Source organism: Leucopleurus acutus (genome assembly GCF_964270905.1).
Source record: "Leucopleurus acutus genome assembly, chromosome: 15".
NCBI classification, from domain to species: Eukaryota; Metazoa; Chordata; class Mammalia; order Artiodactyla; family Delphinidae; genus Leucopleurus; species Leucopleurus acutus.
In genome coordinates, this window is record NC_139157.1 from 78,066,485 (window position 1) to 78,210,663 (window position 144,179).

General features: G+C 37.5%; 1 pseudogene across 1 annotated transcript; it reads left to right on the top strand.

Moving 5' to 3' along the window:
- The first annotated feature begins 43,936 nt into the window (after positions 1-43,936).
- LOC309972323 (nuclear pore complex protein Nup50-like) lies at positions 43,937-106,122 on the top strand (annotated as a pseudogene). Its single transcript has 7 exons — positions 43,937-44,005; positions 86,801-86,929; positions 87,742-87,855; positions 88,197-88,317; positions 88,434-89,142; positions 101,260-101,323; positions 105,881-106,122. The product of its transcript is annotated as a nuclear pore complex protein Nup50-like (transcript).
- Positions 106,123-144,179: the final 38,057 nt, after the last annotated feature.

A 144,179-nucleotide genomic window follows, 5' to 3' on the forward strand; every position in this document is an offset into this window, starting at 1 on the left:
TTTACCTATGAGTCTCACAGCTTATGAATGCTAGAAAAAAAAGAGTTCACGTATTAGTTTAAAATTCTTAAGTGGTTTTATGATGTTCTTCAAAAATTTCATTCTAGTTACCTAATACTCACATCTCTTGAGAGTTGGATCTGTTTATCTAAATTCCAACTAGAAATGTTCATTGGGTTGATTTATGGGTACCTCTTCCTCCAAGGGTCTAAAGTTGAAGTTATTATACATTCTTCCTCAAGGAGGGTAAGTATTGAAGATCATGTACTCTGTTGACTTTCAAATGACAACTCATCTATGTGTTAATTTTGTGACCTTGCACGTGTAATTTAGCTTCTCGAAGACTTAGTTTACTTATCTATAAAATGAGGATTATAATAGTATCCCTTTCATTGGTTTGTGGTAAATATCAAGTAAGATAATTCATCAAGAAAAACTGCATAAGATTTCAACAATCGTAAGTACTCAATATTATCTATTTTTCTTTTTTTATTCTTTGTTTCCTATTTCAGTAAATGTCATCAGATTCTTCCAAATTACACAAGCAACAACCTCCCTTTGGTCCTTCTTTACCTCCTAAATAAATAGCATCAAATCCTGCTGTAATAAAAGAGAGATATCAGAAAAAAGAGAGGTAAAATCAAGGGCAGTGAAGGAAAAATGAAGAGTTGGGGGCTATGGAAGAAAAGTCTGAGGAGTGTAGGTTGTGTGGTCACTGAGAATGGGGCCCATGAATAGTGTTGCTGGATGTTATGAACTGTATTCCTTTTTACTGCTATGAGACAGAAGTAAAGATTGGAATTCTTTTTCGTGGTAGCCATATTACCTCACATCTGAGCTCCATTGGTCCAGAACTTTATTAGGAGTATAGTTGGATACATTTTAATTTAAAATTGAGTACAAAAAGAAACAGTGCTAAGAGTGGGTGGCAGGTAGTTTTCAATTTTTCAACACTTGATTTACTAACTCAAGGAGAGTTTGATCACCAAAAGCATTTGATTGTCAAACTAAACCCAGGAGGATGACATACTCTTACTTCCCAATAGGCAACCACTTTAAGATGAGAGGTGACATATCGTGAGATAAAATTACTTTAAGTTTTTAAAAATAAAAACATTAAGAATTTTGGAATATATTCCTGCAGTCTGTATGCATGGATGTGTGTGTGTGTGTGTGTGTATACGAGCACACACACTAAATTAAGATCACAGTAGTCACACTATTGTGACACCTGCTTTTCTCATTTAACAAGAAATCTAAGCATTTTATCATATCATTGAATATTTTCCAAAATATAATTTTGCTTGGATGCATATGGATATATGTAAACCAATTTTTTTTAGATCAACGGCTTCATGTTTTCTTTCAAAATTTTGAATTGAGATGATAATGATTCAAGCACTGATTTTTAAAAACTCAAACCTTTCCTATCTTTCTGGCTTCCCTGACATTTTACAGATGCTGTGGGCTCATTCATGATAAGTTGTCTTATTTTTTCTTGATGGTAACCACATTTACTTGATTATAAGGAAAAGTAATTAATTTGGTGTAAATTATAGGGGAAAAAGCCCATGTGACTCATAAGAAAGTCTGAATTGTAGATTATTTGAAAATAAATTTAGTTTTATTTCTAATGACCATATATAAGTAAAATTAGGATAATAAAAATAGTTTATAGTTGTTCAAGAATCTAGTGACAAGAAGAGTAAGGGGTCATGTGGAATCCATTCTGGTGAAAGTGTGGAAGGGGTGAGTTTGCTGTGCACTGCTGTCCAGTTTTGCTGTTATCAGTGGGGTGAGCTTAGGCCCAGTGTTGGCTCTGTGTCTTCACCAGCAGAGTAGTTCTGTGCTGTGATATTAGGTATTGCTCTGGATGTGTAGCTTCCATTCCTGGTTCTGCAGCCATCTTAAGATCCTATGAGCTAGGTCCTTTTAATAAATTCCTTAAATTTTTTTCTTAGCAGGTTTCTGTGTCTTGCAATTACAAATACCGATAGAGCTGTAGATACCATTCATCACACGAAAGCTTACCTAGAATAGGGAATGTATAAAGCCAATGAGCCTTTTAAAAAATGAGGAGATCCAAGGCTTGGCAAGCTGATTAACTTACTTATGGACTTGCAGCCAGTTGATGTGAATTTTACAATGATTTTAGGGGAAGGAGGTGCAATGGTCTGGAATAATGGAAACTGCCCGGTCCATTGGGCCATAAAATTTTGGCCTTGAGCGACTGAGGCAGCTCAAGTGGTAGAAAGAGACTAATTTTGCCTACCTTCTTGAATTTGCCCAGGAAGAGCCTGAAAGCCAGTTGTAGACTTCACTGGTGTACTCTGTAGGCTTCACGCATGAGGTCCATGTCTTTGTGGAAGGCACAGGGGTGGAGGTGATGAGGCTGGTCCTGCACCGTCTGCTGTAGTCAGCCTTCCCAACCAGGTCATACAAATAGAAAAGACATTCTCATGCTTTTAAAGAGAGAAGAAGGCTCCGGGCTACAGAATTGAATAGTACAATTTAGGTGCCAGGCCACTCAGTCTTTGGAAGGAAAGTACATATAGGCTCTGTCTTCTATACAATTGATTGCTCAATAATTACAGCATGGAACTGGGTGCACTCTTCACCACAGAGCAAGGGGATCACTTTTTGCCAAATTGTCCAGAGAGGTTCACCACAGTCATGACAGGTGTTTTTATTTCACTTGCAGGCTTCTTTGAAAAGGCCTTGGAATGAATAAGTTTCTGGCATGCCAGCTTAACCTGAAGGGAATTCCAAGCTGCAGAAAGCCTTTTCTTTGGCTACTAAAATTCCTCCACCTCTTTCATAATCAGTCTCCTCCCTCTGCTTCCAAGAATTTCTTACTTTGAGAGGTCGCAAATTGGCTCACACCAACACCTGCACGTTGAAAGCGTGATTCTGTATCTATGAAGATTTTGCAGGTTGATACCAGATAGCGTCTCTTCCTATTTCCACATCAGATCTGTGTCTTCCTCTCAGACTCTGGTTCCTCCCTGCCCTTGGTCAGCCTACTACCACATTTCTGTGTAATACAAAAATTAATAGGATTTGCTTATCACATCAGCTTTGGAGCATTCATTATGAAGCGTTTGTTTACAAGTCACTTGCTCATCTGTTTCTGTTACTGTTCCCTTCCTGATTGGTTACTTCCTTTGCTTCCTGCTTCCTTTGTCCTCTGCATCATTATCACTCTTCACGTGGTGGTGGTGGGGGATTGTATTAACCTTGTTCTCCTTTGTCCATTATGGTGTTTCTAGCTCCTTTAAATAAAAGCACACACATGTAATAGACGTGTTTATGACCGTTAGCAGCACAACGATCTCAGTACAGCTTGCGTCCAATGGTAGGTCGTGAAATGTCTTGGTTCAGCGGGGACTTTTGGAGGGCCATTCCCTACCCCAAGGCAGACTCTCACTTCTGCCCACACAGATTCTTTGCCAATGGGAATTGTATAACCTCTTCACTAGCATCTTAATGACGCCTCTTAAGAAATCCTGCCTTCTGTTTAAATGCGCACACGGATGATATGAACTGACAGGGTGTCAAATCCTTTTGTCTCTTTCATTTCAGAGGATAGTTTGACACTGAAATGTACTAGGAATTCCAGATTCAGCTCCAGGTCAAATTTCAGAAGTTGGGTTGTTAAGAACTCCTCAGGCCTACTTTGAGCAAACTGTTTTGAACCTTAATACCAAGATAGCCTTAGAACTGGCTGGCCTACAGAGGCTTTTATGCTGGGTGCAAAGACTGGGGTTTAACTTGTGGAATTTGGCTACAGTAAACATCCCTAAAGCTGGGATAGAGTTGAGTAATTTCTAGTGGTAGAAAAATACCTTCCTTTCCTCACAGTCACTTTGGTGTTAGATTACCATGAAAATCTCTTTTTCCCTTCTGTATTCAGGGAAAGGAGAACAACATTCTCCACTTAATAGCTATAGATATGCATAGTGGGTGGAGTCAAAGTGAGAATATAACTGATATGGAACTCTTTTTTTTTTTTTTTTTTGCAGTACGCAGACCTCTCACCATTGTGGCCTCTCCCGTTGCGGAGCACAGGCTCCCGACGCGCAGGCCCAGCGTCCATGGCTCACGGGCCCAGCCGCTCCGCGGCATGTGGGATCTTCCCAGACCGGGGCACGAACCCGTGGCCCCTGCATCGGCAGGCGGACTCTCAACCACTGAGCCACAAGGGAAGCCCCGATATGGAACTCTTAATGTGCATGAGCACAGAAGGCCCTGCATGCAGGACCAAATCTAGGCAAATTCTGAGGACACAAAATATGTTTTTATATTTTTAATCTCCATATCTAGGCACTATCCTAGTATTCTCTAATACAAATTTCCAGACTGTCATGCACCCAGCACTCTTATATGTTCCCTCCACCCCTCTTTTTAAAAACTTGCGTTCAGGAAGAGATGAAAAATGCATCCACATTGTGTTAGCACTACCAGGACTATTTATACCAAAGATCACTGAGTAAATCAACTGTGAAACTTTCTGTGGAATTCCAATCAATCAGTAGTATGGGAGGTAGAGTTCTATGTAGTGGACTCCACTCTGTAGAAATTATACAATATAGGAACTTAGACCATAATTTCTGACTTGAAACTATTTTAAATAGTTTTCATGTGATGACAGAGCAAAACATTTGAACTAGAGATTGTCCTGGAAAAATTAAGACAAAAGGTCATTCTACACTGGAGAGGTCACCCATTGTATCTTCATATATTCTACTTTTTTTGTGTTAATTCTGAGTCAAAATCCTGCCTAACGTTACCTTCTCATTTTTTTTTTTTAACTGCTAGTTAACAGTGGATTTAGGCTACTAACATCAACTCTGGAAATCGGTCAAACATAAGTTGGGAAAGCTAACACATTATTAGAAATTCTTTGAAGTCACTTTCACTTCAGTAAGACTCATAATATAGCCTTGTGTAAGTGGACTTGAGGATACGATTACTGAATTTACTTGAAACTCATCTCCAACAAGCATACAGAACACTAGTTCTTCATCATATATTTTATGGGCTGGGCTGCCTTCCGGCATGGAGGTGCGTGGAAGGAAGTGGAGTGAAGTCAGTGTCAGCTTCTAGCCTGAGACACATAACAACTTTTCTCAGGTGTTTATGAAAGTGACCCTTTATAAGACTATTCTAGACAAAATATGAGAAAATAAGACTTGGAAATGTGGCCTTTTCAAAACCAATTTTAAGGCAAGAACCTTTTTCCTAGCTTAAATCGTTGGGATTTTTGTTTTTTTTAATACCTTCTGTTTCCCTCTACCATTCAACCCCATTTTTCATTATGTAATACCTTTTTCTTCTCAAGGAGAAAATCTGTGTTCACATAAATGGTAGGTAGATAAAAGCTGTCTTGTATAGGACTGCTCTAATACATTATCCTTGAGAGTGGGGAAGGCAAACCTCTAACTCCTTTCCCAAGGCTTAGCCTAGGGTAGATACTCTGTAAATATTAGCTTAAAGAAGAAAAGAAAAAAACAAGTGAATGGCCAATTTGAATGACAAGCACAGATATTTCATTTTGAAAAGGAGTACAAACTTATGGTTTGAAATAACATCTGCCTAAAAACTCTTTATGGAATATCTTCCAACTTCTTCTAAAATAGTTAAAAAAAATAAAAATGTAGTAAAAATCAAATCACAGCCTAACTGTAAGTCTTAGAGACAGCCTACTGCAGATTCTTGGAGAAATCCCAAGATAATAAGTTTACCAATATCTGGACTGATAACAGTACAACTAGCCTCGCTGTATTTTGCCTAATGTAACAAAACAAACCTCACATACCTGAAGTAATGGAAGACATCTCCTTGATTTACTAGTCTAGATTTAGACCCAGGTGGTGAATCAGTTAGGAAATGAGGCAAGGGATTCTTCTACTCATGCTTTTGGAAAAGCATGATACTATTCTTCTACTCCCCATTTTTTCCCCTCCATATTAATAAAATGCAAGCTCATTAGGATGACAAGTATCTCCCGAAGATGTCAACTCTCCAGAAGACTACCAAAAATTCTGGTGATCGGTCAAATATGTATTTAGTAGACCTAATGCAATAAAGGAGAACACTACTTTTGTCATCTTAGAAGTGTCTCAGAAGAGGAAGGTCTGGGAAGGATATTTATAGGGTGTTAGTATCCAGGCTAAAGTGGCTTAAAGCTAGTTGTTCAGGGTGGGAAGCATGTGTATTAGGACTGAGCAAAGTTCATGACATAATAGTTTAGTGTTAGTGAATGCAGTGGAATTACGATCTTGAGGGAGTCTTACTAAGCAAGTTGTTTGCTTAGATTATAAAAAATACATCGGTTTGTAAGAATTTACTGAAGCCAGCGGTGAAATTATTTACTGACTTGCATCCCTATCTTCCTTTAATAATGTCCTGGAATAAATAAAGTCATGTTGACACATGCGGCCGGATTCCTCCATTCTGATAGTTAAGTTCTGTGGACACAAGTGGTCTTAGCTCTCACAGTTTAGGAAGCAGGGAGAGAATGAGTGGTGATGACTGCATCCTGGGACATTTAAAACTGAGGTGAACAGGGTAGAAATAGGAAGAGTCCTGGTTTCAGTGGGTGCTGTGGCTCATAAGTGCACACAGTCTGTTAGGAATATCAGACTCTAGGGAGTGGGATATGAAGATAATCTCAACTCAGTTTAGCCTCAAAGACATTGGGGATTGGATTAGAAAGTGCACGTGTTAACATGCTCGCTCCTCTGCAGAATTTTGATGGATGGAATTTTGACCAACACCCAATCAAAGGATAAGCAGGGCCAAGGACCTGCTATTTCCCAGGATTTTTGGAAACATCAGGTCTTCATAGGGCTTATTTGAGGATAAGTAGACAATATAAAACTTACACAGAGCCAATAGAAATACAATAGGAGAGTGGAAAAAGAATACCATTTGTAGCATGCTGCTCTAAATGATTTTCCTTGGAAGTCAGAGAAAACTTTTATATGCTATTTGGCATCCTAGGTGGGGTGCAGAATAACCCGCCTGACCACTATGAACAAGGAGCAGAAAATTATAGGTACTGAGGAACTCAGATAAAATAGGAAGAGCATAAATAAAGAGACAAGAAGATACGAAAAAAGGAGCGGAGAAGAAAAGAATTAAAATTAATAGTCTGATAACAAATTTTTTCTACAGGTTGACCTTGTTGAAAAATAAACAAAGTTTTGAGTTCTGCTATAGAATTTGTGACTTTAGAGGCAGTCTTTGTCTTAAACGTGTCAGAGCAGAGACAGAGTGCTGCCGTTTCAAAAACTGGAACTAACACAGTAGTGTTTATGGTACTGGTGGAAACAACGATATAGCTTTGGGGAGAAAAACTGAAAATTAAAAATTACATTTTTTGTCACCAGTTTGTGAGTTACCACAATAGCATGAACCATATTTCATGATTTTTTACATGTATAAAAGCTTTTAGAAGTTTATAGAGCTGATATCTAAAAAGAGTCCTTTATGTTAAAAGAATTTAATAGCAATATAATCCTTATTTTGTTACATGGAGTAGTGTGAAAACACAACAGAAAATAATTTCAGTTGCACTAGAACATAGAAAATAGTCCTTAGTTTAGCAGCCTGGGTCATATGTATTCTGTATCCTCTAACTTCTCTCATCAGCAAAGAGAAGATATGTACATCACAGTGCTGGAATAAAATAAACTCCCTCAGTAATCAGTGAATGGCTTCACAATGTTTTAACAAAATTACAGCCGACTGTAAAAAGGAGACTCACATTTCTGGTTTCATGTTTTTTCTCTTTCAAATGAGAGCTCTTACAGCCTCCGGTTTAGTTAAGTGTAAGAAGTTCTGTGCCTAGATCTCAGCAAAGTAATTGAGTTTGAAAGAACTAGCTAATATAAAATTAAATATAAATTATTTCATAAACATAGTTACATTTAAGAGACAGTTTCTGGATAAGATACTGAAATGAAGCTGCCTTGTAGAATCTCCCTGCTCCAATTCGTAATGGAATAAACAACAACAACAAAGGAAAAACTAGGCAAAAAAGTCCAAAGCAGCGATCAAAACCAGAAAGGGACAAAACTCAGGCTTCAAAGAGTTACAGCTAAGGAAAGAAACATGATTCTGGCATGGCAAGGCTCCTAAACCCACAGCACTCCCCAGGAGCCATACTGATGAGTCCATGAAATCCTGAGAATTCACTCTAATATGCCTCAATCTGGAAGGAAGCAACCTGAGTAAGTCACCTTACATTTTCAAGTGATGATCTTTTAAATGAGAAATAGCAATCCAAGTTTGCAATGTTATATTTTATTGCAGATTTCTTTCCTTTGTGGATACATGTTACCTAGAAAATAGCTATTATTTTGTATACCCTCTAATGCACAGCACTAGAATATACAGATTATTAAGCATATGTTTGATCTAAAAGGGCTGGAATCTGTGTTTCGAATGATTAAGAGCAAAATGGCTAATATTTCCCACACATCAGCTCAGGGAGCCTGGCTCACGCTGGGTTCTACAGGACTCTTGTCCTCCTCTAGGAGGTTGATTTCCAACTGGGAATGAGTGTCACTTCTAGAGATTTAAAAAATACAAATATCTTCCATTCCTTCTTCTATCCCCCCACCAACTGGAGTTGGGAGAGCTACATATGTATTTTTTTAAAAAATTCCACAGATGATTTTGATATGCATTCCCTGTTAAACACTTCTTTGAAATGATATTTATTTTGTGAAAAAGGATGGTCAAATAAAACTAAAATAATTGTTCCATGGTTAAATAAATGTGGATTATACCAGGTGAAACAAGTTTCTTTTGTGCAGAATTATACACACATTTTAATATACTAATGTGATTGTGAAATTCCAAACAGGACTATTTTGTAAGCAAAGTCTGCAAACAATGAACAAAAGGGCCATGCCAGATTCTTTAGCAAGAATATTTCAGTGCTGTCCAAACTTTTTATCCTCAGGTTCAGCATGAAAATTGTAATCTATTAAATCTGGCTACAATATGTCAAGTCATATTACATCAGAAATAGCAAATAATTAGTCACTTTGACTTTGTTACAGAAAATCTGAAGGGATATATGCATTAATATTGTGAGTACACATTTGTTTGTTCTTTGGTTTCCCAATATTCCTTTCTGTTTGCAAGAGAGCCTTGAATTCCTGGTGGGGAATTACCATCATAAGTGGCCTTGATATGATGGGGTTCCCAGTTTTCCCTCTTAGTACAACTGTCAAAGGGGCCAGATTCTTCTTCTCGCCCTGGGGACATTCAGTGTGTGGGCATGTGATCCACACACACTGTGCCAACCGGACACTTATTCCTAGGATTTAGCTAAGCGTGTTATCAGAGGTAGGGGACGGCTAGAATTTGGATCATCTCAAGCAAACCGTTTACTCTCTGAAGCGTCTAGAAAATGAGTTGATTATCACCATGGTGGAAATTTGGATTAGAGCATTATTAGTAGTATTATTCACAGTTATTTTTCCGAGATAAGGGGTGGTTACTGGTGTCACTGAAGCAACTGGGAACGTTGAGTGGTTCCCACCAGCATTTACAGCCTTCTCTTTTGTCTGCAGAAGGATGTTCCAGCCGGAAAACTGAGCCCACATAAGTAACGACTGAAAAAGGACAAGAATGTGTAAAAACAGAATATTAAAACACTGAATGTCTGGCCAAAGTTTATTTAGTGCAACAAACATTTGTCCAGCGCTTATACTCTGTGCTAGGCACTCTGTCATACAAATTACTGAAAACTAAAGGGTTTTTCATTTTTTAAAGCAATCTATCTGACTCTTTTATTTTTCACGTGAGGAATTATACCACAAGAGATTAAATCTTTTCCGTAAATTTCCAAAGCTGGTTAGTGAAGGTCCAGGACTGAAACTCAGATACACTGTCGCCTGACTCAGGCCTGCTTCTTCTGCCCCCGTTAGGCTCCCCATGAAGGGCTGCTCTGTAGAGCGTGACTGTCCTCAGTCCTTGGAGGGTGAAGGCAGTGGAGAAGCAGAGACCAGATGGGATGAAAAGAAGGATTTGCCAGTGCGGGCTGTCATACATTCCTGTCAATTATTAAATCTCTTCTTTGAAAGGTTTGTAAATAAATATCATGGTCCATCTCTGGGAATCTATTTGCAGGTAGCGGGGTGGGCTGTACTCAAATTTAGAAAACAAGAGTATTGATCTTGGGCTCAGGAATGTAGACCCTGTTCTCTGATTTTAGGAAGTCCGTGAATCACACTGAGTCTCTTTGTAAACGGAGCAATTGAGCCGAAATACAGGAGGACGCTCTGGGGGGGGACCGCCTGTGTGGCCAGACAGCCTTACATTCCAATCCTGATTTTGTCGCTTGCTAATTACATGACTATCAGCATACTTCTTAACTCATTGTGCTTTGGTTTCTTTGCTGTAAAATGACAATAGGCTTGTCTGATTTTTGTGAGGACTGCATGAATAATAACTACTAAGCTGTTAGTACAGTGTAAGTGTTGACTCATTATTACCTGATATCTGCTGAAGTCTCTTCTAGCTAAAAAAATGTGTACTCTATCTATAATTCAGTTCTATACAAATGTATTATAAATATTGGTTACGATCTAAGAAAAAGCAGAACAAATACACCTGCAAAGGAGAAGAGTCACTTTAGTTGTATTTAAGGCATCTTTCTTGAGTGTCCATTATGTAGCTAACATAGTTCTGAATAGATTAGGTGACTTTCTGCCTAGAGATGGGAAGAATAACTTCAGTAACATTGTCCTCTGATTTACAATGTCTGTTGTTTCCCTTTATTTTCACTGTAAAAAAGTATATAGAGGGACAGAGATATGAAAAATTAGATCCATGCTCTCAGATCCAAACAGAAATATCAGGAAAGTATTAAAGAGTCAAGAGAGGGATAAATAACCCTGAGGGGAGTCTGAGAAGGCTTCTTAAGGAAGGTTTGAGATGTCTTCATTGTCACAAATTACCTTTCGTTTCCACGGAAAAAATCAGACAGATGCAACGTTGGGCTTCAAGAACATACAAATTGTCTTAAATAGTAAAATGTGAACATGAATTCTTCCTGAACTCCATTCCCTAATCTGGGTTAGAAATCAGTAAATGTGAAATTCCACGATTTTTCTCAGCACTGTGCTAGTTAGTCTCTGTTGGCTGAGCTGACACATTCTGCCATCTTGATGAAAATTAGTTATGGTTCCCACTGAAAACTCCTCTATGCCAGGGATGTGCGGTGATCTCCTGGTATTACTGCTGACAGTTCTGTCTCAGAGTCATGGGCTCCTGATTAATTGGACTTTCCTTAAGTGCAAGCTTAGTTTTGTTTGAAATTTGAGCTCTAGTATCTTCTTTGTCCAGAACCAATTGTTCCCCCCAGATGTTTAGATTTTTTTTGAAGTAACCTTGAAAGACTCTGACATAAGACTTTGACCAAGCTTGAGTCATGAGACTGTGGTGCACCCTGCGGTGCTTTTCTTGTGCCTAAGGCCTTAGACAGCACCCCTTCTGATATGAATACCATTTGTAGTTTGCCTACGCTTTTAATAAAACCTTTTTAGCTGGAATCAGCATGACTCCTTCCAAGCTGCTGCTTGCCCAAGAAGGCAATGCCCGTAAGTGCCACCATATGACCAAATCTGTTGCAAAATTGTGTCTTTGATTTTGTTCATAGAAGCTGATGAAGAGACGTTCTCCCTAAGAACTCAGGTTATTCAAGCTCAACTGCATTTTCATCTGAGTTGAAGTTTGTTTTAGAAAGTTTTTTGAAGGCACTTTCAGCAAATACTGGAAAAAAGTTTATGTAAATAAAAATAGTGAGACATTTTAATTTTAAGAAGAAAGTCAAAGACATGTTTTCCTTGAATAATATCCCTGCTTTCCTCCTGTCTTAAAACAACACGATCACTATGATAAGGTTATACAAACATAGTCCTTAAGGAAGTGGACAGATGCTGAACATCAACACGGGAGTAGGGACTCTGGTCCATAAAAACCCTAATCTGTTGTTATAAAGCAGAAACTAACACACCATTGTAAAGCAATTATACCCCAATAAAGATGTTAAAAAAAACACAAAACAACCCTAATCTGCCAGCTGTCTGTCAACCCAGGCCTTCCTCATCTCTGTATCTCCTATCCCCTTGCCTAGTAGAATAACTGCTCTTTGCTGGGGAACCTCTATTTGAGGGTATCAGTACACAGATGCATACTCTCTAGTACCTGAGAAATGAGTAGGACAGAAACAGTCCAAATCCACCCATGTGACTGGAAAAACAATTCCAGATGATACTGATAGCATTTTGTTTACAAAACAAATGTCATTAAACTTCTTATGACAAATCAGTTAAACTGATGGTGATTAATTTTTAAGATCCCTAAATTTGGTTTTCTTTTAAGGTTTTCCTTTTATTTTTCAAAATGAAAAATGTTCTATTATTTATTTTAACTGTAAAAGAATACATGTCAAAAATCCCACCGTTAAAGAAAAATATTATAACAAAGTAAAAGTTACCTATATTCCAGTATCCAGCAATAACGTCTCCTACCATTTTAGCGACTGTCCTTCCAAATGGTTTTCCATGCTACAGTTCTCAAACTGTGCTCTCAGAACCCTGGTTCAGTTAATATAGTATGTTTTAATGAGAAAGGTTTAGTGATAAATTAAGTCTGAGAAATACTACTTTGAACAATGTTAAGCATATTTCTTTATTGTAACTTCCTCAGAACTTTTAATATCTGGTTATGCTGTGAGAATCACAAAGAAAAATTTAACGTACAGTAGTTCCCAAACTTATGACACTGGAATTCCTTTTTGGAAAACAAACCCCCAAAATATGGAAAATGCTGACCTTTGAGCACTTACTCATACATTCATACACTTTATACAAATGAGGTAACAGAACCCAAACCAGTCTTTACTGTGTTTTCATGTAAACTCAACAATGTGTAATGAACATGTGCTTGTATTCATGAATAGAGAGCTACATCATCATTTTTAATGGCTGTGTAATATTCCATGGTATACAAGTACTATCCTCTACTCAGTCAAATTCTTTATTAGTGAGCACTGGGGCATAAAGCCAAAATAAAGACATACACACTAAATTTACAAAAATATCTGCAAAAACTATAATAAAATCAATAGGCAGAAAGTTAAACATATCATTAATAACATGTACAAAAACACAGACAATTCATAGAAGGAAAAACAATAGACCAATAGAGACACAAAATTATGATCAACCTTACACTATGCCATGCAAATAAGGACACTGAATTATAATGCTTTATTGATTAGATTGGCAAAGGGTAGAAAGACTAACAAACCTGAGCACTGGTGAGGATTTGAGGAAATGTCCACTTTTTCCCTGTTAGTGAAAAATGTAAATTGGTACCACCTTTCTTGGGGTTAGGGTATCTATAGTTATTAAATTTTCAATGAGCATATCCTTGGAACCAGCAGGTCCACTTTCGATTACTTTTTGGCTGAAAAACCACTACCATCTTCTATAAATTATCCCCTATGGAGGTATTGCTGCAGGCTGCACACTGTGCTAGATTTGTGGGCAAGACAAAACTCTGTTCTTTACTTTTCCTCAAGAAGTTTATGATATGCGGACTTTGAGGAAATCAAGCTCACAAAGACACCACTGGATTTTTCACCAAAAACTTTTGAATATCCGGTAATAATAATAATGCATTCGACTAAAATCGTGATTAGAACACTGAAATTAATCAAGCTTTTTCTAAACAGAATTTTTCCTCTTTCAGTAGGGATTAAAAGAAAGTTTATATTCCCAGAAGGTCCTGACAGGGCTAGCATTTGGTACAACTGGAAATCCTTCTAGTGCTTACAGGCTAGTGAAGGGCAGGCTTCAAGTCAGTGTTTTCTGAGACACTCTGTCTTTTCCTTCTTGTACTTAGTTACACGTCTATCTCCATCGTGATTCTTTACTTCAGTCACTGAATGATGGCTTTTCTTTTCAGAAAAATAAATTCTGGCATAGAAGGAGACATCAACTGTATAAATAAGATAAACCCTTTCAGCTGGAAGGTCCTTGAGGGGAGGGGTTGTGTGATACTCACTGCCCTTTCCCCAGGACCCAGTGCTAAATGCCCTGCCCAAGGGGTGGACTCAGTAAAGACTTGTTGACTGTAGTTGGGCAAACCTCATGAAAGGTGACGTTAATAAACTTAGACCTTTGAAGGTACGTTTTAGGTGGAAAGCATAACCCCGATATCCACTCCACATCCGTGTTTAATAACTTTTAATAACATTTAATGACTTTAAATGTTATTTCCTAGACGTAAATTTAAAATCACTGTATATAGAGAGTAGAAACTTCATGGCCAAATGGAAATTTAGCTAAATGAGAATTATAAAGAGTAAATATTTGGAAATGCTTCTCAAAATCAGATTGGATCATTAAGATGGAGTATCAAGGGCTTCCCTGGTGGCGCAGTGGTTGAGAGTCCGCCTGCCGATGCAGGGGACATGGGTTCGTGCCCTGGTCTGGGAAGATCCCACGTGCCGCGGAGCAGCTGGGCCCGTGAGCCGTGGCTGCTGAGCCTGCGCGTCCGGAGCCTGTGCTCCGCAACGGGAGAGGCCACAACAGTGAGAGGCCTGCGTACCGCAAAAAAAACAAAAACAAAAACAAAAAAAACTGAGTCAGTGACCAAGAAGTATTTATTTGAGGCCTGTGATGGGCCTAATACTACTTTAAGCACCCAGTGATGCATGGAAGATATAGAAGAATCATCTCTGCCCATAAGGATCTTTATATTTAGGTGGAGAAACACGCATAGAAAATAATTCAAGGATAGTGTAGAAAACACAAATTCCTTTTCATAGGTAAAAACGTTCAGCACAGTGCCAGCCAGACTGTAATCTCATCATAGGTTCTGTTAAGAACGTGCAGCCCCAGTGGAACTGACAAACAAACAAACAAAAATTGAAGAATAACTTTTCCACTTTACAGATACATTTGACATCTTGCTGATTCTGAATAGTCTTGAGTAAACTAAAGATACCGTTGGTAATGCTGAGAAGGAGTAACTCCCCACCTAGGCCAAATGCATGGTAGGGAAAACATTCTGTCCTGGCGGGAGAATAAGATGAAAGATGAAACAATAAAGCACTTTCCAGGTTCAACAAAGATCTAAATAAACTGAAGAAGTGGGGGGAGAACAAGACAGAATTATGAAAAGATCAAATGGAAAAGACTCGTGGACCAGGTTGTCTCTGTGACTCACCTGGGAGCGAAACTGCTATCACATGAGACATTTCCTGAGGTCTTAGAACTCTAGTCAGTCTTCCTCCAAAGCCTGTGTTCCTACATCTTTCATCTTCCTGTGAACAGTCCCTGGAGGTGTTGTTTGGAGGGTAACACGATGGAATTGCTCAAGGCTCTTCTGGGAGACACAAGACGTTAAGGAAGGGGAAGTAGAACAGGGAGATTCAAACTCCAATGGCTCAAAAACACTGCCGGTATAGGAGACAAGGGGGCTGGTGGGGAGCAGGGCTGGGAGGGGACCGCAGGTCTGAAAGCTCCCCCTGCCAATCAGCTGTCACCATCTGTTGTCACAGGGAGACATGGACATGCCTGGTCTCTCAGGGTTTCAAGAGGAGCCAGAAGTCCAGTCGTTCGTGTAAAGACATCTCTCACATTTGAAACATTGGAATTTAATTCAAGTTGGTTTTTTAAAAAAATACTGTGTAGGCTAACTAAAACATATTTCTAGTTAATAACTGATGGGTTGCAAACTCTGCGATGGTATGCCATGCTGAGCAGTCTTTATTACTTGAAGGTAGAATTCTGCCTTTCTTTTATTCAAGAAAGCCTTTAGGGAGAAACTGGTCATCTTCCTTTGTGCTATTGACTTCTAGAAGGAGAGTGGAACTCTTTGGGAGAGAGAATGGTAACGGGTTAAAGGCTCAGAAATTGTGTGGGTCTCAATCACAGAAGCCCTAAACAGCCATTTGACTCTGTGCTAATCCCCTTGCGGTCTGTCCACCTAGAGTGTCAGTGCTCATAGGCAGAGGAGGGCTTGATATACCTTAGAACACAGTTGTAACTAGTGCAGGACAGAGCAGAAAGCGAGTGCTGAAGGAATACTCAAATGTTGACTAAAACATTTGATGTAGATTGAGTTGTATGAAATGGGCAATATCTGATTGATTTTGACCCAAAAATGTCACTGTGGTGATATTGTGACTGGCTCAAAGTAACCTCCTTCCTCAGATACTAACCCAGATAAGACGGTTGGCCTTGAGCATCAGAAGATATTTGGGGGGGAATTTAACATGATGAATAAAAGTGTGGGCTATGGAGCGAGACTGCCTAGGTTTGAAAACTGGCTCTGCCATTTTCTAGCTGCTTTGCCTCTGTTTCCTCACGTGTGCAATGGGGCTAAAAGTAGAACCCACCTTCTATTGACCCTGTGAGGGTGAAAGGCGTTATTGAACGTGACATTTAAAAATGGTGCTGGCACTTAAAAAGCTCTTAATAAAGGAGAGCTATGGTTTCCATATTCTCTTTCTCCACTTCTCATAATCTGTTTGCTTAGGAAAGTTCACCCTAGACACCTTACCCAGTCTAGCTTTCCCCTGACAGCACTGCAAAATGACCTATTCATCTCCTTATCCAAATTTCTTTCCCAACAGCTCTAATCTTAATTGTCACAAGAAATGCAGTTGGATAGGTTATGACTGAGACCAGTTTACGAGGTGACTTTTCCCCGTGGCATTTGCATTTTAAATAAAACTCCTGAGGAAGCAATCTTTTGTTTCCCAAACCTGCCTGATGGCAAGAAATACTCAAGGCTGTTCAACCTCCTAATCCCATCCTTGGAGATTCAGGCTTATGTGGTCCAGGATGGGCTCTGGGAATCTATATTTTAAATAACTACGTAAGGAATTAATATTTTGGGGCAAGTTTGAAAAAAAAAAACTACTTTAGGCCAAATAACTCAATTTCTGATGATTACATGCCATCCTCTATGATTGGTATCTTTTTTTCTTCTTTCTTGGGAGGAGTTTGTTCTAATGGCCCTTAAATCACAATATGGGCCACTCTCTTGTCCATCCACACTGATAAACTGAGATCTTAATTCTGAAATTAATTGTGAAATTCGAAAATAAGTTACTCTGTCATAAAGTCTACAAGGAGAGGGTCTTGCTTGTGATCATTGCTGATAAAAATACTCTTCAGACGAGTGCTATTCAAGGTGAGAAGGAACAATAGCACTTTCTTCACCTGGAAACTTGTTATACATGTAACTTCCTTTGGCTTCACCCTGGACCTCCTGAATCAGAATCTGCATTTTAAAGTGTCCTTGGGTGATTCACATGCACATTAAAGTTTGAGAAGCATAGCCTCAGATCATGAAAAGACCTTTCTGACACATTTAATTTACTCAATAGAGTTTGATTAGCAGTGATATTTAAAAATGTTGTCTTCTATATTATTTTTGTTTGTTTGTTTGCGGTACACGGACCTCTCACTGTTGTGACCTCTCCAGTTGCGGAGCACAGGCTCCAGACACTCAGGCTCAGAGGCCATGGCCCACGGTCCCAGCCGTTCCGCGGCATGTGGGATCTTCCCGGACCGGGGCACGAACCCGCGTCGCCTGCATCGGCAGGCGGACTCTCAACCACTGCACCACCAGGGAAGCCCCTCTTCTGTATTCTTGATGTTCTCTTTTTAAGTAAGGTGATTTTGTGTTTTGTATTTTGACAATATCATTTTATTATTTTTTATTTTTAATTTAATTTTTATTTTATATTGGGGTATAGTTGATTTACAATGTTGTGTTAGTTTCGGGTGCACAACAAAGTACTTCAGTTATACATATAATTATATCCATTCTTTTTTATATTCTTTTCCCAAGTAGGTTATTAAAGAATATTGAGTAGCGTTCCCTGTGCTATACTGTAGACAATATCATTTTAGATGAAAAGAAAAATATTTTATTATATATTTCTATCTGTAAAGAACCTCTCCTGTAGTTTAAAATGTCTTCCATATGTGTGATACTTTAAACCGTGCATTTTAATGAAAAAAAAAACATGTAGATAACCACTATGAAAGTTAGTTCAACAAAATTTCTAAGCATACATTCCACATGTGGCAACTTATAGAAAAGCAAACTAGCATGACCTATATTGATGTATCTGTGGTTTCCTTGCAGACTATGTCCCAGCCACTTCTCTAACTTTTTTTTTTTTTTTTTTGCGGTACGCGGGCCTCTCACTCTTGTGGCCTCTCCTGTTGCGGTGCACAGGGTCCGGACGTGCAGGCTCAGTAGCCATGGCTCACGGGCCCAGCCGCTCCACGGCATGTGGGATCCTCCCGGACCGGGGCACGAACCCGCATCCCCTGCATCGGCAGGCGGACTCTCAACTACTGCGCCACCATTGAAGCCCCACCTCTCTAACTTTTTAATGAAAAGTTACAGAGGAAAAATTAAACCTAGTTCAGATCAGTGACATTTATTTACTAGATAGTATTCATTTTTTCATGTTTAGTAGGAAGAGGTGCTTACATTTTCTTCATATAGATTTTAGCTAATACAACCAACAACCTAGAAATAGAATTGTTACTGCTTCTTAGAATTGAAACTGACTTGGGAATGTCTGTATCATCAGAATATTGTTAGCATGGCTCTATTATAAAGTTCAACGTATGGTGAGGTGCAAAGCATATAGTCAACAGAAATTGGGATGGTACATAGATGACATCATGTATATAAATATAAATATTGTCTTATTTTATGATAGCCATAAAATTTTTCATAGCTCTTCACTGATGTGTGTCTATATTTTTAAAAAAAACCCTTCTTTTAAAAATTCAAACAGTATTGAAATTATAAACATCTGGGGGAAGTGTTTTATTGAAAATTTATTAATTTCATGGTACTTTATTATATTTCCAGAATATCTTACATTTAAAAACCAAATTACCTATATATTCCAACACAAAGACAGTAGACTCAAGTTCATTATATGGTAAAGTGCCAAGACAGCTGTTTTTACAATGATCTTGGACATTTATTTTCTAAGGGAATAGAATAGTATTGGAGAAAAACATATTTAAAATGAGAAATATGATAAACAAATTGCTTCCATATTTTTCTAGTTAGGAAGAAAATGTGATACATAATTATACTATTGTGAATTATAAGCTTAAATTTTTTTTAAATGAAAGAATGCTATACATGGTGATGTAAGGCTGAGAACCCCTTATGAACTCATTGTTGGAAGCTTCTTCTAGATGAAGCCTGTCTGTGTTGTCCAATAAGAAGCCACTAGACGTAGGGGACTCTTGGGCACTCAAAGTGTGACTACCAAGACTAAAACAGTGAATTTTAAATTTTAGTTAATATTGATTAAAATTAAGGTTTAAATAGTCATGTGTGGCTAGTGGCTGTAATCTTGGTCAGTGCAACTCTGCAATAAAAAGGGAAGAGAATATTAGTTCCCAGGGAACCATCTCTGGCTTTTTCTTTTGGCTGGAATTTTGTTAGTAGACTGCTATATCCCAGAAATTGGGCTTGGGCTCTCAGATTTTTCTGGACTAAACAGCTAATTTAGATCAAATTTTAAGCACAGTTTGTGAAGAGGAATGGTATTCATATTCATACCATATGCATAGCAATAAGGATTGCTAATGTTACTACATGTACATCTCTCTTCCAAATTCTCTCATTTTCGAAGAAGTTCACCCCAAAATTTTGCATGTGGGAGACAGCTTTAGTGTGAGCTTCTCATTCCTCTTGGTTCCATTCCACCCACCACTTCTCCCAAATAACATCTCCCCTGAATTACTCATTTAGGTGAAGGAAGGGATGGCCAGGATTGCCACCGTATCCCAAACCTTTTTAATCAGGTTGTTGAGACTGAAGGGCAATACAAATGTGATTTCCATTCATGCTGACAATGGCTGGGAGATAAAGCCACAGGCACACATCACAAAGTGTAAGAACTTCAGTCTTCTAATACAAGTCAGAGAAGTTACAGAGGCCTGAAGAGCCCGCCAAGCTCTTGAATAAAATGTCTGCAGCAGTGCTGGAGAAAGACACGTTTAATGCTCTAATTTAGGTGAGAAGACATGAGGGTAAGGAATTGACCAAGCAAGGTGTGGAATGATCAGATTTTACTGGTGCAAGGAAGCTGATAAAGAGCACTTCAACATATGCTTTCAACATATCATAAGTCATAAATTTATCCAGAGAGAATAAATGTCTTGACTCAGATCACAGGTATATGGGAAGAGAACTATGGTCTATACTCTGAGTCAATTGCTAGGCCAGTGGTTTTAACTGGAGAATATATTTCTTACTTTCCTAATTCCCTGAGAGAAAGCCCTGACTGTTGTTTCTGGGATAGACCTAGAAGACGGCAATTGAGAGACCAACGTACAGCAGGAATGTCTCGTGTCCTTTCCCCAGTGTGATCCGCAGAAGAGACAGTCCCCAAACAAGTCTTCAAATAGGGGCTTTTAAGTACCCATAATAACCTACAATTTCAAGCCTTTTAAGGTCATTCTGGGAGAGAGGTTTAAGATGAGAGAGTTCTTTTTCCTTTTGTAAAAAGAAACCTCTAGTTTTCCGAACATTTCATAAACCTCTTGAACTCTTTGGAATGAGCCAGAAGTGGAAAAAGTAACTGGAACTTCTTGGTAAAAATTAGTGGTAGCTGTTGAAAAGAGCATTTATCAGTATTCCAGGCAGCCAGGAAGTCTGGACATTGCTGAACAGGCAGAGTGTGTTCAGTTGGGGCATTGCTGGTCAGGTAGCCTGGTCTAGAAGTGGCTGGGCTGTTTTAGTTTCCTGGGGTTACCGTAACAAAGTACCACAAACTAGGAGGTTTAAAACAATGGACATTTATTCTCTCACAGTTCTTGAGGCTAGAAGTCCAAAACCAAGGTGTTGGAGGGGCCAAGCTCTTGTTGAAGTCTCTAGGGGAGAGTTTGTTTCATACCTTTCTCTTAACTTGTAGACGCACATGTCAATCGCTACCTCTGTCCTCTCGTGGTTTTCTCTTTTGTATGTTGTGATGTCTCTCCTCTTCTGCATGTATCAGTCTAACTCAGATGTACTCCCACACACAGTGACATCTAGTGGGTCTGGACACAGGCATCTGAATCCCCTTGCATGCTGGAATTCCCTGATGGTTTGAGTATCCCTTATTCCTAGGACTGCAAGCTTATGTGTTTCCAAGGAACTTTGCTGACACTGTAGAGCTATCAACATGGAAGAAGGCTCAAATCTATTCACAGCTCTGTAAACCTGATAGATACAAAGTATGTTTGATTTTCTTTTCTTTTCTTTTTTTGAGAACCAATAAATTTCCACAGAAGCCAACATGGAACATGAGACACAAGTCATTTCCTCTGTCTTTAGTACCTTTAAGCCATAAGAGGGGCACAGTCCCATCTGAAAGAGACTTCACATTTGTATATGAAAATTTGCTTCATGAAATGTGACTCGTAAAGGTAAAAACAGGGACTTCCCTGGTCATGCAGTGGTTAAGAACCTGCCCGCCAATGCAGGGGACACGGGTTTGAGTCCTGGTCCAGGAAGATCCCACATGTTGTGGAGCAACTAAGCCTGTGTGGCCACAACTACTGAGCCCATGAGCCACAACTACTGAAGCCTGTGCTCCGCAACAAGAGAAGCTACCTCAGTGAGAAGACCGGGCACTGCAACGAAGAGTAGCCTCCGCTCACTGCCCGTGCACAGCAACAAAGACCCAACACAGCCAAAAATTAATAAATTAATAATTTAAAAAAATGGTAAAAACAGAGATATGTTTTAGCCAGTCTCCTCATCAACTTTTCCTTGGCTCCCCTGCCCCTCTCTCATTGTGGGCTTTGTTTTCAGCCCTTGAGAGAGGCCTCTCTTCTACTCACAGTTGAATTGATGGATCGTGTTTATCTAGAGCTTCTGTACATGATCATAATCCCAAGGGAAAGCTACTTGAGATGTTCAAGTGTGGTTCAGTTTAAATATTTATAGTGAGCCGTATAGACAGCTGATACACATGAGGAACTACATGTTAAATTTTAAACATCAGGTGAATAACGTCAAACAAGTGGAAATGTTTGTTTCTTGTGCATATAATCATTGGATCACATTTGAGTGTTAATATATTAACAGATTACTGAGTAATGTTCTCAGAGTACACAGGAAATAGAGTAGCTATTTGTTCTAAGATGAAAGTTATTGCAAAATATATGCTACCATTTGTATTTTCTTTCTAAAAACTTAGCAAAATCAAAATAACATTAGCCAACTATTTTAAATTTTTACGATGTTACGCTTTATTACATGAGAACTTTGTTAGAACATGCATCATAAGATACAGATTGTTTTAAAAATTGTCCCCTGCTTCTTCTTCCTGAGTTCCTGAGGTAGCGCTGTTTTGCGCCTATGTTTAGTCCCAGACATAGTTCAGTTCCTAAGCCAGGCGTGGCCTGGTATGGTGGGTCTTCTCTTTGGCAAAAATTGAGTTTGCTTGTGCTGGGAATGGCATGAGCTGAGCTGGGCCTCCTCGGCTGGGGCCTTGCGTAATGCTTGTCCTCTTCCCAGGGTGTTTGCTTCTGTTCTCTGAACCTCTAATCCTGGTTGGGGCCTTGCTCTGAGTACATAATCCTCCTCCCAGTCACAAACTTTCCTGTTGCTCTGGCTGGTGCTTTTCTCCATCAGCTAGTTTGGAATTCTTGTTGCCATTGCTTCCACGAAGCCTGTTTTGATACAGCCATGAACTGCAATGCTGCCTTCCCCAATTTGTGTTTCCTTAAGTTTCCCAACTTAGCTTGCCAGATACCAAATGCCACCCTCCTGCTCTCCAGAGCTTCCATATGTGGAGCTGTCTTTGGCTCTGCTCAGGGTCGGGAGAGGCCTGTGGTCTGGCCGATGCAGAGTTTGTGTAAGGAAATTAGGATGGGTAATCTGATTGGAAGGGAAATCTGTGAGATGTGCGGTGAAGCTACATTTGTGAACAGACACACCATTTTCTTCAAATTGAACACATATTTGAGGTGCTTTGGGAGAGGCTGATGGAGATTATGGGCAGTGGGGTTCAGTCTTCCCGGGGGGCCCCTTTGTACTGCTGCTGAGCCCAGACATTGCTTTCTTATTTTCTAGGAAATATTATATTTCTTTCATCTTAAGGCTTTAATAAACAGTAGAAAAAAATAACTAAACATTGTTTGTTTCTTTCTTTAAAATAATATAATTATATTAAGACTAGACAAATGGCCCTAAAATATCTGAATCCAAAGAAGTGACTAGTTACTAGTGACTAGTTACTTCCGGCAATCTAGGTTGTCAAGGCTGGGGGCAGCACTCTTGGCAACTTGCAGTACTTGGATCAAGATGTGGTGGCTTCTGTAACTTTTATGCCTGAGGTCATTCAAGTGATGGGAATAATGGTCTTACTCATGTATCGTTTTTCCCCCCTAGAGTCCCAGTTGTGGTCTTTATGTAGCTAGGACAGTAAACTTCCTCTTAAGAATGAGTATTTGCTTCCTGTTTCAATTTCTCCACCAAAACATGGTCCTTAACACTGAAAAGTTTTCACAGAATACCCATTCAAGCCATTTATTCTTCTTACTCTTTTCTTAGCTGCTTTCCTGTTTGGTCTTTTTTTCTGTCTTCCTGTAATAACTCACCCTCCTATGTGGCTACTTGCTGACAAAATGGAGTATGGGACAGAGGTGAACCAGGAGATAGTTTTTTTAGGGGGAAAACCCCCCAAATCTGAAATTAAGATAATCTTAAGCAAGATTTTCAGTAGAAGCCAGAACATCAGGATAATAGTTGAAACTGTTATTGAAGTACTATTTTCAAGTTTTGTTTTGTTTTGTTTCATTGTTTTTGTTTTTCGGTTTTCTTTAGAGAGGTCACTGACTATGGCCAAGACTGGTCAGGTTGACGCACTTCCCTCAGCAGGTGCGAGGTCAGAGGAGGTTTGTAACTGGTTTGTGAGTCAATCTTGGACAAAAGAATCAGGAACAAAGATGGCAGATGATAATCTTTCTAAGTTATAACCTCATAGTGACCTGAATAATCACATTTACCTTGGCCATGAGTGATAGGACAAAGGAGTGCAGATTTACCTTATCCTTCCTTCCAAGTGGACAGTATGTCTTTCTAGACTAAATCCTTAAGGAAATAAAAAAATAAAAAGCCTTCAACCTAGAAAACAGAAATTTATTTTTTATATGTGGTAAGATATGGCTAAGAAAGCCTTTTATTATTCAGTTTTCCAGTTTTTTAAAATAAAAAATCATCGGTTTGCTTCCTCTGCCAGGTACATATGAAGAAACTTAAACACATTCTTCTATTTCACACAATATCAATATATTACTAAATATGTAGAAGAAAACCAATCAGAGCCATTCCCTCAGCCTGGGTCCCGGAATGAAGACAAGGTGGAGAAGTCTTGTGATGCACAGGTAGTTTGAGTGAGTATTTACTTTATGGTGCAAGCCACTGGGGTTGGTTTTTGTCACAGTATGATTTGATGTACATTGACTGCTACAAAGTTATAATTAGGTAAACAATAGCAGCAACAACAGAGGCTTACAAGGGATCAATAGGATTGTGTGTGTGTGTGTGTGTGTGTGTGTGACCTTGTGCATGTATCCTTATTTGTGTGAGGACACTGGATGATAAAACTTTTCCCATTCTTCATGCTACACATTCCTCTCTCTCCCTATAATTAATCTCTCCTATTTAGAGAAGTGAGTGTACGAGGAACAGTGGTCACGTCTGGGGTTTGTTTCCTCCATGTCTTTTTTTTTTTTTTGCGGTACGCGGGCCTCTCACTGCCGTGGCCTCTCCTGTTGCAGAGCACAGGCTCCGGACGCGCAGGCCCAGTGGCCATGGCTCACGGGCCCAGCCGCTCCGCGGCATGTGGGATCTTCCCGGACCAGGGCACGAACCCGTGTCTCCTGCATGGGCAGGCGGACTCCCAACCACTGCACCACCAGGGAAGCCCTCCTCCATTTCTTATAGCGTTAGGAGGACAAGGAGAATACTGTCTTGTTTCTGTCTAATAATTAGGAAGGAATTGAATCTGGTTGCTTTTGCAGATCTGTCTAGCTTATGACTTTATGTTGTTATATGTTAATGCTATATAAGAGGCATGATTGAATCTTCACGAATAAGAGAGACATTAAACCTGTTGTCCAGGGAGCTGAGGCATGAGAGAGGGCAGAGGAAGTAAGTCTATGAGACATTGACCCTTATGCACAAACGTGTCTGCTGAGTGTGTAGATGCAACACAGAGCTAACAATGACCGGATTACACATAGATTTATTTTATCAGGTAGATTGTATTATCATTCATCTTGTCCCCATACACTTCCAGTAGCAGGATCCCTGAACTTCGGCCTGCACATCATGCACTGTAGTCACTTTTGATTGTGTTACCCTTTGTAGGTATTGTCATAAAAATATACTCTGTAGAATGGAGAATTTTGCATTGTTAAGGGGATTTCAAGAATCAGTGATGAAAAAGGGATGTTTGGGGATGAGAAGAATTAAGGAGGTGTGAACAGAAAAGGGCCTGTCTGTTCTATGTATGATTGAGTTGTTCCAAATCTACTACAGACAAACTTCATGAGGGTGTCAAGTGCAATTCGGTAAAGAGAGCATGGGATTTGGAATTCAAGGATACCTCAACTTGGGTTCCCCCAGAAACAGAATCTGTGATGAAATTCGTGTGTAGGAGGTTTACTGGGGGGTGCTCTTGAGATCAACACCCATGGAAGGGAAGGAAAGAAGGGTTAGGGTTAGGGTTAGGAGAGAGGAAGAAATCGAGCTTTGATGTAGCCACAATGGAGACCTCAGCTGACAGTGACAAAGTTCTTACGATGGGATGGCCTTTCTGAGCTGTCTCGAGGTAGAGGAGAGGACCAAGGCTTTGTCTCTCCATCAATTAATCATTGGATGTGGGCCACCTTGGAAGAGGTGTGACTTTGGGTGAGGAACTGGCTTCAACTTCTATTTTTTTGTTTAGGTGTTGGGCAAGCTAGGAAGACTTAAATTCCCATGAATTATAAAGAAATACTGTATCAAATGAGCCATAGAAGAGAGAGGAACCTGTAAGCAGACAAGTGTCTTTTAACGCTATTGTTCTTATGCTACACAGACTGGAAGGCAGAGCTGCTGCCCTGCACAGTTCCTAGGGACTTATCTCTATAATATGATTCATATGAGTATTGTCCATATGAATTGCACTCCCTAGATTTGTGCGGTGAACAACCTGTGCAGCCTTAAGCTGTGCTCTAATATAAGAAATATGGAAATAGAAATGAATGGGACTTTCTGAAATCCAAGAGAATTGTCTTTAATTTGTCAACATCTAACTAATAGTCCAGATTATAGAATTGCCTTGTTCCTTCTTTTCTTCACCTGGCATCACTCATTTTACCTAGTTGATTTTGTCTTCTTTTGAATCTGTTTGTTTTGTGGCCAATCCTAACATATCTGATGTCTGGGGATCACATTTTAAATAATAAAGACATATTCTGCTTTCCTTAGGGGGCTGAAGTTCTCTAACTCCTTTTTGTAATTATATCTAAAATCTGTGACATTTATTGAAACAGCTGGTTACATAAATGGGATGATCTCTTCAGCAGTAAATGTGGACCCAGGCTCTACACATGTACACACCTCCAGAGGGGGGAAAACTGTCCTGAGAGTCAACTTAGCAAAACATCGGTTTCCACTTGCATTCTCACTCCTAAAGTATCTGAAAGCACTGAAGAAGGGCAGTTATTCCAGGCAAGTGCCCTGGTGTAGGGAGGGCATAGCCTCCATAATCCATAATTCTATCCATAAACCTTTTAACTGAAGACCCTTGAGTTCCCTACCTGTCATGCCATCTCATGAATTTCTTAGTATAATCTTCTTTTTCTGGTAAAGGGGTCTGTTTTTTGAGGAAGCTAGCTAAAAAATGCAGTATTGCTTTTGTGTAGTTTCACCTCCCCGCCTTAAAGATTTGGAATTCTTCTTACGTACCAGAAGAGCTAAGTCTTAGAGTCAGTTAGCAGAATTCAATAGACTGGCTACTGAAAATGCAAGTTGTCAAAATAAGAAAACAGAATTGGGACTTCATCCACCAAAACCAGCATTTTGAGTTTTGCCGAAAATCAGTTGTATAAAAGTCAAGAGTAACCAAGAAGATGTGGCTCAAAACTTGAGTGGAAAATACTGTCTTGTGGGGCACGCTACATTATAAAACCTTTTATCAAGCTTTGGAGCCTGGCGACCTGCGCTGCATCTGCCAGAGTGGGTACTCACCATGTACTATTTTCAATCTTGCTGAACTGACTACACTCATCCCCAGGCTCAGAGGCAGACCTGTGCTGCATCAGACTCAGGCTATTGACTCAAATGTGTCCAGCTGTGGCTTGGCCAGTGTCTAATGAGGCGGTTTGGCAGTCGGAGAAGCAGCTAGTTAACTAAGGTCATAGAAGAAGAAGTGAAGAATGAGTGTGAGATGAGAGCTGAGAACATGTGCAGACAGAAGGATTGGCAGTCTCCTGGGGGTGGCGGTTCCAGCTGGACCACAAGTATCTTCAGTTGAAGTGAACTGAGGGAGCCTGTGTCACAGACAACCCCCGCTTTCACACTTGACCCTACCTTTCAGCCACCATGGTGGCCTGGTTGTAAGAGAGAAGGGATCTGATCACTAAGAATGGTTTCATCACGTTCAGTTAGGAAAGACTGCAGTACCTGCCTTGTGTAAAGGCATTAACCAGACAAAACCAATGGGAAGTAAAGAATGACTGTGGAAAAGGAAAAGATCAGGTTGTGCGAACCTTGGTTAAGTGTCTCTTAACTGTCTCTCTCTCCACATGCTTCTTCCTTTTGGGAGATTTCTACCTTCATCCAAATTGAAACAAGGCCCTAATTAGAACAAATGACAATGAGTTAATGCAAAAATGAATGACTGAAGTTGCTTGTGAACCATGTCCCAGATTTTAGGCACACCCACGCTTTTAAAACCTGCACAATTATGGGAACAAGCTTATTTTAAAGTTGAACAGACAGGCTGACAGCAGAAAATCTTGAGACATTAAGCAAAGGAGCTCCTGAAATTTCTAAGTACGTCCATTTTAAGAATATGAGGGTGTGCCTGTATGCAGCTCTGGCAGCTGTGGGCTCTGTGGCTAGGTGAAAGTATTCAGACTAACCATGAATGGGAAAGAGTTGATAATTTGGGGCAGAGGACAGCGTGTTCAATTCAGCACGCAGGGAATAAGATAGTAGGCTATAATGCCAACTGTGTCCATGTGCTCCATGGATCTAGTACATCAGAGAACTGGAAAAGTTATCTCCTCTGTTTGTGTAAGCATGCCACTGATATTCCTCATCCCAGGATACATTCCAACCGTTTACATTTCATGCTTCCTGGAAAACAAAATCTCAGACTGCCTGGAAGATTTTGCTACTTTATGACATTACTGCCAGCATTTCATTAGAACCATATTTAGTTGAATACCTTCGGAAGAATTTTATGTACAAAAAAAAAAAAAAAAAAGAGGACCCTGAACGAATTCTTTATATGTTGTTGTATTTCGACAAACAGTAATGAACTTGAAAGAGGATCAAAATTCTCTGAAGGTAACATTATTTGTTGACTCAGTATTTACATATATAACAAACTAAAAATAACTGGGTTGCAGAAAAAATGAGTGACTGAATGCTTGGTTTCTATGCTGCCACATAGACATCATTTTAAGGTGCAAGAGGAAAACTCTCAAAGCAGCGTGAAATCTGATTCTTCATGCTGTCACAGGGCCAAACACTGGTGGTAAGAGGTTTGGCTTCAGCAATATCATTGTATATACATCACATTGATTGTTTAACAATGTCAATAATTTGTATTCTTATGTTGGTTTTGTGGCTGTTTGTTAGTTCCAGGGAACCCCCCCAAAATGAAGTGTTACAGAACAAAAATGGGGGAAATTTTAATTAGGATCAATCAGTTGGTGGAAGGAAATTCATCAAACCATTTGGCTTGAAAATTCTATACCGTCCTAGCAACCGTTGATGAGGGACATTATCACAGCGTGTGCAGGAGTTAACCCTGAGTGTGGCTCAGTGCAGCAATATCAACATGCCCAATGCGTTTCCTTATGAAATAGAGAAAAAACTAAATTGGAAATTTATTTTAAATATATTTAACTCTCAGAACATTCGAGGTTCCCCAATCTTGACTAATTGTTGGGAGGATAAATACAGAACTAAGCCTATTTTGTCAAGTTGGTATAGTTAGTAAAAGTCAGGGAAAAAAAATACTGATGAGTTTGATCAGCTGCTGCTGATGTATACTAAGATTTAACCGAATTCAGCATCTTCAGTGTACATAGAGTTTTACAAATTCTTCAATAAGAGTATGTAATTTATGAAAATTAAACATGCTTCATGCAATTTTATTTACAAGATGAACTTGTCCACAAATCCCTTTTCATGGACTACTTTATGTAAATATTGCTTTGCACCAGCTTAAATTTTACATAGTTCAAAATTGTGAAGTCTAAATTAATGATATTTAAAACTGCTGAGAATATGGACCTAACAAAACAAAGACCAGGTTCATTTTAAATAATTTTAGATATTTTTATAAGAGAAATATACATCGTAAAACTCATCAAATCATTAACATGTGTATAAACAAGCACTGTAAATTGGGAACATCAATAATTAATTTATGTTTTGGGCTTCTTTTTTCAAAATTGAATCTAGTTCTGTCTTTCTGAAACCTTTTATGCCACATTTTGCTGTGTGAAAAACTAAACATAAACGGTCAGGGTTAAATCTTCCTCCGATGGTAGTTTGGGTGATTTGCAACAAGAAACACTCTTCCATACTCTGCATCTGTATCTGTGCTGTGCACCAGACACTCCACGACGATCATGCAATGTGGGTGTCCTTTGTCCTTGAACCTACACCTTCCTTCTATCTGGAGGCCTTTGGATTTTCTCTCACAATTTCCCTTCCTGCTTCTCATCTTCCTCCCATTTCTCTTCTCCTCCTCTCTCCCCTCCTCTTCCTTCTCTTATAGATTTAGATATAAGTATATAGAGATAAATTTAATGGTAGAAGTATTTTGCATTGTTAAAAATTAGAAAATCAGATGAATAAACATCATATTGCCACCAACCATAGATCATCATTTTAAGCTCTAATGTACATCATTTCAGGTCTCATATCTATATAGAACATATATAATATACATATGTGGTTTTTCATATATATATAGTTGTTATGTATATGTAAACACATTTGTATGTTTTGTGTATGTACATACATATAAAATACATGCATATACGTGTGTATGGTGTGTGTGGTTTGTTGCTTCGTCACCTGTTTTCTTCAGTTAACCATCTCCATTTTACTATATCAGTGCATCTCTCTTTCACGTGATAATCCAAAGTTTATTGAAATTTCTCCAGTTGACTCCAGGATGACCTCTGTGGCTGGTTTGTCCAAAAGAGTATCCAATTCACAGCCACAGTTTGCTTTGGGTAGTTATGCCCATTAAGTCTCTTTCCATCACAGTCCCTTTGTATTGTGACACCATTTTCCTGAACAAACAGGGCCACTTGCCTGCAGGATGGGTCTCCTTCTTTTAAATATATTGTCCAACAACCATGGCAGGAACAACTTTGTGGATTATTTTAGGATGGGATTCAGTTTGTTCTCAACATTGACAACACTTGAGTTTTCTGTTCACAGGTTGAGAGTGAAATAAGCACTGATAGGTGACTTCTTCTCTCTCTAGATTTTGATGTATTTTTCTTATCCATCAGAACGTGCCTAGACGTGGATTTTTTTTTCATGAAAACCATTTGAATCTCAGTGTGCAGATTCAGACCTTTTTTCAGCCCCGGGAATATTTTTCTTTCATGTATCTGGTCCACTTTTTTCTCCCCAAACACCCATGATGTGTTTGCTAGATCTTCTGCCACTCTTTCACCTTTTCCCACATGACTTCTACTTCTCTCCTTCTTGTGCCTTAAGATATTTCTTAAAATTAAGCTGCTGATCTGAGCACTCGGTGGTCAAACTCTCCTTTATTAGCCACTGATTTGTCTTAGTTTGAAAATGATTTTAATTTCTAGAAATTGTTTGTGTTTGTGTTATTCCATTTTGTTCTCCTTAAGCATTCATGGTTAATTTTTATTCAGATGATCACCTGTCTCTTCTAGCAGTTCTATAGTGTGTGTTCAAATTGTTGGTTTGATCCTTTTCTTTTAGGCTTTTGGGGCTCTATATATCAGTAGTTATTTTTTTCTGCCAGCACACTGGAGCTTGAAATATTGGTGGGACTGGTGGGAATCCTGCTGCAATTCATCCATTAGCCTATGGGCTACAGGCAGGATGTTAGCACCATGTAAAGTCTCTTTACTCTCTACCTTCCCATAGTTTCTTGGTCGAGTAAGGTAAGGAAGGCTTCTCATTTTCAGAAACTAGGAGACAAGCCATATAGAGAAAAGATTCGCAGTCCAAGAATCCTATACATAGCCGACACTCATTCATATGTCGGGTAAAAGGCATGAACTCGGGAATAAGCAAGAACTCAGGCTGAATGCCACCCACGTTCCCCATATTAGGAAAATGCACGAAATAGACTATAACTAGACAACAAATTAACTGAAGTAGGGACTTCAACTGAACAGCAATGAAGAGAGACAACCACAGTGGTGGGAGAGTGTGGTCCAGAACTTGGAAACACAAGGTCTGAGTGGCACACCTGGATTCAATTCTCGCTTGTGTCACATTTTCTGTGTGACATTAGGCATGTATTGAACATCTCTTTGCCTCAGTTTCTTCATCTGTAAAATAAAAAATGGGAATAATGGTAGAGTTTATCCCATAGTGTGGTTGCAAAGAATAAGTGGTTTAATAAATGTAAAACATTTAGAAGAGAATCTGGCATGTAATATATGCTCAGTAAATGTTATATCATTATGATTCTATACAATAGTTTAAGAAAATGCTGTCTAAGAATAGACAATATAGCTGCTGGTTAAGGAGTCTTGAAATAGAGGAGACATTCCATAAGGGAAGTTTTGATACAGTGAGCACTTAAGAACACTGGCAAACCTTTGCTCTGTAGGGGCAAGAAAGGAGAGATAAAAGTATCCCAAGGGATGGGGGGCATTTGTCAGGGGGGAAGGATGGGAGGGATGATCAGTTACTTTAAAGATCTTTTTCTATTGGAAAGGTGGGAAAGAAGGTAGGATTAGAACATCATGGTGGGGAAAACAGGAATATAGTTAGTACGTTGTTTGTAAAGCAATCGTAGTGACATATGTGTCTGATTAGGAGAGCAGGGAAAGAGATGGTAACCATTAAGGAAATGGAAAAATCCACCAGAACCTTTAAATTAACATGGGGGAAATAGGAACAAGCAGCAATTCAATCAAACTAACAAAACCAAAGGGAAGAAAAATAGGGAAACGACAATGTAAATGAGTAGAGAACAATGAAGTAAAGTGGAAAGAATAAAATCAACAACATTAGATCTTGTGCCAAATGTGAATGGACTGAATTCATCCATTAAAATCCAGAAACTGCTACTTTGGGCTAAAAAACAAATTCCAGATATGTGAGTCTGCAATGAAGTGCATATTGAGTCAAAAATAATTGTCTTGGGCTTCCCTGGTGGCACAGTGGTTGAGAGTCCGCCTGCCGATGCAGGGGACACGGGTTCGTGCCCCAGTCCGGGAAGAACCCACATGCCGCGGAGCGGCTGGGCCCGTGAGCCATGGCCGCTGAGCCTGTGCGTCCGGAGCCTGTGCTCCGCAATGGGAGAGGCCGCAGCAGTGAGAGGCCCGCGTAGCACAAAAAAAAAAAAAAAATTGTCTCTCTCTGTCTCTTCCTTCCTCCCTCCCTCCCTCCCTCCCTCCCTCCTTCCCTCCCTTCTTTCTTCCTTCCTTCCTTCCTTCCTTCTTTCCTTCTTCCCAGTAAAGGGGTAGGGCCACATAAGGAAATGCAAACCAAAAGAAAACTGGAATGACAATATTAACATCACACAAGATGAAATTGAAGATTAAAAGCACTTAGAATAAACAGACATATTGTGTAATGATATAAATCTAAGCCAATAAATATTTGTCATAAAATGACAAAGCAAAAACTATTAGAAATGCAAAGAAAACCTCATACAAGTACAATGATGGTGAAAGATTTTTGATTATATCTCTCTCAGAAATAGATTAATTTATTAGGCAGAAAAATAAGAATTTCTTTAGCAAACTTGATGTATTTGATGTATGGATCTTACATTCTTCAAATAGAAAATATACTTTTTTCAAGTATCTAAGTACAAAGAAATTGATTATGTACTAGGCCACAAAGAAGTCCTTACTGAATTCAAAAAAAGGGAGACTTTAAAGGATATATACCATGTTAAAATTACAAATAAATAGTAAGATGGAGACCCCATCAAAAACTTAAAATATTTAAAAATTAAGAAATAGTGGTAGATAACATTTGAACCAAAAAGGAAATTAAAAGGAAAATCATTTTCTAGAAATCAATGGGAAAAAATACTTTATTCAAGTTCATTGAAACCTAGCAGCTATAGTTCTCATAAAAAAAATATAATGTTAGATATCACCATTATTAAACAGTAAGGATGAGACAAAATAGCTACTTCTCTTACTGAAATTAAAAATAAAAGAAACTGGGAAGAGGGGATTAACTGGTATAAGACCTAAACTTAATGAAATAGAAAGCAAAAATTATTAAAAGGATAAATGAGTCCAAAAGCAGGTGTTTTGAAAGAAAACTATATATTTCTATTAAACTTCACCTAAATATGTGACACGATCAGGCTCCAACAAAAAAATAAATGGTTCACTCAAATTATTAGAATAATTCCAGGATGGTTTGAAAAAGATACTGTTCACTAAGACAAGGGTATGGGGTAGGAGAAATGAAGAAAGTAGCACAGTATCTTCAGGTATTAACAGTAGAGTTGTTATCACTATTCACTTTTGAAGGGACAAGGAGGGGAAGCTACAAGTAGAACGTGGAAGAGGAGAGTTGTGCTGGGAAGCCATCTTCCATGGCTTTCAGTGCAGAGTCAAAGCCAGCCTGCACTGACCCTGCGGAAAAGGAGGCAGGAAGTATATGCCCCAGCCTCACTCTGCTCTCTCCTTCCTGTCTCCAGATGGAATTCCCCATTGGGTTCATTCCCCATGAACCCAACAGGAAGCCAACAGAGGGCCCTGGAATTCACTGATCTTGTCCATACAGGTCAGCCTCTTAGGCTACAGAGCAGAGTGGAGAAGGGTGGAGAGTTCATTGGAGGGGCACAGCACCGTACCAGTTCCGAGTGTGAGTTCTCAATCTCAAGCAATACCTCTTATATATCATATGCTGGGAAATTGCAGATTGTTGGTTAAAAATGAGACATACATTGTAGATGATAGCCAATAAACTATTGATTTAAATCATAATATTGAGGGGTTTCCTTTGTAGGAAAAAGGAAATAATTGAACAATGATTTTGTTTCATCATCAAGTTGAGAAAGTTGGTAAAGTACAATTTTAATTGTCAAGAGTGTAACTTGCTTAAAGTTTTGATATAACATACAGATTTCAAGTAAAGAATCTCAATTTCCCTATCTGATGAAGAGGGGAAGACAACAGCTTTTATGGTGACTTCTTCTATTTCAATGGTCCACTTATAGCGTTGGGGCTTCCATGTGGTTTTACAGTCACACTGATGTGGCATTGAAGAAAGCCAAGTGTGAAGAACCAATCAGTATTCTCACCAATATTAATCAGCACTGTGGCTTGGCATTTTAGGCTGCTATAGACATTTCAGAATGGCTTCTTCACCTATGCCAAAGAAACTCAGTTTTTCTCAACTGCTGCAGGTACTGAGTCTTTGGGTAGAATTGAATGAAAGGAAAAGAAAAAATATGATATAGGTTTACTTCCCTTGCTCTTATTCACATGTGCACTGCATCGTCCTTTTTGATTCCATCATACCAAACAGGACCATGTGAATGATTAATTCTCAAAAAGCTGTGATTTCTAAAATTAGTTGATTGGGGCACCACAGTTCTGTTTACACTTTTATATGTCAGTAATAACACATGAAACGTCAGCATTTTGAGGAGTCTGGGGTCTGTCCTATTCCTTTGATTTTCTGACCTCTCTTTTGTTTGTAATTCTTTGAAGTCTTCAAGACTTACACTGGTAGCTTGTGTAGCAACTTAATCTATGATGGCAAGTAATAGAATAATAAAAATAAGTGATGAAAGAAATCTCACGTATAATCGAGTACAAAACTCTAATTTTAAGGATGAGGAAAATGAGATCCAGAGACTTATTAATTGGACAGAGGACACAGTCATTAGTGGCCAGAATGCTAGAATACTGGAACAAGCCACAACTGGAAACCCATCTCTCTGCATCTAATTAATAGCTTTTTGATTATTCCCTAATGTCTGTTAAAAAAAATGTAACTTATAGAAAATTTTTATACCTACCTGAAAAAATATATCTAAGAAATAAATAAAAATCAAAAGAGATTAATAGACAGATTGTGCTACTAAAAGTTATATGTATTCTTACTCTAATGCCCAGAGTAAACTATAATTATATGTCAAAAAAGTGATATCAATTATAAATTTTATTATAACTTTGTTAGGGTACTTATTTAATGACAACCTTCTAGTGTTTGAAAGATGTTCGATAATCTATTTCTCTCAAGATTTGCTTAGGGCCATTGAGAGTAAGGAGAAAAACTTATTTCAAATATATTTTCTTTGGGGAGAAAATAGTTAAATATTTTGCTTTTAATAAAAGAATGGTTAGACTCATGGAATCCCAGAATTGGAAGGGCACATAGAGATTTCTAGTCTAACTTCCTACCCAAAATAGGAATCTCTTCTGCAGTGTCTCTGAGAAGCAGTCCTGTGGTCTCTGCTTGCATATTTCTAGTAATGAGAAACACACTATTTGTGAAGCAGCACTTTTTACCAAGATGTCATAAAATTCTTCCATATTGAGCATAAGGCAGCCACTTCACCTCAATACTATTAGTTCTTCCCTCTAAAGCAAGGGAAAAGTATTTATTTGGGTAGTCATTGCACAAATATTTGGAGATTGTTATTCTGTCTGTTCTAAGTGTTCTCTTCTGCTGCACCAGCATTTCAAGTTTCTTTAGTTGTTCCATATAAAGCATGGCTTTGAGGTACCCAGTCACTTCAGCAGTTCCACTGAATAGAGGGATTTATCAGTGTACCCCCAGAAATTGATGCTCACATAATCATTGTAGGTTCCCAACACTTGTATATTCCAGGTTCTGCTTACCAGATCAAGTATGGTTGTTTTATTACGCTCTTAGATTAGGGCATTAAGCCTCCAGTACAGTTCTGGCTCATGCTGAGCTTGGGGCTCAATAAAATATCCCAGATCTTTTCAACATGAAAATCATCTCCCTGATCCAGTCTTGGTGAAATTTGGTCCATGAGACGTAAATGCAGAGCTCTATATTTTCCCCTTCTAGTTATTTTTTTTAATGGTTTGTTTCCATTGTTCTAGCATTTTGAGCTGACATAGACAAGTGACAAAGCTTGGTGGGCATCTGGGGCTTATCCCATGTAAATAGATCCTGGTATTTTATCTAGTGAAAACTTTGGCCCCTAGGGAGCTTCAGTGGGAGAACATCTTAGTCTTTAAGGGACCACACTAACAGGGATAAAGAGGTATTAAAAGGGGAGTAAGACAGAAGGGAAAAATTGAAAGGCCTCCGAAGACAAAATTTGCAATTTTATCTAGAGCTGGCTAGGAATAGGGCATTTTAAAAAGACACACTGGTATTTTATTATATAGAACCCATCATTTATGCAAAAAAATAAAAAAGCTATAGGAGTAAATTAGGGGTAATTAGTAGAAGAATCTCTGTTATTCAGATTTAAATTTCTTTAGATCAGGGTTTTTCAACCTCTGCACTATTGACATTTTGGGCCAAATAATTTTTTGTTGTGGGAAGATATCCATTGAATTGTATAATGTTTAAAGCATCCCTGGCTTCTACCTACTAGACGCCAGGAGAACTCCTGCCCCAGTCGTGACAACCAAAAATATATAAGATGCTGCCAATTGTCTTCCGGGGGGAATTAAAGTGACCTTGGTTGAGAACAGCTGGTCTAATTCAGTACATAATTAATAAACTACATCAATCACGGTAAAACACATTCTGTTAAATTTGTTGTTAAATAGCCAACAGCAAACATTAATTGTAGGGAACATGGCCAAAATAACATGTTCCATGCTCATTTCTGTACATGGTCTATATAAGGAATTGCTTATTTTTTACCCCATGCTTTTATGCTCTTAGAAAGACCTCATGGAAATTTCTTTGCAAAATCTTTGAAATATTATTAATTAGTTAAGTAAATATTTGCTGAGCTGAGAATGTGTTCTGGGTAGAATTATGCACACAGAATTACAGCAATAAATAAGACATAAAAATCCCTGCCTTCATAAAACATACATTAATGTGTGTGTGTCTGTGTGTGTGTGCATGCGTGTGAATGCAAGTGTGTGCATGTGTGTTGGAAGTGAGGGTGAAGAAACAGTGAAAATTAAAAAAGAAATCATATAGCGCTACTAAAGCATTGAGGTGCCGTGAAGAAAGCTAAAGTAGGTAAGGTATAGGATGAAGAGGTCCTACGTGCTACTGTAAACTGGTATAGAAGACGGCCTGCTTGAAGAGATGATATTTAGGCAGAGGGCTGAATGATATGAAAGAAGGAACCATGAAAGTCCTTGGGAAAGAACATTTTAGGCGGAGACAAGAGCACTGTTACAGCCTCAATTGTATCCTTTCCATATTGCAGTGTTGAGGTCTTAACCCCCAGCACCTCAGAATGTGACTATGTTTGGAGATACAGCTTTTAAAGAGGCAATTAAGGTAAAATGAGCTCACATGGGTGGTCTCTAATCCAATATGACTGGTATCTTTATGAGAAGAGGGGATCTGGACACAGATACAGACAGAGATGGTCATGTGAAGACACAGGAAAGGTAGCATCTGTGAGCCAAGGAGAGGGGCCTCAGGACAAACCAAACCTGCCGACACTCTGATCCTATACTTCCAGCCTCCAGAACTGTGAGGAATTAATTTCTATTGTTTAAGCCACCCAGACTCTGGTATCTTGTTATGGCAGCCCAAGCCGACTGATACAAGTATGTCAGCTGTCAAGAGCTCGATATGTTTGCTGAATGGCAGGTAGATCAGACTGAGAAGGGAACAGTGAGTGGTACGAGATAGGACTGGAAAGACAGACAGGGACTGGATCACGTGGTGATAAGGAAGCTGGGTTTTGTTCCTAGTAAGTGTGAACAGGTTTTTGCACGGGGGATTGACATGAGTGACTTAGCAGAGCGAAGCGGAAGCAGAAGACCAGTTCTCAGGCATGTGCTGTAGCCCACATGGACGAGAATGTGCCCTGGACCTGGCCTGCTGCTGGTGAAGGAGGTAAGGAACCAACAGATCTTGCTGGAAGTACCGTGTCAAGGAAAGAGAAGCACACAGGAATCCTATGTTTTGCTCCTATGTGAGACGGCTAATGCTGCCTTTCTTTTCTGAGGGGGGAAATCTTGAGGGAAGAATTATCCTAACCCTTGAATGTAGCTTGCTATGTTTTGTTACGTTAAGTGCGCCAAGAAATATTTTTCCTTTACTTCAATATTTTCAAGTGTAATATTTGTGGGAAATGCAAAGAATATAAAAGTATACGAGAAAAATCTACCTTTGTAATCTCACTCCTTAGAGTTGAGCACTGTTAACAGGTCATGGTGCATCTTTCTAGATCTTTTTTAAAGTACATTTAATCAATATCTATCTCTGGGTCTCGCTATCTCTCTGTACACCACACACGCACTTAGAAACTGATTTATATCATAATAAAAAAGTGACAAAATTCTCAAAAATCATAGCATTCAATGGAACATGAATTTATCTCCTTTTTTTTTCCTAATAACTTTAAGGAAGCTTGTTAAAATTGTGCACAGAAGGACAGAGAGTGGGTAGTAAAACCACCACTTTGAGGAAAAGAAGAGTGGCATTCTCAGATGGCAGTATTTGCTGTTATTCTGGGCTCCAGGTTCTGGATCTTTGCTTTCAATTGGATTTGGGTTTTATTAAGGTAAATTTTGCTCAACGTATTTAAGTGCTGTTTGTCCATAATTTTACAAAAGGATCATTTTGGGGGCCTGGTGAAAAATTATAAATACCAATCAATGGAGCACTTCCTTAATTTCTTATTTGATTATTATTATTATTTTAAACACTAGGTATTTTTACATAGTGATCTATTTTTTTCTGACATTTTAATATGATTAAACCAAATGTGAACAAGGCAATTCAAAAAACCAAATGTACCTGCTGAATTCACCAAGTCTCCAGATGGGAAAAACAGAAATGAACAGATTCCATATAAAACATGCAAAGGAAAGGACAAAATAAAGTTAAATTCTTCATCTGAAATAGTTTACCAGATTAAAGTTTGTAACCCATAGAGGCGCCATAAAATGAGATAAAGTAAAAAAAATTTATGTGTGTCATTACTATGTTATTAAGTATCATAGAAGAACATTGTAATATGTTGCGTAAATGCTGGAATAGAGGTTCTCACCATAAAACAGCTGATTCTCCATAGTCTGCGCTGTCCTGTTCTTCTCAATCCCCAAAGAACAAGATGGATATTCTAGAACAAATGAGCTACACAGTGCTTTCAAAGAGAATGAGCAAATTCAGACGACCAAATACAGCTCTTGGGGAAGGAAACATAGATAACATAACCTGTATGGGGTCTTTGGGGAGAGAAGTGATGTATCATCTATGCCAGTCACTGTGATAGCCTTTAAAGCTGACATCCCATTGAGCCCTTACGTAACACCCGATGAATTCTGTCATCCCATTTTGTAGACAGACCCAGAGACATGAAGTGACCTACCCAAGTTCTTCTATCTAGTACATTGCAGAACAGGGAGGAATACAGATCTGTTGGATCTCAAGGACCAGGTTCCTTCCTCCACAATCCAGTACCTGCTGCTCCGCACCCCACTGGGGCTCACCAGAGCACTCATCAGTGACAAGTTTCACATGTATGTCGCTTACCTTTAGCTCTTTTATATTAAAATATTTTAAAATTGTATTTCCTATTTCCATAACTGCATAATAATACTCATTGTGTCTTTTTTATTTTTAATCTCTGATTTTTCATCAACATACTTTTTAAAAAAATTTTTTAAATTTTATTTTTGGCTGTGTTGGGTCTTCATTGCTGCACGCGGACTTCCTCTAGTTGCGGCGAGCGGGGGCTACTCTTCATTGCAGTGCGTGGGCTTTTTATTGCGGTGGCTTCTCATGTTGTGGAGCACAGGCTCTAGGTGTGTGGGCTTCAGTAGTTGCAGCATGCAGGCTCAATAGTTGCAGCACATGGGCCCTAGAACGTGTGGGCTTCAATAGTTGTGGCGTGCAGGCTCTAGAGCGCAGGCTCAATAGTTGTGGCGCACAGGCTTTGTTGCTCCGTGACATGTGGGATCTTCCTTGACCAGGGCTCGAACCCGTGTCCCTGCATTGGCAGGCAGATTCTTAACCACTGTGCCACGAGGGAAGTCCCTCATTGTGTCTTAATCATCTTTAAGTCTACATCCTCTAGCCCAACTCTTTACACAAAGCGGACGTGAAATAGGCCTTATTTGATGGGCTAGTGGAGATTACTCTTTTGGCATCCCAAAGAGAGATTCTCTAAGATAATAAAAGGCTATTTTTATTTGAAACTATCTTATATATACACCCTACATCTTAGTTTAATGTACACCATGAAAATAAAACAGAAAGAGAAACATGGAAAACTTTTATTTAGAAATGTAAAGGTGAAATCAATAGTTCTCATGCTGTGTAGACAAAAGTTATAATCAGTTTTTTTTTTAACATCTTTATTGGAGTATAATTGGTTTACAATGGTGTATTAGTTTCTGCTTTACAACAAAATGAATCAGTTATATATATACATATGTTCCCATATCTCTTCCCTCTTGTGTCTCCCTCCCTCCCACCCTCCCTATATAATCAGTTCTTGAGAGTTAAATAATTTCTCTTATTGGCTTAATCTTTTCTGTGTTGAAAGAAGTTAAGAATTTTGTTATTTTAAATTATTTCTCAGTAGTAGTATAATTCATTACTCTTCCTTGAACTGCTAATGATTTATTTTGTAAATAATTACAAAATGTGATGGGTTATTGCTGCATATATATTCCTCTGTCCACGTTTAAACTGGTACATATAATAACAGATTTTGAACTTTTCTTCACTTCTTTATATTTAACTAATGGAGCTTATCTAGGACACAACAGAAGGTATTTATGCAGGCTAATTGAATAAAATATAGCCAAATTCCTAGTTTTGTGGTGTTATATTAAGCAATTGAATAGTATTTGAATTATATATTACTTCTGAATCTTAAGCTTTTATGATACTTATAAATAATACATATTTATTAATATATAGAGTATATAATTCTAAAAACAGTTACTGTGAATGTGCATCATCTCATGTAGATACAAAATAGGAAAATAATTTTTTGTGACGAGAGCTCTCAGGAATTACTCTCTTAGCAGCTCTCATCTGTGCCACACAGCAGCACTCATTATATTAATCATGTTGTACATCACATCCCTAGCGCTTATTTATTATATAACTGGAACCCTTCATCACCATTCAAATATATTAAATTATTATCGACTATATTCCCCATTGTGTACATTTCAGCCCCATGTCTCATCTATTTTGTAACTGGAACTTTGTACCTCTTAATCTTCTCACCTATTTCACTCATCTCTCCACCTCACTGCCCTCTGGCAACCACCCGTTTTTTCTTTGTATCTGTCTATGACTCTGTTTCTGTCTTGTTATGGTTGCTCTTTTGTTTTGTTTTTTAGGTTCCGTGTATAAGGGAAATCATATGGTATTTGTCTTACTCTGCCTGACTTATTTCACTTAGATTAATGCCCTCAAGGTCTGTCCATGTTGTCACAAAAGGCAAGGTTTCAGTCTTTTTTATGGTTGAATAATATTCTATTATACATTATATATATTATCTATTATATATAGAATATACATATTCTATTGTATATATATAGCTATCTATCTATCTATCTATATATAGATATTTCACATATCCTTTACCCATTCATCTATCAATGAGCACTTATGTTGCTTCCATATCTTGGCTATCGTAAATAATGCTCAATGAACATAGGGGTGTACATATCTTTTGGAATTGGTGTTTTCATTTTCTTCAGGAAAAATACCTAGAAGTGGACTTGCTGGATCATATGGTAGTTCTATTTTTTTTTAATTAATTAATTAATTAATTTATTGGCTGTGTTGGGTCTTCATTGCTGCACGCAGGCTTTCTCTAGTTGCGGCAAGTCAGGGCTACTCTTCGTTGCGGTGCACGGGCTTCTCATTGCGGTGGCTTCTCTTGTTGAGCAGCAGGGGCTGTAGGCACGTGGGCTCAGTAGTTGTGGCTCGCGGGCTCTAGAACGCAGGCTCAGTAGTTGTGGCGCACGGGCTTAGTTGCTCTGCGGCATGTGGAATCTTCCCGGACTAGGGCTCGAGCCCATGTCCCCTGCATTGGCAGGGGATTCTTAACCACTGTGCCACCAGGGAAGTCCCAGTAGTTCTATTTTTAAGTTTTTGAGGAACCTGCACACTGTTCTCCACAGTGGCTGCACTAATTTACATTCCCCCCAAAGGTGCACAAGGGTTCCCTTCCCTCCACATCCTTACTAACACTTATTTGTTGTCTTTTTGATACTAGCCATTCTGACAACTAGGAAGTGGTATCTCATTGTGGTTTTGATTTGCATTTCCCTGATGATTAGTGATGTTGAGCATCTTTTCATGGGCCTCTTGGCAATCTGTATGGCTTCTTTCAGAAAAATGTCTCTTCAAGTCCTCTGCCCATTTTTAATCTGTTTTTTCTTTCCATTGAGTTGTATGAATTTTTGGTATATTTTGGATATTAAGCCCTTATTTATGAATATCTTTAGTTGCCTGATTTAGATCACAAAATTTTCCCATTGTAAAGAAAGGATAACTTTTTGCCATTAAGATGGAGACCAGCAGTCTTTTCTCTGAAAGAAGTAGGGTAAGATATAGACAAAGTTCCATCCAGAAAGGAAGAGGGAGTAGGAAGCCAACAGTTTCTCCCAGGGATTGTGGAAAGGGGTAGATGGAGATTAGATAAGTGACAAAACTTCTAACTCTAGGCTCAAATCTTAGGGAATAGATTGTGTCGTTTAGTTTAAGGGAAAAACCCAATGCTGAGGAATGTTAGGCCACTCCCCTTTTGGAACCCTAGAAAGAGTTTGTCTTAGTGTGTGGTCTCAAAAACAACATGGCAGAGGGATAATAGTGGTTCCCATTAGAGTAGCAGTAGCAGCAAAAGATGTCTGGAAAAACAAGCTTGTTTGTATCAAGCTGACCTTGGACTGTGTTGTCATGGAAAGGGTCCAGAAATTCTGACATGCTCTCTGGATGAAGTGGCATATATTTAAGAATTTGACTGGTGAGCTTGCCAGAGGGTTTATCATAGCAGAGGTGACTGGATGTTTCACCAGGACTGGAGAAAGGCAGACTTGTTGAGGCAGGATGGAATAGAAGTCACAAGCAGACCTCATAGGAGACCCAAGTGCAGGTGAAAGCTACAGTAGGCCTAGTCATCAAGATATGCAGAAAAGAGAACACAGCTGCCTGGAGGCAAGCAGGGTACAAATGACCAGGTTGACTGGGGACAGCACCATGGAGAGCAGAAATCCCCCCAGATGGAGGAGACAAGGATTGCCGCTCCTTTCCCGCAATGAAGGCATGTGGACCTCCTAAACCTCCTGCTTTAACCCAGATCGATCTTGAAGGCGAGTGTGGAGAGGTGAGGAAGTGTGAATGATTAAGCCTTTATTCAAAAGAGACAGAGTCATAGAAAATTGTCCCTTGTACTGGAAGATGTTGAGATGCCACTAGTCTGCAAGGATAGGATCTCACTCTCTTCCTAACGAGAACTTGTGAGGAAGGGTAGATGCATTTTCTTTACTCATTTGTAAACCAGTGCAGTCCTATAATTCTGGCTGACAACTTTCTTCAGGCATCTTTTAAAAAAATCAGTTATTTTTCTAGATGGTGACGCCACTGAGTCAGGAAGCTCCTTGGAAGCGACACTACCTTGCCACACACTCTGCTTCTGATGACTTTAAAGGGTCGTGAACCCACTGAATTATTCCTGGGTGGTCATAATCTGTGGGTGATAGCGCTTCTATCAGGCTCAGCATTTAAGTTTTCCCTTCAGTCTTTAAGAAACATGGACGCTGATTCTCTAAATATACCCTAAAATGTCTTTATTTGGCCAATTACATTTCCTTGTCTTTGGTTGATTGGTTGATTAATTAACTTATTCAACAAATATTTGCAGCACATGTGCCAGGCACAGTGGACAAAGCTGAAACGTCAGACAGGCTCTCTGTCCTCATGGAACTCACGTTTGAATTATTTGGATTAATGTCACTGCTCAGGCACCATGCAACTCTTGCATGCATAGTTTCTTCTTTATTCTTCACAAATATTTCCATTGTCAAACAACTCATCCTGTATGGGGTACAACATTGGTCACTTTTTCTCCACTTTCATTTTTATTTCTTCTATTTTTATTTCTCTTGTAATTTTATGCCTTTTAATAATACTTTCAACATTCTCACTGTGTGTTTGCACTTCCAGGACCTTATAAAGTCCCTAATGTTTGGAAGATAGTTAAAAATTAATCACCTATAGAGAAAACACATCGACTAATAAAATCCACAATGGCCAGTTCTGTAACAACCTGCTACAAACACTAACACTATGTGTTGGTGATGAGCTTTTGCTCCAAGGCATAGCTTTGTTTCTATCTATAGAAACCTCTGAGTCGAAAATTTTTTAATTAAAAAAATTCTACTTTTTAGAAAAGGGCCGACTTAATTATTTAATTGAAGTAAAAAGAGATGATAAAGTAGTAACTAGAAAGACAAATTTTAATAATTAGAAATTCCTGCTTTTTAGAAACTTATTGCCTGGATGAAGAGACAATTATCTAAAAATAATCAACCTCACTAATCGTCAGGGAAATGCAAAGCAAAACCGTAATGAGATATCACCTCACACCTGCTGGAATGTCTCTCATCAAAAAAGACAAGAGATAACAAGTGCTGGGGAAGCTGTGGAGAAAAGGGGACCCTTGTGCACTATTGGGGGGAATGTAAGTTGGTGCAGCCACTGTGGAGAACAGTACGGAGATTCTTCAAAAAATTAAAAATAGAACTACCATACAATCCAGCAGTTCCACTTCTGGGTATATATCCAAAGGAAATGAAAGCAAGATATTAAAGAGATATCTGTACTTCCATGTTCATTGCAGCATTAATCACAATAGCCAAGATATGTCAATAACTGATGGATGAATGGATAAAGATGTGGTATCATACACACACACACACACACACACACACACACACACACACACACACCATGGAATGTTATTCAGCCATGACAAAGAAGAAAATCCTGCCCTTTGTTGACAACATAGATGGACCCTCCTATTTTAATTGGACAAATTATACTAAGTGAAATAAGCCAAACAGAGAAAGACAAGTCATGCACGGTATCACTTACATGTGGAATCAAAAATAAAAGTCAAAACTCATAGAAACAGAGTAGAAAAGTGGTTGCCAAGGGTTAGGGAGTGAGGAAAATAGGAAAAAGTTGGTTAAAAAGTTACTATGATTTTCACCTATAAGATGAATAAGGTCCTCAGATCTCCTATAAAATATGGTGAGTATATTTTATAACACTGTATTGTATAATCAAAATTTGCTAAGAGAGTAAAACTTAAATGTTCACACACACAGAAAGATGTGATGTGATGGACATGCTAATTAACTAGATAAGGGGAATTCTTTCACAATGTGTACTTATAGCAAATCACCACAAGGTACACTTTTTTTTTTTTGGTGGTACGTTGGCCTCTCACTGTTGTGGCCTCTCCCATTGCGGAGCACAGGCTCCGGATGCGCAGGCTCAGCGGCCATGGCTCATGGGCCCAGCCGCTCTGCGGCATGTGGGATCTTCCCAGACCGGGGCACGAACCCACGTCCCCTGCATCGGTAGGCTGACTCTCAACCACTGCGCCACCAGGGAAGCCCCACAAGGCACACTTTAAATATCTTACAATCTCATAGGTCAATTATACCCCAGTAAAGCTGAAAAAAAAGATGATTTATAAACTCTGTACTTGTATTTTGGAATATCTTGACTCATGGGAAGAACCTTCTGGTGGAACTCCTATTTTAATTGGACAAATATTTATTATATATTGGAATTGCAGTGGAATGAGAGTGCCTACCTATAATTTTGCAGGGTCTGTGTTTGGAAAAGTATTTAAGGGGTAATAAATCAACTTATATTAAGAACTTTCCTTAAAAGGAAACATTCTTTGAATAGACAACGTTGAATGAAATTACTTGGCCTACAAAATTGATCTGTTCCCAAACAAAAAAGATGAGGAAAATAGAAATGAGGATAGACTTCCTTTAGCAGACATTTTTCTGAGTACCTCAAAACCTTTAGAAAGTATTTTTCTTAATTAATAAAAAGTATGTTTCATAGGAAAAATTCCATTGAAAGTGTTATAATTTTATATCTACTTATCAAAAATGCAATTTTGAAGATTTCAGGAAACTTTATGAAAAATAATAAAACTATCATGAAAATAAAATTCCTCAAAAGATACTATAAAACAATTTTAAATATTGAAATATGTATCATAACTAATTATTAATTTATGTTATTTTTAATGTTCAGTTAGTCATGAATTTTTTCAATTTGCTTTATTTTTATTTTAAAACAATTATAATTTTGAAAAATTTTGAATAAAATTATTTAGTAGGTTTACTAATGTAATAAAACCAACTCTCAATAAATATTTCAGAAAGTCCTATAACTTTAATGACTTTGTGTTTTTGCTCATGTTCAGATGTATCCCAGTTGACAACAGATTTTATAGACATCTTATTTTAGTAGCTGCATGACCTTAAGAAAATCACTTAACTACATTAGTCTTATTTTTCTTATGTACAAATGGGGATGATGTTACTTATGTCAAAGTTAAGTATGAGGGATAAAGAAAATAATATGTGTCAAGTGCTAATCACAGTCTAGCAATATTATTAATATTATAATGGTTCTTAAAAAAGGGCTACAATCAACTAGACAATCCCAAGTTTTCAAGGAATACTTTCTACTTGCCTAATACTTTTCTTGGTATTATGACCTGCAGGAATAAGTCTCTTATAACCTACTGAAGAGATATCACAAGCAGCCATGAAAAATATGGAAAAAATGATTATATGTGGCAGATTATAGTTTTAAATGCTTATCTGTATGCTTACAGAAGTAGAAAAGGCGTTAGCGATTGGAGAGAACATGATAAGCTGGTGTTATCATTTGGTCTTTACGATATGCCTAGTATTATGTGAGGAACTGGAAATTCAAGAAGACAAGAGTTCTTATTCTCAAGAAGCTCAGAATCTCCTGAATCAAGGAAGGCACCACATGTCAGGTGAGAGGCACTGTTTTGGGCAAAAGAATAGAGCATTATGGGAAGGGAGTAAGCATTTTAGGTGTGGTGATCTTTGTTTACCTGAGGCATTGGCTTGGCTGGAGGGGAGGGGGTATTGGAGAGTGGTGGGCAGTAGGGCTGGGTAGGCAAAGAGAGAAATTCCACAGTAAAAACACTTGGGATTGCTTTCTGAGCATGGCATCAGTGTGTTGCCTGGCAGAAGAATATTTTTCCTGAGCCTGTTAGGTTGTTAAGTTTTCCATTATTAGCTTTATAATTCTTACATTCCTCCTGTATTATGCTGAGAACAAACAATGTGGGCTTCAATCTTTTTAACACTTGTTCCTGTATCAACCAGTTCTCAACCACATGGAAGGATGGAATTAAGAGCCACACTGGTGTGGAGTAATTGTGTGGGTTGATTTTTTCCAGAAGTTGACAGAGAAAGACATTCTGTACCACTCATAGCATTTTAGATACCATCTCCTAATCTTATAGGCGAGAACCGAGGCTCACGGCAGTTGCCTAAGATCACTTGGATATATGTGGAGGGCTGGGACCGAGACTCCATCTCCTGATGCCAGGCAGTGGCTTATTCTGCTCGATCAGCATCCCGGGAATGGGCTGCTAGGGACACTCATTCCAGAAGGTATTAATTGGAGCTCCCAGAACAAAGGGTTCTAGGGAGAAAAAGAGTCTTGGAAATACTGCATGTTAAATCCTTCTCTTGGGGATCCAGGTTTCATAGTAGCACATTAGAAACTTAAAGGAGTTCCAAAGGTAAAAACAAAACAAAACAAAACCCCCCAAAACAAAAAAATTCTTTAACAGTGTTAGTAGTTAAGATGACATATCTGCAGAGAAAGACTTTCTTTGTACATCTTGCTAATGGGGAATTGTTTTCCCTTAACACCAGTTTGGGATGACCTCACACCCCTCGTCCTCATTTCTCAAATTAGCGTGGCCCACAGCCTTTGCTGAAGGCTGAAGGACCAGGATTCTTAGCAACAAGAAAAGTCACAGTCTTCACAACAGGACTTTACACTCCCAGGAGATTGACTGGCACCTCCGTTTTACTGAGTGTCACCAGACCATTGATGCATCTACTGGGCTGAAATATGAGCTAAGTGTATCTTATTTCTCGTTTATTGAAAGCAGTATGGCCAGCAGGGAAGAGTTTGTATTTGGTGTCAGCTAACCTTGTTCTTGTCTAGCTATGGCATTTAGCAGTTCTGTGATCTTGGGGAAGTTATTTAAGCTTTTTAAGCCTCCATTTCCTTATCTGTAGAATGGGGATAATAATTCCCCACCCTCAGAATATTTGTAAGAATGAGATGCTATAGTACAGAATATATAACATGTCACATACAGTGCATAATATATGTGTTTAAGATTCTTAGCAGTGGGGCTTCCCTGATGGCGCAGTGGTTGAGAGTCTGCCTGCCGATGCAGGGGACGCGGGTTCGTGCCCTGGTCCGGGAGGATCCCGCATGACGCGGAGTGGCTGGGCCCCTGAGCCATGGCCGCTGAGCCTGCGCATCGGGAGCCTGTGCTCCGCAACGAGAGAGGTCACAGCAGTGAGAGGCCTGCGTACCGCAAAACAAAACAAAAACAAACAAAAAAAAGATTCTTAGCAGAATTCTTGGCATATACTATGTGCTCATAGATGTAGCTATATGAGTATCATGTTATCGCTTCTTCGTACTGAGCGTATGTGACAGGCATGTGCTAAGTGCCTTTACATACATAAATATATATGTAATACAAACATGAATATAAATGAGCTTTATATTTTGTATATTCACAATAGTAGTTGTCATTTCCTACGTGCCAAGTACTCTGCTAAGTCTTTTTATGAATTATCTAATTTAGTTTTGACAATAGTCATGAGGAGTTAGTATTTCCATTTTGTGGAGGAGAGAATTGAGGTGCAGAAAGGTTAACTTATCTAAAGTTAACCCCCTTATCTAGGGGCCGAGCTAGGCTTTGAACCAGCCGAATGTTATGCTCTTGTACCTCTTTAATGAAGATAAAAATTGCTTAATTTTGAATTTTAAATTTCTATTTTCATATTAGACATACAGAGTATAATAAACTTGGTAGTCAGGAATTGTTTTAAAATTTATAAAACAATATTAAAATTAATCTAAAAATTTTAAAAAATCCATCACACAACCATCCAAACATAACTTTCATGTGTTATACTCCCTTCTAGCCCTTGTGCAAAAAATATTTTTCCATGATTGTAATCAATGTTGTGTTCTTATCAATGACAATTAAATTATAATGGTTTTAATGTTTCATTTTCATAATTATCATCTTCAGTAGCTGCATACTGTTTCATCAAGACAACATAACAATTAGCCCAGTCATTCTTCTACTTCTCAGACTTTGATCTTTCTCCACCCTCCCGTTATTCAGCATGATCTAGGGTTACTTTTAATGCTACAAAACAAAACAAAACAAAACAACCCCCCCCGAATCATCCATATTAATTGTCAGTTCTGAACTCAGTATTTCTTTAACAAAATGCATCTGGGATTCCAGATATAGAATACCGTTATCCTTTGGAAAGGCTACTTAGTACTTTCTGACATTTTAAAGCCTGTGGGAAGTTGCACATGTGTGATTCTTTCTTAGGGACATGTTCATGCAAACGTTGCCATTGGACATTATCTCACACAACCTTTACATTTGGAAACAGACGAGCGAGAGACCGAGTGATGCCAAAGTCCCATAGAAGAGAAACCCGTCTCCAGTTATCAGTCGCCCCTTGAAATAAGTCACACAGTGTCAACCACTCTGCTACAACGGACTTCCAGGTCTGGTGATTTGTTTTCTGTCATCTTCTCTTCTGGTTATCCCTTCAGTTATGTATGCTCATTGCTATTAATAAAAGACTATCTGCCTCTTTTATTTCATTCAAAAGATACTTATTATGCCTCTGCAATTTCTGGATCCAAAAAACATTTTTTTCCCCTAATTGAATCCACCTGCACTAAAATTATAAGTTTTATTCTCCTTACTCCCTTCATTATTATAGGTTTTGACAGAATATGGGATATTCATACCCACTTCATTCACTGCACTGTTTTCTGAGGTTATGGGATCCATACAGAAATGGCTTGGCTACAGTACATTTTGCCATCTAACTTTTAGCTACTGAACAGTGCCACCTTATCTACTTTGGGATCATACTCATATTAGACAAGAAAGTTTATTGTGGGTTTAAAAACTTTTTTTTCCAGACTGAGGCATACACCGAATTCAGTACTGCCATTTGTCCCAACAGTGCAGAAACTGCTTTAAAAATGGTTCATTTTTCCAGAGTATCCTGAAAGCCTAGGCTTTGTGATCTTTCTTGGAGAGCCAAGTACAACTTGCCTCCATTTACAAACCTAGGGGAAATGATCATTGCACAAACTTCATATTTTTAAATGGAAACGAAAAAAGCAATAGCTCTCCAAAGACTCCTTTAAGAAAGGCAAGTTTATGGAACTCAAATATTTTCTGAAATGTTTGGCCTCATGATATATTTACAGTAGGAACCCACTATTTTCCTTGAGCCCTCAAACTTTCATTTTAAGACCTATAATCATTCTACAGCTATAAGTTAACTGCTGAAGGATGGAATTTTACAGGATGTGCTACGGACAGGGTGTGAACAGAGGAAAGCGTATGTTTTCACACTTCAGGTTGTTAGGGGAAAAACGGTATTTGAGCATAAATTGGCATTAGAAGGAAGGAAAGTCTTGGTTGGTAGGAAAAAGAAGTCTGCTCTGTTGAACTGCAATGCTTGAGGTCTTCAAAATCATGTACAATTTTTTTCATGTTTTACATTTTTAAGCAAACTTGAAAGAAACATTGGGAAGGAAGGGATCTTGTGATCCTAGATTGAGGTTGGATTTCCATGGGCATTTTCATTTTCCACAGTGTCAGTGCTACAAGAAGAACTGAAAGAAGATCTCATGTGGCAGAAGAAAACTGGATGATGGAGACATAACATTGAGAGCAGCAGGAGAAGAAAAGGAGGCAAAAGAGGAGGCTGGGCAGTGGTGGCCCAGAGGAGGGATGATGGAGACTGGGACTAGGGATTAGCATGGGGCAGTGGAACTCGTGAAAAGTGGCTGAGTTCGAAATCTATTTTGTGTGTAGAACTGACAGTAATTGGGATGGATTTTTTTTAAAAAAATGAAGACTGAGTGATGAGGCACTATCAAGAGTGATTCTCAGAATCCCTGCTTGAGAGACTGGGTGATGGAAGCGGCACCAGTTAAGGTGGAGAGCACGACTGGAGGAGGAGATGTGCAAACCAAGTGTGATTTGCGAGCATCAGGCGGAGGTATAAAGCAGGCAGTTGAATGCATGGAGCTTAGAAGTGAGTGTAGGATGAAAACAGAAACTTTGAAATCATTAGAATATATAGATGGTATTTAAATTATGGGACTGTGGTATATATATATATATATATATATATATACACACACACACACACACACATATACACACACAATGGAATATTACTCAGCCATAAAAAGAATGAAATGATGTCATTTGTAGCAAAATGGGTGGACCTAGTGCTTATCATACTAAGTGAAGTAAGCCAGATAGAGAAAGACAAATATCATATGATATCACTTATGTGTGGAATCTTAAAAAAAGATACAAATGAACTTATTCCCAAAACAGAAAGAGACTCACAGACACAGAAAACAAACTTATGGTTACCAAAGGGAAAAAGAAGGTGGGGGGAGAGGTAACATATTCACACTACTATATATAAAATAGATAACCAACAAGGACCTGCTGTATAGCCCAGGGAACTATACTCAATACCTTGTAATAACCTGTAAGGGAAAAGAATCTGAAAAAGAGTATACATTTATGTATGTATAATTGAATCGCTGTGCTGTACACCTGAAACTAACACGATATTGTACATCAACTATACTTCAATAAAAAAAATTATGAGACTGGGAGTAATAACAGCAACTATATCAAACCTTGAACAACTCCAAGGCTGTTTGTTCCAAGAGGTACATAATGCTGTCTGACTCATTAGAATGACTCTTTTGGTTGAAGTCATATACCCACTAGTCACTAATGGCCTGAAGTTTTAGTGGCAAAATCATGCAGATATTCCTTCTCTTTTTTATCCATGTTTTCCAATAATACAAAAAATATTTTTGTATAAAAGAGTAGCTCTTGATTGGAGTCCTATCTATCTAATATATGTATTTAGATTTGAATTTGCTCCATGAAACTCAGGTGGAAAAAAGTCACATTTTAATATATTTTGTTACTCAAATATAACCTGGCTTCCAGGCTCCGTGCTTTATTGGTGGGAAATTTAACTGTAGTTCTGCTTTTATGAGAAGATTCTATTCTTCCAGAGGCTTTGGCAAAAGTTCCAGGGTCTTAACTGGTCAGAAAACTTGGACCAGGACCCTCTGAGCCCCTCACTTTCCCATGGCTATAGACAGCTTCATCAGCCAGTGAGAAGCTGCCTTTGCCTTAAAGGAAGCCATGTAGGATTTAATTTTGAGCTGAAAGTTGGGCTGATCTTCCAACCAGAATCTCTAACTGAGAATCTCAAAAATTTCATGTTTCTATTTCTACGGAGGTCCCTGGGAAAGAAGGATCCAGGCTGTGGACTTTGCAGGTCCTTCCTGGGCCCAGGAGAGGCTGGCATTGCCACTTCGCAGCCCATCCCTTTTCTAATGCGTGTCCATCACCAGGTGTAATGTCAGGTTTTTTTCTCTTGCCTACCTGGGTCAGAGACCAGTTTCTTGGGGGACCAGGACATTCTCCCTCCCCACCTGGTTTGTGGTTTTCAAGCTCCACCAGGCCTGCTTTTGCTTTCACGTGATGCCTATGCCCTTGTTTTCAGATTGGTGACTGCAGCTTGTTCCAGTCCACTCACCCTTCCCACATGTAAAGCTAACCAACGGGCAGTTGCACTTCTCAACCCCCTTGTTGTGGTTGTGCGGTGTGGTCCTTAGCCTCACTGTGGGCTCGATCCTTCTCCTGCAAACCCTGGACCTTTGCCTGTTGCCTGACTAGTCACACTGACTAGTCACAAGCAAGCGGACTGACAGGCCTGCCCACTGGTAGGTATGAGCTATCTTATCTGCCAGTGTGTTTTGGAAGGGGCCTCAGGAAAGGTGCTGACCCCAGGCTTCCCAACAGCTGACAAAGCAGCTGACTGAGCTTTCAGCTGCTCTGATAATGTCTTGTCCACTTTAGCTGGTTACAACTTAGGCCAGTTCCCCTGAAATCATCCATTTGACGCCTGTTTCTCAAATATTGGATGTGGGCCATCGCAGCCTTCCTCTGCTTTTTTCTATAATGGCATTGTTAGTTGAAAAAAATGAGAGATGTGTCAGGGTTTAGTCAAATTGATCTCAGAGCAAAGCAAGTGGCTGAAAATTGTCCTGCTGTACTTGTTTTTAAGAGACCATCCACATTTCCTGAGTCTAAAGGGACCGTGGCTAGAACCCCTCCAATCCGTCCACATTATAGTGTGTATCTACACACACACTTGTTCAACTGGCCTCCTGGTGTTCATTCAAACAACTGACATGCTCTGATCTCTGGTATTCAACACATCGGGGCATCTGTTTTCATTAGTGGGACAGTCATTCAAATTCACTAAAGCCCTAAAGGGTGGGAATTCTGTTTCTGGAAAATAAACTCAGTTATTGATAACTTACTTTTTGCATCAGAGGGAATACAGCTGCCCCCCACTGCCTGTTTCAGTGTGTTAGCTGCTGTCTTGGGTGGTATGTTTAAGTGAGGGACCATGGGAGTGCTTTCATACCCCAGGACTCTGGCATCCAGGTCATCGTGGGCACTCCTTGTTTATGAAGACGTTTCCTGTTTGGAAATTCAGGATCTGAGACAGAGACTTCAAAAATCAATTTCTATACTCCTCTATTTTTGGTGTTTCTCTAGTAATGACAGAGAAATCCACCTCTTAGGCAAACTCTTAAGATTGTTCTCAGCTATTTTTCCTTTCTAAACTTTTTGAGTATTACTCTACACTTTCTTAGGAGATTTAAAGCATTCTGTACATGCTTTCAAACTCAGTTCTGTCACATTCACTGGTATTTCCCACATCCGTCGTTTTGAGAGTCCACGTTTATCTTTGCACAACAGGGCTCCGACGGGGTCACAGCTGTAACTGGTTTCTCAAGCAGTCTGAACTCAGTGGGGAATGAACACGAAACCATCCGGTTTTCCTGTAGTCACTGACTGGGACCAAGCTCAGATGAATTTCTCTTTGTTGTATCTTGGACAACATCTTGGCCAGATTAGAATTGGGGTCACTTTGGATGATTTAAAGTGAGTCGATTTTAAAACTCTGGTCTCCTTTCTGACTGAAAACTTAGCTCGTCCTCTCTGCCAGTAGATTTGGAATGGGAGTGGGCAGGGTCTGCTCCTTTACTTCCCTTTCACTTGCAGAAAGGAGGCTGAGACTAGAATACCTCAGGGATAACTGTTCTTCTCTGAGAACAGGCAGACTCTGGTGGTCATTAGGGCTGCTCATCGGGGTTTCTGTTCTCCTTTCTGACACTTGGAGGAGTTGCACTTACCCACTCCCTTATGTACTTTTATACTGACAGATGGAGGAAAAAGGGAATGTGAGGGAATCCTACCTTCTTAAAGTTTCCGTCTGGAAGTGGCTTATCTCACTTCTAGTCAGTTTTTATCAGCCAATGACCACCGTAGTCTACCTTTCTGGCCCTCAAATAGTTGGCTACCTCTTACCCAAAAGTTCCATCCAGGTATTGCATTCAGCCCCGTCCAAAATCTCTGAGTGATGGTGCAGAGTGTCTTTACCAGGTCTAGGCATGGCCGCTGTTAGTCTGAAGATCTGTGAATGTGATAGACAAATTACCTACCTCCCACACACCCATTACAAAGTGGTGGGAGAGAAATAGGACAAGCAAAATCAACATTCCCATTTAGAAAGAGGGAAGAACTGGAGACACAAAGCAGCTTCAGGTCCATAGCGATTCTGAAATCCAGACAGTGAGGAACATTCCTTGATTTAGACCCCAACTCTGCTCACTGGGAGAGCTTCCTGGTCCACTGTTCCCCATGGCTTTTGACTCTGTCGCTCTAGAATGTTCTTTCTTTTCCATTATTCTTTGAGATAATCAAAACAGATACTGGGAAGTTTGTCTGTCATTGAGTACTGAGCAGTTTTATCAATCTGCTTCATACCTGTGGAGACCTGAGATCATTTTAAGTCTTGAACAGTCACCACCCTTTTTCAGTTCCCATATATGGTTTCTGTGGTAGTACAACTGTTGAAAATAGCAAGCACCATATCTTTTAGATTCCATTCAGTTATATTTGCCAATAACCAGTTCATTTTAGACATACTAATTCATTTTGCTGAAGTTCTCCTGTCTCCACTTGACTTAATTAAGAGTGTATGAAGCTTTTATCTTCTTTCCCTAAACGCTGTTTCCAGTTGGAAGAAATAAGCATTAAACCTTCAGCTGTACCTTGCTGTTCTGTCTCCTTAATCAATTCAGAGGTTTTAACAATGAGTTTGAAAGCCACACCCTTGATTTTATCCTCCATGCGTTCTAACTGGTCTCTATCATTCTAAGGCATCCTTAATTCTTTCTTGTACAAATTGAGAAAGGAGAAGTAGTAGCCTCTTGCAGATTTTTGATTTGTGGATTTTATCTATTCCAGTTTATTTGCTTTTACTTCTGCATGAAGCTAGCCAATTCTTTTCTGAACTCATCTATTCCTCATAATACTTTATCAAACGAAGCTAACAGCAACCAGCACACAACAGTAACATTATTTTCTTATGTCTTTCACTAAAGCTACAGATTCTCTCTACATATTATCTTCCCTCCAAGTTATTTCAGGCAACAGTTTTACCAAAAATATCATTGGTATGCAGCATTAATCCTCATCTTTTCAGCTTCCAGTAACAGTTTCCTAGCTGCCCAACACCTGATTACTAAGCAATGCTATGTATTTGTGGTTTTATGTTATATATCACGACTGCACATCACACTATGTGCTAACTTCTGTATCAGTAAGAATATGCTACGTAGTGCTAGCTAGAATATGCTGTAGTAACAAACATCCCTAAAACTTCAGTGGCTTAACCCAACAAAGTTTATTTCCTCCTCCAGCTACATGTCCAACACAGGATAATAGAAGAACTTTTTTCCTTGTGGATGTTCAGGGACTCAGACTGATGGAGCCTCTAGTTGATGAAGGCTCTGTGTAACTAGCATTCATTGACTACAGCTAGTTACTTGGCTACACCTAACTTCAAATTGGATGGGGAATTGTAAGACTACCAGATGCCTGGAAAGAAAATTGGAATGTTTGTGAACAGCTCTAACGAATTTTATAATCTTTGGAGCAAAATAGTAATTGGTTCTAGCTTTTGCTATTTTAACTTGCCCATCTGTGGTGCAGATGTGGAATGCACAAGAATTCTTAACAATCCTGATACTTCCCCCAAGCCTGTTTCTTTCATACTCTTCCCAATTTACTTAATAGCAATTCCATTTGCTCTGTTTTTTGGTTAAAAAATCTTATCTTCCATGTTTCTCTTTCTTTCACACTCAGCCTCCAATCTGATAGTCAATCTGATTGGTTTTACCTTCAAAATACATCCATACTATTACCACTTCTTTCCAACGTCACCTCTACCATTTAGCTCTAAGCTACCATTGTTGTTCATCTCCTAAATTGGTTACCCTTTTTCTACACCTTCAACCTGTAATTATTCTCAATACATTTCTCATCATAATTTTTTAATGCAAAAAGCATATCGTATAATTCCCTTGCTCAAAACCCTCCAAAGGCTGTATCTTTAGTGCCTGAAACAGAACAATGCCTGGCACTTAGGAGATGCTCAGGAAAGTTTGAGCATCTGAATGAATAAAACAACATTGATCCATGAAAACACAAATAGATCCATGGAACCAAACTGAATATTCACGTGGGAATTTTGTATATGGTGAAGGTGGCATTTCATGTCAGTAAATAACAAATATTGGTAAAGATGTGGAGAAAAGGGAACCCTAGTACACTGTTGGTGGGATTGTTAATGGGTGCAGCCACTGTGGAAAACAGTATGGAGGTTCCTCAAAAAGTTAAAAATAGTACTACTATATGATCCAAAAATCCAACTTCTGGGTGTATATCCAAAGGAAATGAAAGCAGGATATCGAAGCGATGACTGCACTTTCACGTTTGTTGCAGTATTATTCACAACTGCCTAGATATGGAAATAACCTCAGTGTCTGTTAACAGATGAATGGATAAAAAAGATGTGGAATATTACTCAACCATTAAGAAGAAGGAAATCCTGCCTTTTGTGACAACATGGATGGCACTTGAGGGCATTATACTAAGTGAAATAAGCCAGACAGAGAAAGACAGATACTGCACAGTATTACTTATATATGGAATCTAACTAAAAAGTCAAACCCTTAGAAATAGAGAGTTGAAAGTGGTTGCCAGGGGCTGGGGGAAGGGGCAAATAGGGAGAGGTTGGAAATGGGTAAAAACTTTCAGCTATAAGGTGAATAACTTCTGAGGATCTAATGTAAAAATATGGTGACTACAGTTGATAACACTGTATTATATTTAAAAATCTGAATTTCTTCTCTAAAGACAAAAAATAATGATGCCTGAATTAATGTTTCTCCCAGAACATTATTTGAGTTATTCATTCATGCATTCATTTGGCAAATACTTTTTGAGAACTAGAAGCAGTCTCTGGTTAGGTCCTAGGTAGAAGCTAGTGAACAAAATAGACAAAACCTCTGCCACGAGGGAACTGAAACATTCATTGAGCATCCAATATGTACCAGACACTGTGTGAGGCTGTAAAGATGAATATAGTTCCTGCCTTCAAATACTTTTTAAAGAAACAGATAAGAACATATAATCACTACCCAGAAATAGTATATACCATTATACCTCTAGAAAGAAAAGTGGTGTCAGAAAAAAAAAGATTGTATATGGCATATATACTATAAAAAGTCAAAACAGATAACATGACAGAAAAAAAGTAATTTCATATTCATAAGACAGCTAACTGGTTAATTTCCTTGCTATATGAACAGCTTTTACAAATTGATTTTAAAAAGAAGGTCAGAGAAACCACAATAAAATGCACAAAGAATGTGACCAGAGAGAAAAAGAAATAGAAATGACTCAAACATATGAAAAGAAAAATCATGATCTCAGTGCTAATACTGAGAAAAAAAGCAAATGAGAACTTTAATGAGATATAATTTTTAAAAGCACAATATTAGCAGAAATAATTTTTTAAACATCTGGTGTTTGACAAATAGGGTCAAGTTATAACTGTAGAAGAAAGGATAAATACCAGATTTTAAAAAATTGAACATAAGCTTTATAAGCAAATAAAACTTCATCATGAATTTATTAAGTATTTTCTGTTAATACTTTATTTTCCCAAGAAATACTGATATCCTTTAAAATATTCTGAGGTTTGCATTTCATTTGGACAACAAATGATGGTGTCCATTCTCATGCCTGAAGTTGATCATAGGATTGGCAACTTAGTCCATGGAGAGTTGTCCTTGGATTCTTGATGCTATGTAGAAGGTTCATTGAGAAGACCTTCTTCTATTCCTTACTGGGGAGCTCATTTACTGAGAGAAAACCCTTTTTAGTTTGTTCTTCACAGATATAACAATGATCAGGATCATACCTTTGTGGAAACCATGGATATAAAAGTAAATAAGCTGCCTCATCCAGGGCTGGGGACCCACCCAGGGAGGGCAGCTTCTCTGTAGGCAACATGGCTGTTATACTCACTTCTGGTTCCTCACACTCTCTGTAGCAGCACCTCCCTTCTGGCAGGATTCTAGACATTGATTTATTTTACTATCTGTGGCAGCTGAGCTCTAGAGCATTTGATCAAAAGGAAAGGCAACAAATTAATACAATCCTTCCTCCTGGGGGTCTGGAGGGAGGAAGAAGGGCATTTAAAGCAACTGAAAAGGATGTTTAGCTGTTTGGATTCTCTTGCATCCTCCCCTTACTTCCTGTTTTCTTCTGTTGCTTCTAATCCACCCAGGGTACCCCTGGGCCTCCCAGTCTGGCCCTGTTTTGCTCAGGCACTGGATTTGGAAGGACTCTCTGTTAAGCAAGACCGGGTTTCAAGGAGGACCAGTCAGAGGATCCGTAGAGCGAACAGTCTGTGGGGCAGTTGAAGCTGTCACAGAAATCTTGCCTTGAGGCCCAGAACGTAAACCCAAACTACTGGTAGGAAGCTGTAAATTCTTCATTTCAGTGAAAGGATTGGAGTACACTTTCTCCAGCGCACATGGAGGCTAACAGAAAACATTTATCTTATCCAACCTTGTAAAGTTGGTCCAGAAGCAGACTGGTTGAAGGGGACAGAAATGGTGGGAAAGCGCTAACCACCAAGAAGTCTTGGTCCTTCCAGGGAGTCCTCTGCGGGGGGTAGCATGTATCTACACAAAAATGTTTTCATGGTCTGGCTCCACTTCTCTGGCTTGCAGGGGAGGCCAGTTTCAAGGGCTTCCTTCGGGGAGATCTGCTGGTGATTTCAGTCACCCCGGACCCCGCTTCACTAGAGTTACATTTTTCTGTCTCTGATAATGATGATCTGTAAACAGTCTCAGCCTCTGTGTTGCAACCCAGATGTGAATTATACACGCTGATGCAAAGAGAATTTAAAAAAAAATTGGTCCAGTATGTTCTTTGCAACATTTAGAATTCCTTCGAGAGGAATTTTCCAACTTAAAGGTCTTTTTTTCCTCTCATAAGCACTTTATAAGTCTTGCAGGATGATTACTCATTTTTCTAAATAAAACATTAGCTACTCAGTGTCTAAATAAGGTATTTGAAATGCAAAGAGGTTTTCCTTTGGCTCTTCTTAAAATAAAACATTTCTGAAAATTTCTTGGATGAAAGGATATTGAGGCTTAAATGTGTCAAAAGTTTGAGCAGATTGGGATGGAACCTATTTACGTGGTGACCTGGTTGCATGACTGCCCTGTGTTTGTTTTCTGTTAAATGATTTGTAGGGTATTGAACCTGGGAGGCCTTAGCACTATTCCAATGCATCCATGATGTTTTCATTGTTAATGTAATTATGGACTTTTACAGAATATCAAGTGTATATAAAAATGAATCATTCTGTTTCTGAAGGCTTAAGGGGCTTCTCAGAAGGGAGAGAAAAGAGATTGTGTCTATTAAGGAGGCCCCTTTCCTTCCCTCCTTCCTGCTCTTTCTCCCTCCTGTTTCCCAGTAGAGCTTATTTCCTTAGTTACTATGTCTACTTCTTTATTTTTTCTCATTTCCAAGATTTGCCAATAGCAGACTTCCAAACTCCCTGTCTTCACAACCACGGAACATGCCTAATTGTTTCTCTTTGTGGAAGAACTCTGAACACTATAAGGTACTGTAGTAATGTTAAGTAACATTTGCTATGGAAATAAAAAGGAAAACAATAGAAATAAACAGGAGACCAGAAGGCATAGGTATTGCTCAATTTAATCACTTAGTGATAATCAGAGGAGAGCAGAAGTATAAGTTGAATCCTGTTCAGAGGCTGGGAAATTACGATTCCGGTGATCCCTGATTCAAATATGAATATAATTTTGTTGCATGGGTAAACACTTAGGTACTAAGAATGCAGAAAAGGCACATGGACCTTTTAACTATTGTCTTTTTTGTGTGATGTGGGAAATTGAAAGTATGGATAACTTAACCCAGTGGTTCTCAAGGGGTTTTTTTTCCCCCAGGGGATGTTTGCACTGTCTGGAGACATTTCTGGTTGTCATAAATGAGAGTAAGGGTGCTACTGGTATGTAGTGGGTAAAGGCTAGGGCTACTGATGAACATCCTATAGCACACAGGGCAGCCCTCACAGTAAGAATTACCTGGTCCAACATTTCAATAATGCTGATTTTGAGAAACCATGACTTAATCTAATCCAATATTATTTGAAAATAAAAACTCAAAATAAGCAAACAAACATAAAAAACTAAGCCTTATATCATCTTTAGCCATTCTTCCTTTTTTTTTTTGGAAACTCTGGTCTGTGTCTAGCACTATTGAACTCTAGAGAGTCTTACTATGTGGAACTTTAAACTCTGTGCTATAATACTCTCTTCTTCTTCATTTAATTTACATTTAAAGATATTCAAGACTTTTCTTATATGTCACTCTTACTATGTGAAGCTTTCTGTGACACTGTCTCCTTATGACTCTGTCTCCTAGGAAAAACAAATTATGTCCTAAACAACCACTGTAGTGTGCCTCTGTTACTTATTCTTCACACTCTACTGTTTGTTCCCATTTAAGAACCTTCCCCCACTGTGAGCACTTGAGGGCAGAAGCTGGATTCCACCCATCTTTAAAAGCCCCAGCAGAGAGTCTATCCCTCAGCAGCCTCCAAGAGATGGGGTTGAACAAATGCCTTCATGAGTGAAAGTCTCAGGGAAGGAGCATCCCTGGGTTAACTTCTCACTTACCTGTGCTTTGTTTATCTTTTGAATATTTTTGTGACATGTGAGCTTTGTTCAAGAGCTCATGATATCACTTTCTAGCCCAAAACTCTTTCCTGAGCTACATTATTGGTGTATACATGTATAATTATTTCCATTTTTTCCTGGATGTCTCTCAGGCACCTCAAACTTACCTACATCAAAACACTCCCTAACTTGCTTCTATTATTCCTCTCACATTATTTCCCTCCCTAACTTGCTTCTTTTCCCAAATACCCTGTAATCAAGAGTGATAGAGCACTTCCACACAGCTTCCAAATTTCTTTCTCATTTCCAGGACCACTGCTTTAGTTTACAACTCTAACTCAGCATCCTACTTCGAGAATTCTTTTAATGAAAAATCTCTTTTTTCCCCTGGTTAAATCATGCACTGATTCAATGGCTCCTCATTGCCTGTAGATAAAATCCACATTCTGTAGACTGGGAATAGAAGACCCTTCATGGTACTATCTCGTGCTATTATCTCCCCAGCCCGCATCAGCTCACACCTTCTTATGTGCTCCCAACACATCAAACAATTTGTTGTTCCTTAACGTACTGTGCTTTGTTACATGCTTTCATCTGTGTTGTTCCCCTTGCCTAAAAGCACCTCCTCTCATCTCCCACCCTTCTTGTTATCCACCCACTGTCATCTACCAGGTATCTCTCTCCGGAAACTATTCACTTCTATCTTCAGGCTGGATTGGTGTCCCTTTGCTGAAGTCCCAACTCATTCTGGCTATATTTCCAGGTCAACCCTTTTCTAATAGAGTTGTCAGTGCCTCTCTTCCCTATTAAACTATGAGCCCGTCAAGGAAGGAGGATGCATGGGACCCATTTCTTATTACAGAGTCTGACAGAGAGGAGTAGTAAACACAGAGCCTCTCCTGCAGGAAGTACTCAGTTAGCATGTACTCAGTTAAACTGAATCTCGGATGAAGAACCCATTGGGAGTACATCTGGAAATGGAGTGGCTGTAGCATATTCAGCTTATTTCTCGTTTATCAATGTTATTTAAAGGGACAAAAACTCAACTCCCCTCCCCAGAGTGTGAGGCTCCAGTCTCTTTGTTAGTCTGCTCTATTGGATTTTGTTAGTCTCCATTCCTGTGGACGTTATTTAACTATTCAAACTCACAAAGATACCATCCAATTGCTTTACTGAATGGAATTTAGTTTGACCTTTAGAAAGCTATCTTAACTCTTTCCAGCCAGTAGGTTATCATTTAGTTAGAGTATTGGGGTGGCGAGTGGTTGGGGAATGAATGAGGAAGTGATGGTGGCCTCTGACAACATTGCAGAAATGGCAGGAGAAATCTCCAAGTGACCACATGCGGGAAAGGATAAGTGGGTATTAGGTGAGGGCCAACAATGAGATAATTCAAGTCCAGTTTCCAGGTTTCAGCTACTACAAAAATGTTGAAGATTTAAAAATAGATATAATCGGTTCCCCGTCCCATTTCCAGATGTGGAAGCGTCCTCTGTCCCATTCTCAGACTCTGTGGGTCCAGCAAGACATATAAAGTAGAGGAGGGGTGGTTAAGTCTGGACAAAATTGAGGCATGACCTAACATTCCACATTCCAAAAGGAAAAAAAAGAAACCTCAAAACAAAAATCACATCACTATATTCTTGCAGACATAGCTGAGGTTAATATTAAAAGTGTCACATCAGTTTTATTTTATTTTCTCTTTCTGAGGAATGAAGCAATGGGAGAAGGACGAAATGAAGTTGAGGAAGGTGAATACATGACTTATAGTTCATATTTTCCAGAAAAATATAGCATGTAAAAGCCTTTCTGGAAAAAATGCTGAAACTGGATTGGATTATTATAAATTTTGAATTCAGGTACATCAGCTATTTTATCAAAATGAAAGTCAAGCTGTGTTCACCCAAAAAGCATTCCTCAGGGGTGTTAAGTGTGATGATGGTTGCAAACTTTCTCAGTTAGATTTCAAGAAAAGAAAGAGTAAATGTAATTTGCCTTGTTATTCGTACTCTACTGAATTATGTCAGATCCAAACTGCACAAAACCTTTAGGTTAATTTTGGAAAAAAAGAAACTAAAAATCTTTTATGTGCATTTTTGTTGATACCGTTTAACTTCAAACATCACACAGTTTATTCAGCTGCCTTTTTCTTTCTTTCTTTTTTGGCTGTGCTGGATCTTTGTTGCTGTGAGCAGCCTTTCTCTAGTTGCAGCGAGCAGGGTCTACTCTTCACTGCAGTGGGCGGACTTCTCATTGCGGTGCTTCTCTTGTTGAGGAGCACGGGCTATAGGCGCGCGGGCTTCAGTAGTTGTGGCTCGCGGGCTCAGTAGTTGTGGCTCGTGGGCTCTAGAGCGCGGGCTCAGTAATTGTGTCTCACAGGCTTAGTTGCCCTGTGGCATGTGGGATCTTCCCTGACCAGGGCTCGAACCTGTGTCCCCTGCATTGGCAGGCGGATTCTTAACCACTGGAGCACCAGGGAAGTCCCCAGGTGCTTTTTTCTTAATTATACTTTGTTACTAAACAGAGTGAAAGTATCACTTGAGAAATCACTTACTTTTTCAGGAAAACTATGCATATCATTAATAATTATTTTATTAAAAAGAGATGTTAAGAAAGGTTTGACTGAAGAAAAGTTTTGGAAGGAATCCCCTTTTTTTTGGTTTCTGGAAATATGTGGAAGTCAGGAACAAAGCTTCGGCTATCTTTTATTGTGAAAAGATTCATTTGGTTTACTTTAAATGGGTTTATTGTGAAAAAGAAAGTGGAGAAAATTTCTATAACAATGAAAGAAACTTCCTTGGGCAAATCTGCTAGCTGCTTTATGCTTTGGTTGCCTCATGTATAAAGTCAGTTTGGATTAACTATATAAAAATGTTCCAGGCTTTAAAATTCAATGATTCTGCTACCTTCTTAATTATCTAAAGGACAGTTGATTTAAAAAACATACAACACTATAAAGTGAGTACTATACATCTTGCTTTTGAAAAATAAAAATTATTAAAGATCAAGTAATATTTCATTCATTCTTATTTTGCTTTTGTAGTCAAGATAATTTTTTTTTTAATGAAGGAGTAATGGTTTTACCGATTAAACTGTTCAAAGAGGTAACACAATACACATTTTGGCCAGATGCTGGAAGTTTGGGCATTAAAATCAATGCCTAGTTTAAGTCAAGGCTGAAGATCACCATCGTAGAACGAGCCTCTGGGGCAATGGAGGAAAGCTGAAATGTTATCCAATAATTATTTATTATTAAATTGACCTTGATAACTGTTCATAGTAAACATTTAAATGTGTTAAATAACTCAGGAGCAATAGTCTCTCAGCACTGCGGACAACAAATGGCTCTGAGCTTCCTCCAAACCACATTTGTGTTGCCAAATAAACATTCAACTGGTGGTTGAAAAGCCCCACCTTTCTCTAACACCATTGTTTTTTCTTCATATTCTTTATTACTTCTGGATAGAAGACAGTTTTCATAGCTGGATGTTGTCAACATGATTTTGGAAACTTTTTTCCCCCAAATCTTGAAATCTTGAGATGTTAAATTAATATTCTGCTTCCCATGTATCACAGCAAGATATAAAAATTACAAACTAGTACTACTTGAAGGATGTATGACTTAAAAAAATAAATAATTAAAAAAAAGAAATACAGTGTTTAAAGATATGTATCCATGAGGTATCACTAAGACATTAATCTTTTCTTAAAAATTATAATTTTTGTTGTATAATCATTTATTTACAAATCCAAAACCCCAAAAAGCTCTGAAAATAAGTTTTTCTTTTTTTGTAAATATGTGGCAAATATTTGGTGGCAAAACAGGATCTGAGTTGACATAATGTCATTCCAAGGTTTATTTACTTTACTTAGAATGACTGTTGCAGTGGGAATATATTACTCTTCTTGATTACATTTGCTTCCCTAGCGCTGGGGATTTTATATAGGAAGCATTCAGATACCATGTTACCTTTCTAAAAGGTATAAAATTCTGAATTTTTAAACACACACAGCCCCAAAGCTTTCAGATAAGATTTTCCATATTCTTAGGGATATGCTGTGGAAGATTGTTTCCCCAAAATGTCCTCAACAAAATTCCTTATTCCACATGTTCTTTTCGAACCTTAACATGATCTCATCAAGAGGTAGAACCTAATTCCTTTCTTTTGAATTTTGGCATGTTTGGGGCTTGCTTATAATTAGTAGAATGTGGCATTAACATTATGTGTTTCTAAGGCTGGATTTAAAAATGCCACAAATGCCCTTGTTCTTGTGGGACACTTGCTCTTGGAGTCCAGACACCACACTCTGAGGAAGCCCAAGAAACCTATGAAAAAGCCAACATGGGGCTTCGTTCCGTACTCGTAGGTGAGTTATCCACCAATAGTCTAGACTAGTGTGTCAGTCATGTGAATAAGCCATCTTGAAAGTTAACTATCTAGTCCCCAGTTGAACGACTTTAGGTGATACTGTGCTTAGTCCTGCTCACATTTCAGATTCATGAAATTTGAAGCCATTCATGAATAAATTAATGAATTTTTTTTGTCACTAAGTTTTGGGGTAGTTTGTTATGCAACAATAGTACTGGAGGCTTAAACTGCCTTGTAAGCCGCTCAGTTGCCCCAGGGAAGCCATTCATCAGGGAAGCCCAAGCTACCCCACACGGAGAGACCTTACGGAGAAGCTCTTAGACTGCATTTAGAAAAATAGATCCGAGCCAGTCACCTGCTCCAGCTGCAGCCAACATTTGACCAACTCAGAGAGAGACTGACTCAGAACACCCCATCCATGCTCTTCCAGAATTCCTGATCCAAGAAGCCAAAAAGGAAGAGCTATGAACTTAAGAAATGGAAGAGGCAGCTAGGTGAAACCATTTTTAGGAAAGATCAAACTGGTTCTGAGTGGTTTCTGTAGTCATGTGTTCTGAGGTTTTCACTCTGATCACCTTTAAAGAGATCAGACCTGCACAGAGTATTACATATGTATGTATGTATGTATGTATGAGAATACAGTGTGTACGGGAATATAGAAAGGAGAGTAGTTAATTCTGCTCTGGGGCATTTGTGAACAATTTGTAGAACAAATCAAATTTAAACTGGTGCCTGACAGTTGGTTAGGAGATTTTTCCAGGTTGTAAAGTGTGGGTTTGTATGTGTTATGGCTATGTGAGGAGAAAAGAAAAGAGGAGGAGAGAGACAGCTGGGAGAATGGCTACTGAGACTTCCAGAGGCTAGGTCTTGATTTTTGTCCTTTCTTCCTTCCTAAGAAATTTCTTCTTTTCATTTCCTTGAGATAATCCCATTTAAGGTAGTACGGTTTTTTTTTCCTCTGAAACTTGCCCTCAAAAGAGCCTTGACTAAGACAATTCTTTTGGTTTATGACTACCCTATTCTAGGTACTGTGATAGTCATGGTGCATATGTTAATCAATTTAATTCTTACAACTACTTTTTGAATTTCAAAAATTCAAAATGGGGATATCGTCATCCCCGTTTTGAAGATAAGGAAGCTGAGATTAAATACCTATTAAAGTTACAAAGCAGGAAAATGAAAATGCTGGATTCAAAATCTAGACTTTCACCCTTCACGGTACAATGGCTCTCGTGTTTGATCTTATTCTTTTTAGAGCTCATCTGGTATTTATATATTTGTGGTGCCCATATATTTTATATGTAGACCTGCTTTATCCCCACAAATTCAGAGTATAGTAGAATTTGTATTTTAATTTTATTTTTTCCTTTGAGTTGGCCTTGTATTTTGTCTAGAATAGATGCTTTAATATTTAGTTGACTCAATTAGTGAAAAATAATGAAAAAACTAATGGCAGATAAAAGCTTTGGATTATGATTAAGACTTGAATGAAAATGAGAAAGAGACGTGTTTCTTCTGTTTCTTTCTGTGGGAAGGAGGAAAGAGGCTGCGACCTCGGGTGTGTGGGACTTTGCAGGGTATTTATACTAGGCTGGAGGTCTGCAAGGCTCCGCTACAAGAGCTGTTCATCTTTGTTTTATAGCTGTTTTCTATGATGAAATAGACATTTGAAAGCAATTCTTGAATTCTTTGCAGATGACCAGATTTAATATTATTTTCTTTAAGAGATTCTTCCCTTTGTACAGTGAGATTTTCCTTAAATACTACTTCTTTAAAAAAAATATTCTGCACTGGTATTATTTACATACTATGTAATTTTTCTCTTGCCTCAGATATTTTTGTTCCTTTCCTGCTATTATAGTAAAAGATAACAACCACAGTGAATCTGACATTTAACTGACTAGCTTCTTTTGGAATACTGAAAAATTAGATTAGATTTATATTCTATTATATAATGTCAATTTTTTCTTAAACCTTTCAACACCAAAAATATCTCTCAGGTTAGCCTAATGTATTGTATAAATGTTCAAGTTGAATCATAGACTAATAAATTTTAGTATTTGGAGAAGAAAAGGAAAGTATGCAGAGTGGGGTCTGGACATTAAACACATACACACACAAACCCTCCAGGTGACTCTCAATGCCCAGCCAGGGTTGAAAAACCAGTGTCCAACATTTTATCTTACAGATGAAATAATTGAATCAGAGGAAATATTGATAAAATGTCATTTGGGTTCCAGAAGAATGCATGAAACTAAAAATAAACTTAAAAATTCCTAACAGGAATGATTTATTACCGTAATGTATTTAGTAATAACACTTATTGGCAAACGACTGAAAGCCAACCCCAAATGGCGTATGAAAAAAGGCAAATGGGTTGGCTTATAGAATTCAGGAAAATGTTGACTACCAAACCCTGGGAAGGGCAAGGATGCAGTTGGGCGTGAGGCACATTCCATGCCAGGTACTCAGATGCCATCATTCCTGTCTGTTGTTGAATTTTATTCTCTTCCATTGAAGAACACACTTCTCCACACGGCAGAACATGTGGTTGCCAATGGCTTTCCATCTTTATACTTCATCCTTTAAGACACCAGGAAGAGAATGACCTCAAGATATCAACCTAGGGCTGAATTAAAATATCCTAGAAAAGGATTCAACTTGAGTTGAGCACAAAACATAAATCAAATTGGTCCAAGGGACAAGGTCACACCGTACTGAAAGAAGCATTTCCATCTAAACATAATGATGGGGGAAGAGGCAGTTTGTAGACAGGAGATCTTTAGCAAACCAGCTCAGGTGTCTACTAAAGTAACTTACTCAGTTAATTGAGAGAAATGCATTCAAATATCTCTAAAATTCTTTCATTGGAAAATCTTTACCTGAAGTGCAGGATAATTTTCTTGGTGAATCATTCTCTAGACTAGAATCTTCCAACCTTCTAGCAGTGGTGGCCCAAGAACTCCATAGCTCAATGCACAGACTTTTACCTGCTCTCCTTGAATTTCATCCTGTGCCTCATTTTTTGTGCTACATGAGGTCTGCATCCCCAGTTTAAAACAGCCTGGTTCAATTTCTCCAGGGAATAAGTCTCTCTTCTCTGGCAAAGGAGTGGAGGAAGAGGAAGTCATTCTGTAACAGTTGAGATGGGCCTGGGGAGACATTGCACAGCAGGCTGAAGCTCCTGTCTTTAGAGGGGCCTGCTTGCAAGGTTGGCCATTGGCTGGCTTCTGGTACCTTGGCTTTTCAAAACGTTCCCTTTGTACCTAAGTGGTAAGGTTAGTTGCTGTGCCTCGTCTGTTTATACAACACTGTGATTTATGGTGAATACCTGCTTTCCTGCTGGGAGTGTAGATTTTGGTAGGTGCTAGGCAAAAGGTGCTTACATGATCAGCCACCAGTAAAAACCCTAAACTTTTAGTCTCAAACAGTCTTCCCTGGGCAGCAACATCACACATGTTGCTGCATTTTCCTCAATGGCAGGAATGTGTGCTCTGTATGACAGAGGATGGAGTGTAGGAAGTCCTCACATTGATTCCTCTAGGCTCCACCTATGTCTTTCCTACTGATCCTTCTTGTATCACTGTAATAAATATTCGCTGTGAGTACAACTATATGCTGAATCCTGTGATTCCTTCTAGTGAATCATCAAAATTGTGGGTGGTCTTGGGATGCCTGAAACAAGGACCTCACTTTCCAACTTCACGGTTTGCCCCAGTTCTGAACCTCTCTTCGATATTGCTTTCCATGGCCAAAACATTGTAATTCATCGGCTTTCCTTCTTCCCAAACCTGGTTGGAGTCTTATCTCACTGGTGTCCCCTTTCAAATTCTTTTGTCCGTATGGACTTTCATTACCACTTTTCATTACTGTAAGGTGTTTTGAGTGCAGATTTATGTAAGGGAGGATAGAAACATGTGGCTAACTTGTCATATTTATGTGGAAGCTCTCTATTATATCTGTGAGGGTTTTTTCCCTGTTCCATTTATCCTAGTCATTTTTCAAAAAACACCATATTTTGGGTCCCCAATATCTGTCTTCATATCTATCTATAATTATTTTTATCTCTTTGTCCATTTCTTCATTTTGTGTAATTTTTCTGAAGTTACTTTTCCATACCATCATTAGAGTCTTCTGTGTATTAATGGTTTTAATTACATTACAAATCCTTCATTCGTATTATTTTTCTCTAGTTTTTTTTGTGCCTATTTGATTTTAAAAATAAAATATCACCCTAATGCCTTATTAACTCATGTTTCAGCATGTTTCATAGAGTTAGTGTTCTCAACATTCCTTGAAAGTACAGACACATGTTATTTAATTCTTTGTGATATATTTCAATTTCCTAAAATTGTTTCTCATTTCTGACATCCTCTATACCTTTTGTAATATATACCTGAAGTCTTTTTGACAAAGTTTCAGGTTGCAATATTTTTCTATCTACACATCTTGGAATAAATGGTTATTTCTCCACCTATTATTTGTTCCAGAATAGTGTAGTTGTAACTTCCATGACTTTGTTATTTGCAGCTACAATCTGAGTTTTTGTTTTTCTCTGTTTTGTTTCTTTGTTTGCGTGAGTTTTCTTTAATTGCTTGAGACTATTGTGTTGGCAAATTGTGACACAACTTTTGCTTCTGGGTGTGCCAACACTTTGGTGAGAATACAGTTTAGAAAATGTACTGACTTCTTAAGTATATTTTTTCCCCCAAAGTTACCTTTGTTCTGAAACTGCAGAGTTGGCTTTGGGGATATTCTTTTCCATGTCACACAACCCACTCTTACCTCCACACCTAACACCTGACAGTTAAGAAGTGAGGTTAGAGGAAAAGTACTGGTAATGCATTGGCTCCTGGTCTCTCCTCCAGCCCCACTCCCACTGATGATCTGTGGAAGTGGGGAAATGTGCTCCAACTTAGAGATTTCCCATATTTTCTTGTCTGTATAATCTCCAGTGCTTGTGCACGTGGGCTTCAGTAGTTGTGGCACATGGGCTCAGTAGTTGTGGCGCAAGGACTTAGCTGCTCCATGGCATATGGGATCTTCCCGGACCAGGGCTTGAACCTGTGTCCCCTGCATTGATAGGCAGATTCTATTTTTTTTTAAATAGGTCTTTACTGGGGTATAATTGCTTCACAATAATGTGTTAGCTTCTGTTGTACAACAAAGTGAATCAGCCATATGCATATGTATATCCCCATACCCCCTCCCTCTTGGGCCTCCCTCCCATCCTCCCTATCCCACCCCTCTAGGTTGTCGCAAAGCACCGAGCTGATCTCCCTGTGCTATGCTGCTGCATCAACATATATATACTATGAAATGCAAAACAGTTAGCTAGTGGGCAGGATCCTTAACCACTGTGCCACCAGGGAAGTCCCCACTAGAAGGCTTTTAAATAACAAACCTCTCAGATTGATATTATATGAACTTCCTAGCCTTAAAGGAAACTTTGGATAGTTTTAACTGAAAATAAAATGACCCCAAAGATGGGGCTACCCCATCATCACATACAGTTATTTAGAAAAGGTACAGTCTGAATTGACAAGCTAGAAAAAAGACTCACCCTCTGAGTTGATAAGAACTGAAGCCAAAGAGCAATGTTTGGTGAGTGGAGCAATAAGGATTTTGGTTGTCACTCAAGCTTTTTGGCTGGACATAAACTATACAGCATAACAAGTCACCCTTCAAAAAAACATGGTAGGTATCTAGTAAAATCAGTAGTGTTTAATTTCTATGCAAAAGAAATTGATTGGAGTCCACAGCTAACATCATAGTCAATTGTGAAAAGCTGATAATTTTCCTCTAAGATCAGAAACAAGACAAGGATACCCAGTCTTGCCACTTTTATTTGATGTAGTACTGGAAGTACTACTCAGAGAAATTAGGAAAGAAAAAGAAATGAAGAGCATCCAAATAAGAAAAGTAGTAAAACCATCACTATTTGCAGATAACATGATACTATATTATAGAAAACCCTAAAGAATCCACCAAAAACTGTTAGAACTAATACATGAATTTGGTAAGGTTGCAGGATACAAAATCAACATATTAAGTTTTCTTTGCATTTTATACACTATTAATGACCTGTACACCGAAAACTATATGACATTGATGAAAGAAATTAAAGATGATACAAATGAATGGAAAGATGTCCCATGCTCATGGATTGGAAGAATTAACATTGTTAAAATGTCCATACTGCCCAAAATAATCTTAAGATTCAATACAATTGTTATCAAAATTCCAATGGCATTTTTCACAGAAATAGAACAAAAATCCTAAAATTTGTATGGAACCACAAAAGACCCTGAATAACCAAAACAATCTTGAGGAAGAAGGACAAAGTTGGAGGCATCATGCTTCCTGATTTCAAACTATACAACAAAGCTATTGCAGTCCAAGGAGTATGGTATTGGCATAAAACAGACACATATATCATTGGAACCAAAAAAAGAGGACAGCAGTAAACCCACACATATATGGTCAATTAATTTATGATAAAGAAGTCAAAACTGTACAACGAATGGTGTTGGGCAAACTAGACAGTCACGTGTAAAAGAATGAAACTGGATCACTATCTTACACTATACACAAAAATCAACTCAAAATGGATCAAAGACTTGAATGTAAGACCTGAAACTTAAAACTCCTGGAAGAAAACAGGTGGTAGGCTTTTTGATATAAATCTTAGCTACGATTTTTTGCAAAACAACAAAAGCAAAAATAAGTAGGACTGCGTCAAACTTAAAAGCTTCTGAACAGCAAAGGAAAACATTAACAAAATGAAAAAGCAACCTACCAAATGGGAGATAATAGTTGCAAATCACATATCTAATAAGGGGTTAATATCCAAACATACAATGAATTCACAAAACACAATAACAAGAAAACAATCTAATTTTAAAAAGGACAGAAGATCTAAATAGACATTTTCCCAAAGAAGACATCCAGATAGCCAACAGGTACAAAAAATACTCAAAATCACTAATCATTAGGGAACTGCAAATCAAAACCACACTGAGATATCATCTCATGATAGCCATTATAACTTATTGAGTTATAGGACCCATGATGACATTTTAGTATAATTTTTAACAGATAATAAGTTTAAAAATTTTATAAATGTAGGCTATTTGACAAATGGAAACTTGACTGCAAATTACTGTAGCATGTTATCAATCCTATAAATTTATGTTACTTGAAGAATAAAAAATTTGTATTTTAATAATAATATTCATGAGGTAAATTAACAACTTAATATTTTCTGTACATCTTCACACTCTGTGTTTAGCTGCCTGGAAACTATTCAACATCTACTTATGATTGTTTTTTAGCACCTTTTAATGCAAACATTACATAGAGTAACTGTTAAATTTCTTTGGAGAGCAGAACTGACATTCTGGGTGGATAAAATAAGATTAAAGTACTTTAAAAAATACCCTAAATCTGTCATGTAAAGACGTTTCCTGTTAGCACCAAGAGCTGCAGATGGTCTCATCACCAAATATATCTACAATGTATGTTATGGGATTATGAAGTTGAATTTCTAAAGCTCTGACAATGTTCTCTGGTTACTACCACTTATAATATCTTAAGGTTGTTTACTTCTTTTTCTTAACACATTAGTACCAGGTTTCTCCTGGAATAAGAGAAGAGAAATGAGAGGTTTTTCATGGCTACTATAGATATAGAGAAATGAACTTTGCAATTTAGTTAAAAACTGTAGTTGAAAAGTAACATTGAATTATCATCCAGCTATTTATTTAGACAAAATCTCTAGTATTAAGTCCCACAAATACTGAAACATACTTTAAAAATAAACATGGATAATTTTGTCCCTTTGATTACAAGTGTAAAGATATTTGTTCTATGGAAATGTATACATATAAAATGGTATACATAATTTATGACATTATTTATAGTAAGTATATGAAAATATGATAATATATGCATATAAAGAAACTATTGTGTGTATGGAATAAGGTGTGGCATTGCCATTCAGCAACCCAATAAGCTTCCTCCAATTTTGACAAATTGAAACTTCTGAACTGCAGATAAGATGATATATTAACTTCTAAAAATTCAGATATTTAGCTCATGGATCTTGGTTACTTTTTCCTCTACAATTTGGCATAGATATTTTGTTCTAGAAGGCTCCGATGTAAGCAACACATTTCATTTTGGTACAAACTGTTATGAATGGCTTGGGAAAATACGTTATTCTATAACTTGAAGAGTGGAAAGTTTCACACTCTAATTTAAACTTTCAGACTTTCTATTGAAACTTAGAATATTACATCTATTTTTAGAAAAGAACATTGTGGAATCCACAAAGAATTCATTAATATATTTTGTTGAAAGTATGGGTGTCTCCTCCCTGCATACACTTGTCTGCCTCATTTCTAGGCATCACAATCCCATCTGATCCCTCTACTTGGATTATAGGACTCATAGGCTGCCCCCTGGAAAGTGAACGGGTGATTCTGAGGACAAGACAGGCAGTGGTCTGGAACCACATTATAATGAAAAATAAAAACATACTCCTCATCATGAGCAAAAAATGCTGCTGAATTATCGAAACACAGGCCCAGAAGATAGAATGGTATTAAGACCAATTAGTGGGAGGAGTTGTTGGATAATGGGGTTTTCTCGTGAAATGCAGGAACTTTTCAGGTAAGCAAGGATTCTGAATTAATAGTCTGTTACACAAAACTCTTACAGACAAGATAGAAAGCGGCACTTGATCTAGAAAATCTTTGAATTAAAATAATACTTTGATTGATCCTACCAGCTATATAATAAAAAAATACCCTAGATACCAAACAGTTTCTTAGAAGTGGAGAAATAAGAATCCCATGGTCATTATCCAATTGGCAATTTAATATCTCTAAGAGTTATGTAACAATTATTGAGATGGGATATACAACTCAATAATGAAACAACCCTGATCCGAACGTGTAATGATCTGATATGAGAGATCTTGATAGAGAAATTAAAGAATTTGTTCAAGTGTTACCCAACTTATAAATGTACACGCCTAGGATGTTGTTTAGTCTCAATTGTTCACCAGATTTTGGTGATATCACAGGTCAAAGCAAACAAAATTAACTTTATAAAACATATTAAAGAAGAAATATGATTTAAATTTGCTGCCTCTGAATTTGTTTGTAGAATTGATATAGAATGCTCTTATAGCTATGAGTAATTTATAAATTAACACAAATGTCCAGGCATTGGAGAAGTGTAACCTCAACTTTAAATCTACTGAAAGTACTATTAGAGACTTAATTTTATTTAAGTCCTTGATGAATCATATGGTACTAAGGCAACAGGTGATATTTAATGGTTCAGTAGCAGGAGCTAAGATTCCTGAAATATTTCAGTTGTGACATCTGCTTAAACCATTCAGTGTTTGCATATTAATCACGTGATGCAGTTGGAATAACTGAAATTTATAGACTCTAAGAACCATTCTGCTTGCGGACAGATAAAATTGGCTTAATTCTCCTTAGTTACTGAGAGTAACCGTGTCATCACAGGTGGTCGTGTAGATTAATAGACAGTATAAGAAACAAGAAGGTAGTTTGGTTTTTTCTTGTGATATTAAATTTTAAGTTATTGACTCACTTTCCCCTCATGTATTTACAAAATTTTTAAGGAAAAACTTGCCAAAGAAGAGACACACACACACATGCATGGGTAAATGTGCGCACACACACACACACACACACACACACACACACAGACAGATTAAATGTGGAATATTTTTAAAAGATAATAATGCATCTAAGAGGAGAAAAACAATTATGCTCCATAATTCCTCTGACAGCATCAATTCTGATAACAGTCACAAAGGCCAAAATGATAGCATTTTAAATTACATATTTTCATAATCAGAGAAGGGAGAACAGGCTGGCTATTGAGAAAGACAATTCTGTTCCTAATTAACAAACAAAAAAAATGGACAACAGTAGTTTTACAGTAAATGTAGAATCAGAATTCAAAAGTTTATTTCCAACATTCACCTTGATAAACTCCAAGGGCTAAAACTACATTGTAAGTCTGTGATCAACCCCCTGCAAGGAGTTAGTGTAACAAATGTTAAGGTATTTATTTGTTATGGAGAGCTCTCAGGTAGACCTTTAATGACTCATTTGATTCAAGAGTAGCATTAGAATCCTTAAATGAATGTTCACAAAGCACTCATTCTGGATTGCAGACATCATATATCACTTATTGTCAAACAACACGTTCACTTTGGGAAGCCAGCAAAGCAGGAGTTGTGACTACTTTGTGCTAGTGAAAACTGAGAAGGCTGCCAGTGCTCTCCCCTGGATGGAAAGACCCTCTGCTTCCACAAGAGTTGGAAAGATGGTATATATATATATACCTGCCTCATCATATATCCTCCGATACCTGCACTCATGATTACTGAGATTTACAGTTGTGATGGGCTGAATTGTGCTCCCCCATTCATATGTTGAAGTCCTAACCCTAGTACCTCAGAATGTGACCTTATTTAGAGATAGGGTTTTTACCAAGTTAAAATGAGGTGATTATGGACCCTAATCCAATATGACTGTTTTCCTTATAAAGAGAAATTTGGAGATGGACTCACATACAGGGGAAAAGCCATAGAAACATGAAAATGGCCATCTACAAGCCAAGGAGAGAGGCATGGAATAGGTCCTTCCCTCACAGCCCTCAGAAGAAACCAACCCTGCCTACACCTTCATCTTGGACTTCTAGTCTCCAGGCTGTGTGGCTGTAAATGTCTGTTTAATCCACCCAGTTTGTGGTATTTTGTTATAGCAGCTCTGGGGACCTAATACCCCAGCAATGATTTAGGACATTTGACCATGCACCAGAATAAATCCAAAAACTAAAAGAAGCTGACGGAAAAATATAACTTTCTTTTTATGACTCTTCATATTTAGTTGCCATTTTCTGCTGAATATGACTATACAGTTGTAAACAAACATATACTTCTAAGCTGTTAACCAGACACAAATTCTTACATTTAAAATAATTTAAAAATATTCATAGGGAATATGTAAGAAAATTTTATTTTCATAACTGTATTTTCTAAAAAAAAACTTGATTTTTATTCTAAAGTTTTATTATGATTGTGTGTAAAAGTATTTTTCAAGCTAATTTGCTTATCCTTTTGAATTTCCACTTTTTTTCTCATCATAAAACATCCTTTACCTAAAGATCTTGATCTGTGGTGTATTTTGTACAGTCTTTAGGTAAATGCTGAAATGCGATCACTGCTTTTAGTCTGATTTATGTGGAATTTACCAAACACTGAAGGTTTAATAAAGTTATAGTAGGCTTTTTTATTCAGTGAATGTACTGACATTTCTGACAATAAAAATATTTAAATTTGAATTCAAAACTTTTTTATAGATGCCAAAATATATTCCTAGACTGAATTAAAAAATATACAATAAATTTAAAGTTAACCTTTATATATATCTATGTATTACAAAATACTTATTGATAGTAGAAGCAAAAGGTTCTTATTAAAATAATCGTTTTTACCGACGTATAATCTGAAATACTGAACCGAGGTTAAATATTTTAAAATAACTTTTTATCTCATTTTTTGGCTCAGCAAATCTATTCCTATTTGACAGCTTATGCCTCTGCATTCAGAGTAGGACACACAAGCTGAATTCACATTGTAAGCAAAATGTTGTGTCTTTTTCTTTCGTAACAGTAATAATCATAGACTCATGAACATAAGAGATATTCTATACGTGTTTCTTTACATAGAAGTGCCAGCCCCTGCTCTCATTCAGATGTTCATCCTCTGGCCTCTGTTACCTGGATTACTAACATCTCATCCCCTTTTTAAAATTCAAAACTTCACCGAACATGAGAGTAATTTACAAGCTTTATTTTCCTAATCCATATATAAATTATCTTCATGTTTAGAATTCTATTTAGCCAAAAAAGGGACACATAGGAAAATGAGTATATGTCCTTCTTTGACTTATTCTTTCCTTGTCACTTATGGGTTTTCAGCGTATATATAAACTCTTCCATTTGTCATTTAAGTGAAAGCTGAGTGATTTTACTGTATGATGTTTTTAGGCTTAAGTGGTTTGATGATAGGGCTATTAGTGGTAATAGTAACTAAAACCAACCATGCAAAATCCATCATACCATTCTAAAACATCTGGATTCTGCCCCACCTCAAATCCCCCCAATTTGTATACATTTTATGATTTTTAATCTACTGGGAGTCTTGTTTTCTTAGGCAGTAGTAATCTTGCTCACTAGGTAGCAAAAGGAAAGTCTTTCAATAGAGGAAAATTATTGGACAAGTGAGATTGGTGATTGTCATAAGAACTCATTGGCCACAAAAGGAGAGTCAGCAACTTGGGACACAGCCGAGACCAAAGACCAAGCAATCTCAGCTGGCTTACAAAGACAGCTCTTCCTCAAAAACCGTTCGTAATGCAATACTCCCTAAATTAATAATCTCACTTTGATTAACAATGTAATCAAAGATTATATTGGAAGCTGGGATCTACCCTTCATCCATTTAAAATGAAATCTCAACTTTAGATTTATCATAAAAATCACTCAAGGAAATAATAATTTTCAAGATTTCATACACAGCTCAGTTTGAAAATTGTATGCAAATTGTTTACTCAAATGTTTTAAAGCCAAAGGTTTAGCTGTGCCAGAGATGACTAGCGCTCCTCAAACATGTACTTTTCCTTTCTTGGTATAGAATTTTCTCTGGGAAACAGCTGCTCAACCAGCAACAAAATTTCCCAAGTCCCCACAGCCTTGACATTTTGGTAAAGGCTCTGGGTAGAGGGACTGCCATGAATTTCTGAAACCACCTGTGACTTTTAGAATGCCATTATTTTCAGTATAGTCTATCTCTCCCTCTTGGAATCTTTAAGGAAAAATAATGCTAGTCCTGAATACTTTGTCTTCCTCAGTTGTCTAGCAGACACAAGAGCTACTCATCCATATGGTCAGGCTCTCTGAAGTCACCTGACCCACAGGTGCTGGCATGGATTCCCCTTTCTTGGCGACCATGCCCACTTTACAACGGAGGTGGCCAGATATGATTTTCTATTTTTATCATGACTGAGTATGCCTTTGGGTTCTTTATAAGATTGGCAAACTGTTTGTAAATTTAAAAAATCACAGAGTTACAACTTAGGTTAAATACAGGAGAAGAGGTTGCTTCCCACACAGAACGCTTACCCTTTGTCCCCACTACTCACTCTTCCACGCTCAGCCATGTCTCACATTTGCAGTTAGCTATGTGGCCTTTGTGTTTCTAGCTCACACTGTACAACAGATTTTAAACCTCTCATAAAATTCCCCTTTTTATTAAGTGTAAAAATAATTCTCTGACAGAGGGGCTATAACAAAATTCACTTTATGTTTACCTCCCATGTGTAGCCAATGTGACAGTTTAAAAAATCCAATGTTTGCTTTGTTGTATGAAATAAAAATGCGATATGCCTCCAGTCACTTCATGTCATATACTGGGGAAAGTGTATTTGAAAGAGACTTGAACACGTGGAGGTGGGATAATGACATTAGGTTTCTTCAGTATAGAAGATGGTCCAAGAAGTTCAGCTTAACAGGAGAAAAATGAGGAAACAGCCAGTTATCAGGGCCAACTTCTTAAGAATTCTGCTGTAGGTACTTTCTCTTTAGTGTAAACAGTGAATCCAAGTGAACCAAAGATAATTGGTTTAAGCATCGTTGTCCCTAAAAGTAAGAAAATTTCATGGATTGGATTTTAAAAGCCAGTGGAAACAAAATGAAAAATAAGACCTCACATTTGTGTTACCTTCTCACCTGCCTCTCACAGCAGCCTTTTGGAAAAGATGAGGTCATACTGTTTGATTCTATTTTAGAGGTAAGGAGGCTTTCACTTACAGAGGTGATGTGTGCAAGTTCTCAGAACTGAGACTTGGGTTAAGTCTCTCCTTCATTATTGCAGTCCCTGCTTCGTATATAATGATGCTGCTTGGATTAGGCAGGGCTGTTTAGTAGCGTGAAGAGATGGTGCTCTTTGTAGGGCATACGACATCCAAGAACAGGGTCGGTTGGCTTCCTATTGGCTTATTTTGTCTACTTTGGAGTTGTAAAATCTGTCAAATGATATTCAGAATTTTTATATTTTACTATAAAGTGCAATCAAGTGTATGCACACACACACGTATCAATGAAATAATATCATTTGAAAATTTAAGCCGAATACTTGCTATAACATTATCCTCAGGGAGATATTCAGAATATTTAGGCACCTTTTATGGCACAGAGAGTAGCGCATCAAAATAGAACACTGGCCAATCAGAATGGAAGTTGATCATAAACAGCCCGTTTGCATGTGTCTCAGTGGACAATCAACTCTAACTCTGAAGTATCCATAGACTGGGATACCTGGGGGCAAAGATAATAAATGTCAGCTTCTTCCTGCTCTGTGAAATCTGTGAAAAATGATTCATAGACCATGCTTATGTTCAGTCTCTTATTTTTCAAAGTAAATAGTTCAAACTTTCACAAATTACTATATTCATCAAAACGTTATCTTATGTTAAAAATCACACGCTGAGGTTCAGACTCTTGCAAAACTGTGAATAAACTGGATCTCTCTCCTGGGCATTTTTTTTTTTTAACATCTGTATTGGAGTATAATTGCTTTACAATGGTGTGTTAGCTTCTGCTGTATAACAAAATGAATCAGCTATACATATATATATATTCCCATATCCCCTCCCTCTTGCGTCTCCCTCCCACCCTCCCTATCCCACCCCTCTCGGTGGTCACAAAGCACCGAGCTGATCTCACTGTGCTATGCGGCTGCTTCCCACTAGCTAGCTATTTTACATTTGGTAGTGTATGTAAGTCCATGGCACTCTCTCACTTCATTCCAGCTTACCCTTCCCCCTCCCCGTGTCCTCAAGTCCATTCTCTACATCTGCATCTTTATTCCTGTCCTGCCCCTAGGTTCTTCAGAACCATTTTCTTTATTTTTTTCTTTAGATTCCATATATATGTATTAGCATACTATATTTGTTTTTCTCTTTCTGACTTACTTCACTCTGTATGACATTCCATCCACCTCACTACAAATAACTCAATTTTGTTTCATTTAATGGCTGAGTAATAGTCCATTGTATGTATATATGTGCCACATCTTTATCCATTCATCTGTCGATGGACACTTAGGTTGCTTCCATGTCCTGGCTATTGTAAATAGTGCTGCAATGCACATTGTGGTACATGTTCATTTTTGAATTAAGGTTTTCTCAGGGTATATGCCCAGTATTCTCTATCCTGGAAAATGTTCCATGAGCACTTGAAAAGAAAGTGTATTCTGTTGTTTTTGGATGGAATGTCCTATAAATATCAGTTAAGTCCATCATGTTTAATGTATCATTTAAAGCTTGTGTTTCCTTATTTATTTTCATTTTGGATGATCTGTCCACTGGTGAAAGCGGGGTGTTAAAGTCCCCTACTATGATTGTGTTACTGTTGATTTCCCCTTTTATGGCTGTTAGCATTTGCCTTATGTATTGAGGTTCTCTTATGTTGGTGCATAAATATTTACAATTGTTATATCTTATTCTGGATTGATCCCTTGATCATTATGTAGTGTCCTTCTTTGTCTCTTGCAATAGTCTTTATTTTAAAGTCCATTTTGTCTGATATGAGAATTGCTACTCCAGCTTTCTTTTGATTTCCATTTGCATAGAATATCTTTTCCATCCCCTCACTTTCAGTCTGTATGTGTCCCTAGGTCTGAAGTGGGTCTCTTGTAGACAGCATATATATGTGTCTTGTTTTTGTATCCATTCAGCCAGTCTATGTCTTTTGGTGGGAGCATTTAATCCATTCACATTTAAGGTAGTTATCAATATGTGTGTTCCTATTACCATATTAAAAATTTTTGGGGGTTTGTTATTGTAAGTGTTTTCCTTCTATTGTGTTTCCTGCCTAGAGAAGTTTCTTTAGGATTTGTTGTAAAGCTGGTTTGGTGGTGCTGAATTCTCTTAGCTTTTGCTTCTCTGTAAAAGTTTTAATTTCTCCATCGAATCTGAATGAGCTCCTTGCTGGGTAGGAAATCTTGGTTGTAGGTGTTTCTCTTTCATCACTTTAATTATGTCCTGTCAATCCCTTCTGGCTTGCAGAGTTTCTGCTGAAAGATCAGCTGTTAAACTTATGGGGATTCCCTTGTATGTTATTTGTTGTTTTTCCCTTGCTGCTTTTAATATATTTTCTTTGTATTTAACTTTTGATAGTTTGATTAATATGTGTCTTGGCGTGTTTCTCATTGGATTTATCCTATATGGGACTCTGTGCTTCCTGGACTTGATTGACTATTTCCTTTCCCATATTAGGGAAGTTTTCAACTATAAGCTCTTCAAATATTTTCTCAGTCCCTTTCTTTTTCTCTTCTTCTTCTGGGACCCCTATAATTTGAATGTTGGTGCATTTCATGTTGTCCCAGAGGTCTCTGAGACTCTTCAATTCTTTTCATCCTTTTTTCTTTATTCCACTCTGCAGTAGTTATTTCCACTCTTTTATCTTCCAGGTCACTTACTTATCCATTCTTCTGCGTCATTTATTCCGCTACTGATTACTTCTAGAGAATTTTTAATTTCATTTATTGTGTTGTTCATCATTGTTTGTTTGCTCTTTAGTTCTTCTAGGTCCTTGTTCAACCTTTCTTGTATTTTCTCCATTCTCTTTCCAAGATTTTGGATCATCTTTACTATGATTGTTCTGAATTCTTTTTCAGGTAGACTGCCTATTTCCTCTTCATTTGTTTGGTCTGGTGGGTTTTTACCTTGCTCCTTTATCTGTTGTGTATTTCTCTATCTTCTCATTTTGCTTAACTTACTGTGTTTGGGGTCTTCTTTCTGCAGGCTGCAGGTTGGTAGTTCCCATTGTTTTTGGTGTCTTCCCCCAGTGTCTAAGTTTGGTTCAGTGTGTTGTGTAGGCTTCCTGATGGAGGGGACTGGTGCCAGTGTTCTGGTGGATGAGGCTGGAACTTGTCTTTCTGGTGGGCAGGACTGCGTCCAGTGGTGTGTTTTCTGGTGTCTGTGAACTTATTATGATTTTAGGCAGCCTCTCTGCTAATGGGTGGGGTTGTGTTCCTGTCTTGCTAGTTTTTTGGCCTAGGGTGTCCAGCACTGTAGTTTGCTGGTTGTTGAGTGGAGCTGGGTCTTAGCGTGTGATGGAGATCTCTGGGTGAGCTTTTGCCATTTGATATTACGTGGGGCCAGGAGGTCTCTGATGGTCCAATTTCCTGAACTCAGCTCTCCCACCTAAGAGGCTCAGGCCAGACACCTGCTGGAGTACCAAGACTTTGTCAGACACCCGGCTCAGAAGAAAAGGGGGAAAAAAGAAAAAAAAATGAAGTAACATAAAGTTATTAAAATAAAAAATAAAAGAATTATTAAAAATAAAAAGAAAGAGAGAGCAACCAAACCAAAAAACAAATCCACCAATGATAACAAGCACTAAAAAGTATACTAAAACAAACAAACAAACAAACAAAAAATGGACAGACAGAACCCTAGGACAAATGGTAAAAGCAAAGCTATACAGACAAAATCACACAAAGGAGCATACACATACACACAAAAGGAGAAAAAGGAAAAAATATATATATATATATACACTAAAAAAACAAAAAGGGAAGACAGCAACCAAATCAATAAACAAATCTACCAATGATAATAAGCTCTAAATACTAAACTAAGATAAACCTAAAACCAGAAACAAATTAGATGCAGAAAGCAAACCCCAAATCTACAGTTGCTTCCAAAGTCCACCGCGTCAATTTTGGGATGATTCATCGTCTGTTCAGGTATTCCAGAGATGCAGCATACATGAAGTTGATTGTGGGGATTTAATCTGCTGCTCCTGAAGCTACATGGAGAGATTTCCCTTTCTCTTCTTTGTTCGCACAGCTGCTGGGGTTCAGCTTTGGATTTGGCCCCGCCTCTGCATGTAGGTTGCCTGAGGGCATCTGTTCTTTGCTCGGACAGGAGGCAGTTAAGGTAGCAGCTGATTAGGGGGCTCTGGTTCACTCCAGCCGGGGGGAGGGAGAGGTATGGAATGTCGGGCCAGCCTGCGGCAGCAGAGACCAGTGTGACATTGCATCAGCCTGAGGCGTGCCATGCGTTCTCCTGGGGACGTTGTCCCTGGATCACGGGACCCTGTCAGTGGCCGGCTGCACAGGGTCCCAGGAGGGGAGGTGTGGATAGTGACCTGTGCTTGCACACAGGCTTCTTGGTGGCTGCAGCAGCAGCCTTAGTGTTTCATGCCCATCTCTGGGGTCTGTGCTGATAGCCGCAGCTCGCGCCCTTCTCTGGAGCTCATTTAGGCAGTGCTCTGAATCCCTTCTCCTCGTGCACCCTGAAACAATGGTCTCTTGCCTCTTAGGCAGTTCCAGACATTTTCCCGGACTCCCTCCCGGCTAGCTGTGGTGCATTAGCCCCTTTCAGGCTGTGTTCACGCAGCCAACCCCAGTCCTCTCCTTGGATCTCTCCTGGGCAATTTGAATAACATGAGTCTGTTACTGGAGACTGATCCCTTCTCTGCTTAGCAAATCAGCAGCAGGCCCCACTGGACCCTGTTCCTGCCGTACACCCTTCAAATCCCTCAGCCACCCTCTGGACCCACTTTCTCTGCTTATGAATGATTCCATATGGTCACATGTTTCATACTTATGTAATATAATTATTTTATGAGCTTTTTGTCATAATTTCAAAAGAAACACTTTTCCCCCATATTATTTCTAGACTGAATTCTGTTTAAAAGTATCCTGAAACTTAATGATAAATCTAGTCCTTTCCATGCAACAAAACTTCCACCATTACAGATAAGTGCAGAAAAGGACTTCCCTAGTGGTCTAGTGGTTAAGACTCTGCACTCCCACTGTAGAGGACGCAGGTTTGATCCCTGGTCAGGGAACTAAGATCCCACATGCTGCAGACAAAAACAACAACAAAAACTAAACAAATAAGTGCAATAGCTATTTTTATTCTTTTCATCAGTATGACAACCTGCACAAATAGGAAATACAGTAATAAACTGACGCAGACTTTAAGAGAAATTAACAGCCATGGAAATAGTTGAGATAATTCCACGAGGTTTGTCAATAAATATTTTCTGAAAAAAATTTGGGGAAAGCTATTTGCATAATTTCCAGTAATATAATAAATTCCTAAGGGAAGTAGGCTTACTGTTAACATTTTATTCAAGTTTTGTACATTCAGAGTTGCAATTAATCTGTGGGGAGAGGGTGCTGAGATTATATAATCTCCAGGTTCAAATAATTGTCTGACCTATTTTTAGTAAATTTCTATAAACTAGATAGCAACTGATAAGGATACCTCCTTTTAGAAGAGGTATTTACTAACTGAAATGTAATATCCAGATTTATAGAGCTGGTTCTCCTGCCTTGCAATGACATATTTAAAGTCATGCTTTTATTTTCAAGTGAAGTTGAGGGAAAACTGAAAATTTGTGTCTTTGTTTAACTCCTGCTTTCAACTTTCCCAGACTTTCCCCCTGAGCATTAAATATACTTTTTAATATATATAACATGTAACCACTGAATATTTATTTAGATGATTTTTGTTTGTTATGAACTGAATTGTGCCCATCCCCATTCATATGTTGAAGTCCTTAACCCCCAATTTGACCATATTTTGAGATAGGGCTTTATATGGAGGTATTTATGATTAAATGAGGTCATTTAAATGAGGTTAAATGTGGCCCTAATTCCACAGGAATTGTGTCCTCATAAGAAGTTTTCATAAGAAGAGGAAAAGACATCAGAAATCGCTCTCTCCATGAGCGCACAGAGGAAAGACCTTGTGACTCTATTGCTTAGTAAAAGAGAGAGACATGGCATTGAAAAATTGGCAGTGGCCACCGATTTCATGCATGTGCTCTGATGCTTTTGTGGATCTCCCAATAATTTTGAGACTATTTACACATGGTTGAAGAACTACAAGAACACTGATGTGCAGCAGATCCAGACCACAGGTATTTGGTCATCACTAAAAACAGATTTACCAATGGGAATTTGCCAGTTTCTGTTTTTCAGAGCAGCTGTTTCCTTCTATGTGCTCAGTAACATTCAGTTTTGTTTACTGATTTGTCCTTTTGGATAGATCACTGTGTTAGCCACCGTGAAGAATTATAAAGAAAATCAGACTTCCAGACTTCGTATTGAAGACACACATATTTATCTGAAGATCTTCCACAGACCCCACTTGAATGAGTGTAGAAGAACAGAAAAGGTAGAAACTTGTAGTCAGAATAGAAGCAAATGGCAAAGAAAAGGTCTCAGTTAAATTTTAAGTAGTGGGGGTCTGGATGAGGAACTGTAAAGCAAGGTATTGCTATTTTTTCTTTTAAATAAGATTTTAGGACTATTTACTTTTTCTCATTAAAAATAGGGATATTATTTTGATAAGACAATTCTTTTTTTTTAAATAAAGAAATTATGAACACAAGTCTTGCTATCCCTGGCTCTTCTGGGGAAGAGGTGAGTTAGTATCCAGGGAACTGCAGTGGTCACTGTTACAGAAACAAAGGCACTATCCTTTGCTGTGTGAGGGGTGCCCCTGCTCCCATTCTCTTGCTATATGCAACCCTGATAATATATCTTGGCACTGGCAACACGTCTCAAAGAGGCAACTGTCACAGGTTAAAATTTACAGTCACAAACTCATATTTTTTGAAATGTAACTTAAACTTTCCCAAGAGTGTTTATTTCTGTTCAGGGGAAAACACTTAATATTGCCACTTCCAGGAACACTGTTTCAAAATAGTTGCTTTCAGGATACATAGTTCAGTATACAAAAATACCTTTTTTTCCAGGTGATTTTCCCTTATCTAGGGGTTTCAAGGGGAACCGAACCCTGGGTACCACCAGCATACAGGGGTCTTGGTTATATCTCCCTACAAACAAGACCCTCCTCTTAGCTCCTTCTAGTAATGTCGATCTGCTAAGTCTTGACTATGTCTTTCATCCTTTCCCTGAAATATCTCACAGCTCAGTATAGGGTTGCCAGATTTAGTAACTAAAAAATATAAAATGCCCTTGTAGTTACAAGATGGCAGCCCAGAGTTTGGCACTGTTACTACAGTGGTCTTTAGTGAAGTGGGAGATGGTCTCCTCTTCACTCTGGAACATAGTGATGAGGCCCCTGGGAAAAGCAGTGTTTGAGACTCTGGGCTTAATAACCATGAAGTTTTCAGATTAGCATGAGCCCTAGAAATTCACTGGGGGCAACGAAGCGCTCTTCCAGGACACCAGCATCTACCTCAGACTCAAGCTCCTCTATTGTGACCTTGGACGTGCCAAAAGAATCACAGAGAAGGAATAAACAGAAACTGGGATCAAGATGACAAAGCAGAAGATGTGACAGCATCCTCTGTGGTCAGTGAGGAAGTCTTGAGGAATAGAGTCATGAAAAAAAGCAAAGTGTAGGAAGGTTAAATTTCAATCTGATAGTGAAGGGGCTTTTAAATGTTTCAACTGTTTGGTTGTACTTTCTGGAGGAGGACAGTTTTCTGGATTTGGTAAAGGCACTGGAGTTCAACCTTCACAAGGACTGTCAAATGGAAAGAGCAGTAATTAGTGCCCCTTCCCTCAATAGTCCAAAGACTGACATGGACCAAGGTAGCCTTTGATTCTATTACTTCAAAAGGTGAGAAAAAGGGTTCGAATCCCAAAACTAATGGCCCTTTTCCTGTCTTTATTGGGATAAAGCATACCAATGGAATGCTAGTAACAAGAAGTCGGCTGTGTTAAACTTTTTCTTCATGGTTGGATAGTGAAGCATGTGACACAAACCCACTCTGATCTAGCACCTATCTTTAAAGACTGTAAGAAATATTTAGCAGACATTAAACATGGGAACAGTGGCAGTAATAATGATCAAAATGGAACTAACAAAATGTTGGTTGAAACACAGTCTCTTTCCCTATTTGGTTCAAACAAATTACAGCAAGAACCATCATTTTTGTTTCATGACAGCAAAACTAAAGCTACATCTGAAAAGAAAGTAAAGTCTGTGTCTGAAAAGAAAATGGACCCATTGCTAGGAGCAATAGATGCTTTTGCAAGAAGATTGATGCCTCTGTTTTAGGCTTGTTAAGCTTTGGCCCCCTGACTGGATTTTTATTTTCCCTTGGCAAACCAGCTTTTTTGGCAAAAATATTCCACAAAGTAAACCAGTTTCTTCACCATTTTTTCACTAAAACATTGGTGAGCCAAGCAGAAAATGGCAGAAATGAATGCAAAGGTAGAGATAAAGGAAGGGATGATGAACCGCCCAAAATAGTAATTACTCAAGTAAAAGGAGATGCTTTTTACCCCAAAAACTATAAACTATTTTATAAGAAAATGAATTTAAAAGAGAAGGGTATAGGTACCCTGCATTAAAACCTATAGCAAATCAGAAGCACAGCTGCAGACACCAATTTAGGAAATATACTGCTGAATGTTTTTTTTTTTTTTTTCTTGGTACGCGGGTCTCTCACCGTCGTGGCCTCTCCCGTTGCAGAGCACAGGCTCCGGACATGCAGGCTCAGCGGCCATGGCTCACGGGTGCAGCTGCTCCGTGGCATGTAGGATCTTCCCGGACTGGGGCACGAACCCGCGTCCCCTGCCCTGCATCGGCAGGCGGACTCTCAACCACTGCGCCACCAGGGAAGACCTCTTTAGTACTTTTTAAAACCCTACTTAGAGAATTCAACTTAGCCAGCAAAGTAGACTAATGACCAATTGCAGCTAAATATAGCAAATAAACTGCAAAGTAATAGGAAATGTGATCCAGTTGATAATGTGCAATAATAGAGCAGAAGTCATCCGAAAAACATTTCTTTTATTACTTTCAAATGGGAACTTGCAGAGGAAAATAGCTTCTCATTTCTACCTTCTATTTTGGCTCAGTAGCGAAAGGTAATCAGAACACATAGGGATGGATCCTTTAAAGCTATGATTTCTTTAGATATTCATCAATAAATATTTATAATATTTTTTTCAGTTAAGATCATGGGCTTTGGAGCCAGACTGCTTGGTTTTCAATCTCAAATCTGCAATTTACTAGCTGTGTTACCATGGGCAGGTTAAGTTTGCTTTCATTGATATGTAACAATTGCACTCCTCTTCTAGGTATGTTTGTGTGATCATATAGAGAGCACTTAGTACAATGCCAGGCATTTAATAAACATAAATTTAATAAATGCTGCCATAGACATTTAGCTTAAGCAACCCCATAGACACAGTTTATTAATAAAAGTAAATTTGGCCTTTGGTATAGTGTATACCCTATAAGCATTTAAAAATTCAAAAGCAAAGACTGTATGGTATATAAGTTGATTTTAGAAAACACTCCTAATATTAAGACTCTCAATTTAGCTGTAAAGTCACTTCCAATACGAGACATCAGTGGTTATTGTGTTTGAATAGAGAGCTGCTTTTGTAAACTCTAATCTGAATTGTGGCTTTGAAATTCTAACAATCAAATTTAGTTCTAATGATTAAAATAAGTGTGCTTTAGAGAAACAGAACCCAGTGTAGGCTCTTAGAACACAATATTAGCAATTGTGTTAGTGGTCATAGATGTGCCTGCCATCTGTGGTTAAGTGTTTTGATTAAGTCTATAATCTGAAAATGTGTTGTTTTACTCAGCTTGAGGCTTGTAGAGGAAGGAGTCCTATTGTATTCTGACTACACGATGCCATTTTGTGGGGATGCATGCACCCGGTTTACTCCCAGAATCATTAGACCACGGGAAAGTTTGCCAAGTTCCATCTATGCATGTGTAGCTTGAGGTCAAATCTGTTTTTCCTTAAAGTTCAATTTCCTTATAAAGACAACCCTGGCCTCCAGGCATCCCCATGCAGTTTTCTTTGTGAAAAAGTAAAATTAAAAAAAAAATTAGCACATTCTGAAGTTCACCTGGGCTTCATTTCCATTGTTTTTTTTTTTTTTTGAGTTGTTCACATTGCAGAAGAAACACGTTTATATTCTTCCAAATGAGCAGAGACCATAGTAAATAGATTATTATAGTGACTTTATAGATAGATATCAGTATTCAAGGATATGAAAATTAATGCTAATTTATTTTCATTTTTGAACAAGTAAGATTTGTTACCAGAAACACATAATTTAGATAAAATAAGCAGAAATTGGAGATTGTATTTATGCATACTTAAGGCTAAATGAAAACATTATGGATATAATGAGGAACGAATTATTATTCTCTAATACAAAGGTGGTTTATTTTGAAAATTAATGTCAATTCTGCTGAAACTTAATGCATCAAAAATTGCCGAATGTTTTCCTACTTTATTAGGAATAAAATGGATTATTATTTTCAAGGGACAGAATGAGGTTTTGCAGGGGACAACATTGTTATTAAATCTCAGGGACAGCATAATATGCTGAATTCCGATTGGAACAAAATATTAGCCGTTCTTTTAGTGGTCACGGATGCACCTGATATATGTGGTTAAACATTCTGATTAAGTCTATCATCTGAAAATTTATTACTTTACTTAACTTGATATTTTATGTAAAAACCAAGACACTCTCAGTGTGCAAAATTTGCTCTTCCTCTGCAATAAGCCAGGTCTTTTAACTCATACTTAGATGTTCAACCTGCTTATGACCAATTTTCCACTTTCAATTTATCTTTCTTTTAATACCAACATCAAATTAATCATTGTAGGTGGTGTCTCTCAGTTCCATAAAAAGTATTCTCTATGGCTTTGAGGTAAAGTGCACACTCTTTAAATCGAAATACCCAGCCCTTTACAACACGGCTCAATCTGGCTTTCTAGCTTGTTCTTCTAAAATTTTCCTTTATGGACCCTCACTTTATTTCAGTCAAACTGTCCTAAATGACCTCTTGTAAATTTCGTTTCTCTAAGCTAGCAGGGTGTTTGGAGCCCATGAATCAGAATCCCAGGGAGTGTTTTTATGGAGCAGGTGCTTATTAAAAATGCAGATTTCTTGGTCACACTCCAGATCTATTGAATCAGAATATCTGGGTGCAAGGCCCCCAAATCTGCATTTTGGCAAGCATCTAGATGATTCTGATTCACATGAAGCATTTGTCTTCATCTTTCCAGCCACCCTATAGTAAGTATCATTTTCCTAGTATGTCGACCTATTGGGATTCTATGTAATTATGAGTTCTTCAGAATTCTGTTCAAATCTCACCTCCTTCAAAAAGCCTTTTCTGATTCCCCAAGGAAGATGTTTTTTATTTTCTTTACCTTCATGTTGCTTATTGTTAAGACTCCTCTTATAAGACCTATATGCTATGTCTCTGGTCCTGGAACAACACTGAAAAAAGCATAAGAGCAGAAGATTTGAACTGTTTTTTCTTGATCCATATATAAGAAATATATTTTACATCCGGACATAACACACACACACACACACACACACACACACACCCCACACATACATCTAAGTTAAAACAAATTTTACAAAACAATCTTTATTGTATTAAATGCCATTTGGTTATTCCCATTTTGTATTGTATTGCACTCTATCATATTCTATCTATTTCATTATGAAATACTTAAAAATATCATGGCTCACCCATAGGCCACTATAAATGTTTTGAAAAATACAGATTTAAAGGGCTAGTTTGCACCCAGCAAAACACGTTGTAATGTTTTCCCAAGTGTTTAATTCCTTGAGAAATCATTAGGCTTGGTAAAAAACAGATTATTTTGAAACGATTAGATTATGGATTGGCAGAAATTAATATTCAAATGCAATGAGTTTAACTGGTTACATGATAATTTTGATTTGAGCTAGTTTCTGACAGTAATATTTGCCTGATCAAATAATTTTAAAAGGCTAGAGTAGTTTGAATTCATCAATAAAAAGATCATATTAAAAGACATAAAAATAGTTGGATTTCTCTGAAGACTCAGGTATTGCATCTGTCTCTTAGAGTCAGTTTTTCCCTTACATTTTCAAAAATAATCCCCTGTCCCTAATTAAACCTCAAAAGTTTATTTGACAGAATCTGAGCATATCTATTAAGGATGATGAGTTGCCTTGAGGATTTTAACTTGGTCATTTTACAATCCATAACCTAGCACAATGCTATTCATACACTAAATTATCAATACATATTTATGAATAAATAACTTAATGAAGAAACTATGGATTAATATCTGAATTTCCATTGGCTGAATTCACAAAGCTATATTTTACTTAAGCCATTGCAACCCATTCTAGATTTAAAATTTTTACTTAGAAATAATTTTAGATATAAAGAAAAGTTACAGAGATAACATAGACAGTTTTCATATACTTTTTACTTTGTTTCCCCTAGTGTTAATATCGGTGATAGACTGAATGTATCCCCTCATAATTCATTATGTTGAAATCCTAACTCCTAATATGATGGAATTAGGAGGCACGTCTTTGGGAAGTTATTAGGTCATGAGGGTGGAACCCTCATGAATGGGGTTAGTGCCCTTATTAAAAAAACCCAGAGAACTCCTTCACCCTTTTGCCATGCGAGCACACAGTGAGAAGACTACAGTCTGTGAGCCAGGAAGGGAGCTCTCACCAGGCACAGAATCTGCTGACACCTCGATCTTGAACTTCCTAGTCTCCAGAACTGAGAGAACTAAATTTCTATTGTTTATAAGCCACTGAGTCTACCGTATTCATCTTATGTATCATAGTACTTTTGGTCCAAATTAAGGAATCAACATTGGTACATTACTATTAACCAATTAGTTAATCATTTTTCCACTAATTTCCAGAATCCAATCCAGGATAATACATTTCCTTTAGCTGTGATGTCTCCTTAGTCTCCTTCGTTCTGTGACAACTTCTCAGTCTTCCTTTATTTTTTATGATCTGACATTTTTGAACAGTACTAGTCAGGTATTTTATATAATGTTTCTCATTAGGGTTTGTCTAATGTTCTTCTCATGAGGACTGGGTTTGTGGATTTTGGAAGAATACCACAGAAAAGAAGCACCCATCTCATCACATATATATATTTAGGAGTATATGGTATCAACATGATATTGATAATATTAACCTTGACCACTCGGTTAAGGTTGTGTTTGTCAGATTTCTCCACTGCATGGCTACTATTTTTTCCTGCCTGTATCCTGTGGAAGTGCATGACTAGGTCCATTTCACATTCCAGGGGGTCGTTATTAAGCTCCACTCCTAGAGAGAGTAATATCTATATACAGTATTTGGAATTCTTTTGTAAAAAAAAACTATCCCTTTCTCCTCATTTATTAACATTATTTATTTATACCAGTATGTACTCATATATATTTATTTTATACTTTGGGTTATAAAACAATGCTATTGTTATTTATTTTATTGCTCAAATTCTTTGGCCACTAGAATCTCATTCAGATTGGCTCTTGTATCTATTTGACACCACCCCATCATTTTTTCTTTTGAATACTTCATTCCTTTGTGGCACTACGAGATACTCCAGGTTCATCTCATAGCTTCACTGCCTCAGTTCTAGAATCAGCAATATATTCAAGTAACTATTATATACTATAATAAAATTAATGACTTAACAAATTAAAGTAGGAAGAGAACAATTAAAAACCAGAAGAAATTAGTAAGTATAAACATAGAAATTAATGAATTTGGAAATAGAAAAATAGTAGATCTAATAAATAAATCTAAATGGAAATTATTTGAAAAACATCCATTTTGTTTATGGAAATACTTTGCTGAAAGAAAATTCATTTTGGAGGCTACCAATGAAACAAACAAACCACTAGCTATCCTACCAACATAAAACTAAGACACAAATACACAAAATTAGAAATGACAAGTGGAAAATAACTATCAAAAAAAAGAAAATTTTTAAAATGATGAGACTAATTTGTACAACTTTGCAAGTAAATTTGAAACTCTAGATGAAATGGAGAAATTCCCAGAAAAGTACAACTTATCAAAATTGGCCTTGGGAAAGACAGAAAATCTAAACAGATTAATTACCACAGAAAATATAGAGAAAGAAAAGCTCACCCACCCAATGAACGTTCAACACATACTAGGTCGAGGTGGTTCTGTAGGGAAATTCTATCAGCTTGTTAATGATCAGATACTTTCAATACTGTTTGAATGATTTCAAATCAAGTAAAGGAAGGAAAACATTCAAATCATGTTTTAAAAAAATCCTGAGATAACTCATATATATTATGCACATTTTGTTGCAACTTATGCTTTTGATTTAACAATATTTTTGGATATTCTATGGGTTAGAGTGTATGAGTTCTAAATTATTCTTCTAATGTCTAGTTTCATACTTAGTAGAGATATATAATAATTTATTCAACTATTTGCATACTGAAGGGTATTCACATTGTTTCCAGTTTTTTGCCCTTGCAAGTAATGTTATATTAAGTATCCTTGTACACATATTGTTGGAGGCCACAGCTTAGGTTTTTGTAGCACTAAGCAGCAGATCAAGGTGATAAGATATAGAAATTATTTTAGGGAATAAATATGACACAAAACTGAATTCAAACACATATTCATGACAATTTCCTGGAAAATCAGTTTGTGCATTAATACTATACTACTGATAATAGTTTATATAAGTAAGTGAATGTAATCAACATTTATCTAAATTTTTTGGTGCAAAAATCCACATCCATTCAAGAATGTAATTAATTTGTTTCCTCAATGCCATTTTCCATTGCAAAGCATTAACTCTTCCGGAGCATATTAGTCACTGAATTTCCAAAGAAGCAGAATAACAGTCATGCATGCCTGTCTTCCTGTTAAATTATTTCAGTCAGTGAAAATCGAACAAAGAAAAGAAACACCCTTAGGCTATATTTTAAAATGGGAATTCTTCAAAGACATGATAAGACTTTTATTTCATAATCATTTTACTACTTGAGTAGTATTCCATTTCAAATGGACATTACCCTCTTCCATTATTATTTGGTTAGGTGTTTAGTGCATTGCAATTTCATATTATTAAAAAATTGCTTTATTGTGGTATATTCACATTAATAATTAAAAACATACCTATTCCATAAATGGAAAATTGTGTGACTCTGACAAGTTAAATATTCTGTTACTTAATGCAAAGTAGTTGACTTAATTTATATCTATGCATATATATGTGTATATATAAATATATGTGTGTATATATATATAGATTTTATATGTATGTGCATGGTTTTTTACTGCAATTCAGACATGTAGAGGAAAATGTGTTACATTATTTGGATAAAGCTGATCTCTGCTTCACAAATACAAATTTTTTAGCTGGAGAAAGAAGGAACTCATACATTATGGTTTTTAAACCTAATCTGAGCTGATATTTTCAATAGTCACTTTGGTAATATTTTGTCTCTTAACATCATCGTCATTCCTCTACAACTTCCTTTAGATAGTTTTGGGTATAAGTGAACAAGGGAACCTTAGTGGTAGAGAGGGAGATGGTAGTGGTCTCTTGTCTTTGAGCTAGTCCTTAGATGTGTACTGTCTGGGGTCCACTGGTTTCTGGAATGATAACTTTATATTATCTCTAATGTTTAATTGCTTGCAAACTCTAAAGCAAACATGACAAAAGACTCAGATCTGATAAAGTTGACTGGTGGTCACATGGTTGTTACTTTTTCTTTATATGTCTCTGTGTTTTTGACCTGATAAAAAAATAATTTAAAAACAACATGCAAGTCATCTGAAGTTAATTGTTCACTCTGATAGTAATTTGGATTAAGATAGTTTGGCAAAGCCAAGTGCAAAACAAGAAAGTAAAATTAACGGCTAAAGCAAAATTCAGGAATTTTGTTTTTTCATACTTTGCCCCAGTTATCTGAAATAATAGAATCATGATTTTTCATGTGTTTTCTGCTGACTGTCCTTACACTTTAAATTATTCCTAATTCAGTCTCCTTTTGATCTATGGAAACTAACCAGTGACAAAATATAAAATAAGACAAAGCCAGTCAAACTTGAATTCACAGGATGCCAAATATTGGAATGGAAATTTCACTGAATCAGCTAACAATTTCAAAAGATCTAAATTTTTGACACAGTGTAGTCAAGGAACCACAGAGCTAGCTGAATTTTGCAATATTTATCTAAATATTTTTGTATGTTACTCATGCAAAAATTTACCCAAGCTCCCCAGAACTTAAAACTGTGTAGTTTCATGGAAAATTTAATCAAAATAATGGGCTGCAAGTAAATCAAAATCTATTTTATGTCTTACACTCTCAAATCATCAAATTTATTCACATCCTGTAACATTTAAACACTGAGTGTTATTAAACTAATCACGTAAGATGCTTGGCTGAAAGAAGAGGGGCCAACTAAACGTTCATCATGAATTTGAGGTCCCTCATTAAATTGTGCCACCAAAATATAATCCCATGTAAACCTAATTATCTAATGCTTATTTTCCTTTTTTTATTACTTTGATAGTTTCCAGCCGAGGTGTTACGAAATCTAGCAATAAAACAAAGGAAATCCATATTAACTATTCATAATGTAGCTATGAAAGTGACTGAAAATGATTACTTACGTAGTAAACTTCATATTTTCTTTATTTTGGGGTTAGCTCTGTAAAAACTTTATGAAGGGGCTTCCCTGGTGGCGCAGTGGTTGAGGGTCTGCCTGCCGGTGCAGGGGACGCGGGTTCGTGCCCCGGTCCGGGAAGATCCCACATGCCGTGGAGTGGCTGGGTCCGTGAGCCATGGCCGCTGAGCCTGCGCGTTCGGAGCCTGTACTCCGCAAAGAGCGAGGCCACAGCGGTGAGAGGCCCACGTGCCGCAAAAACAAAAAAACGAACACACACAAAAAAAACTTTATGACAATATGTACTCTGATACAACCAAAAATAGAAGTAGGAATGCTGGGAGGCTGAATCATTTTTATTTATTTTATTAAAAAATGTTAATTGCCACACTGTATGTAAAGCCCAGGAGATAATATATTGAAGAGAAAGTAAAGATATCTGGAGAAGCCAGGCAAAATTATAGAAATGCTCACATAGCCATTAACTTATAAAATCATGGTTGTAACCACCTCGAGAGCATATTGACAAATTCAAAAAGGAGTATTTTTAGATTTTTAAAAAATAAGCTATGGATGTCGCAACATGTTATACTGTGAAAACAACACATAGAAATCTATTTTAAATGCTTGTGAATAGAAAGGATGCTTAAATATAAGAGAATATTTTTCGAATAGAAGAAAAGTTATGTTAAAATTGGATGAAATTTATAAACTCTTAGATAATTTTTGGAAGTACTTTAACCATGTAACCAACAGGCTAGACTAGGTGTTAACATGTCTTATGCTTCATACTTTTTCTTCTTCTTCATGCTTATTCACTGACCATGTTTTAAAATATAAATACTAAATAGCAGTTTGTGGGCTGTCTGCTATCTGATTATTTGAACTCTTTAAAGAGAACTGGATCACTGGTAATATGACAACAATCCTTCTTTCTGTAAAACTAGAGTCATTTTGATTCCCTAGGCTTCCTTTTCCTATCCCTAAATGAAGAGTTGAAATACATTATTTCTGAGTCCCTTCAAATGTTCGGTTTCCATGAAAATCTGTGAACAGAAAGAAAGTTTCCAGAATTTCAATGTGCAAATGACAGAGAAAGGGAGATGGGAAAATACAAAAAAGACCAAGTAACTTCCTTTCTAACAACTCATGTACCATCCAGGTCACGAAGGAGCAGATAATAGAGACAACCACATTTCCAGTTGGGGGGAAAGATACTGTGCCAGAAAACACCAAGAATGGATTTTTCAGCTTTTAAAATAGTCCAAACATAGGTTAAGGCACAGGGGTGCTTGATAAGCATCCAGGTGAGCCTCTCAGCATCCTGGTTTTGCCTGATGAAGGGATATTATTTATCAACTCCTTCCAAAGTCTCCTTTGTTGAGTAAGTAGAGTTGCGTGCATATTGTCAGACATACGAATCAGATGTCTAATCTCACTAAAGTCAAATAAAAAACCTAGTAGAGTGCTTCCACTTTCACCTCAGAGATATACAGAGCTGGAAAGAGCATCGCTTCTATCCTAACAAAATGAAAACCTAGGCAAACTACAAATTAATGACTTTTCTTGCACCCACCAGAGAAATAAAGTTGCAGGTTAGACAGCTTACCTGAAATTTGTAGAGGCACCTGTAACGAGAAACAAGATCCATGCATTTGCTTGCCTCAGATAGAATGCCATCTAATTTGGTAGAAAGATTAAGGTAGAATTTTTTAATGAACTGCTGAAAACTGAGTTTAGGCTAATGTGAGAGCACTAACAAAAGGAAAGTTTGAGTAGTTGTATTAATTTCATACAAAGTAGACTTTAGAACAATAAAGATTATCAAGGATAAGTAGGATACATTATGATACAGGGATCAATTCTCAAAGAAGGCATGACAATCCTAAAGGTGTATATTAAAATCTCCTATTATAGCTGTGTTTTTGTCTATCCAGCAAACTCATGTGGTTTTTTTCCTTATGAAATTTCTTTACTATTGGATGCATAAATATCAGTAATTAAATATCTGTTGTAAATCGTAGCTACTAGCACTAGAAAATATCCTTCTTTGCCTTTTTTAATGTTCTGATTGCTATCCCACCAGATTTAAAAATTTCCAACTTTGCTTTCTTTATATTTTTATGGTGGTATATATCTGTTCATCCTGTCATTTTAATCATTATGAATTTCTTGGTTGTAGGTATATCTCTAGTAAATAGCATATTTTTGGATTTTGCTTTGTTGACAAATTTGAACATCCTTTTCTTTTGATAGCTATGTTTTGCCAATTTATGTTTGCTGACAAAATTAATGTGTTTGGCTTTAGTTCTGCAATGTTGTATTTCATTATTTTATATGATGAATATAAATATACTATATTTATATGATTATATATTCATATATATATACATTTACATGTTTATATAAATATACTTTTTTTTTTTTGCTGTATGCAGGCCTCTCACTGTTATGGACTCTCCTGTTGCAGAGCACAGGCTCCGGACGCGCAGGCCCAGCGGCCATGGCTCACGGGCCTAGCCGCTCCATGGCATGTGGGATCTTCCCGGACTGGGGCATGAACCGGTGTCCCCTGCATTGGCAGGTGGACTCTCAACCACTGCGCCACCAGGGAAGCCCTATATAAATATACTTTTAAATGCAATTTCATATATTTGTTCTTACTTTTTGTTTTATCATATATTTAGAAAGGTTTGTTTTCTTGTCTTAATAACTCCCTGTATATTAATTCTTTTATACAGTACTCTTCATACCCACCCTCTTTTTAGAGACCATTAATCTGTTCCCCCCATGCAGGAGAAAAATGAACTAGTACTATCTTCTACTCTTCTCCATCTCCAGTGGTCTAATCTCAAGCAACATACTTGAAATCACTGAGCTTGTTCTACATTTTATATACAGTCCCAATTATTACAACATTGTTGTAGTTGCACTGTTACTACCTTGTCAGAGAATATAACTATCATATACTATTCCATCTCCCTGAAAATCATTATCTAGTCTTTGTTCTACAGGTAAATGTAGATTCTATGGCCATAACCAGTCCTTTATGCCAGTGCATTTCTGGTCATTTTTGTGTTTTAAAGCTTATTCTCAAGTAGATTATTATTCTCAAGTAGATTATTTGAAGCTTATTCTCAAGTAGATTCAGCAATAATATTTCCTATGTTATTTAATTTTCCTCATGGTTTGTCTATTTATACAAGATCAATTTGATCTGAAAAAAATTCTTTATTAATAATGTTTTTCTTAAAATCTTACACATGTTACTCCATTGCATTCTAGTATAAAACACTGATCTGGAAAGGCCTGCAATCTATTTATTTTTTCATTATAAGTGACTTGGTCTTTGTGCCTGGATTCTCCAAATATTCTTTCCTTTAGTTTTCAGGTCAATAGTTTTATTAAAATATATTGCAGCATTGGCTGTTCTGGGTCAATTCTCCCCAGTAGGTGGCATAACCTTTTAAATATAGTTTCAAGCTCTTTTATAAAGTTTAGGAATTTTTTTCTGAAATTGTAATGCTTAGTATTTATTCTGTACTATTGGTTTGATTTTCACTTTCAGTGATTCCTGGTGTACTTATATTAGATCTTCTTTACCTGTCCTCTATCTAGCACTTTCTCTCAAATCCTTTCCATCTCTTTCATTACTTGTTTTTAAGTTTTATTTCTATATTCTTTTTATCTTTTACATTAGTTGTTATTTTAATATGCTTTAGTGTTCTTTCTAATTTGGTCTTCAAATCTATAGTTATTTTTTTTCTTTTAATTCTTTTATTTTCTTCCTTTTCAGTTCATCTTACATTCTCACTTATGAGTTTTTATAATTCTGGTTTGTGTTGATCTTTTATTGCTTCTAGCATTTCTTAACTTCTTTTAGCTTGATTTGACATTTTTGGTTAAATTATGTATTTGTTGCATGGGCATACCTTTCTAATGTACACTTATTTTATCTATTCATTAATTTCTTTTTCTACAATAACTTTTTAAGTGATTCAACTAAGTTCATTCCTACTACTTATATTTAATTGGTTTTTTAAACTGAACTCTTAGGAAGGGATGGTGGATGAGGACAGCACAGTTTCAAGACTTAGAGCTTCCTCTTCCATTGTTATATGTAAGTTCACAAATACAACCTCATACTGAGATCTCTTACCTTTATCTGGGCTTTCTCTTTCCTTGCTTCCTGGTGTTTTTTTCTTGCTCAGTTTGGATTATATCTTCAGCAGTTTCTCCCCAATGCAGGATTGTTTTTCTAGAATGGAGTTTCAATTGGTTAAGTTTCAGAGCATAAGGGGCCAACCAACCAATTTAACACCATCTGAACTTCCATGGGTGCCTTGTTCTTACCTGTGAATTTGAGCCTGCAAAAGTCCACATTTGTTTCAGCCACCAGCCTCAAATTGGTCCGCTGATTTTGGAGTTCTCCACCTCTTAGAGCCCCCAGAATGTCTAGTCCTCCTTCACTTCCTTCTACATAGTTAATATAGGAAATGGTCTTCTTGTTATCTTTCTTTTGTCCTCACCCACTTGCATATTGAAGTTACTGGGAATTCTTAGTTTTTCTGTAGATATTCTCTGTGTATTTTCTGTTTTATTATCCTAATTGTTTTACATTTTGTGAGGGGAGATTTGAGGCAATTACAAAACTATACCACCATCACCATCTTTTTCACAATCATCTTCAGTACTTGTAAAACAGAATAAACTAGTAAAGAAAAACCTACAAAAAAAGCAAATGAAATGCCTATTACTTTAACCTTAAGAGTACAAAGTACAAACAAAGGACCCCTCTTCAGTTCAGTATAAAAGATCTCAAATCCTAAGATCACAATTTCATATGACCTGAGAGTAGGATTCTAGAGAAGAAATTTAAATTAAAGTGAAAGAAAGCTCTGAAACATTTTTATGCTCTCAGTGATACAATTCACTTTCTGCATTGTTGGAAAGTGATCTCGATTGTTATTTTTCCCTGGAGCCATGTTGTCCTATACAGTAGCTACTACCTGCGGGCAGCTACTGAGCACTTGAACCATGTCTAGCATCACATATAGAAGTGATAGTATTTTTGATATACTGGATTAAATTAAAATATTATAAAATTCATTTCAATTATTTCCTTTTACTTTTTTATTTATTTAAAATTTTTTTAATTTTATATTGAACTATAGTTGATTAACAATGTTGTGTTTGTTTCAGGTGTACAGCAAAGTGATTCAGTTTTATGTACACATGTATCTATTTTTTTCAAATTCTTTTCCCATTTAGGTTATTACAGAGTACTGAGCAGAGTTCCCTGTGTTATACAGTAGGTCCTTGTTGGTTATCTACCTTAAATATAGCAGTGTGTACATGTCAATTCCAAACAAAATTCAGAACTATATATGTGGCTTGCATTTGTGGCTCACATTAACTTTCCATTGGCTAGTACTGCTCTGGAGCATGAGAATCTGCATTTTCCTTTCTCCATCCTCTGTGTCCAACTGAATCTCAAGGTATTCTGTAGTATTATAAAACATAAGCAGAATAAACATTGGTATGAACTCATGTTTAGCTTAATATAGAAGAATATGGTTACATATAAAAATGTTTATTGCTATGTGTATATACATGGGTTAGTAGATATACAAATAATTTATGTAGATATTCTGCCCTCAAGGAGGTGGAGCATAACTCCTCACCTCTTAAGTGATATAGCATAGTGATTTCCTTCCACAAAGTACAGTATGGAAAAATAGAAAGAAGGAAGAGGGTGAGAGAGTGAGAGTAAAAGAGAGAGACAGAGGAACTTGTTTAAATTCTTAAAACCAGTGATGCTTGATTTCAACCCCACCATTATCCTTTCTAATTTAATGAACCAGTAAATTGCCACTTATATTTTGCTTAACTGTTCTAATTTATCTCTTCCAAATATAAGATTTGTATTGAACAGGATTCTCCAAAGAAACAGAACCAATAGGATATAGCTATAGACATAGATACAGATAAGAGATTTGTTATAGGAATAGGCTCATGTGATTATGGGGGTTGAGAAGTCCCACAATCTGCCACTGCAAGCTGAAGAACCAGAAAAGCCAGTGGCGTAATTCAGTCCTAGTCCGAGGGCCTGACGATCCAGGGAAGCCAATGGTCTAAGTCTAAGTCCAAAGTTCTGAGAAAGAGGGCCCAGTGACATAAGTCCTGTTGTGAGTCCAAAGGCCTGAGAACCAGGAACAGTGGTGTCCAAGAATAGGAGAAGATGTATGTCTCAGCTCAAGCAGAGAAAGCGAGTTTTCACTTCCTTTCCACCTCTTTGTTCCATTCGGACCCTCAACAGATTGGATGATGTCCACCAGCACTGGTGGGAGCACTCTTCTCTAGTCAGTCTACTGATTCAAATGCTAATCTCTTCCTGACACACTCTCGCAGACATACCTAGAAATAATGTTTTGCCAGTAATCTGGGCATCCCTTAGCCAAATTGACACATAAAATTAACAATCACAACATTTGAAAATATACCCTCTTCCCAGAAACCCTTCTTTACTCTTCACTCCCTAAGCTCTTGCCTAATTAACTAATTTCTTTCACCAATAAATATCTCAAATGAGTAGTCTTTACTTACTTTTTTATTCCCTGGTTACCATGGAACCTTTTGCTTCCATCCTGCCTGCTAGTTTTTTTTCTTCTGTGACGTTGGTATTTATGTCCCCATTTTCATTCTTCATAGTAGTAATTTGAAGCTTCTCTCTCTCTCTCTCTCTCTCTTTTTTTTTTTTTTACTTTATGAGTCAAACTAAAGGCTTGCCAATTTTATCGACTTTTAAAAGAACCTATTTTAGTTTTATTGATTTTTCTCATTTTTTTCTATTTCCTATTTCTTTTATTTCTTCTTTAATCTTTATTTTTTTTCTTCCCTCAACTTGGGTTTAGTTTGTATTATTTTGAATTCCTTAAGGATGATATTTTAGTTATTAATTTTATTCTTTTAAAAATATAGGTGTTTAGAGCTATAAATTTCTCTCTAAGCATTACTTGAACCTTATCCTATAACTGTAGGGTATGCTGTATCTTAATTTTTATTGATTTCATAGTCTTTTTTTTTTTTTTGGCTACAGCATGCAGGATCTTAGTTCCCTGACCAGGGATTGAACCCATGCCCCCTGCATTGGGAACATGGAGTCTTAACCACTGGACAGCTATAATCCTGATTTATTTTTAAATTTCTCTTGTGATTTCTTATTTTGCCCAATCTTTATTTAGAAGGGCGTTGCTTAATTTCCATATACTTGTGATCTTCCAAAATTCCTTTCTATTTATTAACATCTAATTTTACTCCATGTAATTACAAAACATATTTTATATGATTTAAATTCCTTTGAATTTATTTAGCCTTGCTTAATGGCTGGATATATGGTCTATACTCAGAATATTCAATGTGCACTTGAGAAGAATGTATAGCCTGTTCCTGTTGGGTGAAGTGTACTATAGATGTCTGTTTAATATAGTCAGTATACAGTGTTGTTCAAGTCTTCTGTTCCTTTGCTAATTTTCTACCTAGTTGTTCTGTACATTATTGAAATTACATGGAAGTCTCCAGTTACTATTGTTGAATTTTTCTATTTCTCCCTTCAATTCTGTCAGATTTTGCTTTATTTGTTTTGGGACTCTGATGTTAGGAGCATATATGTCTTTATATTGATAATTGCTATATTTGATGTATTTAGATATAGCAGTTCTTGTTTGATTGACTCATCATTGTCTCTAGTAATAAATTTTGTTTTAAAATCTTTAATTTTGTTACCATATGCATGGCATATCTTTTTCATCCTTTTCTTTCAACCAATTTATGTCTTTGAATCTAAAGTGTGTCTCGTATGAAGCAAATTCATTTCACACCCTAATGATTGGTTAATCTTCTAAAACCTCCACTGTCATTATAACTGTCCTCTCTGAGGAGAGTTGCCCTGTTAATTACAGCAATGATTTTCTCTTGAGCACTGAGAGCACAGGTATTCCAAGAGCCCACTACCCACATATAGACACACACACACACACACACACACACACACACACACACACACACACACACCATGCAAACAAGGCTTTTGTCAACATATGATAGTTGACTGTTAACAAAAAAAAGTTTAAAAATGATAACTCTATGGTACTTGTTCTCAAACAAGAATGACCTGGTGAACTTGATACAAAACCAAATTCCCTAGCTTTAGCTGAAGGATTCTTATATAGCAGGCTTACATGGGTCCCAACTATTTTCAGTGAAGCAAGTTGGTAATTATGATGCAGGTGGTCTTCAGACAATCATTTGAAAAAGCAGAAACCAACTCACAAGAGGATCAAAAAACTGGCATCAAATGCCTCATAAGTTGGCTGAGGCTACCTGTGTAACCTTGAAAGCAGCAGCTCTCCCGAGATTGTCCGATGAATGTGTTTTGCTCATGCTGTACCTTGGCTGATTTATTCGCCTCCATCTGACATGCATTATTCTTCCTTTATGCTTGACTTCAGCCTACCCCTCCTTAAGCTCAGCTCAGATTTCACCTTCTTCATTTTTACTGACACTTACCTAAGTTAGCCTACAATGATCTGAAGGATGAATTGAGCTAACTGCTATTGTTTTCCTAAATAGTAGCAATAATTGCTTAGTTTAAAATTTTCTGATTTCATTACCTTAGTGAAGGGTTTGACTAGGACTGATATTTCCTCTCTAAAGAGCAGTGAACTCCTGCTGGACTTGTCAGCTGAACCTGGCCTTAGACTGCAGGGCATGGAGACAGTCCTGATGCAAAGATGTGTCTGGGGGCAATGCAGAGCTCAAGAGTCAGGTGAGCAGTCCCTCTCAGGTGGCAACCTGGAGAAGCAGAGGCAAAGTCCAGGTAGGAATCAGGAGCCCCAGAGGAGAGCAAATTCTGAGTGAAAGGAAGGAGGTATGCCTCTATCTGGACCATATGTCCCATTTTTTCAAAGGCTGGCTGGATTGGGTGCTGGTGAGGGTGCCATTAGAAGTATAGCCACAGAGAGAGAGAGAGAGAACTATAAATGATAAATTAAACTCTTTCATTCTTATTAAAAAGGATAAGAAAACCAAAAAGACCAACTTTGAAAGGCCACCATGTGCTATTCTTAGCTCACTCCTACAGAGACTCTCTTTGACCTCAGGTTGGCTCCCTAGTGTCTTTCTTTGGTCTAATCTTCTGAGTTCCTCAAGGTATTAGAGGTTGGAGGGAAAAAATAAGGAGCAATCTTGTGCTCTGTTGATGGCTGCAAATGGGTCAAATTAAATGTTTATCTCTTCCATTTCATATCTGAATTACTGACAACATAGAGTGTCACCAATCACATTGTACTAACTCAACATTAAAAGATATTTAATGATGATTTCTGTAATTAATACACAGAACATCTCCAAGTCAGAAAAGGAGCTGATTTATTTTTTCTCCTACAAAACTGCTTTTGGCATCATTTAAAATTATCTAGATATATAAATATAAAACATTTTAAAACCCTGACTAGATATCAAAAATATTAATGTTTTTCTTAAATCACTTGACTCCATTTAATGCTTTTATATAATGTTCATAGGTCAGCATATATGTATGTATATACATATGTGTTTATTTATCTGAAAGTATAAGCATAGTGAGACAAAATAGAAATATTACTATGTGTGTCCCTTTCCTCTTATACACTCCATTTCAACCTTTGCTTTTAATTATATTCTTTCTTAATAGCCAGTGTACCTTGGGACAATATTTATATTTTCTTTAATATCATTGACATATTAAGTAATTGTAAAAATGGTACATCGAGTATATAGTTAAATATGATCGGTAAACAAGTGACATGTATATAGTAAATAAAGAACTTTTTATGGTAATCAAAGGGCATTAGATATAAGTAACAGTAGATAGAAAAACTTTCTCTTAACACAGATATGTTTCATAAAATTAACTAAAAGCCTGTTTTATATAAATTCACACACATAACACCTCAGGGTGATAACAACTCCTCAGACTTTCAGAGAGTATGTTCAGGTTAAGATTGACAGAGAGGTTGTTTGCTTTTTCTGTTTCTTTTCATTCATTTATTTATTTGCTGGGCACATACCAGGTGATAAGTAAACAACACAAGCAAAGTCCCTATTCTCATGGAGCTTCTTTTCTACTGGAGGAAGGCAGCATGGAAACATGTAGACAAATGTTTAAAATGATAACATTTCAAATGCTTTTCAGAGTTATAAAGAAAATAAAGGTGGGTAGTGGAATATGGGAATAATGGAGAATGCAGTATTTTAGGTATAGAGATAGAAGAGGCATCCTGGAGGAGGTGTATCTATTCCAAAACCTGATATATGCAAAGCAGTTAGGCATGTGGAAATTTGAGGGAACCTGCTCCAAGCAGAGGGACCCCAAGTGTGAAAAGCTAGGAGCAGGAACAAGATTGATCACCTGTGGAAGCGGAAGAAAATTAAGTAGCTGGGTTCTAGTGAAACAGGCTGTAAAGACGATGTAGGAAAAGTAGTCAGGGGCAATATGGTGTAGGGCTCTGTGGGCTCTGGTAAAATTTGACTCTATTCTAAAAGTCAGGAGAAGCAATAGGAAGATTTTAGGCAGGAGAGTAAAATAATCTGATGATGAACCACGTGGACTAGAGAGCCGGCAGGGGACCTTCTGGTTTGGCTTTAACAGGTGCATCTGATCAGCCGTCCTAAATTCTCTCCCCATTTATCTTGTTTTAACTGCATCCAAAGCCAAGCAGGGGACTGTGGAAAGGCAACCTCTTTTGAAGAACATAATGGTTTAAAGGAATCTGTTTCTTTTGGAGAGTACTGAAGACCATAAAATGTTGGAATGTTGGTAGATTACCCATGAGAGAATGATTGCCAAGGGGATTTAAAAATGTGTATCAGGAACAAAATGTTCCCTTATCCACAGGATAAAGAGTAGAAAAAGTGCAATCTCTCTTTTACTCTCTCTGTCTCATTACAACAACATTCTTCTTCTTCTTTTTTTTTTTTAGTTAGTATATTTTTTAATCAATAGAATTTGTACCATTGTTGAAAAAGACATGCCACGTCTCAAGTGTTAGTCATGTATTTTATAATAAAAGTCAAACAAATGAGAAAAAACTAAAATTATATTTCTATCTCTTTCAATTTTCTTTTTCAATGATCTTTCAATAGATGATAAATTCTCTTCTTTTGCTAGAGGTTCAAAAGGAAAAAATTGATAGGACAGACAATCATTTCACTTCATTTTGGAAGAAATAAAACAGATTAGAGTGTTATTTATTACTGTCATGTTATTATTCCATAGAGCCCAAAATATCAATGGTAAAAATTATTAGGTAAACACTTTTGCATATTTCCAAATAATTATGTAATATTTTTAGAATGTCATCAAATCAGTTAAATACCATTAGTAATAATGAAAATGCTCGAGGAATTCTTTACCTAACTATAAAGCATTTGGCTTTTAAAAGACATATTTGATCTCATTGTCTACCAAATCTGAACAATTAATATCTCCAACTATCTCTTGAATATTTTCATAAAAATTGTGCTCATAAATATGACTTTTTTAGATTAATGGCTTTATTATTTTATAAAAATTATGTATGCTTGGGATAAATATTTAAGAAATACATAAAATGAGAAGAAGGTTTTTAAAAAACCATTCCATATATAACCAACTAGAAATAAAAATGGAAGATATGTGATTTCATCCAGAAACTCTCTCCCCCACACTCTTTCACTCACTATATCTATCTATCTATCTAACATCTATCTATCTATCATCTATCTGCACCTGCATATCTATATCTATATCAACACACACACACACACACACACACACACACACACATACACACACAGTATAAGAAATAATAGTTCAGGGTGGGGAGGAATCAAGATAGTGGAGTAGAAGGACGTGCTCTCACTTCCTCTTGTGAGAACACCAGAATCACAACTAGCTGTTGGACAATCATCGACAGGAAAACACTGGAACTCATCAAAAAAGATACCCCACATCCAAAGACAAAGGAGAAGCCACAATGAGATGGTAGGAGGGGCGCAATCACAGTAAAATCAAATCCCATGACTGCTGGGTGGGTGACTCACAGACTGAAGAACACTTATACCACAGAAGTCCACCCACTGGAGTGAAGGTTCTGAGCCCCATGCCAGGCTTCCCAATCTGGGGCTCTGGCAAAGGGAGGAGGAATTCCTAGATAATCAGACTTTGAAGCCTAGTGGGAATTGATTGCAGGACTTCAATAGGACTGGGGGAAACAGACACTCCACTCTTGGAGGACACACACAAAGTGGTGTGTGCATTGGGACCCAGGGGAAGGAGCAGTGACCCCGGTGGAGACTGACCCAGACCTACCTGTTAGTGTTGGAGAGTCCCCTGCAGAGGCAGGGGGTGGCTCTGTTTCACCATGGGGACAAGGACACTGGCAGCAGAAGTTCTGGGAAGTACTCTTTGGCGTGAGCCCTCCCAGAGTCTGTCATTAGCCCCACCAAAGAGCCCAGGTAGGCTCCAGTGTTGAGTTGCCTCAGGCCAAACAACCAATAGGTAAGGAACACAGCCCCACCCATCAACGGTCAAGTGGATTAAAGTTTTACTAAACTCTTCCCACCAGAGCAACAGTCAGCTATACCTCCCACTGGTCCCTCCCATCAAGCCTCTTAGATAGCCTCATCCACCAGAGGGCAGACACAGAAGCAAGAAGAACTACAATCCTGCAGCCTGTGGAACAAACACCACATTCACACAGAAAGACAGACAAGATGAAAAAGCAGAGGACTATGTACCAGATGAAGGAACAAGATAAAACCTCAGAAAAACAACTAAAGGAAGTGGAGATAGGCAACCTTCCAGAAAAAGAATTCAGAATAATGGTAGTGAAGATGATCCAGGACCTTGGAAAAACAATAGAGGCAAAGATCGAGAGGATGCAAGAAATGTTTAACAAAGACCTAGAAGAATTAAAGAACAAACAAACAGAGATGAACAATACAATAACTGACATGAAAACTACACTAGAAGGAATCAATAGCAGAATAACTGAGGCAGAAGAATGGATAAGTGACCTGGAAGACAGAATGGTGGAATTCACTGCTGCAGAACAGAATAAAGAAAAAAGAATGAAAAGAAATGAAGACAGCCTAAGAGACCCCTGGGACAACATTAAACACAACAACATTCACCTTATAGGGGTCCCAGAAGGAGAAGAGAGAGAGAAAGGACCAGAGAAAATATTTGAAGAGATTATAGTTAAAAACTTCCCTAACATGGGAAAAGAAATAGTCATCCAAGTCCAGGAAGGTCAGGGAGTCCCATATAGGATAAACACAAGGAGAAACACGTCAAGACACATACTAATCAAATTTACAAAAATTAAAGACTAAGAAAAATTATTGAAAGCAGCAAGGGAAAAACGACAAAAATAACATACAAGGGTACTCCCATAAGGTTAACAGGTGATTTCTCAGCAGAAACTCTACAAGCCAGAAGGGAGTGGCATGATATACTTAAAGAGATGAAAGGGAAGAACCTACAACCAAGATTACTCTACCCGGCAAGGATCTCATTCAGATTCGATGAAGAAATCAAAAGCTTTACAGACAAGAAAAGGCTAAGAGATTTCAGCCCCACCAAACCAGCTCTACAACAAATGCTAAAAGAACTTCTCTAAGTGGGAAACACAAGAGAATAAAAGGATCTACAAAAACAAACTGAAAACAATTAAGAAAATGGTCATAGGAACCTACATATCGATAATCACCTTAAATGTGAATGGATTAAATGCTCAAACCAAAATATACAGGCTTGCTGAATGGATACAAAAACAAGATCCATATACATGCTGTCTACAAGAGACCCACTTCAGACCTACAGACACATACAGACTGAAAGTGAAGGAGTGGAAAAAGATATTCCATGCAAATGGAAATCAAAAGAAAGCTGGAGTACTTATACTTATATCAGATAAAATAGGCTTTAAAATAAAGAACGTTACAAGAGACAAGGAAGAACACTACATAATGATCAAGGGATCAATCCAAGAAGAAGATATAAAAATTATAAATATATATGCTCCCAACATAGGAGCACCTCAATACATAGGGCAACTGCTAACAGCTATAAAAGAGGAAATCGACAGTAACACAATAATAGTGGGGGACTTTAACACCACACTTACACCAATGAACAGATCATCCAACAGAAGCTTTAAATGACACAATAGACCAGAAAGCTTTAATTGATATTTATAGGACATTCCATCCAAAAAAAGCAGATTACACTTTCTTCTCAAGTGCACACGGAATATTCTCCAGGATAGATCACATCTTGGGTCACAAATCAAGCCTCAGGAAATTTAAGAAAATTGAAATCGTATCAAGCATCTTTTCTGACCACAACGCTATGAGATTAGAAATCAATTACAGGGAAAAAAAACGTAAAAAGCACAAACACATGAAGGCTAAACAATACGTTACTGTATAACCAAGAGATCACTGAAGAAATCAAAGAGGAAATCAAAAAATACCTAGAGACAAATGACAATGTAAATATGATAATCCAAAACCTATGGGATTCAGAAAAAGCAGTTCTAAAACGGAAGTTTATAGCTATATAAGCCTATCTCAAGAAACAAGAAAAATCTCAACAATCTAACCTTACACCTAAAGGAACTAGAGAAAGGAAAGCAAACAAATCCCAAAGTTAGCAGAAGGAAAGAAATGATAAAGATCAGAGCAGCAATAAATGAAATAGAAACAAAGAAAACAATAGCAAAGATCAATAAAACTAAAAGCTGGTTCTTTGAGAAGATAAACAAAATTGATAAATCATTAGCCAGACTCATCAAGAAAAAGAGGGAGAGGACTCAAATCAATAAAGTTAGAAGTGAAAAAGGAGAAGTTACAACAGACACCGCAGAAATACAAAGCATCCTAAGAGACTACTACAAGCAACACTATGCCAATAAAATGGACAACCTGGAAGAAATGGACAACTTCTTAGAAAGGTATAACTTTCCACGACTGAACCTGGAAGAAACAGAAAATATGACCAGACCAATCACAAGTAATGAAATTGAAACTGTAATTAAAAATCTTCCAACAAACAAAAGTCGAGGACCAGATGTCTTCACAGGTGAATTCTTTCAAACATTTAGAGAAGAGCTAACACCCATACTTCTCAAAGTCTTCCAAAAAATCACAGAGGGAGGAACACTCCCAAACTCATTCTATGAGGCAACTATCACACTGATACCAAAACCAGAAAAGATATTACAAAGGAAAAAATTACAGACCAATATCACTGATGAATATAGATGCAAAAATCCTCAACAAAATACTAGCAAACAGAATCCAACAACACATTAAAAGTATCATACACCATGATCAAGTGGAATTTATCCCAGGGATGCAAGGATTCTTCAATATACACAAATCAATCAATGTGATACACCATATTAACAAATTGAAGAATAAAAACCATATGATCATCTCAATAGATGCAGAAAAGGCTTTTGACAAAATTCAACACCGATTTATGATAAAAACTCTCCAGAAAGTGGGCATAGAGGGAACCTACCCCAACATAATAAAGGCCATATATGACAAACCCACAGCAAACATCATTCTCAATGGTGAAAAACTGAAAGCATTTCCTCTAAGATCAGGAAGAAGACAAGGATGTCCACTCTCACCACTATTATTCAACATAGTTTTGGAAGTCCTAGCCATGGCAATCAGAGAAGAAAAAGGAATAAAAGGAATATAAATTGGAAAAGAAGAAGTAAAACTGTCACTGTTTTCAGATGACATGATACTATACATAGAGAATCCTAAAAATGCCACCAGAAAATTACTAGAGCTAATCAATGAATTTGGTAACGTTGCAGGATACAAAATTAATGCACAGAGATCAATTGCATTCCTATATACTAATGATGAAAAATCTGAAAGTGAAATTATGGAAACACTCCCATTTACCATTGCAACAAAAAGTATAAAATACCTAGGAATAAACCTACCAAAGGAAACAAAAGACCTGTATGCAGAAAACTATAAGACACTGATGAAAGAAATTAAAGATGATACCAACAGATGGAGAGATATACCATGTTCTTGGATTGGAAGAATCAATATTGTGAAAATGACTCTACTACACAAAGCAATCTACAGATTCAATGCAATCCCTATCAAATTACCAATAGCATTTTTTACGGAACTAGATCAAATCATCTCAAAATTTGTATGGAGACACAAAAGACCCCGAATAGCCAAAGCAGTCTTGAGGGAAAAAAAACGGAGCTGGAGGAATCAGACTCCCTGACTTCAGAATATACTACAAATATACAGTAATCAAGGCAACAGGTACTGGCACAAAAACAGAAACATAGATCAATGGAACAAGATAGAAAACCCAGAGGTAAACCCATGCACCTATGGTCAACTAATCTATGACAAAGGAGGCAAAGATATACAATGGAGAAAAGACAGTCTCTTCAATAAGTGGTGCTGGGCAAACTGGACAGCTCCATGTAAAAGAATGAAATTAGAACACTCCCTAACACCATACACAAAAATAAACTCAAAATGGATTTGAGACCTAAATGTAAGACCGGACACTATAAAACTCTTTAGGAAAACATAGGAAGAACACTCTTTGACATAAATCACAGCAAGATCTTCTTTGACCCACCTGCTAGAGTAATGGAAATAAAAACAAAAATAAACAAATGGGACCTAATGAAACTTCAAAGCTTTTACACAACAAAGGAAACCTTAAACAAGACGAAAAGACAACCCTCAGAATGGCAGAAAATATTTGCAACCGAATCAACGGACAAAGGATTAATCTCCAAAATATATAAACTGCTCATGCAGCTCAATATTAAAGAAACAAACAACCCAATCTAATAATGGGCAGAAGAGCTAAATAGACATTTCTCCAAAGAAGACATACAGATGGCCAAGAAGCACATGAAAAGCTGCTTAACATCACTAATTATTAGAGGAAGGCAAATCACAACTACAATGAGGTATCACTTCACACCAGTTAGAATGGGCATCATCAGAAAATCTACAAACAACAAATACTGGAGAGAGTGTGGAGAAAACCCTCTTGCACTGTTGGTGGGAAAGTAAATTGATACAGCCACTTTGGAGAACAGTATGGAGGTTCCTTAAAAAACTTAAAATAGAATTACCATATGATCCAGCAATCCCACTACTGGGCATACACCCAGAGAAAACAATAATTCAAAAAGACACATGCACCCCAATGTTCTTTGCAGCACTATTTACAATAGCCAGGTCATGGAAGCAACCTAAATGCCCATCGACAGACGAATGGATAAAGAAAATGTGGTGCATATATACAATGGAATATTACTCAGCCATAAGAAGGGACAAAATTGAATCATTTGTTGAGACATGTATGGATCTAGAGACTGTCATACAGAGTGAAGTAAGTCAGAAAGAGAAAAACAAATATTGTATTTTAACACATGTATGTGGAACCTAGAAAAATTGTACAGATGAACCGTTTTGCAGGGCAGAAGTTGAGACACAGATGTGGAGAACAAACGTACAGACACCAACGGGGGAATACCGTGGTGGGGTGGGGATGGTGGTGTGCTGAATTGGGCAATTGGGATTGACATGTATACCCTGATGTGTATAAAATTGATGACTGATAAGAACCTGCAGTATCAAAAAACAAACAAAAAAAAAACAACTAATACTAAACTTTGTTTGGGTTATTTGTATGGAACTATGTTAATATAAATGTATCAGACATTACATGAAATTTCTAAAAATCTTATATGTTCTGGTATAATGTTATAGGTCATAATTCTAGTTATTATTTTAAAATGTATATCTCAGAAATAACTAAATTTCCTTGTCAATTGCATTATTATGAACTTTCATCAAATCTTTAACTGCGGTCATTTTTAAGTCTTTTGTCATTTACAGACAGTTCTGGGTGTACTCTGATGCTTTCACAAAAATGTTCCTATAAAAAGATTTCATTTTCAAGGAGTTCATGGAAAAGATTCTGACAAGTACATGTTTCTGGTAACTGACTATACTGCTGAACTGAATGAATAAGCATTTTCAGAACTCCAATGGAAAATGATGAATTCATAAAAGTGTTAACAAAATATCAGATGAAAAAAGATTAATTACATGGGACTGAGTGAACTGATGAGGATGGTTATAATTTTTGTGAATTTCTGTTTGAATAAAAATAAAATCTCACAAGGACTCAGAGGCAAAAAGTATACAAATTAATTTTCACTGCAAAGTAAAGGAGCTGTTACAGTGGAGGATTCCTGGACTGAATGTCAATATTATGACAAAGTGTGAGTGTGTTTCATGTTTGGTAATTGCAATCATTGTTGCTTTTGTTGTGGTCATCCATTTACAATGCTTGGTGTCAGTTGATTTATCTCTTGTAAAAATAAAATACAGTGTGTGTGTGAGTTGTGAAAAAAAAAAGAAAGAATAGGCTGCATAAAATATAATGTATATTTTAAGGAAAATAGAATCACAAGATACACTCTGTTTTAATCAAAATATATTAAATTTTTCTTGAATTTAACCAAAGAAAAGTTAGTAAAGGAATTGTTAAACTTCAAATGATTTTTTTCTTCCAACAAAAGTTAACAAATCTTAGAAGATGCTTCTAAAGTTAATTAAAAGATTATGAAAAATTTAAAAGCTGTTGGCTCTTTTTTGTTTTGCGGTTCACGGGCCTCTCACTGTTGCGGCCTTTCCCGTTGCGGAGCACAGGCTCCGGACGCGCAGGCTCAGCGGCCATGGCTCACGGGCCCAGTCGCTCCACGGCATGTGGGATCTTCCCGGACCGGGGCACGAAACCCGTATCCCCTGCATCGGCAGGCGGACTCTCAACCACTGTGCCACCAGGGAAGCCCTGGTGGCTCTTTTTAAGCTACTCATTTCAACAAAAGACAGAATCAGTTGACTACCCTGCTAAAAAGATGAGAAAATATCCCATTTAAGCTTCTCCCAATTTTCCTTCCCCACACCTCCTATTCTTTCTGACACTGATGTGTTTTAAATTTTACATTCTCTTGTGTAACTATAATTTCCATAATTGTTTAGTTTTGCAGTCATCTAAAGTACACCATGAATCCATTTTACTACGGCTTCTCCATTTCAGAGTTCCTTATTAGATTCATCTTTTATTTGGTTTTCTTTCATTGTCGGTTTCCTTTGTTTGCTTCCATGTTCCGAAGAACTACTCATACGTGCTGCTTTCCCTGAGTTCTTGAAAGTTTCTGAATGTTTTTCTGTTTTCTTCACAGTTGAGAAAGCTTAGCTAAATTTACCAGTTGGTTAGTATTTGCTACCATTCATCCATTTACTCAACATTATTAATTAAGCTCCTGCTATGTACCAGGTATTGAAGACACACAGTGAACAACATTGCGCAAACAACACAGCCAGTGCTCCAGACCTCATGAAGCTCACAATCCATTGAGGGTAGCAATACAGACAAATACATGAATTTTGTATTGTGGTGTATGTTGTGGAGAAGAAAGGCGGGGTGATGGGACAATGTCTGTGCCTTTTTAAGCATTATGGTTATGTAGTGCCTCCCTGGAGATGATATTTGAGTTGAGATAGTAATGACAAAATGAGCCAGTCATGTGGAATCAGTTGGAAAGCATTCCAGGCAAAAGAAACAGAAGAAAAGTAAGTGCATGGACCCTATGATAGAAAAAAAAATGCTTTCTGAAGATTTCGAAGGGCAGAGAGAACACCTTTTTTGGCTGAAAAGTAGTGAATGGGGCAGAGGCCGTTGTTAGGAGATGATTCAAAAAGGTAGGGAGAATGGACCATGTCAGGGCTCATAGGACAACATGAGAAATTTGGGATTTTTCTAATTGCAATGGGAAGTCCACATTCTACTCCAGACACTGCCTCCTTCGTCTATGCCTCTTCTGGCAAACTTTTTGAAAGGGTAAATTTCTTACACAATGTTATTTCCTTCATCTGCTCCTTTCAGGTTTCTGTCATCACTGCTCTAAGACCTTGCTGACAAAATTATCACTTATATTTGGAAATGGTGGTTATCAGGGTCTGGGGGCTGGGAGATATGGGGAGATGTTAGTCAAAGGGTACAAACTTGTAGTTAGAAGATGAATAAGTTTTGAGGATCTAATACACAGCATTGTGACTATAGTTAACAGTATACTGCATTATATACTGAAAGTTGCTAAGAGACCAGACTTAACTGTCCTCACCACAAAAGGGAAAGATAATTATGTGATGTGTTGGAAATGTTAGCTAATGCTACGTGGTGGTCATATTGCAATATATGTGTATCGAATCAACACCTTAAACTTTTATAGTGTTATATGTCAATTATATATTAATTAAAAAAAGAAAAAAAGAGGAAAGAAACCTGGCAACCATCTTATGAAAACAAAACAAAACAAAGTTAGAAATGGCAATTAGATTGCTTCATCTAGTGGTCACTTCTCTGCTCTTAGCTTTCTTGATCTTTCAGTGATTTCATTTGATTAGCCGACCTCTTCCTCCTTTTTCTATTGGCGTGTATGACATGGCATTTCATAGTTTTCCTTTGATCTTACTGAGCACTCCTTAGTTTTCTTCTTTGTGTATTTATACACTGTTTCTGTGTGATGTCTTACAGTCACATGACTTTGATATCATCTATGTAACAATATCTCCCAAATCTCATTGTCCGGGCCTTCCCCAGAACTCCAGTTTCATGTATCAACTGCTCACTTGGCATCTCCTCATGGATGTTGTAATATGTATCTCAAACATAACATGGCCAAAATCAAACTCTTATTAGCCAATCCCAAATAAGTGATCTCACGGACTTCCCCATCTCAGTCAGTGGTACCCTCATCCACCCAATTGCTCAAATCTATAAATGTCTCAGCATTCTTGATTATTCCATTCTTCAGCAAATACTGTCATTTTATGTCTAAAATGCACCCCCAGTCAGAATAATTCCCTCCAAGATGACCAGCCTCAATTTTATTTTCATGTACAGTTCAGAGATTAGTTCAGAGATTATAGAAATTCTATGGGTTTGAACAATTCTTGGAGTAAGGGTAAAAGTTGGGAAATAAATGTTAGTTCCTTTAGCCATTTAGAATTGCATTTAATTACTTGTAACAGCCAACAACAGTGCTTCAACAATTTAGGGGTTCATTCTCTTGTGGGAAAACAATCTAAAAGTAGGCTCTTCTGAAACCATTAATGTCCCAGATTTCCTCTTTTTGCCTTGACATTATTTATGTATTTCACCTTTGAGGGTGCCTTGTGATTACAAGATGGCTGCTGCAACTCAGGCCATCTTGTTCACTTTTCAGGAATAAATTAGGGGAAGAAGGGTGGAGAAAAAGGCACTTCTAGTTGAGTAAGCTTCTTTGAAATCTCTTTAAAGATTTCAGAAGCCTTACCTAGTGACTTTGACTTTGCTATTCTAACTTCAAGGGAGCTCACCACCACCTTGAATAAAAACATGTTTGTGCTACAAAAGAAGGTAAGAAGCGTGGATATTGGGTAAACTGATAGTAGTCCCTGCCACAGTTTCTTTCCCTCCTCTTTCCACAAAGCATGTCTTTTCCTCCATTTAATATCTAAAATCAACTCTCCAGGAGAAATAGTTTAAAACAAAAAACATTGCTTTAAAATTAAAAAAATCGCTTGTTGGTCTTTTAATTCCATTTGTTTGCTCACTAATATTATATCATGAAATGTTAACTCTGAGAGAACGTTAAAAATGACCATAATAATGTGAGCTTTTCAAAGTGTGGTGAAGATCAGTGCCAGTTCCTGGACGATAGTGTTGTTTCTTGTCAATTATATATAAAAATTAAGTGTTTTTTATAGCAATTTTGTAGAAATTAGATTGATTAATTATATTCCTGATCCTTTAATAATTTTGAAAAATGGCTTATAATTTGTTTTTCTTTTTTTTCACTTCTTTAGTCATTTACTTTTATTGTTTTTTCCATATTATTAATTTATGACATATAGGATATTTTAAAATAAATAGCAATAAATATATTGGCAGTCTCTCCTTTTAGTTTTTAGATAAGAAAAGTAAAGTTTATAGGGCTGAGAGATTATCCTAGAATTACTACTCAATAATCATAAAACACATTTTACCATACTATCATCAGTACTTAATAACAATGTTAAGCTATAAACTCAAAATCTTAACTAGTAACCTCAATATTGCATCTTGGTAGCTTGTCAAAAGTTTCATCACACTGGAATTCTTTATTTACTAATTCAATTGTACTGGAAAGGTGTAACCTAATGGCTGCTGAAAGCCCTGGGTCCTAGGATTGATATTCTAGGGTGGGGATAGAAAGATTTGAGCTAGGTAATTTTGGTCTAAAATTTTTGCACAAAAATTACACTAACCTATCAAAAATATGCAGTTAATTTGTTCCAGAATAATATCAAACTGTGAGGAAAAAAATTTACTGTTATTAACTATCTCCTTACATTTCCATTGAAGTCAATTGATTAATGTGGACATAGCAAGTCTTCAAAAAGTACAGAGTAGTAACTGGAACCAATCTTTAAGGGATTTATAACATGATTATAAGTCAAGAACAGTTTTACTGTCTTAGGTTTAAAATCTGATGCTCTAGGAATAGGAAATCCAATTATTAAACATTCTCTAATCTGTCTAATTTGCTTTAAATTATTTTATAAACCCAGCCATATTTTTTAATTCTTCTGTTTCTTCTCTTCTAGTGCATCCAAATTGGTAGCATGTTGGGATTAGACACATTATTTATAACAAAAATGTCTGCTTGAGCTTGGGATTGTTTATTAGCTCTGAAGCGAATACATAGCATGACAACCCCTTCTACCTGCTTTTTAATTTGTTGCACAATGTTTGTTTACTTCTCAACAGAAGCCCTAGCACCCTTGACAAGTCTAAGAAATATGTTTCACAGAAATTATGAAAGAAGTATCAGGCAGCCCAGTCATGGTCTGAGCAATCTGCTCAGAAAAACACAGACGCCAGAGAACAGCAAGTAGGAAGCCAGACTAGACTAAGAGAAGGAGTATGAGGATTAAAAGATTAATGGTACAGAGACACACATACCACCCATTCATTACTTAACATGCTTAGAACCATAGTAGATCCTCAATATATGTCTGTTCAAGGAATTATAATTTAAAAAGTCAAGGACAGAACTTAGGCATGGGTGGTAGACAAAATCAACCCTAAGAGAAAGTATTGAATAATTTTACTTACTGCACTACAAATTCACTGAGATCAAAGACAATATCAGTTCATTTTTACATCCATTGTACCTACCACAAATTATCATCAATGTATGGAATGAATGATTAAATGATCTATGGTAGCTGCAATAAAAGTAGATACAGAGAAACACTAAAGTCAAGATAAGACTGAGGTGGATTTATAAACAAAATGGAAGTGAAGACATGGTTGTAATTTCAACATACGAGGGCATAAGAAGAAATGGAGAGTGAGGATACCAGGAACAGGTAGAGGCAGAGATGAGGAGAGGTAAATGTAGAGGGGTCTGCGTGTATGTGCGTTTACATGTGTTCATGGAAACAATGAGAGTAGAGGAAAGATTGAAAACGCGTAAGTGGGATGGGGTAAATGAAAAAGTAAGGACCACAAATTTACAAAACTATATCCTTCCTGTTTCCTTCTCAAATTAGAACAAAGAGAATAGTAATTAAAAAACATAGTAAAAACATAGTAAAACAGCTTGAAAATGAATTATCCAATACTATATGCAGATATGATTAAGATGCAAAGCTTCCAATTTAATTGATTACTTGGTGTTCAAACAGATAATTTTGTAATAAGAAAAGGGAGTGAGATGTTATATCTAAAGAGAGATACTTATTTGTAATAAGTTCAACCAACCAATAATCAAGTCCTTCTGAATTTTCCAACCAAACTCCTTGAAATCATGGACAACAATTGCAATCAGTTTATAGGAATACGTTTTATACAAGCATGTCTTTAAGCGTGTCATTAAACTCAATCATATTCAATTAAGTTTTCTAACGTCCTATCTTTCTTTTTTTTTTTGTGGTATGCGGGCCTCTCACTGTTGCAGCCTCTCCCGTCGCGGAGCACAGGCTCCGGACGCGCAGGCTCAGCGGCCATGGCTCACGGGCCCAGCCGCTCCACGGCATGTGGGATCCTCCCGGACCAGGGCACGAACCCGTGTCCCCTGCATCGGCAGGCGGACTCTCAACCACTGCGCCACCAGGGAAGCCCCGTCCTATCTTTCTTAATGAGCCAAGGAAGAGTGGCTGGATCAGGCATTTTTATCTGATGGAATCTTTTAAGGATGGAGGTAGGTATACTTCTAGATGTTGTACTTCAGTTATAAATATGCGGTTCTCAGTGTCAATCAAGGCTGGTCAGAGTTCCTCATTTTGTCTCACCTGAAGTGTTCTTTGAATATTTATTACTGCTTGATACAGGTCTACTGTGTCCTTCTACTCATCTACCTTAGAGATATCGAATGTCACCAAGACAGGCGTGAGTCCCAGCAGATCAGATCTACCAACACCTAGGACTTATTGCTGATGTCCACAATCTAAGATAACTCTAAGCAAACATCTCACTTACAGTACAACCTGCTCAGATGACATTTTTCTAACCAATGACTCTTTTATTTTTCTATAACCAATAATTCTTCCACATTTCTTTCTCAAATCCCTGACAACTTCAATCCATATTCAATCTCATTTTCCCAATTATGATGTCTTCCCAAGACACGGACCATCATAACTCTGTAGAAATTTCTGAGTCCCCCCTTTTAAGATAGTCTTGTCTATGAGACTCTTACAGTGTTCTAGCACAAGAAAATGGCCACCTGTGTTTTTTCTCTTCCACTGCTACTGGTACTAACACTGGTATCAGCTACTACTACTGCTGTCTTTCCACCACCTACTATGACTACTTCTACTACTATTACTTTTACTGCCACCACTATAGCCACCTACTACTACTACTGCCTCTGCTACTGATGCTACTGATTCATGAAACCTCTATTGTGAGCCAGTTGTGGTGCTAAGCTCTTTACTCAGGACAACCTTGTAAAACAGACATTTTATTCATTCATATTTTATAGATGATGTTACAAAACTAAAATGAGGTCATGTAATCTGCTATTAAATGTCAGTGTGTGGATTTAAAAACAGGCCTCCTTAGCTCCAAATCTTGGATAGTTTCTATTCTACCAAGAACAGAATGACTATATTTACCTAGGAAATCACCAAGAAACCAAGATCCCTTAGTTTGGAATCTGGAAAAGCTTAAGTGTACATGCTGGGATTGACTTGGCTAGTTGGAAGGCAAGAAGAACTGACTTTCTTGGTATAGGACATTTTGTCCTTTCTTACACTCTAGTTTACCTGTGGGTTATTTAGAATGAGAAGCTCAGTTTGGGGACTAGGTGTTAGGTACATACTGCTCTCTAAGTAGATGTCAAGAGATGGAAAAGTTCAATGAAGTTCACTAAGACTCATTGTAATCCATGGAGAATTATCTCAGGTTTAACAAAGGTAAGGGTCTACTAAAGTTCCAAAGGGCATTAATTCATGAAAAGAAATTATCCACTTTATGCCTGCTTGCTTTAATTATATCAAAATTGAAGCATTTGAAGTTCATTGTGTTCACTATTATGTATGAATCTGTGAAGCTCCACATTATAAAGAATAATTTCATTTATGGTCTGAGGTCAAGAAGATGGGAAGAAAGAGTTAGGTTGGAACCCCATATTTTTAACTTTAGCCAACATATTCTTTCTGGTTAAAAAGAAAAAGAAAAAAAAAAAGAAAGGAAACGGCAAAATTAGGAGGTGCACAGTGAAAGACTTTAAAAGATATTCCTTTCTGACTCAGAAATGAAATCAAATGAAATGAACACTTATTGGTGTAGGAAAATACTATACATAGCAGATATTTAATAAATATTTGGTAAATAGTTTTACATTGGCAAATATATTTAAGCTCTTGCAGCAAATGACATTTTTAGACCTCTCATATACTATCATCTGATTTTTAGAATACAGATTACAACTTTAAAATTAACCGTGTGGTAATTTTAAAAAAGCTTTTGGAATAATTTAGTGAATGCAAATATTTTTGCTATTACATTCTAGGAATTGATTGTTCAGAAACATGAATTAGGTTTTTTAAAATTTATGTAAATTGTTATCACATACAACACAAATAAACAATATTTGCAAGCAGTAGAAATAACTTTTTAAAAGAAGAGATTTCACTGAAATTTGGCTTTTTAAACCTTTATGAAAAATCTTTATTTGAATCTCAGAGGCTCTACCACTATATAATGCAATAAAAAAGCAACATAAAAAATATGCAGGAAAAATGTTAAACATGTAAACAAATGCATGAATTAATGCACAATTTCTTATGTTCTCCGCAGACCTCAATAACCTTCAGTGTCAAGTTCCAGAAATGTTAATGTGAATGTGGTTACAAGTACTATTATTTCTGGGGGGTAAGATTATACCTTTATTGAAAATAAGGTCCTCCATATAACCTCCTGCTTACTTTCCCTGCATGAGGCCACTGCTTTTTAAATTGCTGTTCAGCTCCTGCTGTTGCTCCTATAGGTGATTCTGCAAAAAATACATCAAACTTTTAGAGAATTTGGGGGTTCCACATGTTAGGTGAAGTTGAGCTTGGAAAAGCTGCAACAGTATTGGGGAGTTCATACTGGGTAGTGTCTGAGGCACAACCAGTGGGCCTGAATTGTGCCCACCATTTCTTAAGAGTGTTTCTTCCTAAAGCCGGAATGTATTCTCTTCAGTTTACATTATTGCTTAAAATTCCACCAATTTGGGCATATACCCAGAGAAAACCATAATTCAAAAAGACACATGCACCCCAATGTTCATTGCAGCACTATTTACAATAGCCAGGTCATGGAAGCAACCTAAATGCCCATCGACAGACGAATGGATAAAGAAGATTGTGGTACATATATATAATGGAATATTACTCAGCCATAGAAAGGAATGAAATTAGGTTATTTACAGAGACGTGAATGGACCTAGAGACTGTCATACAGAGTGAAGTAAGTCAGAAAGAGAAAAACAAATATTGTATAATAATGCATATATGTGGAATCTAGAAAAATGGTACAGATGAACCAGTTTGCAGGGCAGAAATAGAGACACAAATGTAGAGAACAAATATATGGACACCAAGAGGGGAAAGTGTGTGGTGGTGGTGGTGGGATGAATTGGGAGATTGGGATTGACATGTATACACTAATATGTATAAAATAGATAACTAATAAGAACCTCCGGTATAAAAAAAATTAAATTAATTAAAAAAATAAAATAAAAAGGAAAACAATTCCACCAATACATTTGAGTTATAAATACAAATACTTCTGGGAAATGTATGGAGTGTTAGAGAAATGAGCTCAATCAGACTGGTTTTTTTGCTAGAAACTAAAGTGAGATCCCACTCTGGGACTAGGAGTTTGTACAGAAAGCAGGTGGAGTGACTATGCAGGATTCCCTTCAGCAAAAAGCCCTGGCACAGCAGGATAGAATGTTCTAAGGCTCTGCAGAAAAAAAAAGTGCATGGGTACCTACAGGAAGTTTAAAAAAGCTTTATCCTGAGCCTGGGAAAGGAATGACAGAAGCAGAAGTCCAGTTGTCAAGGTTTAGGGAAGAATAGGGATTAGAGGCAATTAGGGCATGAGGTTATCCAGGGAGTTTGTAAAGAAAGAAAATAAATTGCAAAGCAACTGAAAAGGGTAGTGAAATTGAACTTTTTCCTCTTACTCCTAAATTACTCATTCCCGGCTCTCAGGAATTACACATATTACAGTCTCACTATGTTTCAGTTTTTTTAATGGTAAAAAGAAAAAGCCCCTTGCTGAGGAGAATGGGAACCTAATTATTATTGTATGTGCACTTTAAATTCCAAAAAACAAACTCTTTAGAGTTCCCATCAGAAAATGCCTCAGAATGGCAAATAATTTGTATTTCATGATCTACCCTTATTTTGAGATACATCTGCAGTCTCTCATTATTGTTAATCAGATAGAATGTTTGTAGTTCTGGGAACACATAGGGAGGTCTCATGTCTTTAGGATCTGCTCAAAACCTCCAGCCCCTGCCCTCACTGCCCCCCATACCCTCAACCCAACTTGGGTTGGATTTCCTAGACTAGGTGATAGGGAAATAGTGTCTCATTTTTTAAGACAACAGACAACAGCTCATTTTTCAGCCTTTTATTACTCTCCCAGGATGATTTGGCTATTCCCTCCATCACACCCCTATATATCTTGTTTCTTCTCTTGTCATATCTGAAATATTTCTTTGCTCTTCCCTGTTTTCATATCTTTCTTCCCCTATTAGAGGGTAAATCCCTTAGAACAAATGATCATATGTTTGTCTTTGCAATCTCAGGGCCTATCGAAGTAAATTCTTCCCCCAAAATGGGTGAATGAGCGAATGCATGCATGGATCCTTCAGTGAATGAAGCAGCAGCCCGGCAATTCGCCTTTGGGATGTAACCCATTCATCAGTTGGAGCTGCTTACCTGGCAGGAATTACTCAGAACTATGGCTTTGGTTCCTGTGCTGGTTTCCTTTTCTCAGATATCAAGATAATTTTAAATACTCAGATGTGAAGATTGTAGGCAATCTAAGGGGAAAATTAAATCTTTTTATTTTTGTAATCCTGTGATGATTCAAGAATTCTCCCTTCCATAATAAACATGAACTAGCAAAAAATAAAATAAGACCCTGTTCACTCTGGCTACATAACTACATATGTAGCTGGGAAACAAAGAAAGGGGAGGGATCCCAAGCCAGGAGTGATGGTTAGAGATAAATAAAGATGATGTATTTCCAGTAAAACAACTTACAAACCTGCTAGAGATTTTAAACAAAGTAAAAATGAAAGCTTTCTTCTGGATTGCTATTAGCCACATCAGATTCTCTAGATGATTTGAAACTTCCAATGAAAAGCAACTCAAAATTTATGCAGTGCACTCCTTCTCTTCAGAACTGTTGTTTTGCAGAATTAAAGGAGAAATGTGACCTTGATTGCATTCCTGGAGGCCATGCCTAATCTAATTTATTCCCAGTAGAGCTGAACAAGGAAGAGTTGGTGCAGTCTGCTGGCCAGGTCTGCCACCACAATACTTTCTTTAAAAGGTTTTTCCATCTGGAAAATGCATAATTCAGCTTCACTGGCATAAGTACATCATATGTAGGAAATAGAAGAACAATGATATTAACTGAACAAGCTTCAAAATAAATATGGACTATTTGAAAAAGAATGCTAACCAGTTGCTGAAAAGTGAACAGTTCTAAATGGCTTTCATCTTGATGTTCTGGACCATCCATTTCAGTCTGTTTTTATTTTTGGAGTAGAATTTACTTATTTTTCAATCTAGGGAGTATAAAGAGAAAGAAGAGGTAAGTGTAGAATGTAAAAGAACATATCCAGAGGAAGGGAGCCCTGAAATAAAGGAATTCTGGAATTGGAATATTTGATTTTTTTTCCATGAAGAATTTTACTCATAAGAAGTCTGTCACAAGCAATGGAAAAACAGTGATAATAAGCTCAATGATAGTGTTGAGAGTGAAATGCTTAACTTGTATGGTGTCGGAACAGCCAGCTTTAGCAGCACCAATGATATCCTGAAAAGTTGGTCACTGTCACATGTGGAACTAAAATTGTTACCAGGTGACACCTCTGACCATTGGTTTTCATGTTCATTTGGCACAAGTCTTTTAGCCTCTCCATAAATGCACCAAATATCAGGCACACATTCCCAGATATATAAACACACTTCATCAAGCACAAGGACACTTCTCCCAGCTAATATTCATCATTATTATCACCATCATCATCAAAAAGAATATTTATTTATTTATTGAGAACCATCAACATTTCATCATTTCTAAGATGAACGATTTTTTTTTCATATTTTAACATCTCTGGTGTCAGAATGTGTTTTTCAATCAATGTTGTCTTATAATTGTTATCAGTCAGATGATTAATATGGCATAGCTATTTTACCTGACATTTTTGGAAATATTAAGAAATAGTCAAAATATCTATAATGAGTATTGTCAACTTGAGCTAACCCTCTGGGTACAATGATGAAATCTTCTAAGAAATGTTGTATGACCCATGATCATGAAGACATTGAAAAGAATATCTTGTGGAAAAATACAAAAATCAATGAATTTAATTCTAATTAATTAATTTTAATTAATTCGAAATGTTCTGAACACTTTAAGCAAATTATTTTATTTGTGTTGAACTTTTCATTTATGTAAAGAGTGATATATGATAAAAATAAGGAATTGGCTCACATAATTATTGAGACCAAGACATTCCAAGATCTGCAGTCAGTAAGTTGAACATCCAGGAGAGTAGATATATATTTCTAATCTGAATTCTAGTTTGAAGATCTAAGAACCAGGGGAATTAATGATAAGTTTCAGTCTGAAAGCCAGCAGAAGGCTCAGTATCCAAGAAGGGCCCGTGGTTCAGTCTGAATCCTGGAAAGCTAGAAAACAATGTTCCAGCTCAAACAGACAAGGGGATGATGGCTCCCTCTTATTCACAGGAGGGTCAGCCTTTTTGTTCTATTCAGGCATTCAACTGCTTGAAGGAGGTCCACCCACATTAGGGAGGGCAATCTACTTTACTCAGTCTATCAATTCAAATGTTAATCTCATCCCCAAACACCCTCACAGACATACCCAGAATAATGTTTGACAAATATCTGGGTAACCCATGGCTCAGTCAAGTTGATTTAGACATCACACGTCCTCCCCTTGTCAACTTGGCACCTATATGCATCTCCTTAAGCCATGCTTAATCTCCAAATAAAGGCAATAACAAGGTCTTAATTCCGCTAATGTGATACAACTCTCTTGCGTACAACTGCAAATGCACTAACTCTTTCCCCAGAAGAGGAGCTAAAGTCCTTGAGTGATGTTTACTCTTCTCTTTGGTGTCCTGGAACTTAAATACTGTGATGTAAAATTAATAGAACTTAAATACTATGATATTACATATATATATAATTTTATTATAACATATTTTATATAAAATACACAAACAAATGTATTCATAAAATAAGGAGGAAATATTCATAAAAATTATAATCCTAATTTCTGCTACTGGTCACATAGCCATAGCTGGTATTTATAACTATCTCCTTCTGCTATCCATTTTGTATTCTCTTTGCCTCAGAAAGCTCTTCAACTGGTTTTTATTCTTTGCTTGGTGGGGGGACCCAAACTTTCATTCTTGAAGGGTCCAGGCCATTAGTAGTCCTGCCTGAATTGGGTTGTTGTAGTTTTCCATTGACCTTAATCTCAGAGCATGGTGACGCTAAGAGACACCCTAGGGGATCTCCTGTATCCAGACATACTATTCCTCACCTCTATTGTAGTCATCCAGTTTCTTCAGAGTAGTCACACTCAATCCCCCCAGACAGCACAGTAACTCCCTTCTTTGATTCAGAGACATAAAGAGCCCAAAAATTCAGTGGCAGTTTTAACTTCCTGTTCAGTGGCATCACTACTGTATCTTCTAGGGGAAGCATTCCTCCCTTTGGAAATAAGACCTCTGGGCCAGCAGAGTCTTGGAAACAGGAAGCAAAAACTTTGCTAGTGGATCACTAGCAAGTAGTGCCACTCCCATTTCCACTACTTAATTTCTAGACTCATGAATTCTAGCTAAGGAAGGAACAGCACCATATACTGAACACTGGTTGAGAGCATAGACAGCCTTCTGGAGAGCCTTGTCTCAACCTTGCAAGTTATTGCCACCTAGCTGGTACTGTAACTGTCTTCAAAAAGCCATTCCACAATCCTATTGAGCCAGCTGTTTCAGAATGGTAGGGAACATGGTAAGACCAGTGAATTCTATGAACGTGGACCCGTTGACACACTTCTTTTCCGGTGAAGTGTTCCTCAATCAGAAATAATATTGTATGGAATACCATGATGTGGATAGCCTTATACATGGTATTCCATGTATGTCTGTGGATGATAGTTTTGGCAAAATCATAGTGTGCAGGGAAAGCAAATCTCTATCTACAGTAACTATTCCAATAAGAACAAAACACAGTCTCTTCCATGATGAAAGCAGTCCAATGTAATCAATCTGCCACCAGGTAACTGGCTGATATGTGGAATGGTACCATATCAGGGACTCAGTGTTTGTCTCTGCTGCGGGCAGATTGGGCACTCAGTGATGGCCATAGCAAGGATGACCTTGGTGATTGGAAGTCCTTGTTGCTGTGCCCATGCATATATTCTATCCCTGCCACCATAGCCATTTTGCTCATTAGCCCATTTGTTGATGACAAGTGTGGCTGAGCAAAGAGACTGACTGGTATCCACAAAATGGGTCACCATCCTATCCACTTGATTATTAAAATCCCCTTCTGTTGAGGTCACCCTTTGGTGAGTATTCACAGGGGGCACAAATATATTCACATTTTTTTTTGCCCTATTCAGAGATGTCTATTCATATAATACCTCTTCCCCAAATTTCTTTCCAACCAATTTTTCAATCATTTTCTTTCCAAGTCCATGACCATTCAACCAAAGTATTGACAACAGCCCATGAATTGCTATATAACCACACGTCTGGTCATTTCTCCTTTAATGTAAAGTGAAAAACCAGGTGCGTTACTCAAAGTTCTGCCCACTGGGAGAATCTCTTTTCACCACTGTCCTTCAGGGATATCTGACTGAGAGGCTGTAGTGCTGCAGCTATCCACTTCTGGGTGGTGCCTGCATGTTGTTCAGAACCATATCTAAACCAGGCTCAAGACTCTCCTCCCCTGTCAGCTAATCATAGGAAACTCCCCAGCAGGCCATAGGTGCAGTCTGGGAGAGAGAACGCAGTATAGCAGCAGCTTGAACCATGAGTATTTGGGTTACATCTTCATGTGCCTTTGAGGCTTGCTTGGACCCGGTCACACATATACCACTTTCATTTGATGGTGGAGTACTGCTGTGCATGTCCACCTTTATGGTTTGCTGTGTCAGGAAACACCCAGTTCAGGATGGGCAGGTCAGGTTGTTTGGTTAACTTGGAGACCCATGGTTAAGCATTCAGCCTCTACTAAGGCCCACTAGCAGGCCAAGGGCTCATTCTCATAAGAGGAACCGTTATTTATAGAGGATGGTTTTTTGCTCTAAAATTCTGAGGACCTGCACTGAAATTTATCTACAGGACCTGCCGAAGGCTACAAACAGCATCCCTATTTGCCGCCAACACTGCAGGCAGAATTGGGTCTGCTGGATCATATGGCCCAAGTGACAGAACAGCTTGCAACAACTGCCTGGACCTGTTGCAGAGCTTTCACTTGTTCTAGGCCTCACCTGAAACTAGCAGCTTCACTTGGTAAATGGGCCAGAGTAACACACCCAAATGAGGAATATGTTGTCTCCAAAATCCAAAGAGGCTCACTAGGCATTGTGCGTTTTTTTGATTGTAGAAGAGGCTAAAGCAACAACTTACTGTCTACATGCCCACCCCACTGGACCCCTGGAAGACCCTTGGAATTTGGTCAGATTTATTTCTCAGCCAATGACATACCAATAAGTCTTACCAGTAAGTCTAAGGTAGTCATGTCTTCTTGCTCACTAGTTCCAATCAGAATATGTAATGGATCAGTGTGTTATCTTGTGGAAGGGAAAGGTGATCAAGATCCCTGGAAACTAAATTATTACATAGGGCTGGAGAGTTGATACTTTCCTGAGGTAGGACAGGGTAAGTGTGCTGCTGATCTTGCCAGCTGCAAGGAAACTGATTTTGGTGCCTTTTGGACAAATATGGAGAAAAAGGCATTTGCTAGATCAATAGCTGCACACTAGGTACCAGTGAATGTGCTAATTTGCTCAAGCAATGAAATCACATCTGATACAGTAGATGTAATTGGAATCATCACGTGTTTAAGCTTACAATAATCCACTGTCATTCTCTAACCTCCATCTGTCTTGTGTACAAGCCAAATAGACTAGTTGAACAGGGATGTGGTGGGAATCACCATCCCTGAGTCTTTCAGGTTCTCGATAGTGGCTCTAATCTCTGTAATCCCTCCAGCAATGCAGTATTGCTTTTGGTTTACTATTTTCCCAGGTAGAGGCAGTTCTAGTGGCTCCCACCTGGCCTTTCCCACCATGATAGCCACAGGTAAAAAATCAATGTGGGAATTCTGCTAGCTGTTGAGTATATATATTCCAGTTATGAATTCTGGAACTGGAAAACATCCACAAGATGGGTTCAGAGACCCACTGGGCCCACTGTGAGACAGACTTGAGCTAAAACTCCATTGGTCACCTGACATCCATAAGTGCTTACTCTGACTGGTGGACCACAATGACATTTTGAGTCCTGGAATTAATGTCAGTTCAGAGCCAGTATCCAGTAGTCTCTGAAAGGCTTGATTATGTCCTTTCCTCATAGCAGTTACTCTGGTAAAAGGCCGCATGTCCTTGGGTGAAAAGCTGGGATAACAGTTAAGAGTATGAATTTCTGGTAGTGTACTAAGGTCCTTCCTCAAGGGGAGCTCACCACCTCCCCTACTTTCAAAGGGTTCTGGGTTTATAAACCCACTTAAATCTGGGAATTGATTTAGGGACCATGACATTCTTGGGACAGTTGTTCATCACTTTGGCCTACATAATAGTTTTCCAATAGTGTTTCTCACAGTTGCTCAGAGAGCTTCTGAAAATGCAGATATCAGAGCCTCCTTACTAGAGATTCAGATTTGGTACATCTGTGGTGAGGCCCAGGAACCTCAATTTTCAATAAGTAGTCCAGGCGGTGCTGAGGCTAAGCTTTTATACACACTGGTTAAACAATTAACAAATAATTATTTGATGATTCAACACACAAACAGCACTTTGGAATCAGGTTTATGGTATTGAGAACGAACCAGTTAGGTTTCCCCAGACATGGAAGGCATTTACAGTCCACCCTAACTTGTAACACTGTAACTGTTGTTGAACCCAAGCTTGTGTGCCCAATGCACAGTGAGACCAAACAAACCAAAATGTTGGAGTTTGGAGCACAGAAAGTGTATCACAGTGGATGAGCAAGGAGAACGGGTTGCTAGTACTCAAATGACTAGAACTCCCCAATGGTTTTTGGGGGAGAGGTTTTAATGGCAAAATTTGGGGGGAGAGCTGCAGGGTGTGTAACCTTCAACTGCCTGGTTTGTGGTGAGGTAACAGGTTGGTGTCCTAGAAATCTCAATCATCAGCCTTATGGTTCCAACCAGTCTGGACCCCACATGCTTGTGCTCAGCCTGAAGTTACCATCCTCTGGCTGGGTGGGGGCCTTAGTTCCTGTAGAAGAACTCAGAGATATATTGTTATGTATGTCTCTTAAGGAGGAACCAGGACACTGCTTTATCCCTGCACTTTTTTTTTTTTGCGATATGCGGGCCTCTCACTGCTGTGGCCTCTCCTGTTGCGGAGCACAGGCTCTGGACGCGCAGGCTCAGCGGCCATGGCTCACGGGCCCAGCCACTCCGCGGCATGTGGGATCTTCCCGGACTGGGGCACGAACCCGTGTCCCCTGTGTCGGCAGGCGGACTCTCAACCACTGCACCACCAGGGAAGCCCATATCCCTGCACTATTGTTTCTTGACCACTCCTCCTTAGCTTCTGCATTCCCTCCCTTCCCTAATTAGTAACTGTTTGAATCTGCCCTTTGGAATTCAGGGAAGGTCTAGGAGACTGAAGCCTTTTTCCTACAAATGAGAAACATGGCATACAGAAAGGGTTTTTGTACCCAGGAGGGCCCCAAAGAGTCCTGCTCAGTTTCATAATTATTAAAATAACCAATATAAATATTTACTAAATATTTTAATGTAAACAATTGTGATATACAAATTACAGTAATAATAATAATTGACACTATTAACTTCTGTCTAACTGCTTAATGTAAATTACCCATCAGCTTCCTTTCCTTTCTCATCCTCACCTCGAATCCAAACCCCAACACTAACCCTAACCCTAACGCTAATCTTAATCCCATCAAATCCTCCAAACCAACTTCCAGCCTATACCCGTCATACTTATGAATCTTTTCTAAAACTCGTGCTTGGACATTTGCTTCTGGTTCTTCAAACTTCATTTTGAACACTTGGTCGAAATTGCACGAAATGAAAATAAAACATTTTTTTCAAAATAAGTATTATTAAGAAAGTCATCCCTAGAATTGGAAATAAGATGCTTTCAGAAAGGCCAAAAGACTACTTTAGAGAGAAAAATAGAATGAATATCATAGATGTTTTATTGATGTATTGAAAAATATATTTAAAAATTATGTTGTATTTATGATGTATAAAATATGTTTGAAAATAAACTATAAATATGTACTACTGAAACTTCCAGATACACCAAACTTTGGACATAATTGGAAAATAAATATGCCGATGCAGTTTTCATACCCACTTGTATTACTTACTCAAAAGATTCTGTCTTGGATCACCTTTAAAACTCTAAGGCAAATTTCCTGCAGTTTACTTTGTGCCTCAATTTTTTATTTCTGTAAAGTGGAGAAAATAATCTTCCTTGTCTTGCAAAATTGTGATAATTAAATACATTAATACACATAAAGCTCTTGGAGCAGTGCTTTGCACATAACACAAGCTCAAAATGTATTACCTATTACTTTTTACAATTATACATTTATGGCACCTACATCTTTTGAAGTTCTCCATGAGGAAAATCTTCCTTTATAAATAAGTAAGACAGGGCTCCCCTGGTGGTGCAGTGGTTGAGAGTCCACCTGCTGATGCAGGGGACATGGGTTCGTGCCCCGGTCCGGGAGGATCCCACATGCCGCAGAGTGGCTGGGCCCGTGGGCCATGGCCGCTGAGCCTGCGCGTCTGGAGCCTGTGCTCCACAACGGGAGAGGCCACAACAGTGAGAGGACTGCGTACCACAAAAAAAAATAATAATAATAAGAGAGAGTTCAAGATGGTAGCATAGGAGGCCCATCCTCACTTCTTCTCATGGACACAAAAAATTTACAGCTACACATGGAATAATTTTCCCCTGAAAAGGACTTGAGAACTAGATGAAAAGCACCTGCACAACAAAAGATAAAAAAGATGTATTGTATGGAGACAGTAAGAGAGGCAGAGAATCAGTCTCTCATCTAGGACTCCATGCCAGGTTCAATGTCTCACAACTGGGAAGGGGTCCCCAAAATACGAACTTTCCTTCAAGGAGTGAAGGGTCTGTGCCCTACATCAGGCACCTTGACCCCTGGGTTCAACACTAGAAAAATGAGCCCTCCAAATGCCTGGTTTTGAAAATCAATAGGGATTAAATCAAGGGGAGCCATAGAACTGTGGGGAATGGAGAACACACTCTTGAAAACTCACGTGAGAACTCACTTGCCCTGAGATCCAATGCAAAAGCAACAGTTTGAAAAATGAGGGAGACCCACCTGCAAATCCTAAAGCAGCTGCTGGAAAGGGGGGAACCTGCAGTGACATTCTCTGGGGATGGCAACACTGGCATGCATCATTTTTGCAACCTCATTCTAACTTGCCTGTGATGGAGCTGGTGAGTGCCACTTTTGGTGCCCTCCCTCTAGCCTGCTAGCACTGGTGGGCAGGTCCCATGTGCCACCCATCCCACACAGCAGCTGAGAACCTGCTCTAAAAGATCTCCCACACAGATTCAGTTACCCTGACATCCAGAACAAAAGCAGCAGTTTGAAAAGTGCCTAAACCAGAAGTGAGGGGGACCCACTTGCTAATCCTAAAACAGCTGTTAGAAAGGCAGGAAGCACCAGTGATTTTCTCTGGGGACATAAATGTTGAGTGGGTGCCATTTTTGCAATTTCATTCTAAATTGCTGGTGATGGAGCTGAGGCCCCTATTTTTGGTGCTCTCCCACTAGCACCAATGGGCTTGTCCCAAGCCCCACCTGCCCTGCACAACCAAGTTCGTTGAGTGCCCTGGGCCCAGTCTATCTTGTGCAGCAGCTGTGGCCCCACCATACCTTGCAAGGGTGCTCAAGGGATGACCTTTCAGTGCTGGGCTCTGGAGACTAGGAGAGATTGTGCTTCTGGGCCCCACACATCACAAGACCCCACAAGACCCCATGAGACCACATCTTCAAGACTGGGAGAGGTAGCTGTGTTGCCTAGTACATACAGACAAACACAGAATCAGGCAATATGAGGAGACAGAGAGTAAGACACCAAAGAACAAGACAAATCACCAGAAAAAGACCTTAATGAAATGGAGATAAGCAAGCTACCAGATAAGGAGTTCAAAATAATGGTCATAAAGATGCTCACCAGGCTGGGGAGAAGAATAGATGAACACAATGAGAACTTCAACAAAGAGATGGAAAATAAAGAAAGTACCAAACAGAGGTTATAATTAAAATGAAAATTATACTAGAGGGGTTCGAGAGCAGAATAGATGAAGTAGAAGCACAAATCAGTGAGCTGGAAGACAAAACAATGGATCTCACCCACACATAGTGGCAATATTTTAACAAAAAGAGTTTTAAAAACTAAGGATATCTTAAGGGCCTCTAGGATAACATCAAGCAGACTGTCATTAACAGTATAGAAGGAGAAAGATAGAGAAGGGGTCTGAAAAATTATATAAAGAAATGGCAAAAAGTTTTCCTAACCTGGGAAAGGAAACAGATATCCAGGTCCAGGAAGCACAGAGTTCCAAACAGGATCAGCCCAAGGAGAACCACGTCAAGACACATTATAATTAAAATCGTCAGAGTTAAGGATAAAGAGAGAATCTTAAAAGCAGCTAGAGAAAAACAATTTAATACTTACAAGGGAAACCCCATAAGACTGTCAACAGATTTTTCAGTAGAAACTTTCTAGGTCAGAAGGTAGTGGCATGCTATATTCAATGTGCTGAAAGGAAAAAACTTACAACCAAGAATACTCCACCTGCCAGGGTTATCATTTAGAATTGAAGGAGAGATGAAGAGGTTCCCAGAGAAGTAAAATCTAAAGAAGTTTATCACCACTAAACTGGCCTTATAAAAAATGTTAAAGGAATTTCTTTAAGTAGAAAAGAAAAGGCCATAACTAGAAATAAGAAAATACATAAAAGAAAAATTCTCACTAGTAAAGTCAAATATATAGTAAAGGTAGTAGATCAACCACTTATAAAATGAAATCAACTATAACTACAATAACTAGTTAAGGGATACACAACATAAAAAGATGTAAATTATGATGTCCAAAACACAAAATCTGGGGGAGAGTGAGGGAGTAAAAATGTAGAGCAGAAGCAGACTACTATATATATAGGTTGTTGTATATGAACCTCATGGTAACCACAAACAAAAAGCATGTAATAGACACACACACACACAAATAAATCAATAAAGAGAAAGCAATCCAAACATGACACTAAAGAGAGTCATAAAACCATAAGGAAAGAGAGCAAAAAAGAAGAAAAGAACAGAGAAGAACTACCAAACGAAAAAAAAAAAAGAGCAATTAACAGAATGGTAATAAGTACATGCTAATCAATAATTACTTTAAATATAAAGGGATTAAATTATCCAATAAAAAACATAGGGTGGCTGAATGGATGTTTTAAAAGTCCCATATATATGCTACCCATAAGAGACACACTTCAGATCTAAAGACACACAGAGACTGAAAGTGAAGAGATAGAAAAAGATTATGCAAGTGGAAACAAAAAGAAAGGTGAGGTAGCAATAATTATATCAGACAAAATAGACTTTAAAACAAAGACTATAGCAAAAGACAAATAAAGGTATTACATAGTGATAAAGGGGTCAATCCAAAAGAATAAAACATTTGTAAATATTTATGTATCAACATAGAAGGACTTAAGTAAATAAACTAAATATTAAGAGATATAAAGGGAGAACTTGGCAGCAAAACAATAATAATAGGGGATTTAGCACCCTACTTACATCAATGAATAGGTCATCTAGACAGAAAATCAAGAAAACATTGGCTTTAAATGATACATTTGACCAAAGGGCTTAATAGATATATACAGAATATTCCATCCCCAAAGAGCAATTCACATTCTTTTCAAGTGCACATAAAACATTCCCCAGGATAGATCACATATTATGTCACAAAACAAATGTTAATAAATTTAAGAAGATTGAAATCATATCAAGCATCTTTTCTGACCACACTGGTATAAAGTGGTATCAAAACAAAAGCAGTTCTAAGAGGAAAGTTCATAGCAATACACATCTACTCAAGAAACAAGAAAATTTTCAAATAAAAAAAATTAATTTTAAAACTAAAGGAACTAGGGAAAGAACAAACAAAACCCAAAGTAATTAGAAGGAAGAAAATAATAAAGATCAGAGTAGTAATAAATGAAATAGACTAAAAAACAATAGAAAAGGTCAATGAAACTAAGAGTTGATTCTTTGAAAAGATAAATAAAATTGATAAAACTTTAGCCAGACTCATCATGAAAAATAAGGTGGACCAGGGCTTCCCTGGTGGCGCAGTTGTTGAGAGTCCGCCTGCCGATGCAGGGGCCTCTGGTTCATGCCCTTGTCTGGGAAGATCCCACATGCCGTGGAGTGGCTGGGCCTGTGAGCCATGGCCATTGAGCCTGCGCATCTGGAGCCTGTGCTCTGCAATGGGAGTGGCCACAACAGTGAGAGGCCCACGTACTGCAAAAAAAAAAAAAGGTGGACCAAAATAAATATAATCAGAAATGAAAAAGAAGTTACAACCAATACAGAAATACAAAAGATAGCAAGGAACAACTATAAACAATCATATACAAACAAAATGAACAATCTAGAATAAATGGACAAATTCCTAGAAGCATAAAATCTTCTAAAACTGAACCATGAAGAAACAGGAAATCTGAATAGACCAATTACTAGCAACAAAATTGAATCAGGAATCAAAAAACTTATGACAAACAAAATTCCAGGACCAGATGGCTTCCCCCGTGAATTCTTCCAAACGTTTAAAACAAAATAATAGCTGTCTTCTCAAACTATTCCAAAATCTGAAGAGGAAGGTATGCTTCCAAACACATTATTTGAGGCCAGCATTACCCTGATACCAAAACCAGACACAGATGCTACAAAATAAGAGAATTACAGGCCAACAATGATCACAAATGCAAAAGCCCTCAACAAAACATTAGCAAACCTAATTCAACAATACATTAAAAGGATCACATACCATAATCAAGTGGGAATTATTCCAAGGATGCAAAGATGGTTCAACACTTGCAAATCAATCAATGTGATACATCATATTAACAAAACAAAGAATAAAAATCATATGATCATTTCAATAGATGCAGTAAAAACATTTGACAAAATTCAACATCTATTTATGATATTAACTCTCAACAAGGTGGATATTGAAGAAATGTACCTCAACATAATAAAGACCATATATGACAGACCCACAGGTAACATCGTATTCAACAGTGAAAAGCTGGAAGTTTTTCCTCTAAGATCAGGAATAAGACAAGAACGCCTACTTTCACCACTTTTATTCAACATATTGGAAGTCCTAGCCACAGAAATTAGGCAAGAAAAAGAAATAAAAGGCATTCAAATTGGAAAGAAAGAAGTAAAACTGTCACTATTTGCAGATGACATGATACCAATATATAGAAATCCTAAAGGTGCCACCAAAAAACTACTAGAACTAATAAATGAATATAGTAATGTTGCAGGATACAAAATTAATACACAGAAATTTGTTGCATTTCTGTAAACTAATAACAAACTATCAGAAAGAGAAATTAAGAAAACAATCCCATTTACAATTGCATTGAAAAGAATAAAGTACTTAGGAAGAAATTTAACCAAGGAGGTGAAAGACCTATACTCTGCAAACTACAAGACATTGATGAAAGAAACTGAAGATGACACAAATAAATGGAAGGATATTCCAGGCCCATGGATTGGAAGAATTAATGTTGTTAAAATGTCCATACTGCCCAAAGCAATGTACAAATTCAATGCAATTCCTATCAAAATACTCATGGTATTTTTTCACAGAACTAGAACAAATAATTCTAAAATGTGTGTAAAAGCACAAAAGACCCTGAATGGCTAAAACGATCCTGAGAAAGAAGAACAAAGCTAAAGGTATTGTGCTCCCTGAATTTAAACCATACTGCAAAGCTGCAGTCATCAAAACAGTGTGGTACTGGCACAAAAATAGACACATAAATCGATAGGGAAAAATAGAGTTCAGAAATAAACCCACACTGGTGTGGTCAATTAATCTATGACAAAGGAAGGAAGACTATACAATGGTGAAAAGACAGTCTTTTCAATAAATTGTGTTGGGAAAACTGGACAGCTACACCTAAAAGAATGAAATGGTACCATTTTCTCAAACAAACAAAAATAAACTCAAAATGGATTAAAGACTTGAATGTAAGACCTGAAGCCATAAAACCTTTAGGAAAAAACATAGGCATTATGTTCTTTGACATCAGTCCTAGCATTTTTTTTTTGATGTGTCCTCAGGCAAGGGAAACAAAAGCAAGAATAAACACATGGGACTATATCAAACTAAAAAGGTTTGCACAGCAAAGGAAACCATCAACAAAACCAAAAGGCCACCTACTGAGTGGGAGAATATATTTGTAAATGATGTATTCAATAAGAGGTTGATATCCAGAATATAATATATAAAGAACTTATATGACTCGATATAAAAAAATCAAATAATTCAATTAAAAAATGGGCAGAAGACCTGAATAGATTCTTTTCTAAAGAAGACATACAGATGGCCAACAGGCACATGAAAAGATGCTCAACATCACTAATTATCAGGGAAATGCAAATCAAAACCACAATGAGATATCGCTCCATATCTGTTAGAATGACTACCATCCAAAAGACAAGCAATAACAAGTGTTGGTGAGGATGTGGAGAAAAAAGAATCCTCGTGCATTGCTGGTGGAAATGTAAAATTGTACAGCCACTATGGAAAACAATACGGAGGTTCCTCAAAAAATTAAAAGTAGAACTATCATACAATACAGCAATTCCACTCCTGGCATTATTTACAATAGCCAAGATATGATAGCAATCTAAGTGCCCATCAATAGATGAATAGATAAAGAAGATGTGATATATATATATATATATCTCACTTATTTGTGAAGTCTAAAAAACAAAACAAATGAACAAACATAACAAAACAGACATAGATACAGGGAACAAACAGGTGATTGCCAAAGGGGAAGGGGGTAGGTGCATGAGTGAAAGGTAAGAGAAATTAAGAGGTACAAAACTCCAGTTACAAAGTAAATGAGTCGCAGGATGAAATGTACATTGTGGGTACATTGTGTACCATCTATCTTTGTATGATGACAGATGGTAACTAGACTTATTGTGGTGATCCTTTCATAATGTATAAAAATAAAGAAACCATATTTTGTATACCTGAGACTAATATATTTTAAGTCAATTATAATTCAATAAAAATTAAATTTCAGAATTTGGAATAAAAAAGAAGTTAGTAAAAGAAAAACAAGTAAAAAATTAATATATGGAAAACAGAATGAGAAAGATAAAAGAATTAATTTAGAAAAAAATTCAAATTGAAACCTAAATCCAGAAATTACTTCTTTTACAAAAGTAATAGGTCTATATAAATGAGAGAAGACATAATTATAAATAATATTGGGAACATGGATGAGATTGAAAGAGTAAAAAATTATTATGATAGTAGGAAATTTTAATTGAAAATTTCATTTTTAAAGAATACATTAAAAATTAGATAAAATTAAGGAGAAAGAGAAAATCCAAATGAGACAATAAACATAGTTGAAATAGAAAAAATAATTTTAGTAGCAGATCATTTAAAATCATGATTCAGAAACTCATCAAAGTATTAAATATTCAGAAAGTGTTGAGCGAAGAAATCTATTCCAGTTTGTTTAAATACTTCTCATATTTACTTGAACATAAAACTTGGGGTACCGGTTACAAATGTTATCATTATTCATGTATTCTAATGAACCCATCTCGGGCATTGCTGCTCTGAAAGAATATAACTGTATTGAATTAGCAATGATGTACAGGTCATAAGCTTGGAAGATATAATAGACTCTACTGGCCATCTACAACTAAATGTTCTAAGTCCCCTTCCCTTGAAGTTCCCAGAAGGATTGAGCACTTTTTTACTCATAGTGGTGCTCAAACAGTGACAATTATGTTGACTCTCTCCCTCCTTCCTTCTTTCACTCTCTCAAGTCCCTCACTGCTATAAATAGGATCAGTTATCAAATGACCTGCCTGCATACAAACTCTTGTCTCAGGCTCTGGTTTCTGGGGAACCTAAGCTAAGTCAATATTAGATAGGTCCTTATATAAGATAAGGACCTATCTAATATATGCTATATACTCTATCTGGAATATAATATAGATAACAAATCTTGTGCTTTCTACCTTTTGAACTTAGTACACAAGCTATGAGTAATTGTGTACGAAACAAAACTCACGTTCTACATCTGATAGGGAGGGAAGAATAAAGAAGTTTTTTTTTCATATTTAACACAAGCCCACCTTATTTCAAGGTTTATTTGAGTTTGACTTATAAGTGAATTATCGCTATCATTTCCACCTTTACTTAATAAGATCTTCAGTGATCTTGACCTTTGGTAAACAAGGTATAAATTTTACAACAAAAAGATAATTGCATGGACAACAAGAATTGTGCTCATTGATATTGCTGATAACAGAATTGGTGTGTCTATATGGTATAGTTTTTTCATTTTCTTTTAAAACCCATTGTGTCCTTTGGTAGGTATGTTTGTTGAGACATGAGGGCACTTAGGTTATTTTGATTTGTCAAAAGATTTTCAAAATTTATTTTAAAGAATAAAAGAGAAATTTATATCATAAAAGAAAAATAAATGAAATTCAATAGTTCAAAAAATAAAATCCCTTGCCATCAGTAAAATAAATGGGAAGTAAACAAAATTCAACAAATTCAATAAACAAAATTCTTTGTCGTCAGGAAAAAAGAGAAAATTAGACGGAAACAATCCACTTTCCAAAATGAAGCACGTTTCAATGGCTCAAAATGAAGAAGGTTTTAATCCACATTTACACTTGACCATTTTATTAAGAATAAGATAAATGAAGGCCTTTTGCTTTTAAGCAAACGATTGACCTTAAAATATATCAAATTTAAGTATCGCCCTCGTTAATCAAATAGGAAAGCCAACATCTCATGGCTTGGATTATCCTTGTATTTGGCAGAGCCACTGGAGACGGGCCCCAGATTGACTTTAGTTGGTATGGCACATGTGGATCACTGAGTGATTCATTTCCAGATGGAAATATGTGCTCTACAGTTCTAAGATGAAGCAATCATGGAGAAAATTTTTCTGAAATTGGGAAGGTCATCGTGTCTGGCTTGAAATGAAACCATCACAGAGCATAGTCATATAGCAAAAATAAAATCAAAGCCGCCCTGGTAGTTATCATCCTCTACAAACATTTCACCTTCTACTTACATTTACTACAGGCAAAGGAGTATGTTTTTATGAAACTGAGAAGTAATGGCAATGTCTTGTAAGCAACAGCATTTTACTTTTTTCCTTTTTATTAGATAAAATTCAACACTTCAAATGTCAAACTATTGGAAAGTATAAAAAAAAATTTTCCTTGGAAGAAATAACAACCTTGATTACTTCAAGCATACATAAATGTCAAAGGCCACGGCATACATTATAAACATATAAAGAAAAAGCAGTCAGGAAAAGTTACAGTAAGTTGTCACACAAGGAAGGGAAAATAAAAACATATTCCCCTGATTGAAACAATTCACATTCTGCTTTATATTGTAATTATTTGTGTACCTATCTTATTTCTGAACCATAATAAGAGGACAAAGTGAGCATTTTGTTGTTACCTAGACTACCTCCTCTAGTGTCAACACAGTACATTCTCCAAAATGTTGTTTAAAATAAATTTAAATTTAAAAAATCAAAGCTCTTTGAAGAAATCACACATAAGAAATAATATGAATCTATGGTTAATTACATGTTTGGAAAAATGTGTTCTGATGTGTTCCCATTTCCATTTGGGAAAGTCAAGGCTATAAATCTAGCACTCAAGTAATAATAAGAAAAGCAGCAGAGGATAAAGATGAGAAACTGATCCTGACTACCATCAAACATGGCATTACACCGTGTGGTATATGGACTGGCATGTGCTGTGTGGTGTGAAGCACCAGAAGGGAACCTATGCTCAGAAATACGTGTACTCTCAGGTAGAAATCAAAGGTTGGCATATTTTCAGTCTTTCACACTCCAGCCTCAGCCCCAAATATCTGGGTTCTAACCCATGGTGGGAGAAAGTTCAGAGATCCCTCCTTTCCAGTCAGGTCAATTGTTGTTTTGTTTTGTTTGTTTGGCTTTGATTACCTGTATGATACATAATCTCCGGTGGAAAATAAAATTCATCAAGAATTTCATAGCACTGTACACCCATGCTTTTAAAAAATTAATGTAAAATTGTCTCTCCTTATAGTGGATTTAAGAAAAATGTTACAAAAGCAACGAGAAAAACATAGACAGCTATGTTTTGCCAAGGAGACTTCAAATCAGGACTCTCAACCAGGCACAAGCTGGTGAATCCTGCAAGACAGAGAATGTGTGAAAATAGCAAAGTCAAACTTCAGGGTACTTCAGCGAGTAACTGAACAACAGTACGTCTTGAATCTACTATTTTTGGCAGTTTTTGTGTTTGTCCTAGGATAACTTTAAACACTGAGCTCTGTTTTGTCAGAATGAATATGACCAGATTAATTATGAAAAAATTCTTTATTGTCTTAAAATAAAAAAGAACCTGAGTGTAGTTGAACTAAAAAGTT